Source organism: Microtus pennsylvanicus, chromosome 7 (assembly GCF_037038515.1).
Source record: "Microtus pennsylvanicus isolate mMicPen1 chromosome 7, mMicPen1.hap1, whole genome shotgun sequence".
NCBI lineage: Eukaryota > Metazoa > Chordata > Mammalia > Rodentia > Cricetidae > Microtus > Microtus pennsylvanicus.
This window is the reverse complement of record NC_134585.1, coordinates 43,356,173-43,461,647: the sequence shown is the minus strand read 5'-3', so window position 1 is coordinate 43,461,647 and position 105,475 is coordinate 43,356,173. Positions and strand designations below refer to the sequence as shown.

Here is a 105,475-nt window from a genome sequence, read left to right as displayed (position 1 = left end):
TTAAACACCCTAGCTCTAATCCAGTGTGTCTGCTGTCCTCGTGAGAAGAGGTTCCTGTGTAGACAGAGCTGGGAAGAATGCCACATGGCTACAGGCAGATATTAGCGTCACACATCTGTTAAGTGCGCCTGACACCTTGCTGGAGGCAAGCCAAGGAAGGACACCCGTTCTGCATTATAGGGAGAAAGTCCTTGCTGCTGACTTGATTTGGGACGTGCTCTCTATAACTGAGAGACGGTATGTTTCTGTAGTTTTAAGTTACCCAGTGTATGAGACTTTGTCGTGGTAGCCCTGAGAAACGATCCTCTTCTCCAGGTTGTGGCGATTGATACTTACCCTTGCTTGTTAGAGGTTGTCCACTCGGGCATGCTACTTAGGGTGGGGTATAAATAGGCATTGCTCCTTTAAGCCAAAGCCCCTGTTCCCCCTTGTTCCTTTTGGAGGTGGCCCAGCCTATTCCTCATCCAAGGACTGACTCACAGCAGGTATTTACTTCTCTTGAGGAGTTCTGTGGATATAAAAAGATCCCATAGCCTTCCAGCAGAGTACTGGCCTCTTCTTCCTGGGTCAAGTGGAGAGACAGACATGCTATTCCTTCCTGCTGAAGCCACAGTTGTAAAACTTTAAGACAATCCTGAAGCCATTTTGACAATTCTGAATCCTCTCAGCCTCTGTGCCATAGTGCTTCCCCTCCTCCCCTGGGAACCAAGGACCTAACAGCTACACTCGTACATACTCAGTTCCTGAACAATTACCCATATACGTATACTTTGGTTCGGTCCCCTGGCAAACGGGGTCAAAATGACCTCTTACCTCATCTGATCTGGCAACAGATCTCCAGTCAATTATTGGTAATAACCCTTTCAAATAAGCCAATCAGAATAGTCAAAGAACAACCCCCCCCCCCTTGCTTCTGTGGCCCCTTTAAAAGTAGACTGTAGGGACTGGAGAGATGGCTCAGAGGTTAAGAGCACTGCCTGCTCTTCCAAAGGTCCTGAGTTTAATTCCCAGCAACCACATGGTGGCTCACAACCATCTGTAATGGGGTCTGGTGCCCTCTTCTGGCCTGCAGACATATACACAGACAGAATATTGTATAAATAATAAATATTTTAAAAAAAAGTAGACTGTTCCAGCTATTCGAGGTCCCTCGGCTTCCCAAATGCTGGGGGACCCTGTCATGACAGAATTAATAAAATCCTCATGCTTTTGCATCGGCTGTGGTGTATGAGGTGGTCTCTGGGGGGGACTTCTCCTCGGTGTTTGGACGCTAGAGTCCAACACAGTAATCAAAGGAACCCAATGGTATTGATTCACTCCCCTCCCCACTTAATAAATCGAAGCATGATTAATAAAAAGTCAGGGTCAGAAACTGAAGATCTGAGTAGCAAAACAGCCAGCCACTGGCTCTTACCTCAACCTCAGATGGAAACGGCGGCCCTGTCTCTAGGAATCTTAGAATGAGACTGTGTGTTTAGAACTGTTTCTTCCTGTTTTACAGTCTTCTCTAGGTCTGGGATTAAAGGCATGCACCACTGTGATTTAAAGCATGCACTGACTGGTTTCTATGGCAACTGGGATTAAAAGTGTTTGTCATTATGGCTACTGATATTAAAGTTGTGTGTTGTCATAACCTGATCTATAAGGCTGACCAGTGGGTCTGTTTTACTCTCAGATCTTCAGTTAGTCTTTATTTATTAAGATACAGTTGAAATACCACTACAATAAGTTATTCTATTATGTTTTCATATAGGTGTACCCTAAACTGTGCTTCCTAGAATAGCTGCAGTCACAGTAAATTTTCACAATGTGAGCTGCAGAGAGTCCACAGGGCATGAAGTACAGGAAAGTATGGTCTCCTCGCCATCCCTGATGCCCAGGCCAGCATGCTGACATCAGCATCCAACTCAGACCAAGTTAAATAGATGGCAGAGAAATGGGGAGGTGTTAAAGGTAACGCATACATTGTCCTGGGACAAACAGTCTTTCCTAGACTTGCTGGTACCAAGCAGTCCCTCTCAGGAAGGTTGTGTGTGATAGAAACTTGAGTTATAGTCATGACAGTCGAGGCTCCACGAGAATCCCTGTCTCAAAACCAAGCCAACCAACCAACCAAGCAAACAAACCCATGGAGTCATCTGAAAGTCATATGCTAAAAGTTTGAAAACAGTGAAAGATTTTTCTAAGGAATAAAGCTGGCCCAGAACCTCATTTCCACCTGCCCAAAGGACACTAGCTGGACATACACAGTTGCATGGTGCAAAGAGACCTAAACTTCCTTCCAGTGAAAAAGATGACAAAAATTTGGGTGTATTTCTTTTTTTCTTCCTTTTTATTTATTTATTTTTATTTATTTATTTTTTGAGACAGGGTTTCTCTGTTTTCCTGGCTGTCCTGGGACTCACTTGTAGACCAGTCTGGCTTTGAAGTCACAGAGATCTTCCTGCCTCCACCTCCTGAGTGCTGGGTTGAGAGTCTTTCTCAAACTTCATGAAATTCCTCACTGTGGTCTTAGGCACAATACTCTTCCACTTGAGATGGCTCAAAACTGGAAGACAGTGAGGACATTTAGGAAGTGTGCTGGCACATTTAATAATGTTTTCTAGTATCGTATACTAATCGTACATAACAGGTTTCATTATGATGCTTTCACGATGTAGTTATATGATATCCACCCCTCCTGACCCCTTTCTGCTTTTGTGTCCATGTGTGTGTGTGTGTGTGTGTATAGTATGTATGTATGTATGTGTGATCTAATCTGTTGAGCTTAGCTTGTTTGTACAAATAAAGCTTGCCTGAAGACCAGAGGGTGGAGCTAGCCACTAGCTAACATAGAGGTCTAGAGGTCTATACAGACAGGAAGTGATATGGCTGGGTGAAGAGAGGAAGTAATAAGGCAAGAGGAGACAGAAACTCTCTCTCCCCTTGGTCTGAAAGTTGACTAGGTAAGGTAGCTGTGGTTTGGCTCCTTCATTTCTCTGATCTCTCAGCAATTTCCCCCACATTTGACTCTGGGCTTTTATTATTAAGACCTTTTAGACCTTGTGCTACAATCTAATGAGTTTCATTAGGATTTTTATTAACAGAAGCATGAACACCTTCCCAGTGGTTATATCACAGAAGGAACTATCAACCACTGACTGTGTATTAATACTCAGGGCAGGGCCCTGTGAGTCTCTTCCCCCTAAATCAGCTTTTTAAAATTAAATGTTAATTAATTTACTACTCTTGTGTATGTATTTATGTGTGCACATGCTACTACATGTCTTTGGAGATCAGAGTTGGTTCTCTTCTTTCACCATGAGGGTCCTGGGGATTGAACTCATGATGTCAGGCTTGGCTGCAGGTGCCTTTACCTGCTAAACAGTCTCACTGGCCCCAGTTTGCTTCCTCATAAAATAATACATTTCCACGATGAAATATATTACTTTGTGTGCTAACCTAAAAAACGAATAAATAAAATACAACATAAAATATAATTCCTCCATGATAACAATCACCTCTTTTCACCTTTTGCCCCAGATATCCTGCCCAGCCAGGAACTCATCTCTAGACATTGTGTTAATTCTGTATCAAAACATAGAGAAAAAGTATAAAAACATGAATGAACCAAAATTAACAACTTGATGAATACCTGTATCTCTTTTGCTTGGGTAAGTAAATGGAGGGGGCCATATTATACTATCTTTTCTATTCTGTGTATTTTTTAATTTCCATAGTAAAAGCTTAATTAACAACACAAAGATGATATTTAGGAACTTGCTTAATGCCAAGTGGTAATGACTCGATTGACATAATTACCATAATCTACACATTCACAAGCACCTTAATGTCACAGTGCATCTATTAGGTGAATGGGCAGGAACTCTGGTCTGCCGGATGCTACGCGGTTAGAGGAGGCAAGGAAGTTTGATGAAAGAGCCTAGGTTGCGATTTGAGCCTTGAACTGGTTCTCAGCATGCCTGAACATTTTCCTTCACACATTTTGAAGGGAGAGTGGAAGAAGCCTTGGCTCTTGATTACTGAAACAGTCAATTCATTTCGCACGTCAGCATATCTCCTGGGGCCTGTCCCTGGCATGGCTTCCTCAGCTCTGCAGTGGGGACAAGTGGAGTGGTGTGGGAGGCCTGACAGGAAACATAGCAGCTCTTTGAGCCACGTGACATCCTCTCAGGCACCTGAGCCTTGCCAGAACATCGGAGAAGTCCAATCTATCTTCTCTGTAACTATTTTAGCCCTCTACATTTTTGTTATTTTAAATTTTGGAAAATATCTAAACATGGGAAAGAGTTCAGAATCGTTTTCCTTTGTTCTGTTACTTTGGCACTTAATGTACTTACAGATCAGTTCCTATTTCTGGTAATTTTTTTCATATTTCTCAGTAAAAAATAAGACAGGAATAATTTGGGGTATTCTAAGTAAACTAGTTCTCAAAGGTAAGTTCAGAGACAGAAAGTGGCTCAGCAGTTAAGAGTACTTGCTGTTTTTCCAGAGTTGGTGTTCCCAGCACCCCAACTTACCCAGCTCACAACTGTCTGTGTAGTAGATGTCTTAGTAGATCATCTGATGCCCTCTTTTGCCTCCCTAAGGACTAGGTACAAGTACGGACTATATACATACCTATGGCAAACACTCATATACATAAAATAATCTTTAAGTAAGTGGACGCAGCTTCAGATAGTGTAAAATTCTTGGCTCACTGAAAGAAAACGTCGGTAAATGTTTTGTGACAACTTAGGTACTCAGAGCAATGTAGAGTGCAGGTAGTCTCAGGCATACCAACATGTCACCTCCCTTTCCGCTGAAGAGCTTTTGCCTTCCCTCATACAGGACATTAGCCTGACCTGGCCCAGTCTTATCTTCTTCAGATATCTCATGTATCTATTTATTTGTTGGTTTATTTGATACAGAGCCCTATGATGTCATCCAACTCAGAGGCTCAAGAAATCCCGTGCCCTCCATCTCCCAAGCAGCTGGGACTGCAGGTGCATAGCTTGTGATTGGAGTGACCGTTAGTCACTTGCCACTTGTGACTGTAGGGAGACGTTGCTCTTTTGTCTTCTTAGAAGACCCCAAGGCTGATGGGATGGTTTCGTAGATAATGACATTGCACGTAAGCCAGACGACCTGATTGGAGGAAGGAGAGAAGCTAGCCCTGAAGGTTGTCCTCTGGCCTCCACACACATCTCACGGTATGCATGCTTTTCTAAGCCCCTTTCCAAGAAATAAAGTAATAAAAATTCTAGAAAAGACTCTGAATCTTTTCATATTTTTGAAACACATCTGTTGGACAAAAACAATTTCATTAGTAAATTTGCAAGAAGAATTAAGACAACACATATGTAGGGCAATTTAAAAATTTTAAATTACCAATCATTCTAAATCAAAGTAAGGAGCAATATACATACCGCCAAAACATTCTTTGAGTGATGGGATTATTTGGTATTACTGGCAGGTCCAAAGAATCAGCTCTAAGATACCAAGCTCAGGTCAGATTATCGGGAGATGAAGGAAGTTCAGCCCAGTAGACTCATCACTGTGTACAAAACCACAATGTCAAGCAAATAGGCATTAGCTCATTGGCATGGGAGGCTAAGGGAAGGGATCCATGCTAAAGCAATAGGTAGTAGGACTCCATTCATTTAAAAACAAGATGGCATGAGTCTGTCTATATTTCAGAGGATATTTTGAACACACACATAACAACACACACACACACACACACTCAGATTACAAGGAAAATGCGGTGGGTGCTGGATAGAACACAAACACTTAAAGCTAAACCAGACATTTATCTAGAGACTTGAGGTCAAGGCACCAGTGACAGCAACCTGAATTCTCTATTAGTTTTCATTGTTGCATAAGAAATTAGTAGCATGGAGTAATAGAAATTATTAGTTCCATTTTCCTTGAGTCAGGAGACAAGATACTAGTCAACTGAGCTGCTTCTCCTGGCCTCACCAGGCTGAAAACTAAGTGTTGGATGGGCCGTGACCCCATCTGAGGCTTGAAGGCCTTCATAACTTTATACAGGGTCACAGAGATGACAGGGATGGAAACATATCTCCAACCTGCCGCCTGCAGCATCCCGAGATCTTCTTGTCATCTTTTATTGGCCTGGACTCGGGTGAAGCCAGATTACAAAACCAACCAGTAATGAAGGAGCGTTGGAGTTTATTAAAAAGCACCAGGCTTGAAAGAAAGACAGGCATGGGTGTGGGTTTCTCAGAGAACAGTCACAATTATGGTTGCCTGTTACTGAGGTTTTGCTGGCTTCTGAAGTTACAACTTGAAGGGGTTTGAAGGTGCCCGAATAAGATCACAGGAGGTTCCTATGCACTGGATAGAACAGCAGCCCCTAGGACGCAGGAGATGCAGAGAAGTTAAGATGCTTTTGCTGTAAGCAGTCTTGTTTGAGAGATTCCCAGAAAATATCTGTGAAAGAGAAAAGGTCATAATGGGGAGGGACAGAAAGACAGGAGCCTGCATGGAAACATGGGAGGGAGAGCATTGGAGGAAAAGCCCAATGACTCCCACCTGACCTGCTGCGGGAGCCAGGAATTCAAGGCACCATTGATTAAGCCAGTGTTACCCCATGGAGACGTACGGTCAAGGATAGTAGGGAAACTGCGCCCTCTTAGGGCCCAAATGGTGTACAACCTTGAGTTTCTAGTATCCCCTCTTCCTCATAGATCCACCTCGCAATGTCTTTCCAGACAAGGATTCTTCAACTTTCTTGTTGTTGGTTTGTTTGTGTTTTGAGATCTGGCCTCACTGACAGACTTGGAACTGACTCTGTAGACCAGGCTGGCCTCGAACTCAGAGAGCAACCTGCGTCTGTGTCTCCCAAGTACAGGATTCTTTAACTTTTAAGTTTGCTAAAGCATGCACTCTGTAAAGCCATGCAAAAGGGGAGAGATTTCTCAGAAACCTGTGGTTGACTTTTCATGCCATTCTTGTCTTGCACTTGGAAAATTCCACTCCTACTTACAAAATTAGCGTTCGAGCTTTTCCTTTCTGCCACGGCCATGCCATCCAGACTGAGAAAGACCCGGAACCTCCGGGGCCACGTGAGCCACGGCCATGGCCGCATTGGTAAACACCGCAAGCATCCAGGAGGACGTGGGAATGCTGGAGGCATGCATCATCACAGGATTAACTTCGACAAATATCATCCAGGTTACTTCGGGAAAGTTGGGATGAGGCATTACCACTTAAAGAACCAAAGCTTCTGCCCGACTGTCAACCTGGATAAACTGTGGCCGCTGGTCAGTGAGCAGACCCGGGTTAACGCTGCCAAGAACAAGGCTGGAGTTGTGTGGCCGCTGGTCAGTGAGCAGACCCGGGTTAACGCTGCCAAGAACAAGGCTGGAGTTGTGTGGCCGCTGGTCAGTGAGCAGACCCGGGTTAACGCTGCCAAGAACAAGGCTGGAGTTGTGTGGCCGCTGGTCAGTGAGCAGACCCGGGTTAACGCTGCCAAGAACAAGGCTGGAGTTGTGTGGCCGCTGGTCAGTGAGCAGACCCGGGTTAACGCTGCCAAGAACAAGGCTGGAGTTGTGGGGCCGCTGGTCAGTGAGCAGACCCGGGTTAACGCTGCCAAGAACAAGGCTGGAGTTGTGGGGCCGCTGGTCAGTGAGCAGACCCGGGTTAACGCTGCCAAGAACAAGGCTGGAGTTGTGTGGCCGCTGGTCAGTGAGCAGACCCGGGTTAACGCTGCCAAGAACAAGGCTTGAGTTGTGTGGCCGCTGGTCAGTGAGCAGACCCGGGTTAACGCTGCCAAGAACAAGGCTGGAGTTGTGTGGCCGCTGGTCAGTGAGCAGACCCGGGTTAACGCTGCCAAGAACAAGGCTGGAGTTGTGGGGCCGCTGGTCAGTGAGCAGATCCGGGTTAATGCTGCCAAGAACAAGACAGGAGTTGCTTCCATCATGGATGTCGTGCGATCGGGCTACTACAAAGTTGTGGGGAAGGGAAAGCTCCCTAAGCAGCCTGTCATTGTGAAAGCCAAATTTTTCAGCAGAAGAGCTGAAGAGAAGATTAAGGGTGTTGGAGGTGCCTGTGTTCTGGTGGCTTGAAGCCACTCAGGGAGGCCAATTAAATGCTAACATTTCCCCCCCCCAAAAAAATATCATTTGATGCTAATAAATTGCTAGTAAGTGCTATTACAAAGTTTTCTCTCCCTGTAACTAATAATTTAAAATTTTCTTTAGGTGTAGAATTGTATAGTCGATTATGTAGTTGTAGTATTGTGTGCAGGCACATGTGTGCTATGACATGTGCAGAGGTCGGAGGACAACTTTGCAGAGTCAGCTCTCTCTCTACTATTACATAGATTCTGAGATTAGAACTCCAGACATCAGATTTACACGGCAAGTGCTTTACTCCCTAAGCCGTCTCATCAGCCCCAAACCATTCTTTTCATACAATGAACATTTGCTTTTTTATTTAATTTTTAAATTCTTTTTTATTGAGCTATATATTTTTTTTTGCTCCTCTCCCTTCTTCTCCCCTCTTCTACCCTCCCTTATGGTTCCCATGCTCCCAATGTACTCAGGAGATCTTGCTTTTTTCTACTTCCCATGTAGATTAGATCCATGTATATCTCTCTTAGGATCTTCATCGTTGTCTAGGTTCTCTGGAATTGTGAATTGTAGGCTGATTTTCTTTGCTTTATGTCTAAGAGCCACTTATGAGTGAGTACATATGATATTTGTCTTTCTGGGTCTGGGTCCCCTTACTCAATATGATATTTTCTAGATCCATTCATTTGCCTGCAAATTTCAAGATGCCATTTTTTTTCACTATGTAATTACTCCATTATGTAAATGTACCACATTTTCCTTCTTCATTCTTCAGCTGAGGGGCATTTAGGTTGTTTCCAAGTTCTGGCTATGATAAACAATGCTGCTATGAACATAGTTGAGCACATGTCCTTGTGGTACGATTGAGCATCCTTTGGGTATATACCCAATAGTGGTATTGCTGGGACTTGAGGAAGGTTGTTTCCTAATTTTCTGAGAATTTGCCACACTGACACCCAAAGGAATTGTACCAGCTTGCATTCCCACCAGCAATGCAGAAGTGTTCTCTTTACCCCACATCCTCTCCAGCATAAGTTGTCATCAGTGTTTTTGATCTTGGCTATTCTTACAGGTGTAAGATGGAATCTCAGAGTTGTTTTGATTTGCATTTCTCTGATGACTAAGGATGTTGAACATTTCCTTAAGTGTCTTTCAGCCATTTTAAATTCCTCTGTTGAGAGTTCTCTGTTTAAGTTTACACCCATTTTTTAAATCAGATTATTTGTTCTTTTGATGACCAATTTTTTGAGCTCTTTGTATATTTTGGAGATCAGACCTCTGTCTGATGTGGGGTTGGTGAAGATCTTTTCCCATTCTGTCATTTTGTCTTGTTGACCATGTACTTTGCTTCTCAGTTTCAGGAGGTCCTATTTATTAATTGTTTCTCTCAGTGTCTGTGCTACTGGGGTTATATTTAGGAAGTGATCTCCTGTGCCAATGTGTTCAAGTGAACTTCCCACTTTCTCTTCTATGAGGTTCAGTGTGGCTGACTTTATGTTGAGGTCTTTGATTCATTTGAACTTGAGTTTTGTGCACGGCAATAGATACGGATTTATTTTCATTCTTCTACATGTTGATATCCAGTTATGCCAGAACCATTTGTTGAATATGCTTTCTTTTTTTCCATTTTATATTTTTAGCTTCTTCGTCAAAAATCAGGTGTTCGTAGGCATGTGGATTGTCATCTGGGTCTTTGATTCAGTTCTATTGGTCCTCCTGTCTGTTTTTATGCCAATACCCCGCTGTTTTCAATACTGTAGTTTTGTAGTAGAGTTTGAAGTCAGAGATTGTGATGCCTCCAGAAGTTCCTTTATTGTACAGGATTGTTCTTTCCTTTCCCCATGGGGTCCAGGGTATTGAACTAAGGTCATTAGACTTGGCAGCAAGTGCCTTTTCCAGCTGAGCCATTTCACTGGCCTGAAATATGTTATTATTAGCAAGGGTTTATTATCTTAAGATTTTGTTTACCATATGCATATCTATAGATGTGTGTGTGTGTGTGTGTGTGTGTGTGTGTGTGTGAACTCATTACACAGACAAGGCCAGCTTCAAACTCCCAGAGGCCCACCTCCCTCTGTCTCCCAAATCCTAGGATAAAAGGAAAAAAACTTACTTACTTATACTTGCTTTGGAAGTGTCTAAACTCTTTTCTTGTTCACATATTGTGACAAATAGTATGGAGCAACATAATTTTGATTTTTATGGTCTTTTGCTAACAATTCAAAATAATTTTACATATTTTTCAGAAGGTTAATTTAGTAAATTTAGGAGGTTGACTAAATTACAGAATATTTTCAAAATATTTTTACTTAGCAGAAACTACAATAAAGAGAACAAATATTGTTGGTTGCTCACAACCACTTGTAACTCCAATTCCTGGGGATCTGACACCTATTCTGATCTCCAAGAGCACTGCATGCACTTGGCGCACAAACAAGAGCAGACAACTGTATGCACATAAAATAAAAATATCTTTTTTTAAAAAAAACTAATGTTAACTTATAGATGACAACTGATGAAAAACAAATACAGCTTAACTAGCATATGAATTAGTCGCTTGACCTAGTTTAAAGTGTTTAGCCACTGGCTGGAGAGTTGGCTCAGCAGTTAAGAGCACTTGTTGATCTTGCAGAGGACCAGGGTTCAATTCTCAGGCCCTACCTGGCAGCTCACAAGCATCTGTAACTCCAGTTTCAGGGAATCCAATATCCTGACCTCCTCAAGCACCAAGCATGCATATGGTGCACCTATATACATCATACACGCAGCCAAAGCACTCATACACATCATCACATTTGTCCTCTCCGATGGTTTCCGCATATTCCTGTCATCGCGCACTTAGAACTCACATCACTCAGTGGTTAGCCCTCTGCATGCTACTGTCTGTCGGCTCTGCAAACCCGTTCTTCTGGAGCAACTCACACAGCCAGGAGGGCTGAAGGCCCAAACTCTGCAACAGAGGACACTCAGCAGAAGATGCTTCTGGCGAGCCTGGAGGATCTGACGCAGCTCTAACCACGGGGCTGCTATCGAAGTCAACTGAGTAGACTCTTCCATCCCCTGCTTTTCTACACCCTAATTTTATATCTCACTGACTAATACGCATTTCATTCCACCCACCCATATTATCACTATTGTTAACTAATGAGTCTTCAACGTATTCACATAAAAGTTATTTTAATTCAAATATTTCAAAGTTTGCTTTTCTTAATCATTCCCACAGGAAGCCCGGTGATTTGGAAAAACACATCCATAGTTAAGAATAGTGAACACAAGAAACGACATGTGTCACGATCTACAGAAAATGACATGCATGCTGAAATTGCCCTCAGACATCTACGAGGATGCTTCTGGAAGAAATCATCTCTTCTTGCTGTTTTTTTGTTCAAGTTTTTGTTTTCCCTCTTTAAGGCTTTTAAAGAAACCGCTGCCCAGGCTGTTTTCACACTCAGTCTTAGGGCTGGCAAGATGGCCTAGTGGCTAACAGCACTTGCTGCCAACCAAGCTTGATGACCCAAGAGCAATCCCAGGAATCTACATAGTGGAGAGAGGACCTGTTCCTGTACTAATTCCTCATAATCTCTTTCGCACGCACGGGCACACACATGAGCACACACTAACACACCCCTCCCTGTGGTTGTTTCTCTCGGGAATCCTGAGGCATAGTGTTGTGTGACATTTTGTTTGTTTCTGACAAATAAAGCTTGTCTGGAGATGAGAGGGTGGAGCTAGTCACTAGTTAACCACGCACCACCTTCAATCCCCAAATCTGGGAGAAAGAAGTGGAAAGATCAGGAGTTCAAGGTCACCCTGGGCTCTGTGAGATTGAATCAGTCTAAAGAAGAAACTGGCGGGGCGGTGGAGGCCACACATTTAATCCCAGCACTAGGACACAGAGAGAGCAGTAGAAGGCAGGAGGAGGCAGGAGCTCATGGCATTCAGTCCAAGGATTCGTAGAGGCGGGATCGCCCTTTTGGTCTGAGGTAGAGGTAAGACCTAGGGGCTGGCTGTTCTGCTTCTCTTATCCATCAGCTTCCACCTTGATATCTGACTCCTGCTTTTTATTATTAAGCCCAATTAGAATTCACACTACACACATGAATTCATTAATTTAATCTACCCAACTGTCCTGTCAGCCACTATTATCCCCAGTTTACACAAAGGGCTACAGAGTACAGGGACATTTAATCACAGATTCAGGGTGATAGTGACATCAAGAAGTGGGGCCAGAACTGAGTTTAAGTCATTCGGCTCCAAATTAAATATTCTGTATGATCACTATGGCCTTCATTGTTATTTCTTAACCCTCATTTTAAAAGTCACTATCGGGCCAGTGAGGTGGCTTACTGGGTCAAAGGCCTACTGCACAAGCTTGACCACCTGACTTCTTGATTCCTGGAACCTAGCTGGAGGGAGAAAATTCACTCCGCACATCTTCTCTCATACACTCTCTCTCTTACACACACACACACACACACACACACACACACACACACACTCACACACACACACTCACACACACGCATGCAAAATCTTTTATTTTTTTTTAAATATTTATTTATTATGTATACAATATTCTGTCTGTGTGCATGCATGCCAGAAGGGGCACCAGACCTCTTTACAGATGGTTGTGAGCCACCATGTGGTTGCTGGGAATTGAACTCAGGACCTTTGGAAGAGCAGGCAATTCTCTTAACCACTGAGCCATCTCTCCAGCCCTGCAAAATCTTTTAAAGCTACTATTCTAGTGTACTAAGTTTGTTTCTGTTGCTTTAATAAAACACTGGCTACAAGCAACTCAGAGAGGAAAGAATTTGTTTCATCTTACCGTTTAGAGTCCATCATGAAGGGAAAGCAGGATCAGTACATCAGGAACTGAGCAGAGGAGAGCAGTTAAGTGGCTCGTCCTCCCTGGCTGGTTCAACTTGATTTTTCCTACAGTCCAGGCCCACCTGCCCAGTGGTAGCACTTCCCACAGTAACTGGGCCCACCCACGTCAGTCATTAATGAAGAAAATGCTCTACAGACTTTGCCCACAGGGCCAGTGTGATAGAAACATTTTCTCAACTGAGGCTCCTGCTTCCAAAATGACTCTGGTTTATGTAAAGTTGACGAAAACTGACACGCATACCGAGTCATAGCAACAGCCATGTAAAGGTTAGTTTCTTGGGGTGGGGAGATGGCTTTGTGGTTAAGACAGGGTACCACTTTGCAGAGGAACTGAGTTTGGTTCCCAGTATCCAGGTCAGCAGGCTCACAACAGCCCGTGACTACAGCTCCAGACAACCTGACACCCTCTTCCGGCTTCTATGGCAACTGCATTCGTGCACACATACACAGACATACAGGTATAAATACAGAGGTTTAGAGCACCTTGCTGCTCTTGCAGAGGACCTGGGTTCAGTTTCCAGAGCACACATGAGAGCTCACAACAACCCATAACTCCAGTTCAGGGGGTCTGGTGCCCTCTTCTGGCCTTCATGAGCACCAAGCACAAAGTTACATGCAGGAAAAACACTCACATGTATAAAATAATCAATCTAAAGAAAATCTTTTAAAACTATTTATTTCCATGTGCATTTTATAAGCAGCTGATTTAATCGCTAACGATCAAGGCAAAGGCGTGCAGCTCTCATGGCACTCCCACCCCGACAGACTTCAGCTGACGTGTGAAGGAAAAGGGTCTCCACCTTCCTAATCTACAGCAGTGTTTGTTCCGAAAGGCCGTCAGTCTTTTACAACACAGGACGAAAATGACATGACTTCAGCGATAGTTCAAAGGAAAACAATGTGAAGTCATCAGAAAAAGGTTCTGCAGTTCATGAATGTGCCACTTAAAAGTCGATACAGCGTCCTTTCCGTTCCCAGTCTCCATATCGCGTAGGCTCTGGGCCCCTGGGTCCACCTTTTTCTTTGGTGACTGGATTCACATCATCTGGAAACTCTAAGGAGACATGAACAAGGCGGTCAGCCTTGGAAGATGGAAGAAAACAATGTGGTCAGCTTTGCGGACAGGGCTGCACAAGCTGGTTGGGAGTGCCTGGCTTATCCAGTCTTTAAAAGAGTCATATACATGGTTCTTCCTCTTCTACCTCCGGAACCTGAGATAGACATTTTTCATATCCACTAATACTAATGACTTCCAATTCTTGGAACACGTTCAGGTCTAGAAATTACAAGAATATAGTTTCAAATGTGGTGCTGGACCCAACAGGAGGGAAGCAGTGAGGCCAGGGTGTTTCTTCACTGAACTTGGAAGGCTTAGAAACAAGTTCAATGTCTCCATTTTCTTTCCGGTATGACATGCGTGGTGTGTGCCTATCGGAGGTGGTGGTCATACTTACCTCACAGCACTGACTGAACAAGGTGATGTATGTAAAGCGTCTAGCACAGAGACGGGTATGTATAGGTGACCAGTTTTACTTGTGAGCGCTACTGCTCCTTAACAGAGGCTTTGGCTTCAGCAGATGGGTTGTACGAGCGTTAAGTGAAATCATCGACTTAATACTGTGTGTTCATGGGTTGAGAACAGTGCTTAGTAACAGAATGCGTGCTTTAGCACGAGTCAAGTTCAGTCTCCAGTAACAAACATATGCACACGCACGTGCGTGCACGCGCACACACACACACACACACACAAATGTGCTACATTTTCCTGATAGGAGTCCTCGCTGTGAGTCAAGCCAAATTCTGACGATTTTAATTTTTAATTAATTGGTCAATTTGATGTTAGGTATCACTAATACTGCCGGGTTGGTGTTAAATGCTGAGAGTCAGATGATCCTTCTGTTATAACCTGATACTGGGCTTTCAATTCTCAGCATTCTATACACCTTAACTCACTCAGTCCACATAATAACTCTATGAGTCAGGAAACAACACTGCCCCTATGTTACAGGTGTACAGAGTTGTTGAGTGTCACACAGCGGGAGAACAGCTGGATGGAGCCTGAACTGAAACCCACAGGCTGCTCTCCTTGTGTAGAGAGAGAACAGATGAAGAACCAGCTGTCAGAAAGAACCTCCTATCTTGAATGGTGTATTTTTGGAAAACTCAAAAGATCATTATCCCAAATTCTGCAGCCCCTCTGCAGACTAACCAAAGAAGGTACAGAATTCACCTTGAAACTTTCCAAATATTTCTTCAATCTTTATCTTTTCTGTATTTGTGCCTAACTCTCCCCTATCCTGGTCATCATTCTGTTTTCTGGGGAAATTCTGGGCTACCCCCCAAGCCTATAATAGAAGCTCCTCTGCTCCCCATTCCTGGGATTCTCTGGGTGTGATCGCAGGGAATGCTAAGACAAAACACTCAGACTGTGTGGCTTATGCACTAAAAGTCTCAGTGGGGTGGAGGAGCTTGGCTGGGTTGGAGTGAGGCCCTCTTCCTGAGCTACAGACTACTTTTCTCTCTGAACTGTCATTTGGAAAAGAAGGAGGCAGTGAGGGTTCCAGTTTCTCTCTCATAAGGGTACGAGTCCCACCATGAGGTCCTCACCCATATGATCCCAACCTAATTATCTCCAAATACCCTCACATTTGGGATCAGGGCTTGGACAGTACTAGCAAAAAAGAATATGCTGAGCTTGTTTGAATGGTGTGATTGTAGTCCCAGCCTTTCAGGAACTGAAGGCAGGAGAAATATTTGAGTCCAGCAGTTCCGGGTTAGTCTAGAACACAAGACCCTTACTACATACACACACACACACACAGTGAGACCCTTAACACATACACACATGCATGCACATACATGCACATGAATACACTATATGCACATGTATGTGCATATTCATACACACAATGGTATGCACACATTGAGATGCCCCTTCTCACTGCTGATCACATCAATGAATATCAGATTATAGCGTCATCTCCCACCACCCCGTCCTCCATCGTATCGACATCCACACCAAGGACCATCACACACGGAGACAAAAAAAGTCCCTAAACCTCCTTATAAGGAGGCTCATCTCACTTGGACTCTCACTGGACTTCCTTGTCCCCTGAATGCTTCTTCTGTTCTCACTCTTGAGCTCTCTCCTCTTTGACTACAACCTCCTGTTTTCCCTTCTCTCCTCTGAACTTCCTGACTTTTGTGTTTGTTACACCCTGGAAGTTCCCTGACTCCTCCTCCTCCTCCTATCAGCCCTGCCTTACACACTCAGTGGCTCACTCTTGGCACTCCCGTGGTCTGCTGTGCCATCTGTGTTCTGCCTCTTACATTTCCAGCCGCACCGTGCATGGGTGCTAAAGCATCTTCCTAAAACAGATCTCTTCCACAGTAGACAGAGCAAAGGATGCCAGCCTACAGAGTCTGCCATTTACATAAAACCCTATAAAAAGCAAAACTACAGGGATTGAGAATGAATCAATGGTTGTAGGAAGAGGTGGGGATGGAGTTGATTTAAAAATAAGCAAAAGATAACTCTGTAAGGAATAAGAACTTACACTTAATGTTGTTTACATGACTGCAAACATTTATGAAAACTCACAGATATGTATCTTTAAATCACACTTTAATAGAGCTGGCCAGACAATCTCCAGCCAAATATATTTTGAAAAATTTAACCATACGTGATGGCACACGCCTTTTACCCCAGCTCTTGGGAGGCAGAGTAAGGAGTGACTTGTAGGCCAGCCTGGTCTACAAAGGGAATTTCAGGCCACCTAGCTAGGGCTGCAGAGTGAGATCTCTTCCCCAAAAATAAAACAAAAATTAAACCAAGACAAATAAACAAACACTTCGCGACAATATCTTTCCTTATTCCCTTCCTGAAATAGGACCTCATGTTGCCCAGGTTGCCTGCCTTCAACTTATTACCCTCCTTCCGTCCAACTCCCTAGTGCTGGGATTACTGGCACGCACTACCATGTCAGATTTACGGGTTTAGCATGAGGCCAGGGTTCCACGCCTGCTAAGCTGGCATTCTTCCAATGAGTTATCCACTTTCCCTCACTGACCACTCCCATATTTAAAACTTGTTTTAATGACATTGATTGCTGGTGTGCATGTGTGTTGTGTATGAGCTTGGATTGTGAGCATTGAGGGAGAGGTTATTCAGGAACCGGTCTTCTTCTACAGCAGAGTTCGGGACTGAACTCTAACTGGTAAGGTTTGGAAGCCATGCTGAAGCCCAGATGCCAGCATTTCACTTTTAGCATTTTCGCTTCCAGAACTGTACTGCAAGCCAAAACGAACCTCTTTCCTGATTGGGATTTGCCCATATTCCTGTAAGTAGCCTCACGTGACAGTTAATCTCAGCTGTCATGTGGGCAAGGAAGTGACCTAGGAGACCTATCTGGGTGATTCTATGAGGGAGTTTCCAGATCTACGGAGAGATCCACCCTGAACGTTCACCCCATACCATGCCTGAGATCCTGAAAACCAGAAAGCGAGCCGGGCACCGGCATTTGCCTCTGCCACCTGCCAACAGACACAATGTGGCTGTCATCTTACGTTCCTGTCACCATGCCTGCCTGTCATGATAGGGCTGCACCCCTCTCAAGCCGTGAGCCACCACAGGCCATCCTCTCCTTTAGCGGCTTCTGTCAGGGACTGTATCAGTGCAATAAGAAAAAGCAACCCATACATCCCTTTCCTCTGCTCCTGCCGGGAATCCCAATAAGCTCGCTGACTCACTGATTTGACAGAACTGTTCCTTTGGCCTACAGGTGCCCTATCTGGGATGAATTGACCTTTTAAATGTCTCCCCATGAAAAGTCACCCAACACAATCAAAATAAGAACCCCAGAATTTGGTTCCTGGCGTTAATGCAGGAGACTCCCAGATGTTCTAACTCCAACTCCAGGGAATGCAGTAGTTCTGACTACATGCACAGACCCACACACAAAGAGACATACACATACAGATATGCATAATTAAAGTCATACAATTAGAGAAGGAAGAAAAACAATGATAAATTATGTTTAGTCTATTACACTCTGAAAGACAGGAAAAGTATTGGCTCAGGAGCCCAAGACCAAATTCTCAACACAAAGGAGATTTATTTGCCCCAGAGGGACAAAGGCCAGGGAATAAGAGACAAAGACAGGAGATAGAGGACCAAGGAAAGGGCAAAGGGAACCAGGGAAAGAGGACAGGGGTATCTGTCCTGGAGGGATAAAGGTCTGCCTCTGGACAGAGAGGAGACAGACATGACACATAGGAAATTAGTCGTTTATAAAGGCACAAGGAAAACCCCGCGTTAGGATGAGATGTGCAATTTTAACTGGCATGTTAATTAGGTGAGTCAAAGGGGTTTTGATCGCTGGAGTTCATCCTTTGATACCTGGATCCTGGTAGTCAGCCTCAGGAGGAGGAAGTGGCCAAATGAGTGAATGTGGCCCTTGGGGGTTTGCTTCAGGAAGGTAATCCAATGGTTTTTAGCAAGATGGAGAGAACGGGGGAGAAGGGGAAGGCCTGCCAGAGCCGCACGTTGGGATGGGCTAGTGTCCCTTCAGATGACAGGGAACAATGAAGGAAGGTTATTAGAGCTAAGAGAATGAGCGATGTCTTCTCTCCAGTATGGAGTCCTGTGTTCTGTCGTTTTCTAAGCCTGGCATCTTCACTGTACCTTGATGCCTCGGCTTTATCTGTACATCAGTGATGAGCTACGGCAGTGGATTTTCTTAGCAGCAGAACGTTATCAACAAATGCAGGTTTGTTATTTGGATCACAGAAGATACTAACTTATATGTTTTACCTTTTGAATAATGAAAGTTTAGTAAAAACAAATCAATAAGATAAAACAATCAAACACCCCCCCCCAAAATAACTAAAAAAGTACTAAAACTTAGAAACCCTTTCTTTGAGACCATCTGTGTTGCTCAGGCTAGCCTCACATTCCTGATTCTCTGGTGTCAGTTTACAGAGTGCTGGTATTCCAGACACGTGCCAAGATTTCTAGCTTTACACCTTTTTGGTGAGGGTTGCACATGTGTGTATACTCATGTGTATGCTTGTATGTGTGGCCTTGTGTGGGTGCATCCGTGCACTTTTGTGTGGTGTGCATCCATGTACCTCTGTGTGTGTGCATGCAGAGGTCAGACACTGACTTCAGGTGTCTCTCCTGATTGCTCTCCACCTTATATACTGAAGTAAGGTCTCTCATTTGAGCCCAGAGACTGTCAATTCAGATAGTCTAGGGAGCTGACTCGCCCCAGGGACTCCTTGTGTCTTCTCGGTGCTGGAAATACACTGGGCTGCTATGGCTGTCAGCCCACGAGTGCTGGAATCTAAGCTCTGGCTGACCCTCAGGCATGTCCGGCAAGTACTTATGCACTTGGCGTCTCACCAACCTGAAACCTTTCAAGAAGTAAGCACCACACCCACAGACCGTCCAGACGGGATTTTAACTCACTGACATAGCCTTTAGAAGTGCTAACAGCAAGCGAGAGCACATCTCAGTTCTTGCACTCATGTTCTAGGAGCTAGCATTTCTCTGCTGTGCTAAGCACAGACAGAGGTGACTCCACTCACTCTTCAGCGGCTCCCTCTCCAGGTGCGAGTCCTCCGGAGCATCGAAACGACCCACTGGCAACTTTGACTTCTTAAGAGGCTGCTTCACAGGTTCAGGTTTTCCCTCTTGAGAACTCACTGTCCTCAAAGAGTGACTCAGAAGGGAGGATCCTAACGGAGGAAAAAAATATTTTACTTTAAAAAAACCCTAATTTTGCCTACTTGTTTTTTTTGACCATTTATCATAGTTCAAAAAGGACAAATGGCATACAGTAAAAATTCTTTCCTCCACACCTCAGTTCTACACAGCTATTTCCCTTCGATAGAGACAGATAACCAGTGTTCCAAGCTCGAAAGAGCTAGAAAGTAAGGAGACGGGGAAGTGTACGGAATAGCTTAGTAACCTCGGACTCATCTGGTTTGGGATATGCACAAATATGCACACTGTCTTCTAATAGTGCACTTGGCAGCCTAATTTCCTTACCGTACATAGTATGCACACACACTTCTCTCCAAGAGACGCACCTAGCAACATAAGCCCCGCCCCCAGCACCAGGATGCTTGCACATCCCTCTCTGAAGCAAGTAAGGTAAACTGAGCCCTAAAGGTGATTTTTCTTTTTTAAAAAGGAAAATCTTCTATTTACCATCTTATGTCTATTTTGGCAAATGTATGATTGAAGCCAGAAGCATAATAAGGAACATATACAGAAAATGATTATACTGCCTAGTATATTAATCAAAATGAGAACAACCCCAGCTCCTTAGTAACCACCCTGTCTTCCCTGTACACCCACTAACGAGGCCCTAGCCGGGCCTTCTTCATTGTGACCCGTGGCTCTCTTGCAGTAGAAGAATTCAAAGTTTCATTTGCGACTTTGCAATCTGTGGCTTTAATTTCAATTCCTTGGATATGGAAGCAGTTGGCTTGTCCCAACCCTGACAGGAGAATCAATTAACAGCATCCTTCCTTTAGGAGTTTACCATGCTGGGGCATGGGAAACACTCCAGAGGGTGGAGTACCCTATGCTAGTGTTTCTGGTATTGTCCAAGCAGCTGTAAGAATAGACAGTGTATCGTACACAAGTAAAAGATACCAGCTCACATTTCTGTACGGAGTGATCTCGAAGTAAGAGTAGTTGAAAAAAAAACAATGGATACAAAATGCATCTAAACATTTTAATGGGAAAATGGGTTCATTAATGTTCCCTTTGCTTTATACTTTACATACGTACATGTCATGTGTATATATATATAATTTCTGGTATCAAACATGACATAATTATTCTAAAACAGTGGAATGCTGGATAAAACTAAAGAATTAAAGTTACCACCTAAGGGTTTGGAGCTAGCCTTTCATTATCTATAATAGTCATTGTATAGATCAAGATTTATTTTTTTTATTTTTTTTTAGGATTTATTTATTTCTAAGTTGGTTTTTTTTTTTTTTTTTTTTTTGATTTTTCGAGACAGGGTTTCTCCGTAGCTTTTGGTTCCTGTCCTGGAACTAGCTTTAGATCAAGATTTTAACAACCAACAGGTATTAAGAATTTGAAGGGAAAAACTGGAAAGTTTATTTATAAAAAAAAATTGGCTACTTGTTAAGACAGCAGTGATTCTGTCTTCAGTTTCCGTAATTTCTCAGCGAAGTCATCAATTAAACTAACATTCTGCATCTTCGGCATGCTAATTGAGGAAAATACTGAGAAATAATGCAACAGTTTTGAAGACGTTAGTTTCTACAGAAAGCATGCAAGTATCTTTTCTAACAGGTCTTGGATTCGTGTGCTTTTCGTTACGTGTACTCATCTATCTGACTAGTTTGCGGTACGTTTGGACCAGGCAGACCTTGAACTCAGGGATACTCCTGCCTCTGCGTTCTTAATGCTGGACTAAAGGTATGCACCACCTGCCCGGTACAAATTATTCTTGATGTAAGCAAACAATAAATTAATGACACTCATCCCCGAAGTGACCTTCTTTTCCATACTATCCCAGCTGCATCCCAGTGCAAGGCGCTCCTCGCAACCCACCCGCAAAGCCTGGGTCCCTCCGCTAAGCACACCGGAAAGGCTCGACCCAGGAGGTCACAAGGCATCGCGGCCGGGTCTCCGCGCCGGCGCATTTGCATGTCAGAAACCGGCTTCCCCCGAGAGTCCCCGAGTCTCGGGACCCCGGGGGGATCGCCTTACTTGTTCTCCAGACGGAGGCCACCAGAGACCCCATAAGGCCTGTCGAGACCATACCGCCTTCTCCCGCAGCGCCTGCGCACTCACAGCCACCGCGGAGCTCCACAGGGGACCCGCGCGGTCTGCGCAGGCGTCAGCGACAGCAGAATTGGGCGGAGCTTCGCTTTGTCCGTCCGACTGACCCGGTTCAGGCCTCCCAGTACTGCCTCTAGTAATTCTGCATAGCCACGCCCCCAACCTCTGTCGGACTCTGTCCCTGGCAATCGCTCTTAGCCATTCCAAAGGACACAAAAGACAAACCGAAAGCCTGCACGGAAGTTACAGGTTCTAGAGTTCACACCACCCTAGTGTGTAGTGTGCTTGCCTATCTAGAGGAGGAAGTTCAAAGCACAACAAGGAGCCGGAAACATGAATCAACTTAATCTGATTACGTATTTTAGACATGCATTAATAACATATATATCTATAGACTGACTAGATACGAATAATTTTTAAGTTTCATCACATACCACATAGGTGTGCCAAAGTATTGCTCCATAAATCTGTAGTTAAAATACATAAAGATTTAATTATAGTGAACCTTCCCATATTTTAAAAACAAAATTTTAGTAAGTTCGGCATATTCAGTCATGTGATTATTGAGATGGTGCCGTGTTAGAGATCTTTTAAAAAATATTTTAAAATCTTGAGGGGCTGGAGAGACGGCTTCTGTTTCAGAGGACCTGCATGTAGTCCCAGCATCTACATGGCAACTCACAGGTTTGTAACTCCAGTTCCAGAGTGTCTGACAGCCTCTTCTGGACTTTGTTGACAGTAGGCATGCACACGACATACATACATACATACACGCCAGCAAAACACTCATTAAAAAAAACCTTAAAATTTTTCATGTAAAAACCTATATAAATGACAAATAGTGAAAAGTCCCCCCCCCCATTACTAGAAAACAAAACAAATCCATAGCTATTTGGATGAATTACTTCACGAAATCCCTGTCTTGGAGTCAAAAGAGTTGACCATCAAGAAGACCCGCGATAGCAACTTTTCTTACCACAGCTGCTTGCTCTGTGGCTCCACTAATACACCCACAAAGGTATTAAGAACAAAGGCGTATGTGTACATTTAACTGTCTTTCCCCTCCCAGGACTAATTGGCTAGCACCACTACTTAGCAATTCCAATGACTGACTTGACCTGTACTAGAGTATTAAGCAGTCCAAAAGATTTAGGGAATCAATCCAACTATCATGAAGAAGGTAGCAATTTGCTTTTAAATAATTATGTTTGGACTGTTTTCCCTGAATTGTTTCCTTTCATACATATCACTTCATTTGTGAAAGCTTTGTATGGAACACTTTAAACAGTGTCCCATACAAAATTGCTTATCAAAAGAACTTCCTACCTGTGAATGTAAATGCAATATCTGAAGGATCCACCAATCCTATCAAGTATTCTATCTTCCAGACTTTGGTCTTGTAGGTTTGGTTTTGGAGCCAGGTGATGAAATACTTTGGTATGCTGTCCCTAAAAGATATCATGTACAGCTAACAGTCTTGAGTTCACTTGTGTTGACCGGAGTCCAGAGAGTAGAAGAGGGAGACCCCATTTATGTCTGTATGCTGCCTATGTTTGGCTTCCCACTTGAGAAGACATTCTACCACAAACTGTCACTGCCTATTATTTCCCAGTGTACCAGTGTTGCGGAGTGTTGTCCACCAAGAGAGCAGGTGATTACTTCAAGCATGAGAGTTACTCTACACAGCTGGGGCTGTTAGCTTTCCCTGGTTAGACTACCCCAAGATCCTATCCACTCTCCCCCATGCCTCTTCCAGAAGCCTGTAATTCTGCCCCAGTTACACAAGGTCTTGGAAAATGGTAAGAGAATACAAACATAGAATGAGAACTAGACAGAAGTACATTAATGTAGTTATGGGAACATTGTCATCTATGCTGGTGTGGGGCTTTTCGGGTATGTGGCTGTTTGGGGGTTACCCATGCTCCTGGTTCACCAGTCTTGACAGTGTTCTTGCCATCTTCCTTGATAAGAAACTATTAAAAATACAAATTCTGGTCAGGCATCACACACATCAATGAGAGACCAAAGGAATGATGTCCCTACTACTAGGGATGATCATCACCTTCTGATCCTGCTCTAGCTTCTAAAGGCTGAGATCAAACTGACACGTGCCACCACGCCCATGTCAGGCAAGCACACTACCCACTGAGCCACACCCCCAGTACCCTACTCACTTTTCCTATTCAGACTAGAACCTAAGGACAACCTAGTTGTCCTGGGACAAGGTAGCCCCAAGACTTAGGAAACTGATTCTGGCTCTCCCTGAGAGCAGTTGGCAAGGCTCATTGGCATGGTCACATTTACAAGGGAAAGATCAAAATTTGGGTTTTAGCCTGGTCATGGCGGTGCACGCCTTTAATCCCAGCACTTGGGAGCCTGATGCAGGTGGATCTCTATGAGTTTGAGGTCAGCCGGGTCACAAAGTGAGTTCTTGAACAGTTAGAATGTTACACAGAGAAACCCTGCCTCAAAACCTACCCCGCCCGCACCACCAAAATAAAATTGTGTTTTGTGCTCAATCAGTATCATTCTGTCTTTTCTCAGAGATGAGGTTTAAATAACTGTTTTAAATCAAAGAATTTGTCCAAGGTACTCCAGCTAGAGAGACGTCAGTTTACGCTAGGGCTCTGGACCAAGTTATGTTTTGAAACTTAAACATCTTCACTGGACCACACTACTCAGGAAGTCCCTATAAGTCTTCACGAAGCTAAAGTGATACTTTGCAATAAAAGCAGGATTGTTAGAATTGCCCTTTCCTATTTTGAAAACTCAGAGGGTCAGGTACATCTGCTGTCCTTCATGACCCTAGCATTGGCACAAAACCTGGCTGTGGTCACCTGGTACTCCCACCAGACTGAATCTAGAGGGTGGAGTTGAAAGCCAGTCCTAACACACACCCCCCTCCGGGCAGCAAGTATACACATCTTCCTTCACTCTTCTCAGGGTCAGAGTTCAGATGGGAGTGTGGATCTCACTTCCCTTTGGCTTGTCATCCAATCCTGTTCTCTAGTCTTTTCTTAAATTCTTCGAGGCACCTGCTACTCTTTCAATAAATTCTTTTATTCTGTGTTAAGTTACTCATAACCATTCACTGTTTGCAACCAAGAACTATACTGGTACACACTGATTCATTCTGCGAGTCAACTGTGCCATGTCAGATAATCATGGTCCCGCTCTTTCGGAATGTCACCTTATGGAGGTAAATGATACATAATGATTTTCCTGATAAATCAGAAATTAAACATTAGATTTTAAATCACCGAAATAATTATATAGTTTTGAAATGACCAAAATCCAGTGAACTACGATCCTGAGAGTAAGTTTCCTTTAAATATGATTAATATGATTATGAATGAGGCCTTTGTCAAGGCAGAAGGTATTTAAACTTAAGAAGATCCATATTTCGAACTGAAAACCAACCTATACAAACATGAAAAATATATAGCGAAAATATGTGGCTGATAACGGATATATTTATATTTCCAGTTATAATAACTTTGGTATATTTAATGCTTAGTTCAACTCATAAAAACTTGAATAACTTTTAAAAAGTAAATAGTTATCAAATATGATCAATGAAATTCTTTTCAGTACTTGATGAATATGAAAGACTAGTATATCTACTTACGAATGAAAGCATAGGCAGCCACTTATCACTTAATGGTGAGGACACATTCTAAGAAGGTATCAGGGTGCTGCACAATATCAGGGCATGCTATGTAAACTGAGATGGTATTAGCCTATGACACATGGAGGATGGATGGATATGCCACAGTATAACTCATCCACTGTTCACAGAGTATTACACAGGCCACTGCTGCATCTCCAAGGATTCCAAGAGTAAGAAAAACATCACAAATGTTACTGCTACTCCCCCAGAAAGGCATTTTCTCATTTATTAACATCAGAGGCAATTAACACACTAAAAATAAACATGCACCAATTATACATTATACAGACTTAACAAAAACCATTGCCCACTACAAGTGGTGAATGTAAACAGACCTTCCATCCACCTGTAGCACATTATTATTTTCACAAATAAAACAGGAGGGGGTAGTGAATTGAATGCTGTTCAGCACCGTTTGTAAAGTCAAAAGACTCAACATCTCCATATATCAAAAACATCTGCATCGGTATCACCAAACAAGTAAAGTTAATCATCTCTCAATTTTAACTCTATTTACATGACTCTTAGCTCGATAAATTTTAATAGTATTTAAAAATTATCTAAATTCATAAAAGTATTTCATAAATTTCAACATTTAATTATTACATAGAAGGAACTCTATGAAAAGGATTAAAGAACTGCTGTGAGAAATTCAAGCAACATTACTAAATTTAATAAAATTCCAACCAAATCAAGGCAGAGGGCATTCAGAAATCTTTATAAGCTCCTAATGAACAAGAAAAGTCCAGGAATAAAAGTCAGTATGAGAAATAATGTTGAAATGACCAGTAAAAATAGGTTTTAATAAGCATGACACGTTTAATAGCAACAATAATGACTTTATAGAAAACCTTTAAAACATTGGCATGTATGAACCACCTGGTTTGAGGAAATGTAAAGATAGTATTTTAGGATTAAAGAGGTTGATTTCAAAAATACATTTTAGCAGCCATTTTATTTCCAGTTAAAACAGAATGAAGTGTTAAAAGTAAAATTTATTGTCCACTAAAAGCCCCAAATTAGAAAATTTAAAATCCTATACTATCCTAACAGCCTTTAACGTGATGTAGTCTGAATAACGATTGTGGAAGCCAATAATAAATGATCAGACATACATATGGGCTCAAAGTTTCACTGAAATACTTAGGTAGCAAAACATATGAAAAATAGAAAAGTAAAAAGATAAAATTAAAAAAATATTGCACAGCCACATTACCTAGAAAGTAAAGTTGATGTTTAAAAGGCTCTACACATGGATGATATAAATTATCTTCCATATAAAAAGGTATAAATATGTCTTAGAACTTAACATCTACACACTATAATACATTATTTAAATTGTTGCTGAATGAGGTAATTGGTAAGTCTCTAATGATGCTTCTGTCCTACTGGAAATATTTGAGGGCAGCAACCAGGAAAAACTTCTCTAAAAATATTTCCGAATCGAGGACAGCTATGTGTGCAGCTCTCCCGATGAGCGAATCAGCCGTGTTGGGCAAGGCATTAATGACATTGTATCGAACCAAATTACAGCCTTTGCTTTGCAGAACTGGGCGAAGTAAGTTGTGGATCATTTCTGAATAGATTTGTCCTATAAAGTAGACAAAAAGGAAAATTATTTGCATATCTGAAAGTCAGTCAACTTCCCTCTAATTTATAAAATTTATATTATTTTCACATAAAGCAGAAAAGTATCATTTTCTTTTCTTCAGCTATTATTTTGAGATTATTTTATAGAAAATATTAGTAATCATAATACCTTACCTGGCCAGTTCAAATTTATTATATACTATATTTGTCCATTTTTAACTCAGAACAATGCATATATATATAAAGCAGTTTTCTTTAACTTTAGTCACTAATAATTTGCTAAGCAAAGAAAATAAGCTGATGACAAAATATTTTGATATGGTAAAATAAAATACTTTATGCTGTAGCAAGTACTTTAAAGATAATTGTATGGCAGATAACATTTCTACAATATTTTGACAAAGAACAGCAACTTCCTCTTGTCAGAACAATCTGAGTTGGATTGAAGAGTGCGCTTTTGTGGTCTAAGTGGTTAGCTAGCGTTTTTAAAGCTCTACAGCATACTTTTAAGTTTAAAGTGAGTCCTCCATTTTTCCTGCTCTCTATCTTATATTTTAATGTGAAGAAAGCATGGTGTTTTCTTTTTGAACCTGGCTTATTTCATTTAACATGGTGATCGCAGATTTATCCATTTCACACGGATGCCATTCATTTTTATAGCTGAATATGCGCCACATTTTCTTAATCTGGTTTTCAGAAAGGGAACTATGAGAGGTGAGAGGAGGTCAGACGGGAAGGGGAGAGAATGAGAATAACGGAATATGTGCTTCATAGAAAGAGAAGAGGGGAGGAAGGGGACCAGAAAGAGGGGGAGAGGGAGGGTGGGAGAGGGCATATGGGGCATAGATAAGAAATAAAGGTACAAAAATGTCAAAATGAAACCCACTTCTTCGTATGCAAAACAGACAAAACCCCAAATCAGCTTTAATTCAAAGCTGGACTCCTATCCTCCCTTCCTTCTTTAGTTAATTCTTAGAATGGATTTAGCAGGTCATGTTAAGTAAAAAAGACAAAGACGAGATATATCATGTTTGTACATATGCAAGTATACAAACTAGTATAAGGTACAAAATATTGCTCATAATGCTTCTATACTCCTTATAAGTAGCTAAAGTTCTCAGGAAAGCAGGCAATTTAAGCACAGTAGATTTCATGTTTCAGACATAGGATGTAGTACTGAGGAATGACAGGAAGGAAACAGTATATAGAAGAATAAAGCAAAGAAGCAGGCATTTAAAAGAGGACTAATAACACATAAGTTAACCAAAGAAAAAGCACAAAGCAAAGAAACTACAATCAAATCTTTTCATAACCTTCCTTCCTCTTAGGTTTTACTGGGAGTCAAACTGGTTTTCTGAGTCCCTGCTGGTTTTCAAAGTATGTTTAAAAAGGAAGACTTTTAGCATAGAATTTCATGGTTAAAAGACTTTTATTTCATTTTGGCTATCCATCTGAATAGCTTTTGTAGTTTTCCCTTATGTAGGCTCAACTTATTCTGATGGCACAGTAAGGTGACAGGGAGTACCATGCTAGGCTCTGCTAATACACATGCAAATTAAAAGCCCCTACCTTAAGGAGCTGGTGTGCAACAAGAAAAGGCTCAAGTGTCTAAAAAGGAGCTAAGACAATGCTGGGAGGTAGAAGATCCGATGCTTACTTTAAGCCTGTATTTGTCAACAGTGACTTTGCATAAACCATGAAGTATCTTTGAGCTTTAGTAACTAAACGAGCAAACATGACTGAGGTTGCCTAGCAGCTTCAACTACCTTTGATGCCACAAGCAGCAAAGGAATCAAGAGCACTCAGTGGTATTGTACAGGGGCATCCTTGCTGCCATCTTCACCTAAGTGGTGACAGAAAAACATTAAGCAAAAGCACTACCACAACAAATCAAGCACAACAACGGAGGGGGATCCAAAGTTCACATGACTTTCTAGACAGCAGAATGCAAAAACTTTAATTACACAAAAGACAGCAGAAGAGGAAAATATGCAAAACACGGGAGAAGACCAGCCTTAGATAAGAGGAGGGAAAGAAAGGGAAAGACATGACTTGGTGATAAATTTTGGGAAAACTTCACTCACACACACACACTCATTACCTGACTGCTTGTCTTTTAAAGCTGTTTTACACATTTCAATGCGGGCAGAATGGTAAGGAACATAGCGATCCTGTAGTGATCCTACCAGCACAACGTTCTTGAAATAATGAAGCCCTAAAGGTAGAAAATAAAGAATTAGAATACAAAACTTAACCAGATGTAAATTTACTAGTATCGTAATAAATAACCTTTATGACCTTTAAAATACATCATGATTCCATCCTTCAGATTTCCAGTGCTCTCAGAAAAGTCACTTCAGTGTATGCAACTGCTATGTTGAAGGAGAACCAATGCTCGTCTGCACTTAATGGCAGCACAACGACTCTGGCATGGTGCCATGGGGAGACTGAGAATCTAAAGTCTATGATGGCCTTGCCTTCCCCTTCCAGAAGGCAATATTTATGGATAATCTGAAGAAACAAAGTCATATTCTTCCATAAAAAACCCAGACCACTCTATTTAAAATCATTTAAACATTTTTCTTAAGTTTTTCCTTTTAACATCTGTCCATCACCACTCATATAGTCTGCTTATTTGACTTGGGGAAGAGAACACATGCTTTGATATTCTCTCTCTCTCTCTCTCTCTCTCTCTCTCTCTCTCTCTCTCCCCCCCCCCCACTATCTCCCTCCCTTCCTCCCTTTTTTTCTTTTGATTTTTTTGAGACAGGGTTTCTCTCTGTAGCCTTGGCTGTCCTTGAATTCAAAGAGATCTCTCTGCCTCTGCCTCCCAAGTGCTAGGATTAAAGATGTGAGCCACTACTGCCAGCTGCTTTGATCTTCTTAGTGACAATAATCATGGATACTGTGATCCAGTCACAATTTGTCACCCTCCCACACACTTTTTTCTTTATAAAGAAGGCAAGTTCAGGTTAAGTCCATGGGTTACTTTTGTGATTGAACTCAAAAAGTATTTAACTTCTTAACATCATCATATTCAACTTGCTATTTGGCTTATTAATAAATAAAAATTTATGTGATTATCAAATAAAATGATGGTAATATATCACAACTTGAGTATGCAGACATGGTGTTTTGTTCTATATTATTTCACAGTAAAATTTTGGTATTTTATGCTGAGTCAGAGTCTTAGGATAAGCTAATTGTGATGATGACTGTTGACTAAATGCAAGATTTTGGAGACATCTCTTTTTCTCTTGAAACTCAAGGACCATGACTCTGAAAAGGTTAGACCTATATAAAGACCAGCAACACTCATTATAGATAATCGTGTTTACAAAAGTAAGGCCATTCTTCCCCTTTCCTTATGAAATGTTATCACATGTTTTGAGTGACAGGTTAAAAAAACAGAATACTCAAGCTGTAATGTAAACAACCAACTATCTATAAGGGAATTAATCAACTGCACACATACATACACATATATTTCATAAAAACGTTGAAAAAAAGAATTGCCTTCTTCATTGCCATATTTGATGAATTAAATTTGTTCTGCTTTTGGCATCATCAGATAGGAAAATACCCCGCTGCCCAGGTCTGCAGACCAACTATGGTCACTCCCTGGATAACGTCTCCGTAAGTGGACGGGCATGCAGAGGGTGATGAACACTCACGTCCAGATCTCAGCCTTTTCTATGAAGAATTTGCTCTTTTCCCACTTAAAAAAAAGGGGGGGGGGGCACAGAGGCGGAGCGCCGGCGGCCAGACGCACAGAGGCGGAGCGCCGGCGGCCAGACGCACAGAGGCGGAGCGCCGGCGGCCAGACGCACAGAGGCGGAGCGCCGGCGGCCAGACGCACAGAGGCGGAGCGCCGGCGGCCAGACGCGGCGGAGCGACACTGCATTCAGGACGAGGCTTTGGGAGACCAGCGCGGCAGCAGACGCAAGCAGCAGAGTCAGGCGGGCAATAAGGAGAACAGATCGCCCTACTACAATCAAATCAAAGAGGTAGGCCTTTGTTTGGCCAGGTCACTGGCAAACGGGGAGCCTGGTCCTGTCCGGAAGACCCTTCAGAGGGGTGAGAGGGTTCTTGGCCTGCGGCAGAAACCAGGAAACAGAGCGAGGGCATTTTGTAAGCGGAGCCCTGGGCCAGCAGGGAAACCTGATCCGGTTTTTAAAAGACCTATTAGATAGGATTAATAGGAGGAGATGGGCAGACGCCAAGGCAAGAACTCACCCAATAATCTGAAAAACAACATGAAAACACCAGAACCCAAGGATCTTACAACAGAGGTATTTGAACAATCTAACACAGAAGAAGTGGAAAAAATTGACTTTATGAACGCAATAGAGTCCCTTAAACAACATGTAAAAAATGCCCTTATAGAAATGGATGAGAAGTATAACAAAAAGTTTGAAGAAATGAGTAAATATGTACATGATACCCTGGGAAACCAAGATAAAACGATCAAACAGGTAATGGAAACAGTTCAAGAATTGAAAACTGAAATGAAGGCAAGGAAGAAAATACAAACTGAGGACCAGCCGGATATGGAAAATCTAGGTCAACGAGCAGAGTCTACAGAAACAAGCATAATCAATAGAATACAAGAGATAGAAGAAAGAATCTCAGATGCTGAAGACACCATAGAGAAAATAAACGAACAGATCAAAGAAAACAGCAAAACCAACAAATTCTCAACACAAAACATTCAGGAAATATGGGACACAATAAAAAAACCAAACTTAAGAATAATAGGTATAGATGAAGGAGAAGAGTCACAGCTCAAAGGCCCAGAAAATATATTCAACAAAACTATGGAAGAAAACTTTCCCAACTTAAAGAAAGATATTCACTTAAATATTCAAGAAGCATACAGAACACCAAACAGACTGGATCAAAGAAAAACATCTCCTCGCCATATAATAATCAAAACACAAAATATACAGGTTAAAGAAAGAATATTAAGAGCTGCAAAGGAAAAAGGGCAAGTAACTTATAAAGGTAAACCGATCAGAATTACACCTGACTTCTCTATGGAAACTATGAAAGCCAGAAGGTCCTGGATAGATGTTCTGCAGAAGCTAAGAGACCATGGATGCAAGCCCAGACTACTATACCCAGCCAAGCTTTCGTTCACTATAAATGGAGAAATCAAGACATTCCAGGATAAGAATAAATTTAAACAATACGTAGCCACAAATCCAGCCCTACAGAAAGTAATAGAAGGAAAATCACAACCCAAGGAATCCAACACTGCCAACACTGCCTACAATAACCCGGGCATCTAGTGACCCTTCACCAGCACATCTCAATGAAGGGAGACACACAATCTCTACAACCAAAAGCAATAAGAATAACCGGAGTAAGCAACCACTGGTCATTAATATCACTTAATATTAATGGGCTCAATTCACCTATAAAAAGGCACAGGCTAAAAGATTGGATACGAAAACAGGATCCAACATTCTGCTGTTTGCAAGAAACACATCTCAACCACAAAGACAGGCACCTACTCAGAATAAAGGGTTGGGAAAAGGTGTTTCAAGCAAATGGTCCTAAGAAAAAAGCAGGTGTGGCCATATTAATTTCTAACAAAACTGACTTCAAACTAAAATCAATCAGAAGAGACCGAGATGGTCACTTTATACTCATAACAGGAACAATTTGTCAGGATGAAGTCTCAATTCTGAATATCTACGCCCCCAATATAAAAGCACCCACTTATGTAAAAGAAATATTACTAGAACTCAAAGCAGACATCAAACCACACACACTAGTAGTAGGAGACTTCAACACACCTCTCTCTACAAGGGACAGATCAATCAGACAGAAACCTAATAGAGAATTAAGAGAATTATTGGAGGTAATGAAGCAAATGGACTTAACAGACATCTATAGAACATTCCACCCAAATAGGAAAGAATATACCTTCTTCTCTGCAGCTCATGGAACCTTCTCAAAAATTGACCACATACTTGGAAACAAAGGAAACCTCCACAGATACAAAAAAATATCAGTGTCCACCTGTGTCCTATCTGATCACCATGGATTAAAGTTAGAAGGCAACAACAATGCTACCCACAGAAAGCCGACAAACTCATGGAAACTGAACTGTCAACTACTGAACCACACCTGGGTCAAGGAAGAAATTAAGAAAGAAATTAAAGTCTTCCTTGAATTTAATGAAAATAAAGAGACAACATACTCAAACCTATGGGACACAATGAAAGCAGTGCTAAGAGGAAAGTTCATAGCACTAAGTGCCCACTTAAAGAAAACGGAAAATGCATACATTGGGGACTTAACAACACACCTGAAAGCTCTAGAAAAAAAAGAAGCAGACGCGCCCAGGAGAAGTAGAAGATTGGAAATAATAAAACTGAGGGCCGAAATCAACAAAATAGAAACACAGAAAACAGTCCAAAGAATCAATGAAACAAAAAGCTGGTTCTTGGAGAAAGTCAACAAGATCGACAAACCCCTATCCAAACTAATTAAACGACAGAGAGAGAACACACAAATAAATAAGATCAGAAATGAAAAGGGGGACATAACCACAGACACAGAGGAAATTCAGAGAATCATTAGATCTTACTACAAAAGCCTGTATAACACAAAACTGGAAAATATAAAAGAAATGGACACTTTTTTAGATAAATACCATATACCAAAGTTAAACCAGGACCAGGTGAACAATCTAAACAGACCTGTTAGTCGCGAAGAATTAGAAGAGGTTATCAAAAACCTCCCTACCAAAAAAAGCCCAGGACCAGATGGTTTCAATGCGGAATTCTACCAGAACTTCCAAGAAGAGTTAATACCTATACTCCTTAATGTATTCCACAATATAGAAACAGAAGGGTCATTACCAAACTCCTTCTATGAAGCTACAGTTACTTTGATACCAAAACCACACAAAGACTCAACCAGGAAGGAGAATTACAGGCCAATCTCACTCATGAACATCGACGCAAAAATCCTCAACAAAATACTGGCAAACCGAATCCAAGAACACATTAGAAAAATTATCCATTATGATCAAGTAGGCTTCATCCCAGAGATGCAGGGCTGGTTCAACATACGAAAATCTATCAATGTAATCCATCATATAAATAAACTGAAAGAAAAAAATCATATGATCATTTCATTAGATGCTGAAAAAGCATTCGACAAAGTTCAACACCCCTTCATGATAAAGGTCTTGGAGAGAATAGGGATACAAGGATCCTACCTAAATATAATAAAAGCTATTTACAGCAAGCCAACAGCTAACATTAAATTGAACGGAGAAAAACTCAAAGCCATCCCACTAAAATCAGGAACACGACAAGGATGTCCACTCTCTCCATACCTCTTCAATATAGTGCTTGAAGTTCTAGCAATAGCAATAAGACAACATAAGGAGATCAAGGGGATTTGTATTGGAAAGGAAGAAGTTAAGCTTTCATTATTTGCAGATGATATGATAGTATACATAAGTGACCCCAAAAATTCTACCAAAGAACTCCTACAGCTGATAAACACCTTTAGTAATGTGTCAGGATACAAGATCAACTCCAAAAAATCAGTTGCCTTCCTTTACACTAAGGATAAGGAAACAGAGAGGGAAATCAGAGAAGCATCACCTTTCACGATAGCCACAAATAGCATAAAATATCTAGGGGTAACCCTGACCAAGGAAGTGAAAGATCTATTCGACAAGAATATAAGTCTTTGAAGAAAGAAATTGAAGAGGACACCAGAAAATGGAAGGACCTCCCTTGCTCTTGGATTGGGAGGATCAACATAGTAAAAATGGCAATTCTACCAAAAGCAATCTATAGATTCAATGCAATCCCCATCAAAATCCCATCAAAATTCTTCACAGATCTGGAGAAGACAATAATCAACTTTATATGGAGGAACAAAAAACCCAGGATAGCCAGAACAATCTTATACAATAAAGGATTGTCTGGAGGCATTACCATCCCTGACTTCAAACTCTATTATAGAGCTACAGTATTGAAAACAGCATGGTATTGGCATAAAAACAGAGAAGTCGACCAATGGAATCGAATAGAAGACCCTGACTTTAACCCACAAACCTATGAGCACCTGATTTTCGATAAAGGAGCTAAAAGTATACAATGGAAAAAAGACAGCATTTTCAACAAATTGTGCTGGCAAAACTGGATGTCAATCTGTAAAAGAATGAAAATAGATCCATATCTATCACCATGCACAAAACTCAAGTCCAAATGGATTAAAGACCTCAATATCAGTCCGAACACACTGAACCTGATAGAAGAGGAAGTGGGAAGTACTCTACAACACATGGGCACAGGAGACCACTTCCTGTGTATAACCCCAGCAGCACAGACACTAAGGGCATCATTGAATAAATGGGACCTCCTGAGGCTGAGAAGCTTCTGTAAAGCAAAGGACACTGTCACTAAGACAAAAAGGCAACCCACTTACTGGGAGAAGATTTTCACCAACCCCGCAACTGACAAAGGTCTGATCTCCAAAATATATAAAGAAATCAAGAAACTAGACCGTAAAAGGCTAATCAATCCAATTATAAAATGGGGTACTGAGTTGAACAGAGAATTCTCAACAGAAGAACTTCAAATGGCCAAAAGACACTTAAGGTCATGCTCAACTTCCCTAGCGATCAGGGAAATGCAAATCAAGACAACTTTAAGATACCATCTTACACCTGTCAGAATGGCTAAAATAAAAAACACCAATGATAGCCTTTGCTGGAGAGGTTGTGGAGAAAGGGGGACACTCACCCATTGCTGGTGGGAATGCAAACTTGTGCAACCACTCTGGAAAGCAGTGTTTCGGTTTCTCAGGAAATTCGGAATCAACCTACCCCTGGATCCAGCAATACCACTCTTGGGAATATACCCAAGAGAGGCCCTATCATACAACAAAAGTATATGCTCAACTATGTTCATGGCAGCATTGTTTGTAATAGCCAGAACCTGGAAACAACCTAGATGCCCTTCAACGGAAGAATGGATGAAGAAAGTATGGAATATATACATATTAGAGTATTACTCAGCAGTAAAAAACAAGGACTTCTTGAATTTTGCATACAAATGGATGGAAATAGAAAACACTATCCTGAGTGAGGTAAGCCAGACCCAAAAAGAGGAACATGGGATGTACTCACTCATATTTGGTTTCTAGCCATAACTAAAGGACATTGGGCTTATAATGCATGTTCCTAGAGAAGCTAAGTAAGAAGGTGAACCCAAAGACAAACACATAGGCATCCTCATAAATATGAACCTTCATCAGGCGATGAAAGGAGACAGAGACAGAGGAGCACGGGACAGAAATCTCAAGGTCCAAATCAGGAGCAGAAGGAGACGGAGCGCGAGCAAGGAACTCAGGACCGCGAGGGGTGCACCCACACACTGAGACAATGGGGATGTTCTATCGGGAACTCACCAAGGCCAGCTGGACTGGGTCTGAAAAAGCATGGGATAAATCCGGACTGGCTGAATATAGAGGACAATGAGGAATACTGAGAACTCAAGAACAATCGCAGAGGGTTTTTGATCCTACTGCACGTACTGGCTTTGGGGGAGCCTAGGCAGTTTGGATGCTCACCTTAGGAGACCTGGATAGAGGTGGGCAGTCCTTGGGCTTCCCACAGGTCAGGGAACCCTGATTGCTCTTCGAGCAGATTAGGGAGGGTGACTTGATCGGGGGAGGGGGAGGGAAATGGGAGGCGGTTGCGGGGAGGAGGCAGAAATCCTTAATAAATAAAAAAAAAAAAAAAAAAAAGCAAAAAAAAAAAAAAAGGGGGGGGGGTTTATTTGTATTTGCTGTGTGTAACTATTTCACCACATGCATATATGCTATAACACATCCATGCCTGGCTCCCCCAGGGGTCAGAAGAGAGTATCAGATTCCTTGGAGCCAGAGTTACAAATGTTTGTGAGCTGCCATGCTGGTGCTGGGAACTGAACAAGTACCCTTAACCAGAGAGGCACCTCTCTCTCCAGTCCTAGCATGTTCATTTCCTACTCTGTAAGGGCAAGAAATTTCATCAGTTTTAGATTTTTTGCTTTTATTTTTTATTGTTTATTTTCTGAGATAAGGTTTCGCTATATAGCCCTGGCTGTCCTAGAACTACCTCTGTAGACTAGGCTGGCCTTGAACTCACAGAGATCCACCTGTTTCCTGCTTCTGTCTCTGAAGTGTTGGGATTAAAAGCATGTGCCATCACTGTCCGGCTCAGTTTTAGATCTGAATACTATGGACAACTCTAGGGCATAAGTTTCTGGAGATTCCAGTACAACATAAAATTTTTCTTATCAAAATTAAGTTAGATTTGATTCTGACAATAAAAAATGGCTTCGCAAATTGGTTTGGGGGGGGGAGGCACATTTTTCATAAATTGAATGAGTGCTAGACCTGTAACTCCAACAGACTAAGTGGAGACATATTTTTATTAATACATAGATAAGGTAACATATAGAAAACATAACATACATCTAGAAAAAAATTAGGTATTAGTCTACAACTATACAGGGGCATATTGACTTCAAATTCTTTTTAAAAAAGAGGTAAACAAAAATATGAAAATTATATCTTAAATTTATCAGCCATGTGTACACGCAGTTCTAGAGACCATACATTCTGAATATAAAATAACATTACTGAAAAGTTACCCCAAGCTACAAAGACACTGTCATGTACCGTCAGAACAATTCACTTTGACAACTTATCTAAAAGCTTTTTCACAAAGGGCTACAAACAGTGTATACGTATGAGGATGTTTTACGTTGTAATCCACAGGGAAACAATTCTTGGAGCTGTGCATTACATAGCTCTGGCAGGCTCAGTCAACAATGTTCATTTCTGTACTGTGCCTCAATGGCTATTATATTATGAAGGGAAAGAAGAAGTCAAAGTATCTTTATCTGCAGATGATACTATTTCTATTTTTAAAAAAGCCTCTAAAAACACCATCAGAAAACTTCTACAGGTGACAAACACTTTCAGCAAAGTTTCAGAGTATAAAATTAGCACACACATACACAAATCAGTAGCTTTCCAATATACAAATGACAGACTGATAAAGAAATTGGGGAAACAGTAACTTCCACAATAGCATAAAAAATAAATTCTTGGGATTACTAACTAAACAAAACTAAGAATTTTATAATAAAAACTTAAGACACTGAAGAAGAATCTGAGGAAAACACCAGAAGAAGGAATATCTCCCATGTTCATGGATCAAAAGGATTAACATAGTAAAGATGGCCAGCCATCCTACCTAAAGCAATCTACAGATCCAATGCAATCCCCATTGAAGTTCCAACACAATTCTTTAGAGGAATTGAGAAGAAAATTTTCAACTTCATACAAAAATACAAAACCAGGATAGCTAAAACAATTCTAAAAATAATAAAAGAATTGTTAGAGGTACAAAATCGCTGATTTTAAGTTATGCTACAGAGCTATAGTAGTAACAACAACAATAAAAATAAACATAGGATTAGCATAGAAAGACACACTGATCAATGGAATTGAACTGAAGACCTAGACAGAAGTTCACACACCTATGGAACCTTGATTTGTGAGAAAGTAGCCAGAAATACACAGTGGAGAGGCCAGTATCTTTCTCAAACGGTGCGGGCCAAACTGGATGGCTGTATCTAGAAGAATGCAAATAGATCCCTATTTAACACCCTGCACAAAACTCAACTCTGAAAGGACCTCAGCATGAGAGCAGATATCCTGTATCTAACAGAAACTGGAGAATAGGCTTGAAGTCATTGGCACCAGGAGAGGACATTTTGAACAGAACACTGATAGCACAGGCACTAAGACCAACAATTGATAATTGGAAATCATGAAACTGAAAAGCTGCTATATGGCAAAGAACACCATCATTTGGACAAAGCAAAAGACTATGGAAGAGGAAAAGATTTTCACTAATACATGTCTGTAGAGGGCTATTATCTAAAATGTATAAAGAACTAAAAAACAAACATCAAGAAGAAAAGTAACCCAATTAAAAATGGGGTCCAGAACTAAATATAGAGTTCTCAAAAGATGAACACAAATGCTGAGAAATGTTCAACATCCTTAGTCATCAGAGAAATGCAAGTCAAAACTACTTTTGAGATTTCATCTTTCCCCAGTTAGAACGGCCACAATCAATAAAACAAATGTCAGCACATGTTTGTGGGGATGTGGGGAAAGCAGGGGATGCATTCATTGCTGGTGAGAGTGCAAACTTATACAGCCACTGTGGAAATCAGTGCAGCAGTTCCTCAGGAAGCTGGGAATAGAGCTACATCAAGATCTAGCTATAGTACTCCTGAGTATATATCCAAAGGATACTTCACTCTGCTACAGAGACATTTGCTTAAACATGTTCACTGATACTCTATTTATAACAGTCAGAAAATTTTAAACAGTCTAGATGTCCATCAACTGATGAATGGATAAATAATATAAGGTGGTACATTTACATGTTGGGAGTATTATTTAGTTCTTAAGAAAAATAAGCAGGTAAATGGATGGAGCTATTAAAAAAATTGAGTGAAGTAACCCAGTCCCCCAAAGACAAATATTGTATGTTTTTTTTCTTATATGTGAATGTTTGCTTTTAAGCTTTCAATGTATGCTGTAATCCATATAAACACAGAGGTCAGGTACTTAGTAAAGAGGATCTTCCAAAAAAGTAGAATATACTGTCGTAGAGAGACAAAGTAAAAACTAGAATGGAAGATTAAACAGGAAGGGGGGTGGAAGAGAAGGGCAAAGAATGGAATACTGGGAGGAATAATGCACACTAAAAGACCATTAAATAACCACCTGGAAACCTACTACTGTAGAAGCTTTGCAAACTATACACACATACAAAAGGGATCCTAATAAAGTCACCAAACAATACTCCACTAGGTATCTTTTTCTACCAAGTAAAACCTCCAGTGCCAGGAAGAGGTTAAATACTGTTGGGTCACTGACCAAGGAGACCCATGGAACCCCTACACATCACAGACTATTGCCAAGGGTATCGGATGAGCTCCATAACCTGATAGTAACGCCTACTGCTGACGGCAACACTTACATATGTCATCAGACACAGAGAGGTTGAGCTGGTGCCTACCTAGAGCCTTTACTTCCACTGACTAGTGTTCATGGTACTAGAAAATACTCTGCACACAGCCAGAGAGAACGGTGATTATCAATATCTCCTGGTAAGAAATTAAAAACTAATCTAATAGCTTAGCATTAGATTCTGCTATTTCTTTCCCAAATTATAGCTGAATGATATATTTTCATCACCAGAAAGACCTGATAATCTGCTAGCTTATAAGCCTGACTTCTAAACTGTTGCTAAATACTTACCTGCTTTATTACTAAGCTTATATAAAAATGTTTGGCGAGGGTCTGAATGATCTCGGCATGTCAGTTGTAAAAGAGAGCCTGATTTCTTCCATTTCTGCATAAACCAGAGACCTAGAAAGTTGAATATGATATGTGAAAATATAAAAGAGAGTAATATATGCTAAAGTTATTAATGCTCATATCTACTCATTTAAAGACATCACATCATACATTAACATTTTGTTGGCTAATAAAAACTTATTTGCGAAGTACTTCTACTCTCTGATATTTACAAGCACTTCTAAGCATATTTGCAAGTACACATTAACCACAGCTTAATGGTGGCTCATTCTGCTAGTAACAAAATACAGAATAATATACAAAGAACAAACTTGGGGACATTATATCATTTGATAAGGAAGCAAAGGGAGGAAAGCCTCAACCACAGCAGATCGAATGCCTATGAACTGAGTTTTTAGTCTATCGGTAGTTACAGTGAAGGTATGGTAGGCTGTGATGGACTATAGCCTGGAACTATGAGCCAATTACACCCTCCTTCCTTAAGCTGCTTCTGTCAGGGTATCTGATTGCAGCAATAGGAAACGGGACTAAGACAGATCCAAAAAAGCAGGCATACTCAGCAATGGAGGTCTGCATGCAGCTTGTACATAGGGAGGTGGACAGTGGCAAGACAGGAGTATCAATGCAAGCATACTTGGGGTTCTGACTGCAATCCAAAGATCGGGAATGGGAAAGAGGTGAAGTTACGCTTTTAAAATTTTATTTATTTATTTAGTTAGTTAGTTTTTTTTTTTTTTTGAGACAGGGTTTCTCTGTGGTTTTGGTTCCTGTCCTGGAACTAGCTCTTGTAGACCAGGCTGGTCTTGAACTCACAGAGATCCGCCTGCCTCTGCCTCCCAAGTGCTGGGATTAAAGGCGTGTGCCACCACCGCCCGGCAATTTTATGAGTATGAACGCTTGCCTGCATGTAGTCATGTGCACCATATGCAGGCCTGGTGGAGTCTCGGGACCTGGGTGAGAAACCACGTGGTGCTGAGAACCAACCCCGGGTCCTCGGCAAGAGCCAAGAGTGCCCTTAACTTGCTGAGCCATTTCTCCAGTCCCCAAGTTAAGCTTGAATTAGAACTCAGAAAAATGGCCAGGCTAGCACACAGGGAAGAGCTGTGAGAAAACATTGAAATTTTTTTATTAACTTATTTAATATACACAACAAAGTAGACTAAGTTTATCTTCCATTTTATGAGACTTCAAGTGTGGGAAAATTGGCTCTAAAAATAAACAGCAAAAAATTCTAAAACTATATTTAAAATATCTGCCCATGTCACATTTTTTTTAAATAGAGAACAAAAAGCTTTTTACCTGTATTAACAAGAGCACTGCTGTTGTATAGTGTGCCAAGGTGAGGCCCAGAAAGAGAGAGAAAAGTATGAAGTTTGCTGAGGTAATATTTAAACCTTGGCCTTGTAAGTACTGAACGGATTATTAAGTTGCCCAATGAATGTCCAATAAAGCTGTAAGAAAGAAACAGAAACAATAATTTTTCTCAATTTGTTTTAAAAGAGAGAAACAAACCAGTAACAACAACAACAACAAAACCCAGAAGAAACCTTCCAAACCTGATACACCAGAGATTATTTTGAAATACTAAGAATTTGGAATGTTCTGTAAAGACAGGGAGATTGCTAGGTGTTTGCCAGCTAACCAGCCAGTCTGGTCTACTTGGTGATGACAAGAGAGCCCTGCAGACAGTGCCTGAGGACTGATACTTGCACCTGTCCTCTGGTTTCCTTGTGTGTGAATACACATGCATGTGCATCTGCATGTACATATACACCCCCAAAACACTTAATAAAAATTAATTTTAAAATGCTAACTAACATGTGTTATTTATATGTATCTGTGGGTTGAAATGTATGTGGCAGTCCAAAAAACACACACACACACATCGTATCATCAGCAAATCAAGGTAACTAGCATTTGCATCTCTTCAAATATTTCAGTCTGTTGGAAACTTGTGACTCTTGTAGCTACTGTATATGATTATATGATACTGGACTATTTAAGAAAGGCACAGATATAGTATCTGCTACCATAATCTATTTTCTGTTTATAAAGCTTATTCAGAACACTTTCTATAATAAGACAATACAATCTGTCCTTAGTGGTGAATGCATGTATACATGCTTGTATGCATGTACATACAAGTACATATATATGTGTGCATACATATATAAAGACCAGAGACTGGCATCAACTATCTTCTTTAATTTTTCTCTACTTTATTTCTTGAGACAGGATCTCTCAGTGAACCCAGAACTCACAAACTGGCTAGGCCAACTGACAAGCAAGTTTCAGAGTTTACTTACTTGTCTCTGGTTCCCCAGTACCAGACTGACAGAAGTGCAACACCACACCTGGCTTTTACCTGGTGTTGGGAATTTCAATTTAGAACCTCATTCTTGCATAGCAAGCACTTTACCTTGAGCCAATCTGCCTGGCTCTAATATATTCCCCCTTCCCTTCCTTTAGTGTTATAGTTCCCCATATTTTATTAAAATAAATTATTTTGTGAGGATATATATGTATGCGTGTGTGCCCTGGTGTCCATGTGGATGTCAGTTCTCTCTTGGAACCATTGGGTCCTACAGCTTGAATACATGCTGCCCTACTTGGTTGCAGGCACTGCTACCAGCTGAGTCGTCTCTCCAGCCCGTTCCTATACTTCAGATTAGGTGAACAGTACTACAGACTGTTCAGTTCTGTAAGTCACAGAAGTAGAACAGACTGTGTAATAACATGTTACCTTATTTTTGAGACTGTTAAACTATATATCTGAATATACTGTATGATCTCATCCAAAAGGCGATCAGTCATGCAGTCAAAATCAGCAAAAGTATCATTCTAAATAAAAGGAAAACATATTATATATTAAAACGTGTACCAAAACATGAAAAACAGAATATAATCATATTATATTTTATTTAGGTGTCATCAATATAGTTAAATTCATTTTTAGGGAAGTTAGTGACTGTAGCATTCATTATATTAAAAAGAGCAGAGTTTCTAGGGAAAGGCACCTCAGTATCCTGTAACAGAACTTGCTTCATTTAGTTATGCCTTAGGCTAGCAGTATTAAATTGTTAAAGTAGGGCCTCTAAGGATAGCTTACTTAATAAAATTTTTGTATAGAAATGTGAACTCTGAATGTTTTATACACAAAAGAGAATTCGTAAGTCAAAGGTATATCATTTGTACGTCCTCAACATATAAGTTGGTAGCAAACTTCACAAAAGTCAGAAAAGTATTTTCAAGACTACAGGCATTTTACAGCAAGCAAAATGTAGGAACTGGCACAAGAATATTTGCTGCCACTAAAAATACTGCCTATTTACCTGGTTTCTCTCAGACATAAGAAAATCAACTCTTCCCCCAGGCAGTCCAAGTTCAATGTATGTTTTTACTAGTCGGAGATCGGCACTGTTTCCTAGAAGATGAAAAATGATGTTTAAAGGATGAGGTAAGTAAAAGACGCCATGCACATTATCATGCATTTTTACAGTTTCTGGAAACAGGAAGTTCATGTCTTAATCCACTTGCCGATAAACAATATATTGTGTAAAAGAGTTCCCAGCCAATGTCTCTTCAAGTTTATTGAAGTTTATTTTATTTATCAAGTTTAGTTCTTAAGATGTTTTGGTTCATTTATCTACCTAAGAGCACACCACTTTAGGGACTAAGAGGATACAGCATCTGTAAATGACTGACCTACTCTTTGCCATTGCCCTAGCTGACCATGGAACAAATCTTGATGTAGTTTAGATTTAGTCTGTTGAATTTTCTCTGGTGGCTAGGATAATTTAACAATTGTTAGCTAAAAATACATTGTAAACATATTTTTAAGTCAGATATAAAACAACAAATAGGTATAAAATATAGAACATCTTTAAAAAACTAGTGGATTGTTCTGATTTCTTTGGTTTATCAGCAATATAGACATACTATTATCAAATGTTCAATTTTATTTTACTCTTTTAATATTTATCATTTAGATATTTCCTAATTAAAATATTGTACCTTTTTATTCCAAACTTTAAGGTTAATACCTCTTACTTTCATTATTAAGTATAAGTTTTATATGGCTTAAAAATATAATCGATTAATCATTTATGGGTTACAGAGTAGTTCTACTTAATAACTCATAATCATTGGTGCATACTCATTCACTAGAAATGGCTATTGCATCTCATCAATTACTCTTACTAATTTACTTATGTAGTACATTTTAAAGAAATTTCTTTATATTTATTTTTGTATTCTGGAAATTTAAATTTTGTTATAAAATTCCATATATTGATGCTGCTAGCTAGAGTTTTATTTATTATGTTTAGGGGAGCGTTGGTATATTGTTGTCACCAGATTTAGTACCACAGTTGAGGTAACCAAAGAATGGGCTGCATTCCATCTCTTTCCTATTGTTCTGAACCAACTGATGTGATGCACAGACAATCCGTATTTGAAGAAAATCTTCCAGGAGTTCAACTGTGAAGAAGGCTTCTTTAGGAGATAATCTTTCCCATCTCAGTATTTGAGGATAGGGTGAAAAAGTTGGTATTGAATGTATTTTATTTCTTGAAAGGTCTTTTAAAAAAAGATCTTTGTTTAATATTTTTATATCTCATAAAATAATTTGTTGTACAATTACAGTAATATACTGTGGGACAATGGTTTTACCCTGTAAAGATTTGTTTCTTGTATTTATTTAATAAAATGCTGATTGGCCAGTAGCCAGGCAGGAAGTATAGGTGGGGCAATGAGAAGAGGAGAATTCTGGGACAAGGAAAGGTCCCTCTGCAGTCATCACCCAGATGCAGAGGTCGCAAGATGTGACTGCCTTGCAGAAAAAGGTACCAAGCCACGTGGCTAACACAGACAAGAATTATGAGCTAATATAAGTTATAAGAGTTAATAAGACATCTGAGCTAATAGGCCTGATTGTTTGTAATTAATGTAGACCTCTGTATGATTCTTTGGGACTTAATGGCTGCCGGATCGGGCAGGACAGAAACCTCTGTAATGCTGATCTAGAAACTGTTGGCTTTTTCTAACAGCTTATCAACCAAAAAGACAAAGCTCCTAAGTAGCCATGGCAGCTGTCACTGTCACAAAACTACAGAATGAAGTTAGTGAGGTCTTAGATTAGTAAGGGTAACAATTTTTTTTTCAGTCTGAAAGGTTAAGAAGCTAAAAAGAGGATAGAAAAACTATTAAAGGGACAGTGCTGAGGGTGTAGTTGATAAAATCATCCAAAATACAGAAAAATTAAAACATTTACATGAGTGTCAGATTCATGGCAAATTTACTTAAAACCAACAACAAAAAGAAAATCTAATATTACATTTAGTAAAGTTAAGCATATTTTTGTTTCATAATGTAATATACATTAATCTTAGCAACTCACCATTTTTCAAGTTCAAAAGGTTACAGGTAATTAAATGTCCTATTAGGAAAAGTTATTGAGTTGCCATGGGGTGCATCAATGGCTGACACGTACCATCTAAACCATGGACACAGACTATGAGATGCACACCGTCCTCAGAACCATCCTCTTCTTCCACACTAAAGTAAGGCGCTGAGGGTGCCAGCAGAGGAACGTCACTATACATGAACCCAGGCAGCTTAAGTTGCTTCAATTCTTCTTTTGCCTGAAGGAAGCTGAAGTGAAATATTACAGAAAATATTCACTACTAAAGATCAATCACTCCGTTTTAAGAAACACAAGAGAACATAGTGAATTTAGATAAGTGCAGAAAAAGTAAGTTCAGCAATATTTGTAATAATTATGAAACCACATGGGGTCATCTAAATGACTTTATCAAAGGGCAACATTTTGCTACTCTTAATACATATTCTAATTAGAAAAAATGAACACTTTAAGCCTGAAGTCACTTTAAAATAGTCTGATAACCTTGGACTGGCTATGAAAATGTCAGAAGTGGTTTACGCTTTATGTATAACTTAATACTGCATGCACAGAATAGCTAAAAGAAGTCCTGGAAAATGGCAATCTGCTATTTATCATGTAATCACATTTTCTCTTCTTTGCTCTCTTACAATTTAAAAGAAGCCATTCTGGAAAGCACAACAGTGAGTATGGTACTCAAGCAAGGTGGATTACTTCCTAAAAATACCAGTAAGGAGCAGCACCAAGAGAGGCACAAGGCTGTAACGGGCAGCATACAGTATCTGGCATGATAACAAACTGAGCTTGAAGACTAAACATCAGCACTGCTATCTAGCGTGACCCCATCTGGCTGAGAAAGTGGAAATGAAGGCGATGATGAAGAGTAGTCTCTGTAGTACACACTGGGCGAAGACACATAGACTTTGCTTTCTCGTGCCCCGGAAAAAAGGAGAAGAACCCAAAAGGTGGCAGCAACTTTAGTTTGTTCTCGAGACAGGGTCTTAAGACCCTGTTACCACATTCTAGCTTTAAGTTTTATAGATCTCAAGTTTCTACACGAACCAGAGTGATCTGTGAATTTTAAAAATCTACTGTACACAATGTTCCGACTTCTCAACTCACAGATCATGATTTGGTCTAGGCTGAAGTAGATTTTAGGAGCCAGTGCAGACAGATCAATCTGCTACTGGAAACTACTGACTTACGCAAGGCAACTAGGATTGGGTATGTTTAAGAATTTCTGCAAATGTGTCATTCATTTACTCAATATTACCCTATTTCTCACATGTACTCATAAAGCCCAGCTCTTTCCTGAGGTTATAGGGAGAAATGATGCACTAACAAATACAGGGTTTTAACCTTAGTGATGATGCACTTCTGACAGAAAGCTGCTCAAAATGTCTAACCACACAACAGGCGATACGGAAGTAGTCTGCCCATACTGTACCCATTTCATCATCTTAACAATTAATAAAAAGGAGCATGTTTTGTCAGAGGGAACAAAAAGATTCCATCTTTTGGCACTATATCTGGTGTTCTAGATACACACTTAGCACACAATATTTTCATTACTTACGCATGTATTTGAGGTTTTGGTGAATTTTCATACCAGGAAGATGAAGAAGTGAAGTTGCAAGAAATGCTGCTTGGCTGCTTTGTAATGGCATCAAATTTACTTCTAGGAGGATATTTACGACCACAAGGAGACTCTCGTGGAGCAGATGGGAAAGACAAACAACCAGAAGTACAGACAGCAGGAACAGGTACAGCAGCCCTCAGATAGTCACTGCTCACTCTCTCGCATTGTGTGTGTCTCTCTTCTCGTCGCACATCTCCACTTGCATAGTGAGCACTTACTGTTCCGTCTGCAGCTGAGAAATCTGCTTCTTCATGGTACCCATTTTGAATCATTTGTTGATCCTGCTCCTCTTCCTCCTCTTCTTCTTTGCCTTGTTCCTGCTGAAGATCACTAATTCCTTTTTCACAGGTTTCCTTCTGAGAGCTAACTGAGCTGTGGTAGCTAACAGCACACGTGTCAGAAATATCAGGATTGCTCTGAGATCCAAAATAATTTTCCACAAGCCCTTGTTTTACCACATCAGTACTACTGGAAATAGAATCATCTGGACTCAGATGAGGGTCATTTTCAATAACAGGGGTTTCTGAGTGTATTTGCTTGTGATTTAACGGCTCACTATGTTTTTTTCCCACAGTCCTATCTTCACTAAGCTCCGCGTTAGTAGAAACGGAACCTGAAACAACACAAGGAGTACCTAAGCAAATCAGCTTTGAGCTTAGTGTTGTTGCTGTTTCTGCAGAGTTATTAGATGTATCATGGCTTGGGGAGCCTTTAAGCACAGTATCCAAATTAGGTTTGGAGTCACAACTACTTTTCACATCACTGGCAGTATCTTCACCTGAGAAAACAAGTTCTAAAGGGTCTTTACTACTTGGATTTAAGGAATGCACTGCTAAAGTTTCACTGTCCAAATGCTCTGAAAATACAACACATTGCTGCTGCAAAAGAATACTTGACTTTTTAGAATCATCGCACTTTGACAGATCCATTGTTTCTAGATTTAAAACTGTTTTACTATCACTTAGATGACACTCAGGCACAGCAGATTTCTTAGAGTTATCATCAGGTGACAATTCATCATCAGAAGGTAGGGAGTTGATGGATGTCAAAGATGACTGTATTTCACTTACAGCACTTGTGCTCTCAGTGCAGTGACTTCCTAGTGAAAGTTTTACATTGTGATCAGGCTTCATCAAAAGCTGAGGAAATAATCTTTCATTATTATAAGGACCTGGCCCTTGGAGAGTTTCAAAGGGTATTTCTGGATTTGGATGTGTTGCAAAAGAACTTGGTTCACTTTCCACACCTGAGTCTGAAAATCTAGAGGAAGCATATGTGGCATTAGTGTCTGGTAACTTAATTGTGTCACCACTTACTACAACATGATATTCTTTTGTAGAAGGAGCAGGTAGATGACTTCTCAATTTGGTTAATGATTCTTCAGTAGAGTGAGACTTTGTTTCCTGTAAAGCATCCTTTCCAAGGGTTATTTCTATAGACTTGGATTTACCATTAGATTCTGAGGACTCACAATTGTGTAGTAAATTATCCACAAATAGTTCATCTTCTCGAAGCTCTGCCCAAGCTCCTATTTTAACACTTATTTTCTCTCCACTGAAAGGCTCTTTACTGCTGGGCTTGACTTCAAGTGTTCTAACTCCTGAAGATGGAGTTGTTCGATAGTCATGGCAATCACCTGATGAACTTCTAAATGCCAGATTGTGCTCCACATGTGAGATATCACTATCGTCTTGGGAGATACCAAGATTACCTGAAATGGACAAATTTGCACAAAGATTTAGGCTGCCAGAGTTCAGAAGATCGAACTGGTCTGGTTGCATACTTTCAGTATCTGGAGACTTGTGTTCAGTTCTGTCTGTATTAGCTGGCAAAGTGCTAGCTTCCTTTTGACTTGTCTGTCTGATGTAGGTATTTGGGTCAAAATTATATCCACATATTGTGGGATCCAGACCTTCTTCCTGACTATGTGAAGGATTGCCTTCAAAGCATTTAGTGAGATCACTTGATGTTGTATTTTTCAAACATTTGTAGCTTACTAAAACAACAGAATCTTTAGAGTTCTGTTTTATTAACTTTTTTGTGTTTTCTGGTTTCATTGTTTTCATGAGCTTAGTGACCTTAACCTTGGGTTTATTTGCTTCTTCATTCTTTCCTTTTAGAGATTTTGTTAGCTGCTTTTCACCTTTTGCATAGCAAATACTGGAGGCAACAGCAGGTCTGACCTTCAACTCTGGGCTAGAAAGTCCTGCTACAGAGCTCTCTTCAGTCTCATGTTTATCCATTCTACTGGCCTCTGTTATCTGAAGACTCTGAATTCCCATCCAGGGCGCATCTAAGTCTTTCATCCAAAGAAAAAGAGATTCCAGTTTACAACAAGGGTGAGAGTTCAAGGGATCAAGACTACTTTTTCTAACTACAACTTTCTAATTTCCTCAAAAGTAAATGAAACTAGAGGGGGAAATGATTCAATATTAGGGAATGGTTTTATGTATATCTGGAAGAATATGCTGAAATTGACATACATAGCTTATGTATTTTAGTTAGATTATACTTACCTTCAATAACTGAATCTAAATACCTATCTTCAAAGATTATAGGTAATGAATTGAGATCTCCATCTAATTCACTACATTCAATAGGTAGGGGTGGAAGAGAACTGCAGAAGGAAGTATTTTTGATAGCGGTGCACATCTGTAGATGACTCTGAGCACTGAAAAATATTCTTAAGTCAGATTGTAGTGAAAAAATAATTACACCCACCTCCACTTTAAAATCTACCCTGTTCTCTTCCCCCACCAGTCTTAACCCCTTTCCTCAAGATACGGTGTCCTTGGGAAAAGTTTCTTGGTCAGAGATTAAAAACTGGCAAAATGAAAATTATGCTTTACTAATAATAAATTATTGTCATAAAATTACAGTTTGCTGACAAGCTAATTCCTATTCTATTGTATTAACGTAGTATCAAAAGTTCAATGCTAATTACTTACTAATTACTTAATGAGAACACAGGGGAAAAGTGTGTTTCATAAGGCTGCTTTACCAATACATATTGATAAATACATTGAACATCTATTTAAAACAAGATACACAAAGCCTAACATAAAATGGTGATCAGGAAGATTTTCTAGGGCTTGGACACAAGGCTCGGTGGTTAAGAGCATTTAATGCTCTGGTAAAAGGCCCTCTTTGATTCCCAGCACCCACATGGGGGCTTGCAACCATGTAACTGTAACTTATGTACTACAGTTCCAGGAGATCTGACTCCTTTCTCTGATCTACAATATGACCAGGCCTACACATGGTGAGCATACATACATTCAGATAAAACATTCAGACACATACACACACACAAAAAAAAAATCCAAAAATTTCCTAATAAAAATTTCAAAAGAATCAAAATAGAGTAGTTAACTGCATTTACTTATCACTATCACCCAGTGTGAACAGCTAACACCTGCCTCGTTTTTACACTTCAACTCTACCTCTTATGCCCATAGTTATTGTTTATAAGTGTTTTAGAAGGTAAAATATGTATGAACTGAAATATATATCCTATATAATTTGACAAAGAAATATACAACAGAGTAAATATTTCCATCTATTCACATTTTTTCCCTAATTTCCCAGCCCTATCAACCCCAGGAGAACCACTATTTGGACTTTCTTCACCCAAGGTTTGCTTCTTAAAAATTTCGTATATAAAAACTGATACAGCATTCACTTCTTTGTGTCTGTTTTATTTTCCTCAGGGAAATGACTTCAAGCAACCCTTTAAAGTCTGAAAACAAGACCTAACCACATTCAGTAGGAATGATGGAAGGCAAACAAAGTTTCAGAGGTTTTGTTTTGTTTTTAAGAGTTGCTCTGGAACTTGTTCTGTAGACCAGGCAGAGATCCATCTGCCTCTGGCTCTTGGGTGTTAAGATTAAAGGTGTGTGCCACTACTGCCCAGCTATTTGGACATTTGAACTGTGTATCATTTATGTGACGGAAGGCAGTGCCAATTACACGATATGCAAACGATGACTGTGAGCTATTCTGACCTGAGGCAGCAAGGACGGAAGACGATGGCATGTGAAGAGCTACACAGTGCTATCAAAGGGGACACAGTGCAAGTCCATTATACCTTTCTTCAACAGAAAGGGACTTTCAAAAAAAATTCCTAAATTAGACCTTTTCTTCTGCCTTAAATACTATGAAGTTTGTCATTAATAAGACATCTCATGTAAAAGAAAAAACAATTATCTGCATTTTGGATTTGTGCTACTTACTGAAGTTCTTGGTATGCAATGGCAGCTTCTCTTGGATGTTCAAAACAAAAGAATGCCTCCGAAAATCTGCGAACCTAAATAATTTCAAAAAGAAACATTGATAACAAGGTATGTTCCGCTAGTCAGTTTGGTATAGACTAGCAAGCAGGGATGCTGATTCCACTAGGCATTCAAAAACCATTCCAATGAGAATTACGCTTCTTTCCTTCCATGTTCCTAAATCATTATTATTTCTATATGGTATGGAAGAAAGAAAAAACAGAACTGAGAAACTTAGACTTACATTCTGATCTCATTTTTCCTCCTTAAGGTAGGGATAGTACTTGTACCACTTGCTTTGTCTACAGCATCCAGAATAGTGCCCAACACATGGGAAATGATGGAGGGAAATCCCGGGTGGCTAACTTCATCACATTATTTGTCAGGCATTTAAGTATATGACCATGAACTGAGTGATGTATTAGCATTGTGACTTTGGGCATTTGACTCTGAGTTTCAGGTGATGCACTTTCAAATTGCACTCAATACTTGTGCAATGGCATTGTGAAGAACATAGCACACAAGCAACAGTAGCTTCTAGTATGGATAGATATAAACACACGCTTTTGTAACTGCTGTTCTAATGGTCACTGCATTCTGCCTTAGAAGAACTATACACAAGTCATACCCCTTCCTAGGAACTGTTTTATTTTCCTTTTTAAGACAGGCTCTCACTGTTTATCTCTAGTTGGCCTGGAACTTGCTATGTATACCAAGCTTGCTATGTATACCTTTAACTCACCAAGATTCACCTGCCTCTGCCTCCCAAGTGCTAGGATTAAAGGTATGCACTATGATGCCAGAGGAGGTATGTTTTGAAGATACCCTCTAATATATTTTGGCATGCAATAGAAGAATGTACTTGAAAAATATATATTGAATTTGCTGACTATTTTGCCAATATTTTTAATCATGAAAAGAAAGGTTTTGTTAGATAATGGAACACCATTAAGCCAAATAAGAGAGGGAAAAGATCTTATTTGGGTACACAGAGGGAAGAGAAATATGTTACATGTTCAAATCATATTATGTTGAGAGAGTGTGTGTGTGTGTACACTTATTTGTTCCATAGCACATGTGAGGAAGTCAGAGAACCATGTTGTGGTGTCTAATACAGACATGGAGAGAGACAGTGGGGAGGTCCTGCTGAGAAGGGTGTGCTGCGGTCTTTACTTTCAAATGTGCTCTAATCACCTATTTACCTCATGTTTCTCTCAGCACTAAAGGAAGGATGAAGGAAAATATCTGCCTGTTTGTCTAGAGTTTGTTTTCCCTGGTGACTATAAAGGATTAGCATGTATTTTATTATACTGAGTACACAAAGAAAGAGGTTTTATTATAACATTTCCATACTGTATTTTCACAATATCCAGCCTTTTCCTTCCCCTCTCTTCCTTCTTTGCCTGCTCCTCAGAAGACTCCTCTTTCACCTCTTGCAATCTTCCTTCTCTTTAGCTCCCACTGGATTTCCAGAGTCGGCGAGTGGCTCCCCTTCTCTCCTTCACCGTCCTGATTCCTATAGTAAGTAGTATTTCTTGCTAGTATCTTACTTAGGAGGCTCTGTGCTAAGGCCCTGATTTAAATCTTAAAAGGGCTATGGAGAAGGTATCTTCATTTAGCAGTGAGGAGGCTATGGGAAGGGGAACCAAGGAGACACAGGCAGTAAGTGACAAACCCATTTCAAGTACAGATTTGGGAAACTAAATCTTACACTCTAGTTCTTATCTTTTTGTCTTTCTACATCTGCAATTAGATTCTGCAATTAGAAATCTTTCCATGCCTCTATGTACTCATATGAGGTTCCTTTTTTCATTTTCTTACAATTACACACTGGGATGCTATGCCATGAATGAGTCTATTCACTGTACTGTGTCATCATAACTAATGTATGACTGCCACCTGATGGCAACACATAATATTAAAATTTGTTAGGTTTCCAAATTTAACTTTAGGGGATACAAGAAATATATATTACTACTTTGTTACAGTTGCTTACAAAGGTGAGTTTGTAAAAGTTCATAATATACTCTAATTTAAAATTCATTTACTTGGCACTATCACAACTATTGAAATTTTAGCAAATAGAAAAAAGATGAACTTTCAATGGCTATATAATATTAATGCTTTAAAGAGGTAAATATTCTTTCCTGGGCTTACTTGAATATGTGGTTCAAACTGCTAAGGGAATTTGTTCTAGTATTTTTATATGTGTTCATGTACAGCAGAGTCTGATGCTGAGCACAGGCTTTCTATCTGATAGATTATGGTTATTTTACCCTGAAAAATGTAGCACTTTACAAATGTTTATTTGAAAATATATTCTTTGCTCTTTGTGTTACAGGAGGATACAATAAAGCTTTATTACACAAAAACTGATTCACATTTAATATCATATACAATTCTAGCTCATTTCTTGATATGATATGCATCTCTTCTAAAAAGCAAGTTAACAAAGAGAAAAACTTTTTCGGACATGTGACAGACATTTTATTTTATTCTCTTACTTTATTAAGGTTTAGTAAGCCCTCCTGTTCTTCCTGGTACTTGGAACTGAACTCTCACACATCCATGTGAGGCCCCGCTACATCCCTCACTCACCATTTTTATAGTTCTCTGGAGGTGTATGAGTTATGGCATCACACATTTCAAGTACAATTTCATGAATTCTGACATGAAAGCATCACCATGCTAACGACATAAACACACCCATCAAAAAGAACATGAAGATTTGCAGAGACAATTGCACATAAGAGCTGGCTTGCTTTGTTTATAATTTGGAGTCAGGGTGTTACTCTGTAGCCTTGGTACTCACTACGTGGTTCACTTTGATGGCAAACTCACAGCCAGCCTGACTCTGTCATCCCAGTGCTGGGATTATAAGCATAAACTATCAGGCCCAGCTATAACTACTTGATATAAAAAACCTACTGCAGGCATGGTGACACATGCCGTTAATCCCACTCGAAAGGCAGAGGCAGGCAGATTTCTTTGAGTTTCAGGACAGAGAGAGTTACAAAGTAAGACACTATCACAAAAAACAAAAGAAAAAAGAAAAGTACACCATAAAAAACATAAAAAAGAAATAAAAATACAACTTGGGACCTTTCAATATAAAATCTAATATTCTAAGAATTTTAGTAGAATAGGATGCCCACATATTCAGGTTGAGTATATTATCTAAACTTTGCAATAATGAACTATTAGAAAAGAAAGTTCTCAAAAGAAATATATGCAATCAATAAACACTTGAAACAAGTGTTCAACACCCTTAGTCACTAGAATGAAAATGTCAACTGCTTTTGTATTTCATCACATTCCAGTCGGAATGGCTATATAAACAATGCCAACAGATGCACTGACCTATGTAGGAGGCACCCAAGACCTCACAGAAGTCCTAATTTCCCAAGGGCACTGAGTAAAAGGCAGTTTAGCAGTATGAGCGCACAACGAAAAGTGGTTATATTTCTACTAAAATTCATCCCTGTTCAAAATCTTGGTGGTAAAAAATGTTAATGAAAATTGTCTGAAAGATACAGATTGCATTTATTGAGCTATTCATTTTAAATTACTATACAAAGCTAAAGAAAATCATTAGTAAGGTGGATACTGTAATTACGCTATTTTATCCACTGCAAAATCTCATATTAGGCCTTTTAGAGAAGCAACTAATCTTTATTAAAGGATTTCTAAGGAAGAACCCTAAAAAATTAGTTTTCAATATGATAACACTACTTATTGAAATATAATAATAATAAAACAGAAAACACATCAAAGACAGAAGTAAAAACATGAAAAAATAGTCCATTAAAAATGCTAATAAAATGAAAGACTTTCTTTAAGACCATTCCCTAAAAAGGTAAGGGCATAAAAATATTAGTAATAAATGGTGGAAAACACTACGGATCTGTCAGATATTTTTAAAAAATGAAGTATTCTGTTATGTGATAATAATAAAATTAAAAGTGCAGGCAAAATAGAAAAACTCCTTAGAAAACTGTCATCTATCAAACTGTTGAAAAAAGAAATGATTTACAACATCCCTACTTACAGTGTGCCATGTTACTCTACTTACTAGGAAGGATAGAGCAAACTGAGGGCACTCTATGTAACCACTGGACAAAGAGACGTGAGATTATTAGATGAAATTAAAGGGCCATTAAAAGAGAATGCGATGTGTGAATCTAGGTCTGATCCTGCAAATGTGGACTGGGGCGGGGTTGCCAAATAGCACATAACAACTGGTAAAATTTAAATACGGGCCACATTGTGCTTTGACTGTAGCTCATGTGTTTGAACACATGGTCACCAGACAGCTGACACTGTTGGAAGGTTATGGACCTTTTAGGATGTGAAGTCTTGCTGGAGGAACTATGTCACTCAGGGCAAGTCTTGAAGGTTTACAGTCTGACCCCACTCTCTCAGCTTTCAGACGGCTGATGCCACATGACTGACAGGCCGCACGTTCCCAACGCCATGCTTTCCAAGCCACGCAGGCTGTGGCCTCTCTGGAACCTTAAGACAAAGTAAACCCCTTCTTTCTTTTGTGGCCTCTATCAGGGTATCTGATCACACCAACAAAAGATTTAATTAAGATAGGCCAGATACTACACATCATTATTATATCAGTATAACAATTTCTAAGGTTGACTACTATAATGGATAAGTGTTCCTGATCTTGAAAAATGCATACTGAAGTATTAGGGATAAATGGTCCTCTTCAGAGAAATTGTTCTTGGTTTGCAATAGTTACAAACTCAGGAAGAATCTAGATGTCTATCAACAAAACAAATTGTGTATATACTCAAATGGTACATAACACATGAGAAAATCAACAATTGGCAGATACTTAAAAAAGTAGCATATAAGAGGACACACACAGTACATGATCTAACTTTCACAGAATTCGGTAACTAGTACATGCTATATGATGAAATAGTTTAACTTTCTGTATAAGGGCCACTGTAGGTCTATATTCAACCTGCAAAATTCCTAATATATATTCTGATGAGAGAGGTTAAAGAAATGAAAAACCAAAACAAAGATAAAAGAAGGAGAGACTATCAGAGATGCCTATTTGGTTAATTATTTCTAATTCCTGCTTTTGGGTTCTAGGCACTATCTCCTATCATATATATTCATATTTTATTCACCTTCAGGTAGTTTTCTATTAGCAGAGTTGGCACTGAGATGTAATGTTTGCTGAACTGTCTTACTTTATTATCAGCTTTAGAATCAAACAACATAAGGATGTCTCTCTTCTACACTTATCTACATTATTAAGTAAGAATATTTTTACTTGTAAGAAATTCCTAAAGATATATAATATTCAATAAAAGGGCATTTCTTTAACTTACCCTCAAGGTATGGTGTTCCTGTGCTAATAGCACTCTTAATTCTTCATGCAGTGTTATGACCTCCAGAAACTGTCCCCATAAAGCCATGAGAAGTGAGCAAAGTTGTGCAAGGTTCATGTTGATCAGTTCTGCCAGTTCATCAGGGTTTTCTACTTTCTAGAAAAACAAGGACAACAGCTTTACTGCTCCCTGATGCCAGCATCAGACCTCTTGACAGCACTACTAAGAACATCAGCATGAAGGCCAGTGTGAACATGTGCGCTGAGGGAGAGACACCAGCTGAATAAAGCTTTTATATTTAACTGATGGGTACGGAGGCAATTTCAGCAAGCTAGCTAGGATATCATACACATAAAGTAAAACAATAGAATCTTAAAGAGAAAACTAAAAATGTCCGCCATGGAAATGGAGGCTGGTGAGCTGGAACAGATCGGGAGAGGAAGAGGTCCACCAGCAGCTAACTCTGACATGAATCACAAACAATGCACACTGGGCCATAAAATCAAGACTCATCGTCTGGACTCAGCAAAAGAGTGTTAACTCTACTGACGGGAAAAGAGAAAGCTGTGACAACACAATTAAAACCTCACATGTCGATTTACAAAGAAGTGGATTTATTTATTTATTTAAATTTATTTATTTATTAAGGATTTCTGCCTCCTCCCCGCCACCGCCTCCCATTTCCCTCCCCCTCCCCCGATCAAGTCACCCTCCCTCACCTCCATCTGCCTTTACCACCCCACCCCACCACCATCTCTCAGCATCAGGCATTAACAAGACATGTTGCCAACCCTCCTTTTAAATCCACTTCTTTGACCTGTGGGAAGCCCAAGGACCGTAAAGGCAGATGGAGGTTTTCTTTAGTAAAAGGATCATGACACCTTTCATATGGAAGAAAAATATAATAAGAACAGATATATGAATAAAAGTCAGCCAAAAGAAAGAAATGGGAATAAAGAGATTTAAGTACTAAAAGACCAAAACCAAACCAAACCAAAAAACCAACCAAACAAACAAACAAACAAACAAACAAAAACCAAATCAAAAATAATCTCCCCCCTTTAGTTTCTGAAAGACTAGATTTTGTTCATATTGACTGCACATTCTTATAATTATTTTTAAATGGATATGGCCCTTTGGGTAACTATTTATAAAATAGTTATATTTTATTTATTTATATTTATAAAAACTATATATAAACTCCTTATTTATTTTATATCAACTAGCGTTTTGCCTACATGTATATGTGTTCAGGGCCCATGGAGGTCAGAAGAGGCTGTTGGATCAATGTAAACTGCCATGAATGGTGCTGGGAACGGAACTTCCACGGCTCTGGAAAGGCAGCTAAAGTTATTAACTGTCCAGCCATCTCTCCAAATCTATGTTGGTGACTTTGTTTCTTTTTCTCTTTCTTTTCTCTCTCTCTCTCTCTCTCTCTCTCTCTCTCTCTCTCTCTCTCTCTCTCTCTTTGAGTCAGGTATATTTGTAGCTTTGGAGCCTGTCTTGGAACTAGCTCTTGTAGACCAGGCTGGTGTTGAACTCACAGAGATCCGCCTGCCTCGCCTCCTGAGTGCTGGGATTAAAGGTGTGTGTCACCACCATCTATCTTATACTGGTGACTTTTAAAGAAAATGGTCATTTGAATTATAAAGAAAGCCTGTGACAGCATAGAAAATTGCATCTTTGCATATCCTGCATACTTACAATTATTAAAGAGACCCTTCACAAAAAGAATCTAGTTTTCATTGAAACATAGAGAAATACACTTCAAACCAAATGTGTACTTCCATTTGATTCATGCCTCTGATTTCTCTCATTAACACAGCTGGTGAACAGTGAATATACAGTGAGCTTAAAATAATCAAGACAGTTTCCTGATCAAAAAAGAAAAATGTATCCAATTTAACTGTAAGAATGAACAAGAAAAGTGGCTTAAAACACAAGCTGACCTGCTGTAGTAAGAGTATCATTTTAAAGGACTGCTATGCAGGAGAGCCAGCAAGAGTACAGAAATGAAGGGCAACAAGTATGATGATACTTGTAGAAGACTGGCACAAGGAAGCCTCTGCATACTAACCAAAAACGTTAACAGATGAAAAAGTATTGTCACAAAACTATACAAGTGTTTTAAAAACCTGTCCAGAAACTCATTAAATAAAAATCACAGAAGAAAGTGTATTTGCAGCTAATTGTTCTTTACATGCAAAACAATAAATTTTTCAAAGGATATGTTAGCTTTATATTGAGGTTAGATGCCTTTGCCCATCTAATCTGTGGTTCTACCATGATTGCCCAATTTGCCTTTGCAGTTTTAAAAAAAAAATAAGCAATTGAATTTTCTTGGACAAAATATTTAGAATAGAAAATAGAATTAAGATAGTAAAAATGACAATCTTACCAAAAGCAATCTATAGATTCAACACAATGCCCATCAAAATCCCAGCAAAATGCTTCAAAGACCTCGAAAGAATGGTATTCAACTTCATATGGAAAAGCAAAAAACCCAGGATAGCCAAAACAATTCTGTACAGTAAAAGAACTTCTGGAGGCATCACAATCCCTGACTTCAAATTCTACTACAGAGCTACAGTACTGAATATTACCTGGCATTGGCATAAGAACAGACAGGAGGACCAATGGAACTGAATAGAAGACCCGGATATCAACCCACACACCTATAAACACTTGATTTTTGATAAAGAAGCAAAAAAAATCAAATGGAAAAAAGAAAGCATATTTAACAAGTGGTGCTGGAATAACTGGGTATCAACATGTAGAAGAATAAAAATAGATCCATATCTATCACCATGCACAAAACTCAAATCTAAATGGATCAAAGACCTCAACATAAAGCCAGACACACTGAACCTTATAGAAGAGAAAGTGGGAAGTTCACTTGAACGCATTGGCACAGGGAACCACTTCCTCAATATAACCCCAGCAGCACAGACACTGAGAGAAACAATTAATAAATGGGAACTCCTGAAACTGAAAAGCTTCTGTAAAGCAAAGGACACAGTCAACAAGACAAAATGACAGCCTACAGAATGGGAAAAGATCTTCACTAACTCCTCATCAGACAGAAGTCTGGGATCTCCAAAATATACAAAGAACTCAAAAAATTGGTCATCAAAAGAAAAAATAATCCAATAAAAAAATGGAGTACAGACCTAAACAGAGAACTCTCAACAGAGGAATCCAAAGTGGCTGAAAGACACTTAAGGAAATGTTCAACATCCTTAGTCATCAGAGAAATGCAAATCAAAACAACTCTGAGATTCCATCTTACACCTGTAAGAATGGCCAAGATCAAAAACACTGATGACAACTTATGCTGGAGAGGTTGTGGGAAAAAGGCTGAGAATGCAAATGGTACAGCCCCTTTGGATGTCAGTGTGGCGATTTCTCAGAAAATTAGGAAACAACCTTCCTCAAGACCCAGTAATACCACTTTTGGATATATATCCAATGAATACTCAATCGTGCCACAAGGGCATGTGTTCAACTATGTTCATAGCAGCTTTGTTTGTCATAGCCAGAACCTGGAAACAACTTAAATGCCCCTTGACAAAAGAATGGACAAGGAAAATGTGGGTACATTTACACAATGGCGTAGTACACAGCAGAAAAAAATAATGACAGCTTGAATTTTGCAGGAAAATGGATGGAGCTAGAAAACATTATTTTGAGTGAGGTAACCCAGACACAGGAAAGACAATTATCACATGTACTCATTCATTGGCGGCTTTTAAACATAAAGCAAAGAAAACCAGTCTACAAACCACAATCCCAGAGAACCTAGACAACAATGAGGACACTAAGAGAGACCGATCTAATCTACATGGGAAGTAGAAAAAGACAAGATCTCCTGAGTAATTTGGGAGCATGGGGACCTTAGGGGGAGGGCTGAAGTGGGGAGGCGAGAGGCAGGGAGGGGAACAGAGAAAAATGTAGAGCTCAATAAATATCAATAAAAAAGAGAAGAAAGTCAATGAAGTTCAGATTTATCTATCAAAAAAAAAGAAAATAGAAATCACTCAAATAATGAGAATTAAAAAAAAATTCACGTACCTTAACTTCTTCACACAGTTCAGTAAGACGAGCTTCTACATCCATTTCCTCTGAAAGGGGTAAAAACTAATTAGAGGGAAGATTTCAGTGTTAGATCTGAAACTACCTTTAATATTACATGAAGGACAAAATCTTTTGCAATAAAAAAAGTTAATCCCTGATTTAACAAGATATTATGTATTGTTAAAAGTCATTTTTTGTTAAATAATTCTGATTTACTTAGGTATGCTCTAGCATCTAGTAAGAAATTTATAATTAAAATGGTAAGATCAACAGAAAAACACTAAAACAAATAACATAAAGATTAATTATTTTTAAAGGAAGAGGATTACATCAAGGTCTCAAATATAAATTTTAAACTAGGAAAATGAGTATAACTAAAATGAGCTCATTAAAAAAGTCATTCTCACACAAATGCAAGGATGCATCCTATGACTGACATGTTGCAACTGATTTCATAAAATAATTCACTGTCAGAAACATCAGTATCTTCTAATGTTAAGTTAAAATAAAAACCCGACAGCAAATGCTGCATAAATTCCATATACTAATTCTAATTTCACATTGTTCATCATCTTTTCCTACGATGTAAGAAAATCATTAAAATTGGATTTAGGTTATACATTCCATTTCAGAAAATAAACTTTAAAATTCTGATACATTTTTCTAAGGTTTGTATCTAAGAGTCCAAATGCCTATTGCAGCTAGTGAGCTACTTCATGAAAACATTCTTTGTGTGTAAGACAAAGGTCAGAGCTGGATGTTTTCCTGATTTGCCTGCCACATTATTCTGTGAGACAGATTCTCCCACTGAACCAGAACTCACTGTTTTAGCTAGTCTGGCTAGCCAGCAAACCCCAGAAATTCTTCAGTCTCTGCACACCACTGCTGGGGCTGCAGGTACAAGCAGCTGCACCTGGATTTGACTTCAGTGCTGGGGATCCTAACTCAGGTCCTCACGCTTGTGCAACAGACACTTACACACTGGCTGATAGCCTCAGCCAAAAAATCTTAAAGAAGCAGTAAAAGCTAAATTTAACTGCTGGACTAATGGATAATGATTTCAAACCACTTACAGATTTTTGTCTCACTTTACAAATAATAATTTTTCTTTTCAAAGAATACATTATGATATAACAATTAATAGAAATATAAAAGTAATCCCACCATTTTATCAAATTATCTTGAGGACATTTGTTCCACCTATTGTTCAAGATTACAATCTAGAATATATCCTTCTATGATATATATATATATATATGAGTTTTCAACAGTATAATTCTACTTTACGTTTTCTGATATTTGCATCATTTTCTCAGCACTTTTCTGGGGAAATCTACTTGCTAGATTAAGCACTTTCAATAAATGCTAATTGTCATTCTTTTATGGAGGTACCCCCAAAATTTTCCCTATTCTAGTCTTTGTCAAAATATTGGGTTTTTTTTTTTAGTGTTTTGCTGAGAGAAATAATGCAATAAACTTACTTGTAGTATATGTCTCTTTAAGAACATTATTTTTGAAAGCAGTAATCAGAGCTTAGGTTACAAGGTGAAGAGGTATTCTCAGGTAAGAGTTATGTTATTTACAACTAACTTTTGCAGATTTTATGGTTTTGTTGTTGTTGTGTTGAGACAGGGTTTCTCTGTTTAGCTCTAGCAGTCCTGGAACCTGCTTTGTAGATCATGCTAGCCTCAAACTCAGAGATCTGCCTGCTTCCCTCTGCCTCCTCAGTGCTGGGCGGCATATGCCACGACCATACAGCTTATGTTTTAGTTTTAAACCAAGCCTTTTCTCTAACAAATCAAAATCTACTCCCCTTTTAAGACAAGTATTAATTATATTAAGCAACATTCTATGAATGCAGAATGTTTACAAGCTAAGCAGACAGCTGGCAGTATACTAAAACTAGAAGCAGATTTTAATCACTGTAATGAAGGCTAAAGTATGCCACAAACGGTCACAATTTCATGCTATGAGTTTTTTTTTTATTTTACAATCACTTCATATGAGAATGAAACACTACGCATAACATTTCAACCTTAATTTTTTCTAGTGATAAATGAATTTTAAGAATAGTTTTAGTAAAAATTAAGCAGCTCAAATCTTTCTCAGCCAGTATTCATCTGAAATACTATGAAATATTAACTTCTTTGTTTCAGTTTGTTCGTTCATCTAACAACTGAGAACACAATTTTATTTCATTTGAAAATTTCAACAGCTATCCACAATCTTAAAAAAGTAACCATTATTCAAGGCCAAGTAAAAACTTCCAGAAAGTTAGCAAACTAGTTACTACTGCTATGCAAGTACAAAAGTCTAAAATATAATATGGAGGCTGGTTGTGGGGGCTCACGCCTTTAATCCCAGCACTTGGGAAGTAGAGGAAGTCAGATCTCTGTGATTCGACCAAAAACTGTATATAAATAACATGAAAGTGTGCAAAGTCAGATAAATGGACCTCTTCATTTAATATAAGTAACATTTAGATAATAGATATTTAGTATTATTTTTAAAAGTCTAGAATGATGAAAACATATGCAAATTAACTAAAACCATGAAACCAATCTGGGGTGTCCCTCTTCTTTATCCTTCCAAAGCATAAAACCAGCTTCAGCTTTTTAAGCACATTTCATTAAGGACTAGGCCTATCCAAAGTTGAAATTACTTAAAGAACACTAATAGTAATTATTGTTCAATCAGCAATTTTGCTAACATAGATGGTTTTTAAAAAGTGGTCATTATAAAAACTAGAATATGTGAAAGATCAGAGAGATCTTCACACTATCATTTTTACTTCTAAATAAAAACTTCAGCATTACAAATCAATTAAATTAACCCAATTTATATGCAAACCAAACTGATTATGTATATGAACTCTTAAATAAAAATGCTGGGAATATACTACATTGTTTACAAAGTTTAATTAACCTATTTGTAAACATACCTACATGCGTGTCGTTCTGGGCTCTTGGCTGTGCTCTTCTGAGGAGGCGCTCATAGAGGACCTGCATGCTGGCCTTGGCTAGTTATAAGGGTTGCACACAGCACTAGTTACTACACTCCTTTTACAACAAAACTTATTTGAATTTTCCAACTTGTTAATAAGTGTTGATAGGGCAATTGGTTAATTAGCTTATTAGAATTACAAATGATGTACATTCAAGTATAAATTATTTTTAGTATTTGAATTATGCTGCTCAATATTTCTTATTCCATTATTATTTTGATGTTTTAGTTTCATAAGTTGAGAATTTTAGTGTTGGCAAGAGTCTCAGAGACCAGCTAGCTCAGTTTCCCACTTTCCAAAGTGCAGGTGTAAGGCTCAGACTCCAGAACTGACTCTTGTTTTCTGAGCTTCCTTACAGTGGAGCTCTTTGAATCCAACCAGTGGATAATGATATGTCCTCAAAACACAATGTACATCATTTATCTAGGAAAAAAGAAGAGGGCAAAAGAGCAGAAAGGAACTCAAAGTATTATTTTAAAAGAGGGAAGAGTTTAGTTTTTTCATAGCATAGTGCTTAAGAATTTTAACATTATGCTTATTTGAAACGTTAGGAAATACTAAATGATAGAAAAATACATATTCTCTAATCAAGAGCTACTTCATGTTCCCTTATTAAAACTAGTGAGGTCTAATAAGTAGTAAATTATATAACGTGGAAATATAAAAGTGTCCACAATTCAATTTTACTACAACAAAAATATTGTTGATAATCTCAGAATGTGAAACATTTTAAACAATAGTATTTTTAGATATTCCTCTACAATAAAAAGAAAACATACATAGTAAGGTTTAAGGACACATAGTATTACTAATAAATATTTATTGAAGATGAGTCCAGATTTTAAAAAAGTCCCTAGGAAACTATCATAAGCTGCTCTGATGGGCTATACTTTTTAAGTAACACAATTAAAAAAAATACAGTGCTATTTTACCAATTCATTCATTCAATAAATATATTCTCAGTAAGTATTTATAGTATACTAATAATTTTTCTTTCTTTTTTAAAATTTTCAAGACAGCGCTTCTCTGAGAAGTCCTGGCTATGCTGGAATTTGCTCTGCTGACCAGGCTGGCCTCAAACTCATAGAAATTCACCTGCCTCTGCCTTCCAAGTGCTGGGATTAAGGATGTGCACCACCATAGCTCAGCAATATACTAATAATCTTATTCTCTAAGTTTTTTTATTTCTAAATTTGAAGTGTGGGCTTACTTTAGAATTTTGTTTTCTAATATTTTAAAGTAAGTAATTGGGAATAATGTTCATACTCATTTAATAACTAACTCCTAAATTTAAATAAGGGCTTTTATTAAATGTGCAATTTTATAAACTATACCTATAAGTCCAAAGTTATACAACATAAGAAATTTGAGAATATTATAACATAATGAATTATTAAGCTGAAGTTAATAAAAATAGTGCTAGCACTGTCTAATCTATTTGACAAGAAAAATGTTTTCGTTTCGTTACGTCAGACATTTTGCCAACAAACATGATTCCTGGTTTTTGAGAAATACTTTTTCTTCCCTTAAAATGTGACTCGTGTATTTTCTCCTGTGAAGACTATATGTTAAATCTACGTGAACACTGTATACTGTCAAACATCCTCACACTGATCCTTTAAGGGCCCAGGCCATCTAGCAAAACCAAAAGATGCTGAGCATTGCTGTGTGAATTTCTCCTGTCCACCCTAGCAACAAGTTGGTTTGTTATCACTGTTGCTGGGAGGAGAGGGAGAGAATAGGCGTCAGGGGGGTTATTTACGATGGAGTTCTGTCCTTTCATCTGTACCTAACACTGTGCCTGGCACAGCAGCTATGTTGAAGTCCAATGACATTACCATTGCTAGTGCAACTGTACACCTCTGGCTTTCGAGAGATCTTACCCTTAGTTTCTGACTTGTCATACACAACACTTATGTCCTTCCATCTCCTTACCTGGAGAATCAACATGGTGGGTGCTGGGAAGTGAACCTGGATTCTTAGGAGGAAAAGCCAGTGCTCTTAATCACTGAGCTGTCTCTCCAGCACACCTTGCAATGTTTTATAACCTCAAACACACAACTTAAGAAAAAAAACAAAATTTGTCACCTAGTCTCAAATCCAAAACTATTTAAGATAATAGTTATCATTTTAGAGAATGTATTGGTATTGTTAAATACTTAAACCCTTGAGGTACAAAGGATTATAACAGGAATAGTGGCTAAATAAAATTTTAAAAATTCCTAACTTATTGAAATAATGATAAAAACATCTCACTCTGCCAAGATAATTAAATGAGATTTTTTATAAGCTAATATTTGAAAACTGAGATTTATAAGTTGACCATGAAGCCAGGCAGTGCTGGAGCACACCTTTAATTCCAGCATTTGGGAGGCAGAGGCAGGGGATCTCTGTGGACTCATGGTCAGCCTGGTCTACAGAGTGAGTTCTGGACAACCAGGGCTACACAGAGAAGCCCTGGCTTGAAAAACTAATAAACAAGTGATAAATACCGCCCATGAAACTTCTGAGAAAAACTGAAGCTTGATTTAAGTAGTTTTAAAATGTTAAAATACTCAACAATGTTGTTTCTTAGAAAGAGAGCCCTGGAATAACTTAAAGCCTCATGGACATGCACAAAAACAGTCTAAGCGCTGTACCTGCTTAGGCTCTTGAAGTGTGGATTGCACTTGCCTTCCCAAGACTCTGCTTTCTAGCATACTCTTAAATTAAACTTTAAGAGAAACAGAATACTGACATGACAAATTATTTTAAAAATCTACTTTAAGATTCACTTCAATCTTAGCACAAAAAAGTCATTTCTCCACATTCTAAAAAAGTGTTCAACTTCACAAAGTGATTATCAAGGGTAGAAAAGATAGACTTGAGAGAGAAAAGTGAAGCACACAGGTCAGGAAAGCTGTGCAAAGCTGCTCCCTAGCGAGAGTAGTGGAGAGAGTGACTAGGAGAGGTCTGGCCACTTTTAACATACCCAGTTCTAGTTTCTGACAAGAGGGAATCTCTTCTGTTACCGTAATGAAGTAGCTGTGCAATCCCTTGAAGGCTAGCAGCAAAGTGGCACAAAGTGTATAATGAAAGTGATAGGCATGATGTAGGAAGGGTTCTGCAATGAGGAAGCTACAACCCTGGAAAGAACACATTTGGAAGACAAAATGTTAGTAAACAAAAATCTAATGTATTACACTTGATACCCTGAAAAAAATTCAACCAACCAACCCATTGCCAGGTAGTTATTCTAAAACATGTAAGAAATTCATCAGTATTTTGATGCTCATCTAAGTGATTTAAATATAAAGCGTAACCATAGCAATTTCAGTCATGGATTTGTATAACACACTGATGAAACTGTGACTTTTTGTTATGATGAGGTTCCTATGACAACTGTTTTGGAGACAATGCTTTCACAGTCATTACATGTATCTCTTCTTTCCTAAGAATGGCCATGATCATGCTACTCGGAGCCTACTCTCAAGTCTGCAATTCTTCTTAAAAGGCTTCTTTGGATATTCCTAGCAGTTTTGCTAAAGGAACAATGGATGACAATAACAGGTTTACAACAGTCGGTCACTGTCAATGGCTGTCAAATATCTCTTCACTAAACCTGGTAACATTTTAAAATAAGAGGCTGATGTTCAAAACACATAATTAAACTAACCAATTAGTTCTGATTCTACTTATCTTTAAGTTATTGAACTCAAATAATTCATCAAAGAAACTACATTCACTTACAGATAAAATACTAAAAAACATTTCTTTTAAAATAGGGGGAAAATAAAATATGAAACAGGTTATACACATATTCAATGCTTACATCTGGCGACAACTGTTTTGTGTAGTTAACACCAAAGACTACACTTTCCAGAGTAGGAATCGCTGAGTCTTTGTTTTGTACTGGTGCATTTCTATTCAACCAAGTCGTCTTCACAGGGCGAGGAAAGCTGGAGGAACAGGAGACATGCTATTACTGTCTGAACAATTATTTTCATGTAGGATATTCACAGAAGAAAAATTGCAAAAATGAAAAGGGTTTCTGCAGCATTCTAAGTTCTATAGTATTCTTAAATTATCCTTTAATAATTAAAATCTATAAAAAAGTACAATGAATATTAAGGACTCTTAAGGCTAGATACTTGAGGTTATTTCTCTCTCTTTTTGAGAAACTAGGAACTGAAGCAAGGACCTTACAAATGCCATGCAAGTGTTTAGTACTCCAGGCCCCACCAAATTCTGAGGGCAATTCTATAACTCACCTTCTTAGTTGATAAATCAGATTATGTGTACGTTATTTGTCACACACACACACGCACGCACACCCGCACGCACACACACATGCACTCACTGCTTAAGTGTCACCCATAACAGCTGTTACAATAAGATTTGTGTTAGAAATTGTAGCCAGTTCAGAAATCAAATCTATAGGGGTATTTTTAGATTTGAGAGTTCTACCTACTGCCTACATCACTAAAAATTTTTATTTAATGAACTACAGAGCATGATTATATGATGAAACATAGTTTTTTTCTCCCCATGGAAGTAGTTAGAAAAAAATATTACTCAATAAATGTGTTACCTAAAATAATACATATTATCTGAAGACTTATTTTCATTTTTTAGATTATGTGGAGCAGGTATGTACACATGAATGCAGCTACTCCCATAGGTGACAGATTCCCCCTGGAGCTGGAGTTACAGGTTATATGACAGTTAATAAGTAGAAATAGAGGATCTAGGAAAGAGATAAAGAACACTAAAAATACATTCACATTCTCTTACATGGAACAAGTTAACAGTACAGCACACCACAAACTAAAATAAATTAAAAATTAACCCAGGTAGAGACTAAGCAAGGTTGCATGGTTATTTCTGTATTGTATTCTCTTACTTTGTCAATTAACTAAATTATAAAAATCACTCCATTTATTCCATACTTATGTAATAATGTTATTGATACTAATGGCCCCATGCTCTTGAAAATGTACCAATAGTTATATACTTAATATTCTTTATCACTTCAGTTTGTTATTTGTTGGAGCATATTTTCAATAGATTTACCTTATTAGTGGCTGGTGTAGTGCAACCAAAGATGCATGTACTGTAACGGACACAACGGAGAGGTGGAAATAATCAAACATGACATTCACATGATGATGCAGTCCTCTAGAGAGGCTATAGTGCAGCTTCAACGTTCGACTACTTATTAGTTGTAAGGCGTTCAGATCATCTGCCCTACAAAAAAAGCAGTACATTTTCAAGGAATTAGGGAGTATTTAGGAAAGGCTAATATTTTATAAATCATGTAAACCTTTTTTTAAAGGCTTAATTATTTCAGTTTACAATGAGAGTGATTTACAAGCACCAGACTGATGAGGCGACCATATAAAAACAGCCAGATTCTACTCACAGCTTTCTAACGGTGCATGACCGGGCTATGTTCTCACTAACATATCTATAAAAACAAGTTCTTTTTGATAGCTCAATAATTAATATCCATCTTAAATTTTACTTCAGGGAGAATTCTATTTCTTACAAGGTCAAATCTTACTATAATAAATCCCCCAAAGTATGTCAAATTATTTTTACTGCATGAAATTTCAAGTGTTGCTTAGAGAACCTGAACATTTATTAAATGCATAGTGAGATCTGGTCTCATAAACAAACCACTTTCTAGTCAGTAAAAGCACTTTTATTATAGTCTGTCACATTTACACACACACACAAAAAAAACACTGAAAAAAAGTCATAAAAATTATATTCAGATCACCATTTAAAATCCATGTATAGCATATAACTACCTATAGCTACTGAATTACCTACTAACTTCAGCTTCTTCTACTCAAGGAATTTTTATGACTTGGTTTTAAAAAGTACAAAAAAAAACAGTAGTAACTATATAAAAGTATTATCATGCCATGATAATAAAGAGGACATTCAGACTTTTGACTGCTGTATATTATATAGTCAAGAAGTATTTGTTAGACTTGCTTAAAATGAAGGAAAAGCTCTCAGAAATATCATCCTCGTTTTAAATGAATGTATGATTGTATGTCTAGGTATGTAGAGAAGTTCAGGGTAACTGGTATCTCAGGAACTCTGAGGTTTAAAATTGAGGAATTAGAAGCACTCATCACGAGTGTCACCAGTCTTGACCATTTTGAGTATCAATGCAGACCCACCCAGAGAAGCTACAACTAATGCCAAGAAAAATTCATCCAAGACCAATAGAAAAGAAGTCAGTTAAGTGCCTATTACTATAGCAACTGTATTTTTAGAATCTACGGAAGAAATTCATAGTTTTTCTTCTTGTTTGATTTCACTATCTGGTGTACAGGCATGAAAGTGTGGTCCCAACCTTCTCAATAGACTTTATCAGAACAAATACAACCACTTTAAAAGAGGCAAGAATGGAGAAAAGATTCCAAAAATGAAAATGGTATCAAATAAAGCCACAAGTATCTAAAGATGTTTAGTTCTCTGAACAGCCAGCCTACTTACGAATAATCTCCATCTGTAAAATGTAGATCCAAGGATAACAGAAAATTTATTTCTTCAAGGGTTTCTTCAATCTAAAGAGAAATTTATAAGATGCCTAATATTTATAAATGTTACAAATATGGATTGAAGTCTTACAGTAGGTAGAAATGAAGAGATATTTACCTTTCTTTCATCCAACAACATTTTAACTTTGAAGATCATGACATCATTTAAAACAACTTCTTCATTTTTATATAGGATCTGAAATGTTTTACTGCAAACCATAGCATCATGAACTGAAGCTGGAAAGGCTAACGTCATACCTAAAACAGATGAGATATACAACTGAGAGGTAAAAGACAAACAGTCCAAGTAATTAAATACCACGTTAAAGTACTATAATTTGCTTTCACTCCATTGTCATTACCCACTTTATACAGAAGTGTTAAAACATTTCTGAAAACTTAAGTAATTTCTGATAAAAAAGAAAACTGAGTAAAAAGTACACCATAATCATTATGAAATTCCTGTATAGACTTTTTGACTTTTCTCTACTTGAAAGGCAAGTGAGGAAATTGTAGTTTACTGATCACTGTTAAAAACAGAAAGGGGGCAACTTAGATTTCCACAGCTGACGTAAAAAGAAACAAGGCTGGCTTTTTGTCTTTGTCACTGGGGCAGAAGCCTCCAAATCTCTGCAATCTCAGATTTCTTTGCTAAGGTGACCCAGGATGGGGTTGCCACACAAAGATGAAGACAAACATGGGGTTAGAGAACCAGCTTTTGGTCACATGAAGTAAGGTTACTATCTAGGCAGGGAAAAGAACCGGAGATTTGAAGTTATGTTGGGGGATAATTCAATCAATTCTGTATACCTAATAACACATCAATAAAAACTGTTGATATAGAACTTCGGGTGTGCTTCCCTGACTTGTAATACTGCAAATTCTTATCTACACAGGTTGGGCATGTGAGTGGTGGTAATGTATCTTGATTTTATGGAAAGAAAACAATGAAGGCTTACATATAGAACTTTATATATTCAGTCCTACATATTTATCAAAAAATTTAAAGTTATTTATTGATTGATTTGCTTATTTACTTAGCATGTCTGTATGTTTACCCTTCTGTGTGTGCACGTGCCACGGTGTATGTGTAGCTATCAGAGGACAACTTAAGGGAAATGTTTCTCTCTTCCCATGATGTGGGGCCCAGGGATTAAACAAGTTACTAAATTTGATAGTAAGATCCTTTAACCACTGAGTCATCTTGCTGGCATACATTTCTTCTTTTGACTGGCTATGACAGGACACTTTTGTTAGAATAATAAAGCTATACTAAAAATGTACTTTCTTGAATGAAGTGGATTCTTCTAGTGAATTATCAAAATTAGCAAACAGTTGAACTCAGTTGGTTAGAAGTAAATGCTGCTGGCCATTCAACTTATGACTGGTATCCGAAGTAGAGCTGTCTTCTTAACCCACGAAACCCCGTTTACTTCCAGAAATATTAATACATGAGAGAAACAGTGTAGAGTCCAGATGACTCACAAAAGATTTCCATATGGGCAATGTGATAGCGAGAGAGTCAGCGGCAGCTTAGCACTCTACTTTGGTCAAAGGAGGGTGGGGACATTCTGAAATGACTTGTTGGCATAGTCTTTAGCAAGGTGAGAGGGACTGAGATGTTCACATTAGGAGAATACCTTGACATAAAGGGAAACCCAGCAGGACAAAGAATGCATTCAGGGACAAGAAGGCAGAGTAACAGTTTGGGACATGTGAAGGGGTGACCACAAGAGAAAATAAGCAATGGATTACTGGAACAAGATTCCTGCAAGAGAACTTATATGCACACCCTGACAAGTTCCTCACATTCATAGGTTGACAAAAGCAGTAATACTACATAAGAAATGAACACAGATGGCAAGATGGCTCAATGGGTCAAAGCTCTTGCCACTCAAGTCTGACAACTTGAGTTCCATCCTTGGAACCCAAGGTGGAAGGAGAGAATCAACTCCTGCAAGTTGTCCCTCTGGCCACCACACATGGGCTGTAGCATGTGAGTAACTGCATGTGCACAAACACTTGCAAATAAAATACTTTGTAAAGTGGGTTTTAAACTGTATTTATAATTTTCTGTAAGTTTGAGATATTTCAGAATATACATTTAAAGAAAAACAACAGCTCAAAATTCCATTCTGAATGTTTTAGAGAAGAACCGAGACGGAGAAGAAATTTTCAATACAATCTAGATTCTATGCAAAGCCCCCAGATAATTCTGATTTTCCAGTGGGCTACTTCCTCTCCTATATGTTCCTCTGTACATGTGTATTTGTTGTGAATGTGTGTCGGGAGAAGGATTGGGAGTGTGTATGGATGCTAAAGCTTGCTCTTAGGTGTCTTTCTCCCTCACTTCACACCTTAGTTTTTGGAGACAAGGTCTCTTACTGAACTTAGGGCTCACAAATTCAGTTACACTGGCTTGCCAGCGAGCTCCAGGAATTCTCTGGTCTTTCTCCCTTGTGCTAGGATTACAGGCTGCCATGCCCACCCTTATATATGAATGCTGGAATCCAAATGTTAGCTTTAATGCTCTCATGGTATGTACTTTACAAACTGAACCATCTCTCCAGCCGCTTCCTACACTTTGCACCATGACTGGGGCGTCCTTCTTCCTTACTGATGCTGTCAGGTACTGTCTTCCGTTAAAAACACCTTGTCATTAGACACTGTACGTCAGTGACCACCCCACTCACTCCTGTGTCACCAAGAACTTAATTTCTTAAAGATTTTGCTTCTTAATTCAGAATTACTCCCTCCAAAACTACCTTATATATTATTCCTCATGAATAGTCAGACAGGTAAACCCTGCACCCCCAACTTTCTAGGTGCTTTTCCTCTTTGTGTGTTCCTGCCCACAGCCTTCCTTAGCTCCTCTTTCCTATGGTCATTTCCTAGAATTTTACATTACTTTTGACTGCAATTCTTCTGCAATATAGGTCTGAATCAACTTCCTGCTATAACTACACCTAGCTTCCCAGCGTACTTCCTCAGATAACAAGGTCTAACGACCCTTCGGGACATCTGAGTTATTCTATGACTCGTAGGCTTCTTCTGGTCTCAGCAATTACCTCCAAATGCCCACGTTCCTTCTTATCACATTTTAAATTGTTTCATCACTATCACAGCCTGTTACACACACACACCCTGTTAAGAGAATCCAGGAATGGTAACATGTGCCAAGAAACCCAGGGACTCTCAAAGCTGAAGAAAAAGGACTGACAATTCCAGTGTAGCTTGGTAACTGAGATTGTCTCAAACCACAAAACCAACCAACCATCAAACATCTTATTTTAATACATACACATACATACATACATATGAATAATGTGTATGTGTGGCTATATTATTCTTGCTTTAATATACTGGTTTGAATATCTCAATTTTGTTAAATCCAGCTCTTTGCTTAATCCATACTTATACCCACAAGCCATATATGCCTGGGGAACAGTACACAACTATTTGGACTTGCTATGCTTTATATTCATGACCACTTATCTCAAGTCATGTTGACTTCTGAACCTGCTTGTTGCTCACATTTCTAGGTGACTACCTCACAGTTTATTTTTTCTCCCAGCTCTAGCCTTTAGCTTCTAATAATTTCAGTTCTTATTTCATGATATAATAACAGCAATAATAATAACCTATCAGAGAATTTCTATATGCTCTACTACCATATCTACCTGCAGATGATCCTAGACAAATTTACTATTTCTCTACTTCCTTTTTTAGCAAACAGCTCAAGTTCTTGGCATTTAGTATATTTATTTAATTCATATCCTCCCCTTATTTTCTATTCAGTCTATTTTGTTATAGCCAAAATTTTAGATGGCCCACTGATTTTTACATCCTGGTGTCCATATCCTTGTATAAATTCTTCCTACAAAGTTACCAGGATTAATGTTTGTGAATACAGCAAAAGTAATGGTATAATTTGTGTAAAGCAAAAGTAATGGACTTCAATTCATGAGAGTCTGAACGAGAGGCATGGAGCTAACTCCTGATACAAAGAAACTGTGAGAATGGGGTGTTTAAAACTAAGCTGGGTGGTAAATTTTTACACAGCAAAAATTTAATTCACATTCTAGCTAGTCTCTGACCCATGCAACTGTGCATCAAGACTAATGAATTTTGCACTATTAAATTCAATGAAAAAATTCTCAAATCCCACTTACTTGTCAGCATCTGTCATAGTAACAATTTGTTTCAGTTTTGAACATTTTTAATTTGCCTTTCTGGAAAACACACTCTTGTGTTCTCCTGAGAAATTATTTCACTCTTAAGGTGGCTAACTAGCTAATCTGCTATAGTTTTACAGATTTTAGAAGACACAAGTGAAAAGATTTTATAATTCCCCACACAGACAGTAGCTGTAAATCACTTATCTTACTTTCTCAAGTTCCATGGAAGTGATGGGGAGACTAGCCAAATGAATATCACACATGCCATAAGTTTTTGGTTGCTTCAATCTTTATCAGCAGATATATGTAAATCTGTCTAACCTCTGCATCAGCAGGAGACATTCTCATCAGACTAGACAGTAAAAAAGTTTATTCCATGCTTCAAACTAAGACTTAATAGCCTCCAAAGTTGCCAATGAGTGTTTGTTTAAGTCTGTAATAGGTCTTCTAACTATTTCTGCTCACAAGATGGACAGAAACACAAGGAAGTACACAAAAAAGAATTTTTAACAATGCAGAAGGTCATATATTAAGATTCTTCACAATTCTTGACATTAGAACTCTGACTAAACCAAGAAGCTAGATCTCCAGGAAATTGGGAAGCCAGCGCATGGGCAAAGTGCTTGCTATGCCAGCATGAGGACTTGATTTGGATTCCCTACCATGCACATAAAATACAGGCATGGTGGTATTCACCTATAAGACAGCTCTGGGGGACAGGGATAGGACAAGACCCAGACGTTGCTGGTTAGTGAGCTTCTGGTTCAATGAGAGATGATACTTCAAATGGTAGGGGAGAGAATGAGGAAGACCCAATGTCAATCCTTCTCCCACAGCAAGCACATAATAGCAACACATACTATCAGGAATTCCTTAGCAATCTAAGATGAATCTCAAAAGGGGGATGTCCCAAGTTCTTACCCTATTTGATTACTCTATTCCCCTTCCTTCATCCAGCCATGATTAGAGAACTGAGACCTAGCAGGAATCTTTTAAGCACGTGAGCTAGAAATCAAACATTCTATTTGCATTGTTCTTAGATAAAAATGGGAAATACCAACCGTTTCCCAGTAGAGAGAACATCAGTTAAAGCTTTTCATAACTATCTTTTACTAGGTCTCAAAGCTCCTCACAATGTGGGGTGGAAAGACATTTATCGCAAATGCAGAGTTGCTATATATTTTTTTTCTAAAAATTGGTTTTAAGTTAGCATTTTAATCCTGTACACTTGTGGGTATGGTGTCGTAGCATGTAACTAGTATTCAGTGGTAAAATCAAGGTAGTCAGCTTTAGTGGCCAGCACTCTACTCTCATGTTATTCTTTTTACACTATGACATATGCAAAAGGGCTTAGAAACGGGTCAAAGCATGTATATACTCAATGTATTGTTCTGAATCAGAAACAGCTTTTCAACATGGTAAATGCAAAGTCCTCCATGAGGTTAAGAATCACACAGTCCTTTAGTTTTGGATCTTAATATATCTTAAACATAATAAAGATTTCATGAGTATATTTGAATAAATTACCATCTAACTTGTTAATTTAGTGACCTATTTTCTTGCTAAAGTGACTATGGTGATCTTGCCTCCAGGAAATCTCAGAATGAGACTGACTGAGAGCTGTCTCCTCCCATCTTATATTCTTCTCTAGTGTTGGGATTAAGAGCATGTACCACTACACTCCTGGTTTCTAGTGTGGCTACTGGGATTAAAGGTGTGTGTTACTACTGCCTGGCCTGTGGCTGGCCATTGTGACTGTTGTACTTCTCAAATTTTCAGGCAAGCTTTATTTACTAAGATGCAAGTCAAATGCCACTATACACAATAATAGAATTCATTAAATTTAATACAAACTAGCATGTTAATATCTACAGTATGATAAAAAGATAACTAACAATTCTAATTTTCAGTAAATTTCTCTAAATATCAAAAGGATTGCATTGTCTTCAGCATAACTTGAGTCTTGGTATATTATTTTTATAATGCTCTGAAAACTACAATATCAGGTTTACATGGCAATTCTTTACAATTTTTTACTAATCATTTCACTACCTAACATCATGGAATAAAAACACATAACACACTGAGTATTTCTTATCCAGAATGCTTGGAATTCAAAGTGCTTAAGGTTTTTAACTCTTTCAGGTTGTAGAAAATATTTGGATATAAATAACGTGCTAGGAATGAGACTCAAGTCTAAAGGCAAAAAATTCATAAGTAGTTTATATGTGAAGGATGGAGATAATTTAATATAGCATTTTTAGTGTATCTCTATAGCTGGGTATGGTGATATATAGTTAAAATACCAGTATTTGAGAAGCTGAGTCACTAGAATGCAAAATTCAAAAGCATATTGTAAAATTCCATTATATACAATAGCCCAGGAATTGTAAATCAAGTATGTATGTACTTTCATTGTGTATCCTTTTAAACCACAACTTACAAACTTACACAACTAATACCACACATATCTATGTTTATCTTCATAAACATTTTCTTATGTGTTCATTTGTAAGAAACCAAATTAAGCTTGTTTTACTAATTTATTAAGAGGGAAATCAGAACAATCCTATCTGGTAATTCATGCTAACAGATGAAAAAAAGTAAAAGTATTTACAAAATACTATCATTGACTAATATGTTACTTCAATTTATTATTTTTAAATTTGAAATATTTTTTACTTACCTGTTGCATGTAACAAGCTGGCTTCTACTCTGTGGGGAATTCTCAGTGGGATTTTCATTGATGCACGAATTTGGTAAAAACTAAAATCAAAATAAGAATATCATTTTAAAACAAATGTTCCTATCTCTACAGTTTGCATGTATTAAAAAAAATGGTCCAAATCTACCAGTTTCTACAGTTCAACAAGTTTCTCTATAACATTTTGCTATTTAATTACAAAATATTAGCATAGATTAAAACCAAGAGAAACTTAGCATATATAAAGATGAACAATAACCAAATCGAAGACCCAGATATCAATCCACACACCTACGAACACCTGATTTTCGACAAAAAAATATAAAATCGAAAAGAGAAAGCATATTCAACAAATGATGCTGGCACAACTTGATATTAACATGTAGAAGAATAAAAATATATCCATACCTATCATCATGCACAAAACTCAAGTCCAAATGGATCAAAGACCTCAACATAAAGCCAGACACACTGAACCTCAAAGAAGAGAAAGTGGGAAGTACACTTGAACTCATTTGGCAGAGGAGATCACTTCCTAAATATAACCCCCGTAGCACAGACACTGAGAGTAACAATTAATAAATGGGACCTCCTGAAATTGAAAAGCTTCTGTAAAGCAAAGGACACGTCAACAAGACAAAATGACAGCCTACAGAATGGGAAAAGATCTTCACCAACCCCACATCAGACAGAGGGCTGATCTCCAAAATAAACAAAGAACTCAAGAAATTGGTCATCAAAAGAACAAATAATCCAATAATAATAATAATAATAATAATAATAATAATTGGAGTACAGACCTAAATAGAGAACTATCAACAGAAGAATCTAAAATGGCTGAACATACATAAGGAAATGCTCAACATACTTAGCCAACAGAGAAATGCAAATCAAAACAACTCTGAGATTCCATCTTACACCTGTAAGAATGGCCAAGATCAAAAACACTGTTGACAACTTATGCTGGAGAGGATGTGGGGTAAAGGGAACACTCCTCCATTGCTGGTGGGAGTGCAAACTGGTATAGGGCCTTTGGATATAAGTATGGGGATTTCTCAGAGAATTAGGAAGCAACCTTCCTCAAGTCCCAGCAATACTACTTTTGGGTATATATATACCAAAGGATGCTCAATTGTACCAAAAGGACATGTGCTCAACTATGTTCATAGCAGCATTGTTTGTCATAGTCAGAACCTGAAAACAACATAAATGCCACTCTACCGAAGAATGGACAAGGAAAATGTGGTACATTTACACAATGGAGTAGTACACAGCAGAAAAAATGACATCTTGAAATTTGCAGGCAAATGGACGGATCTAGAAAACATCATATTGAGTAAGGTAACCCAGACCCAGAACGTCAAATATCATATGTACTCACTCATAAGTGGCTTTTAGACATAAAGCAAAGTAAAACCAGCCTACAATACACAATCCTAGAGAACCTAGACAACAAAGAGGACCCTAACAGAGACATATATGGCTCTAAACTACATGGGACATAGAAAAAGACAAGATCTCCTGAGGAAATTGGGAGCATGGGGACCATGAGAGAGGGTAGAAGGGGAGAGGAAAGGAAGTGAAGGGAGTGGAGAAAAATATATAGTTCTGTTGTAGGACACTTTTCCCGGCCTCCCAGACTCCTGAAATAATCATATAGAAACTGTATTAATTAAATCACCGCTTTATCTTCTTATTGGCTAGCTCTTACATCTTAATTTAACCCATTTCTATTAATCTGTGCATTGCCACATGGCTTGGCAAGGTGGGCAAGGTTCCAGCCAGCATCTGTCTCTGGTGGAGCTATATGACTTTTCCTGACTCTGCCTTTTTTTCTCCCAGCATTCAGTTCAGTTTTCTCTGTCTAGCTCTACTCTTACCCTATCACAGGTCAAGGCAGATTCTTTATTCATTAACCAATAAAGGCAACACATATTCAGGACTTCCCACACCATCTCTCCTTTTCTGTCTAAATAAAAAGGAAGGTTTTAACTTTAACATAGTAAAATTACATATACCAAAACAGGTATCATGCAAGAATTACAGTTACAACATTTATATCTACTTTATCTTTTATCATAACTAAGGAAAACTATATCTATTCTTCAACTCCATCAAAGACTCCAGAAGGATATAATAATACCTAAGTTAACAAGAAGTACATTGCAATATTATTGTGTTTTCTTTGAATTTTTGACTGTGAAGGAGCTAAGTACAGAGAGACATTTCATTGTACGGGCTGCTTAGCTAAGCCAGAAAATATATTTTAAAGGTATCTTGATTTCAGAATTTGGCTCTAAGAATATGTTACTTTGGAAAGAGGTTCTTCTTTTGTTTCCACAGAGGATCAGAATTTGAGCAATCCTTCCAGATTAATGTGGTCTGACGAACCAAGACCACCTGAAAGATCTCTGTGAAAGCCCCCCCAAAATACTTCATTCATCGAAAAGCAGGAAGCAGTTTGGAGAGACCTACACCCAAATTCTGTAAGTGATTGTTTATAAATGTTTGTTACATTTAAAAGGGGATAAGCTATAGGGATTTGCATTGGTATGGATCTTGGTTTATTGATCCAAATTTAAGGTTAATTTTTTATACTGTGTATATGTATTTCTGCTCTTGATTAGGGTATTGTGTTTGTTCAGTTTATTTAAATATATAATGTATAATTAAGAAATATAGGTTAATAGATAGTTATCTATAATAATCAAACTTGTAGTTATGTTAGTTAGGTTTTCTAGATGTGCAGATGTATTTTAGATGGATAGGTATTCTTCAGATCTTTCAAAAACTACAGAATATGGCATTTAAAATGTTTTAAGAAATTGGCACTTTTCATGACAATGAGACACATCTACTTCAAGAGGAAGATAGGCATTGAACAGGCTCCTTATGGCGTTGTTTAGCCATTTGGGTAAGAAAATGCTCTTGCCTGAACTGCTTGATGCTATGCTGTATGAACTGGACATGCAGGACCTACAGAGAAAGGAGTGCTGAACTTGCCTAAAGGTGAGACGATCCTTCTGGATTTCTGCTTCATGAAAGAGTCTGCAAGACATTCTGCAGGACACAGAAGAAACATAGGCAGAACTGTCTTTCCTGCTTCATGGAAAAGTCTGCTGGATAATATCTATGGGCCTGTAAGCTGAAGATGGATGCTCCAACAATACAGAAGAACTTTGGGTGACTGTCCAGGCAGCAAGATATCTCTGTGAATTCTAGAGTTTTGGAAGTTGTTTACAATGTACTTCCTGTTTACTTAGGTAATATTATATCCTTCTGGAGTCTTTAATAGAGTTGAAGAAGAGATAGTTATAGTTTTCCTTAGTTATGATAAAAGATAAAGTAGATATAAATGTTGTAACTGTAATTCTTGCTTGATACCTGTTTTGTTATATATAATTTTACTGTGTTAAAGTTAAAACCTTCCTTTTTATTTAGACAGAAAAGGGGAGATGATGTGGGAAGTCCTCCTGAATATGTGTTGCTTTTATTGGTTAATGAATAAAGAATCTGTTTTGGCCAGTGGCTTAGCAGAAATAGAACTAGGTAGGAAAACTAAACTGAATCATGGGGAAAAAAAGGTGGAGTCAGAAAGCTGCCATAGAACCACCAGAGCAGAATGACGCAAGCTGCCAACCAGAACCTTGCCAGGAGGCCAAGAGACTCATGTAAAATATAAAATAGAAATGGATTAATTTAAGAGATAAGAGTGAGCTAGAAATATGCATAAGCTATTGGCCAAACAGAGTTGCAAATAATATAGTTTCTGAGGGATTATTTCAGGGCTGAGGAGCCAGGAACAAACAAGAGGGCTCCTACAACATAGCTCAACAAAAACAATAAGAAAAAAAATAGAAAATAAGGATGAACAGCAGAAACAGAAGCAAATATATACATGGTAGCTTCTACTTTATAGCAGTGAATGTGACAGTAACCTACAGGGATAGAAATGCACCTAAGATCATAAAACTGGGGTGACAAGAGGGCCAGCAGCTAAAGGAACTTGCTCCTACTCCTGATCTGATTGATGACTTAAGTTCAATGCTTACAACCTTCATGGCAAAAGAGAACTGACTTCCAAAGGCTGTCTTCTGACTTTCACATGCTAGTAAGTGTGCACTTGTACATGTGTACACACACACAAAATAACAAATGTAAAAAAAAAACAAAGAAAATGTTCTTAATTGTGGCTTTGAGAAAGACATTAGATTCATTTTAAATAGATTTTCAAAATGGTCTTGACACACATCTGAAATTCTAGTATGCAAGAATCAGGAAGCTGGGGCAGAAAGATTATAACTTTGAAGCCAGCCTTCACTTTGAAAGGCCTTTTTCTCAGAAAAACAACAACAAAACTCCTCTTATTATAAACTAGAAGGTGCAATGCATACTACTGGGGGAGAAAAGAAATTACTAGTGTGACCAGCTTGAGCCCTTTAAGTTATAATGATGATGACTTGCACAAGATCAGCTAACTGGAATCCCAGCATAAACGGGGAGGCACACATGAAGTCCTACCTACAGCTAAACAGTTATTGGTAACTAATGCTTGTTGGGAGAGGGAGAATATCCATTTTCACTGGGATGAAACCTGATAGGTTGTTTGTTTTCTAATGAAACAGAAGCAAACTTCAAATCACACAGCTAAGTTTTCTAGGAGCTTTTCAACCTTCCATGTGAAGAATATGGTTAAATATTAAGTGAAATATTGCAATTTTTAAACATAAGTATGTAATACAAAAGCTTATTAAGACTAAACAAACACTAGGCGGTATTTCATTTTAAACTTCTGAAGCAGTACTATTTATTAAGGGTTCAACTATAATCCTATATTTAACAATTTACACAAAGGTAGGCATTTAATATATGTTAGCTGGGAAAAAACTCATAAAGTCTAAATAAAATTCATAATTATTTATCACAGAATCACAAATATCAAAAGGAACAAGATTGGTAAGGCTATGGAACAAAAGGAACCTCTCTGTAAATGATTGGTGGGCATACAAATTATCACAGCCATCAAGGAGAACAATACAGTAGTTACCCAAAAAAGCTACAAATAGTATGATCATATGATCAGCAATTGAAATTCCTATGTGCACTCACATACTGTAGCATTACTCACAACAATTAAGTAGGCAAGCTGTTTACCCACGGACAATACAAGAAAATGGAGTGCACACCATAAAATGAGCTCTTAAAGGAAACTGTCATTTGCAGTAACACGAATGAATCTGAAAGGCAGTTTGCTTTGTTAAATAATCAAGGCACAACAACTTCTACGTCAACTTAGTTATCTGTGAAATCTCAAAAAGCTGAACCTGTGAAAGAGGCATGTAGGATGCTAGTAGAAGACAGAGGTAGGAAGGGTGAGTGGTGGGGTGGAGGCCTGGAGGGTGGAGTGTGTTGATAAAAGGATACAACATTTCTGTTACAAAGGAAAATTAAGTCTCTGTGAGATTGTACAGTATGGTGACCACATTCAATAATACTGTATTGCATACTTCAAAATTTCAAAAGAACTTTAACTATTTTTACCACATACTAAAAGATAAGCAGGTGAGGCAATAGCCAACCTCACTAACTTAAATAGCTTCAAAATTTTCTATATCAAAACATAACATTATATCCTATAATAAACCATGACTATATATTTTTTCTAAATATGAAAACGTCCCAGTTAGAATACATTAGGGAAAACCTATTGGATAGTTCTAAAGGATAGGACACTGCCTAAACATTCTGCATCAAAGACCAATGAGCGCAAGGGTTCAGTAATACACATCTCCTTAAGGCCATGCACCCTGTTGTGACTACTCTTCCCTGTTCTTAGGAAAAGCAACTATGGATGCAGTGAACCAACAGATAGGACTGGATCTGGCCCATGCCTAGTTTTCCACCCTGTTTAGTATTCCCATAATTAGCACTATCACACACTGTCATAGTATTTTGCCTAGTATTATATAAAATGTTAGCTTAATTAGCAAATAAGGATATCACTTTGTTTCATACTTAGATTTTTTGGTAATAACTATCACCAGTAAAGCAGAGATTAATGTGAGAGAAAAAACACCAGAAAAAGAAAGAAAAGAAAATACTGTTAGAAAAGCCAATTCCAACTGTATCCTATGATCAGTGGTTCAGAACACAGTGATTAGATACTATAAAAGAGAAAAATGAGACAATATCATTAAACATGCTAAGAATTCTATGAGTTCATTCTGCCATTAAATAAAAACTATAACTGAAAGAGACTAAGGCACAAAACTCTGAATATAACTAAATAAGAGAAACAAAACCTTATGCCTTTTCTATACAGGCTGCACTTCAGAGTAACCAAAAAGTTAAGGAAGCAATGTTTCTCTTTTTAGAATCCCAGGTAATAATGACAAAAGAAGTAAGAATTAGAATACACTGTTTGGAAATGCCTAGTAAAATAATCACCCTGGGCAAAGACCTTCAAAGGACACTATCTATTAGGTTATAGAAAACTTTGTAAGAGGGGCTGGAGAGGTGGCTCAGAGGTTAAGAGCACTGACTGCTCTTCCAGAGGTCCTGAGTTCAGTTCCCAGCAACCACATGGTGGCTCACAACCATCTGTAATGAGTTCTGGTGCCTCTTCTGGCATGCGGGCATACATGGAGGCTGAACACTGTGTACATAATAAATAAATCTTAAAAAAAAAAAGAAAACTTTGTAAGAGTAGGCCAGGCTGATAGCACTGGAACGAATCTTGTTACAAAAAGAAGCAGCCAGACACTGTAATGTTCTGTAATGTATCCAAAAAGGGCACAGCACCACTTGAGCATTATAGCCTTTAAAAAAAAAATCTAAGAGAAAATCAAATGCATCATGTGAATGTAAATTTTAATAGAATAAGAATGCATTTCTATGATACATTTCTTTTGGAACTAAACTTAACTGTATGAGGCCAAAAGTGTTTAAAACAAGGTAGTAGTAGGTGGTAATGATGGCTCAGTGGGTGCAGGCTGCTTGCTACCAAGTCTGGTGGTTTGAGATTGGTATCTGGAAAAGAAAGAACTGACTCCTTCAGGCTGTCCTCTGATCTCCACACATGTACTGTGCCACATGAGTGCCCACAGGCAGGCAGATAGACACACACACACACACACACACACACACACACACACATTAAAATTTTTAATTTCATTTATTCATCTGTTTGTATGTATGCATACAGAAATGTACATGCTACAGTGTGCCTCTGGTAAATTCTGTTAAAAGGTCTCTCTGAATGGTTTCTTTCTCTCTTTGGATCCTTGCCTACTCCATGACAAGATGTAGGATGAAAATCTAAAAGAAAGCTGTGTCTGCCAAGCTGAGGTCATTCTGCATCAGCTAGTACTCCCTCAACCTGTCAGCTGACTGGATCAATCAGTGAACCCAGCAAAGATTAGCCAAGCCAAACCAGCTTAGCAAAACTATTGGGCCACAGCTTTAGGAGTAGAAACACATGTTTGATGCAATGCTACTGTAAGTTCTGTGCTTGTTATTAGCTGTTTATAGCTGCAGTACCACAGTAATAAATAAAAAATATAGAAACCAATAACTAGGATTGTTACATAATGAAAATTTAAAGTACAATGACTTCATAGACAATCTAAATTATAAGAGGCAGAACAATAAAGAAGAAACTACAGAAGATGAGAAAATGGTAACTTATAGTGTAAATTATAAAATATGTTATCTATAATAACTTAAAATGAAATGCCTTCAGAAACTTTTGGACAACAGCTGCTACTAGCTGAGCCCTGTAGGACGGAACAGGAGAGGAAAGGCTGAAGAAAGAATCAGTCACGCTACATCAGGCTTTCAGAACTACAGAGGGATGAGGACTTGGGTGTGGGGAAATAAAAGTCTTTGCTTCTGGTCTCCTAAAATAAGATGAATCAAAGATTATATCAAGAATGTTGAGCCGGGCGGTGGTGGCACACGCCTTTAATCCCAGCACTCGGGAGGCAGAGGCAGGAGGATCTCTGGGAGTTCGAGGCCAGCCTGGTCTACAAGAGCTAGTTCTAGGACAGGCACCAAAGCTATAGAGAAACCCTGTCTCGAAAAACCAAAAAAAAAAAAAAAAAAAAAGAATGTTGATAAATATTTTTCTTCAAAATTAACCAAAAGGATTAAGGTAGGCTGTAAAAAGGCATCCTTTGACAAAATGCTTTTTAGGAAGTTTATAGGCATGAGCTCACAGAACTCTGATCCCCAAGTGGTTTTTGAAACATGTTTCAAAAACAATTACAGGTATGGACTTTTAAAGTATGGACTAGTCAGCCCATGGCCATAGCAGGCATACAGAATGCCCATAAAATACGAGTCCAAAAGGCTAGCAGCTAAATTCTGTAACTTTCTAAACCAACAGACTGCAATGGAAGAAACAATATGCAAATTCAAGGGGCTTATAACTTCTGTATAAATATATTTTTTGACTTCTGCTGTGAGAACTAAATCAGGCTAACCTACTGATGAATGAGAACAGAGTGGGGCAGAGAAAAGCATAGCAGGTTATTTTCATCTTTTTAATAAGATGCTAAAAACAAGCTAAATCCTCTCAAAAACAAACTCTTTAAAGCTAGGACATCTCTTCCTGTACGTATGTAGTTATTGATCACCTGCGACCATGAGAACCACCTAGCCCAAGACGTGGGCTAAATTCTACAGAAAGATATTTAGTCATGAACCACTTCTCACTACTCCCCTACCCTGCTCCACCCCTCCCTTTTCCCTTGCCCAAGTTGTCATTAGGAAGCAGGTTGAACTTAGCAAGCAGGCTGAGCTTGAAGCACATCTCCAAAGAAAAGATACAAAAGACTTCCTGCCCTCCATCTGCCAAAAGAAAGGACATAAGGACGAAGAACTCTATGTCCCTGAAAAAGTGGAGATCTTAAGCCTACATTCCGTAAAACCTAAGAGCTTCTCAAAAAAATGAGGGACCTTTAAGAACATTTAACCACTGTCCCCTAGGGCCTCAATAAAAAATGGACTCCTAACAGAGAATGAAGGAAACAGAAATCTGCAGCCCAGTGGCCTTCTCCTTAGGAAAAGGATCTGTTAGTCAAATTGTCTTACAATTGATCTACATATCTTCTGAACTCTGTCTCATGTCTTTCTATAAATTGTTAGACTGACATAGGAATAGTGGAATTAGTTTTTTGTCTCTCTTCTCTTCTTGTTTGGCTAGACTAGAAATAGATCCAGTTACTTTTACCAGGTTTTGCTACCCTGTTTCTTCTGGAATATGGGGAACTGAGTCAGCAGGCTGTGGACGTGAGCACTGGAGAGCACAGCATGCTGTACAGCCTTCAGAGTTACAGCTGAGAGCAACTGCAGATGCCTCGCTGTGCTAATCCCTTTTTGTCTTTGAAAAGTGTTTCCCGTGCCTGAAACATTCATATAATTCAGGCCAGCCTAACACTAATTTTTCTTTGTGCCCTTTCCCAAGTGCTAGAACTTATACACATGAACCACCATAGATAGTACACTGCAACCATAAATTTTGCTATGTGTGGTGGTTTGAATGAGGATGGCCTCCATAGGTCTGTATGCTTGAAATCTTAGTCCCCAGTTGGTGGAACTGTTTAGAAAGGGTTAGATGAGGGCTTGGTGGAAGAAGTATATATCACTGGAGAGGGCTTTGAGGTTTCAAAAGACTGGGCCCAATTCCCAGAATGTGTATTCTCACTCTCTTTGCTGCCAACCTGAGGATCAAGATATTAAATGCTCAGCTGTTTCTGCTGCCATGCCTCTATTCCTTCACCACAGACTCTAATTCTATGAAACTATAAGACCCATATTAAATGGTTTCTTTTATAAGTAGCCTTAGCAATGGTGTCTTATCACAGCAGTAGAAAAAATAACTAAGATGCCACATTAACAAAGTACTCATAGCAGTAGTAATAATAATTCTATTCTCATTTGGAAATGACTCACCCTAAGTCCACAATATTAACTCATCTCCAGATACTACAGCTTTGCCTTTCCTTAGGACCTTCTCTCTAGAACTCTAGAAAACAACCACTTTCCTACATAGCCTTAAAGAAAGGACATATTTCTTGGTGGTACATACCCAGCACTTGGAAGACGTAGGAACAAGAATTGTCATGAGTTTAAGGCAGCCAGTGCTATGTACCAAGGCATAATAATAATAATGTTCATATTTCCAAGCCTTAGCTTAAGTTGCTTTCCTATTAAAAGAATCTTTCACTTTATCCTTTGCCTATTTAAGTCTTACCTGAATTTTAGTCCTATCTCTCTGAGGTAAGACAGACAGATGAAAAAGGGGACACAAAGGGAGGAAGAAGTCCCTAACCTTATGCTCTAGCTTGCTGCTGAAAAGTTAAGAAACTTCAGTATAAAGCCAAAATTGTCTACAGATAATGACTGTTTTTCTAAAGACTGTTCAAACAAGGATCTGCTAAACACAAATGGGCTGGAGACATGGTTCAGTGGTTAAGAGTGGATAGTACTCTTGCAGAGGACCCAAGTTCAGTTCCCAGCTCTCCTGTCAGGTGACCCACAACCAACTGTATCTTGAGCTCCAGGGGATCTGATGCCCTCTTCTGGCCTCTGTAGGCCATGAATATGCATACACACACATAGAGGATTATTTAGGCTTAGGGTCTTTGTAACCTTGACGTTCACTATACTAGTACTTCTTTCTCGCTATTAAACGTATACAATGCACCTCAGAAACCACCTTAAATTTTCATTTACGATAATTATGAAATTTAATTACGAAAATTAAGATAACAAAAAGTAAACCAGCTCATATAGTCTTCTTTAATTTTTAACTTAAATTTTAAGATGTGCTTAATTTTTAAAACTTATTGACAATTACACACTTTATACATACTACGGAGATAGAGAATCATATAGACAAGATCGTACTGGCACTGAAATGAGACTTTTCTTGAGAAGCTCATATCTATGTTTTGGGTATGAACTGTGATTTTCCTAAACAATTCTCATTCTTTGTTCCTCTTAAATGCTGACTCTTGAGAGCACATTATCTTTTATCTTGGTAAGCTAACAGCTTTATCCTGGCTCACTGTGAAGTACTTTTCCTTAGAGCATCAAAGATATGGCTTTCTCTGAATGGAGATCGCTAAGTGGGGAAGAAACGCCTCAGGCTACACAACAGTGTTGGGCTGTGTTTTCCTATTGCTGCTAATATCATTGTAATGACTTTACTAATAGACAAATCCAGAAAAATGTCCTGCTTGATTTCTACACTTTCTTATACCTTCCAAAGCTTCATTATGCATGCTTTGCATATCTGTTTAGCTGTTTCTTTGTAAATAAACTTTCCTCCATATATGCTTTTAAACAGTAAAAATGAGACAGGACATTTTCATTAAAGCACCCCCTCAATGATCAATATAAATTCACAAATACATATTGAATACATTCAGCATTATCACTAAATCCATGAGCATAATCCCCAAATATCTACTTAAATGAAATTACTTAAAGACTATAATAACCCGAATACAGCTCATTTTTAAAATATATACTTATATAAAAATCTGTAATTAAATTCTTACTATAAAATGCATACCCTCTTTGGAATAAATCCACATTGTAGAACTTGTTTAGCTCCACGGAGAATTCTACCATTGCTTGAACTTCAGTCATGTTTAATTTATACCCAGAGGACAAATCTGGCAACAGCACCTTAGTGAAAAGGGGGAGGGGTCATGAGAAGCACAACAGAAATGCCAATTTATAAGCCTAACTAAGCTTAATCCAACTAAATAGTACCAGAGTCCAAAGACTGCCAAAGAGCAGTACTATTTTTACCACTTAAGACTGGTTGATTATGAAGCTTTTCCAACATCTGTTTCCCTGATGACATCCATATAATAATCTATGATAGGATTTTTTTGTTAAGAAAATATTGATTAAAGAGCAAAGTAATTTTTAATTTAAAAAAGAAATTTCCCCTTCATTATAAAAGCCTAAAAGCATTCATTTTTACATAAGTTAAAACAAAAGGTACACATGCGAGTGAAAATGAAAACATTCACATAGCCACTGAGATACATACTCAAGAGTGCATTACTACGACTTTTATAAAACTGGTGTCAGCGGCATGCATATTTTCTGCTCATTTCACATGATTTTCTGATAAACATTTAAGCCAATAAGTGCATAAGTAGCATTACTTTAATGTGACTATGATACCGTGAGCGTGTCACAGTCTAAACAGCCATCTCGTGCTGGTGGTGCTCCAGCGGCTTCCATCTTAGCTATCAGAAAATGACAGACACCCTTACCAAGAGCACAGGCCTTCAAAAGCAATTTAGAGAAAAGAAGTGCTGGGAGACAACTCTCCACTGATTCCTGGTGAGAGCACCTGGTCCCAGCAGAGACACTGCAGTCTTTCCTCCAGGTTCTCTATCCTGGGACATTTGCCTACAGTTCTGAACATCAGAGACTGGGTCTCACTTTAGAAAACAGCCGATGTGAGACTATTCTACACAGTAAAGTCTTCCAAAGCAGAAAACAGGTAGGCCCACTGTCCACTATCAGCGTTTCCAGACCATCTAGCTCAGGGTTCCTATTCTATAATTTATTCCTGTGTAGCTGTCACCTGGCACACTAGCTCGAACACTCTGACTACAAACCATTTTTCTCTGACTGGTGAGTCTAGTGTCTTCTCTCAACCTTTTGGCACCATGGCAAGCAACTCTTTAGCACGCAAGCATAGTAAAATCTCCAACTTTCACAGCTCTTGAAAACATACTTCCTTAAAATTCTGCAAATATTCTAACTTATAATGAATTACAAACAAAAGAAATACCATATGCTTACCTCTGCTGATCAAATCTTCACTTTACATTATTAAATAACCAATCTTGTATTTCCAGTTACTGATTCTTGTTAAAAATACATTGTTCCCCCTAGGAGGAAGAAGCAATAAGATCTCAAATAAAATTAGAGATACAAAATCTATTTTAAAAATACTTATATATCTTTATGTATTACTTAACATTCACAATTTACATACAGGACCTACACCCTCCTCAAGGCTTGGGAATACATTTTAACTTCAGCACTATTATGTGTTTCTATTAAGGATTCACATATATAGACTGCACAGTGAAATATGGAGTACTTTCTTAGTTCAGTGGTTCAGAAACACTTCTCAATAATACCTAAAACACTGAAAGCTTATCAATAATTTTTAAGATGTAGAATTTCTCATTTATAATAATAAAGTAGTGATTTTTGAAATTTCATGCATATGCATGCATGTATTTCATACTGACACATATGCATAAAACATAGTATCTAAAATAATGACAAAAGGTTGTTTGACTACGCTGTAGTTTTCCTTACATTTCAAATATTTAGATGAAAAAGTCTGCCTTTAACATAATTGTATTCCAAAAACATTAAAATGATCATGTTCATTCTTCACTGTTTCTTTTGTCATGAGGGTGTAGAATGTGCCAAGTACCAAGGCTGCTACTTTAGTAATCTCATCAACAATAATAAAGATTAATATCGATCAAATCAATGTATCTTTAGATAAGAGGCTCCCCATTTCACAGAAATAAGTATAGGTCAGTTCTGGATCCCGATGGGCTCAGTAATCACAAGGAAAGGTGTAAGCACATACAGTATAGTAGAAAGGTAACGATAAGGTTTTGAGATTTCAGGCCTGAGATGTTGCCTCCCTCAGATTTTCATCGGCTTTAAGGTACACAGCATCCATCTCACATAAACCAGTAGTAGCCCATTACATGGGCAAGAGATAAGCTTAGATCTCTTGTAAGTTCCTTTCATTTTGGGATCTCTGCTACAATAATTGGGCTTTTCTTATATACAGAATTTAATATGAGAAGTAGGGTACAGCAATAATAGAACCCTAAAATATATTAATCAATTACCAGAGGTAGGGTACAGTTGCAACAAAATCCTAAGGTACCTGGTTTTAGCTCAGTAATTACAGGCAACAAGGAAACATACTACTAAAATTCTGATAAGCTCCCTTACATATAGCAAAAACAACTTGCAAAAATATCTACAATGACCTCTAAGACCAGGTGTCCAGAGCCCCAGAAAAGTAGCTGAACCACACTGGTTGTGTGTGGGTGGTTCTTTGCTGTTTACTTTGGCTGATTTGTGAGTCAAGATGGAAGGAAATAAAGGGGCAGAAACTGGGGCCTTGCAGCCAAATAGTCCAATATCCTAAAACAGGATGACTACCTTTCTCAAAGGAATTCTAAAAATTGTTGATATAAAAAGTTAAGATTGGGTGAAAGGTGTTGCCGACAAGTGCCTGTTATTACTAATAGTTTAAAGACAATGGCCACTAAAATGAGAGACAAAGATGAAGATAAAGATAAAAACAAGGCTATTAAAATGAAGTAGGTATATAGAGAGAAAGGGCAAGCATATGAACCACATCCAAAAAGAAGTTTAGTGAGTTGCTATCACAGAAAATAGAAGAGGAAAATATTATGAAAGTCCTTTTATGGTCCTTCTGTCTTTGTGTTGCTTTCACTCATTAATATAGAAACTGCACTGGGCCCATTGATAGGGCAGAACTTAGGCAGGTGGGGAAAACTAAATGGCATTCTGGGAGAAAGGAGGCAGAGTCAGAGAGAGACACCGTGGATCCACCAGAGACAGACGCTGGAAATTTTACCTGGTAAGCCACTGCCACATGGCAATACACAGATTAATAGAAATGGTTTACATTAAGATGTAAGAATTAGTCAATAAGAAACTAGAGCTAATGGGCCAAGCAGTGTTTTAATTAATACAGTTTCTGTGTGGTTATTTTGGGGCTAAGCTAGCCAGGTAGCTGGGACAAACAAGTGGGCCCTCTCCTTGCAACACTTTAATTTTTTTACAGAACAGTATTTGTCAAAGAAATAACGTACAAAAGCCTGTGACTAGGTATAGAATTTGCAATAGCAAAAAGCTATGAAAGGAAGGCTATGAAAACAGCGTGAGCTTTAATGTAGCTGTATGAAGGTTAACACAAGGAAGAATCCAGACAGCAGCAATCAGAGGCCTCCTAATGCAGTGAACACAGGTGTTCTTCCACTGCAGGACAGAGTATCTTCATCATTCCAGTCCAGCATTGCTCTCAACTACAAAGTCTTTCCTACTGTTTGTTTTCCCAAATGGGAGACTTTTCACTATTCTGTTTCTGATTTTATCATAAAATATTGGCACATGTAGGAGGGATGGGGTGGGGCAGCCTGGTGTTTTATTTCTAGGTAACCGGACTTGCAGATCTCTCAGTGACCTAGGATTAATGTAACACACAGAGGGTTCATTTAGTTCTTTAGTTTTGTTTTGATTTAGGAAGGGATGTCATGTGTTTCCGACAGGTTACACAAGGAACATCTGATGGCTAGAGTAGCAGACTGGTGCACTGCGTGCCACTTCTTTCCTCTTTTCCAAGCCAAATGGTTAGCCAGTCCGAGACTGAGAACAATCTCTTTTGATGCCAAATTATTCTGCCCATGGAATGTGGCCAACCTGACCCTACTCATGGAATATAAACTGAAGTGACGCATGTCACATCTGCCTTACTTGTTTAAAAGAAAAATCTTCGCTCTGAATCTCACTTTCTTCATTGTGTCTAGGATGGAATACATTTTTGATCACACAGATTAGGACTAGCAAAGAAGGAAAAGACTACGGACTCCAGTGTCTGAGCTGCTCAGACCGCTCAGTTTTACAGTCTTGAGTCCTCTGACAGTGAATGCACGTCTCCATACCTGGTCTATGCAGTTCTTTCCTAACTTCTCTGACCTCAACTCCTAGCAGGCTGCCCTCTCCAGCCATATGCAACTCCTTTCTATTCCTTAAGCATGCTAGATGGCCCCAAAGTTTTTGCATCCACTTTTCTCTGGAGCTCTTGTCCCTCCAGGTATGTACATAAGTCACTCCTTTACCTTCTCTGGGGCTAGACTCAAAAACCAGCTTCTCAATTAGGCCTGCCCTGGCCACATCATCCTGCCGCACCCTATTGGTTTCCTAAGCTCTTATGTCTCTTTAAAATATTAAAGACTTTACTATAGTAAGTTTTTTCATTGGCCATCTGCTCGCAAACTAACAGAGACTTATTATTAATTATGAAAGTTTGGCATTTAGCTTAGACTTGTTCCACTAGCTCTTATAACTCAACCTACTGATACTGATCATTGTTTTTACTTCATAGTTTTTTTTTTAATCTTTCATTCTGTATGTCCAATTCTCTCCGTGTCTCGCTGGAGTCTCTCTGGAGTAATTGGCACACCTAGATTTCTCCTCCTTTTCCTCTCTCCCTGGAAATCCCGCCTATCTCTCCTGCCTAGCTATTGGCCATTCAGCTCTTTATTAAACTAATCACAACAATAAATCTTCACACAGTTTACAAATAACCTACAACACTTTGCCTACTATCTTTTAAAATCAGGGTATCGCTACATAGCCCATGCTGGTCCTGAATTTCCAATCTGTCTACTTCTTCTAAATAACTTAATTGTAAGTAAATGGTACCAAATCCAGTCTTATTACTCTTATATCTAAAATATAAACTTCTATAAAAATGGGAAATTCTGGTTACTGTTTATTGAGCCATATCCATGGCCAGACACATGGAAGGTTCTCAAATTTAATTTAGAAATATTTAAGATACTATTATTAAAGATTCCATGAACAGAAATGATCATTTTTCTCCTATCTAAAATAAACCAGTTTGGAGAAAGGACTTAAGATACGGATACATTGAAAACAGGCACCGATAAAGAAGCGCCTTTATTGGTGTATATTCCCTCTCCTCCAGTCCCTATATCCTGCTGTGCTCTTTGTTATGTTGCTGCTATCGCCTTCCCTTACATCCTTCCCTTTTTACTAAGCAACTTTAAAAAGAAACATAAATGTACAAATATGCAGATGAGGCTTATAAATCACTGTGACTGTCACTGTTACCCTCTAAAACACAGGTGGTTATATTTTAATGAATTGCGAAGAGAAATAAAATTTAAAAAAAAAGGTAAAGGGATAACAGGAAAAAGAAAAATTTAGGGCTCTCAGGGTCATTAAACATGTCTGTGATTCTCTTGTCACAAACTAGTCTTTTTTCACCTATGAAACGCTAAGCAAATGCTGCGTGACTCCTTCAGTTCTTACTGGCTCTCTGCAAGAGGAACCAAACATGTTCTGTGATCCTCAGTTTATGCTTGGTGGCAATTATTGGTGATATAAAATTTTCAAGAGGAAGTAGGAAGCCGTTTTTTTCCCCTCAAGGTAAAAATCTTACTTTTAAAAGTTGTCAACTTTTGATGAGGGAGGGGGACTTGATCAGAGGAGGGGGAGGGAAATGGGAGGCGGTGGCGGGGAGGAGGCAGAAATCTTTAATAAATAAATTAATTAAAAAAATAAATAAATAAAACTTAAAAAAAAGTTGTCAAGTTTAAAAATTTAAAAATAAGGACAAAAACTGTACACTACAAGCCAAATTCAGAAAGTGCAAATTCATTCTATGGATCAACAAATCGATCTCTAATTTATACAGATCTTTATGACACTCACAAAAAAAGGTCATGGTCTGTCCTGTCTCAAGAACTAAAGCAAGTGCTAGAAAAGCCTTCTTTCTTTTGCTACAGTTATGCTTAGGGCATTCTCCAATGCAAGGACCTTTCTGCAGCCTCCACAAGCCATGAGAATCACAGCCTCTTGAACAGTGCAGGGCTGGCTCAGAGCCCATCAATTTAACCCTGGCCTCTGAAGCTATTAAAATCAGCTGACTTATTTGAGACTAAATGGTTTACTCTTCTAGCCGTGGCAAAACAGAAAGCAGAACTCAATAATCTGGAGGCCAATCAAACGATCTGTTCTGCATAATTTCCTAAGTCACCAACAGATAATTCAGTTGAGCAAGCCACAAACCCTAATCCAGACAAGGAGATGACTCTAGTACTCAGTGAGAAATTTATGTCAAAAAGCCCTTATGGAGAAAAGAAAGGATTTTGCCACTCCTGCCTAGTAAATCTGATAAACAGGGAGAAAAAAAATTACCTTGTAATACCTCAGGAAAAGTTAGTTCAAGAAAAAAAAAATTCAGTGATAATCTGAAAGTCATTTTTGTTCTTTCTAAAACGCTCTGTCCAAAATGGAGAACACAACAAAGGGGTGTCTAGTATGACCGAAGAACCGATTTCTTAATTTAATTTTAATCTAACGTGAAGCCACGTTAGATTTCCCTGATGTGGTGGTTTGAATACAAATAATCCCCATGGACTCATATTTGAATGCTTGACCTATAGAGAGTGTCACTATTAGAGGTGTGGCCTTGTTGGAGGAGGTATGTATTGTGGGGGCAGACTTTGAGGTCTCACATGCTCAAGCTACACCCAGTGTGGGTCACAGTTCACTTCCTGTTGCCTTCAGATTAAGATGTAGAACTCTCAGCTCCTTCTTCAGCCCCATGTCTACCTGCTTGCTGCCATGCTTTTCACTACGATGATAATGGACTAAACCTCTGAAACTGTAAGTCAGCCCCAATTACATATTTTCCTTTATAATACTTGCCATAGTCATGGTCTCTCTTCACAGCAATAGAAACCTGAAGTAAGATACCTACTAAACCTAGCTTTATTGTGCTGGTACTACTTTGAGCATTATATGTAGCGAATTAAAAATATTAGGGCCAGACATGACATTACACACTTTTAATCCTAACACTCAGGAGGCAAAGGCAAGAGATCTCTGTCAGTTTGGGGCCAGTCTGGTGTGCATGGCTAGTTCCAGGCCAGTCAGGTTATTCAGTGAGTGCTATCTCTAAAAACAAAACAGAAAAGGTGGGGTAGATTAAAATACGCTGATATATATAATGAATTTTGAAGATTTAGTACAAAAATCATGTTTCCTTTTTTATATTGACATGTATCTTAGTTAAGGGTTTGCAAGATTGGGAGGAAAAGATTTATCTGGTTTTGGTTTACACCTCCACATTACTGTTCATCATGGAAAGAAACTAGGACAGAAACTCAGACAGGGAAGTCCTGGAACTGGATGCAGACCCATGGAGGGTGCTGCTTACGAGCTTGCTCAGCCTGCTTTCTATAGAGCCCTGGACTACCAGCCCAGGGAGAGCCCCTGTAGGCCCTTCCCTATCAATCACTAATTAAGAAATATCCTAGAGCCAGATCTTATAGAGGCATTTTCTCAGTTGAGGTTGCACCTTTCAGGTAACTCTAGCTTGTATCAAGTTGACATAGGACTATCCTCCACAACATGTCTTTCAAAAATATTTAAAAACCTTTTATGTGTATGTATGGGTACTTGTGCATGGGTGCCCTCAGGGGCCAGATTCCCTAGTGGCTATGAGTTGCCTGACATGGGTCCTGGCAACCAAACTCGAGTCCTGTGCAAGAGTAGCAAGTATTGTTAACCACCAAGCCATGTCTTCAGAACTTCATTTACTGATGACATATCTCAAGGTAGTATTTTAGATATAATATCCTTCAGTTGGTAGCTGAAGAATATTGTATTTTTAGATATAATATTCTGTATACACTATCTGAAGGATAGTGTATCTAAAATGCATATTTTATATACAATATATAATATATAAATGCATATATATGTATTTTAGATACACTATCCTTCAGATACTTCAGAAACTGACATATCTCAAGGCAGTATTTTAGATAGAATACCCAAAATTATTTGCACCTGTTTCCCCATTTTTCAGCATTTTTATGCATTTAACATGCAGGGGCACACAATGTCAGCATGCATGAGGAAGTCAAAAGTACATCTTGCAGGAATAGATTCTTTCCTTCTACTGTGTGGGGTCCATATCATCAGACTGGGAACAAGTACCTTGATCTACTGAGACAGTTCACCAGCCCCTCAAAACTAATTTCATCAGTGTTTAAAATGTGTGGTCACTAGAAAATTGTAAATCTCATGCACTCACAACCTTCTACTGTAAACCAGTCTATTCATACTAAGCTGTCTTGTTAACTGGCTAATGTGCATACACTAATTGCCCCAGAAGTAGTTCTAAATGCATAGTACTGCCATGCGCAGCTTAAGAGCTACCAAGATACCAACTTCCCATCAGGGCAGATGAGACAGCTATTAGTACCAAATAACTGCCAAGGGATACTTTAAGAAACTGCAAGAAATGCTCCTACATCACCCACACTAATCCTAAAACACTTCCTCAACTTAGAAGTCATTAGTGTTTTACAACACTATGGATGGGGAAGCACCTGAAATTGAGAGGCAAAGCTCAGAAGTTCCTTAAGATGGACTGGACACCACAGAAATTAATTGCTCTCACAGAAATCAAGAAGCAGCCTTAACTCTTCAGCTATGGGATCACAGACACCTGTGGGATATTCTGTTTACTAAGGCAGATGGAAAAGGAGCTGAACAAATTAGAAATGCCATACTTGTCAGTCCAAGGAATATAAGGGCCACCCTTCCAGCAATGGTGGAGGCAACAGCTAGTTTCTGAATTCTGCCTGTAATTTAGGGTCTATAAGATAAATGGAATCAGAACCTGTAATAATGATAGCCCAAACAATACCCAAATGATACCAACTACAGAAAAAAAAAATGTTCCCTGAAAGGCTCCTTGTTAGCATTTAATATATCATTTTCTCATAAGACATGAAATACTTTTTCCTTTAGTACTGTGAACAAGTTTATTTTTTCCAGATAAATACTATCTAACATAGTTTAGCTTGCACTTAAGGAGCCATACAGCTCACATTATGACAGACATGGAAACTGATTTCAAATGAAGGAACAGCAGATTCCCTCACAACAGGAAGACTATCTAAGATGCAAAGTTAATTTAAGTATGCTAATTAGAAATGACAGAGAAATGTTCTAATGAGGTTAAAATGGGGTTACCTCAATGCATCTAATAGCAATGAATATAAAGTCCATGTCAGTTTCCTTGGGTTTCTCTAAAGAAATAATTAGGAGGCCTTAAATAGAAGGAACCTATAAGTCTTGAGAAAGCTGTTTTCTTGTGAGTAACATAAAGTTCTTCTAACAATACTGATTGTAGCCCACAACTAGCAGGAAGCTGGGCCTCCCGATGAAAGGAATGCTTAGCTTTCCTGAGTTTCAGTCTAAATTTAGAACTCTAAATTTACATAGCTACTTTGAGTTAATCTTGACCAAGTCATAAACCACAGCATATATACTGAAAACAATCAGCTGATGACATCTGGATTTGCAGTTTTTGAATCAAGTCTGCTATCGTCTGTAAATTCTGGTCCTGTGATTAAGTGTTCTTGACTGGCTGATTCTGAAAATCTGAGCAAATCTTATTCTTAGGTTTATATTCTTTTCTGGTTGACTGAGGCCATGACACCCTATCCATCTTTGCAAGCTTCTTGCAGAAGCTTACCACGCTCAGTACTGGATCATACCCTGCCCTATATGGCCCAGCCAACCTGGCATGCAGCACCCTCTAAAGATCACTACCACTCAGATAACTTGTAACCTTTTGTTTAACTCAGAATCACTTGTACATGTACATATACTCAACAGTAAAGCCAGCCACTCATTTAAAAGGGTGACTTGCTGCAAAACTGAACTCATGAGTGTTGTTACAGTAAAAAGGACACATTAAGTAAGGAAAATCATATATCTAGACATTTTGGATGGCATTCCTCACTTATCAAAAGTGAACTCTGAACTTAGCATTTTACCAGCCATTTGCACACTGCGTGAATACAGAAAATTTAAAACTACAGAACTAGATTCTCTTCTTTGGGGAGGGGAGAGGACAGACCTTCCAGAGGAAAGGAAAGAGTAGCTTGACAGACATGTTTCTGAACAGCTTTATTCTCCACTGATGATATCAAATATAGACCAAACAGCAAAGTAAAATAAAAGCAAATACAGGCGCTTACAACTTGACACAGCAACTCCTGCACTGGCAGCTTTAATTATGCTACTTGATTTATTTCTCCTAGAAGTCTAGAAATTAAGGTTCAGAATGTTTGCTTCAAAGTCACATAGAAAAGAAACTATTTCAAAGTCACTTAGAAAGGAAATAACGAAAAAAGACAAAGAATTAAAACGTGTTCAACCCACTGCCTATATTTGTACTTACAATACTCTAAAGTCCATACTAGCGCTGCTGTAAAAATAATGATCATGAAGCCATAAATGAATGTGTCCACTAGAGGAAAAATTAGAACACAACACTAATGGGAAAAAATTACCTTACTGAATTAACTATATTCAGTTTTCCATGCAATCAACAGTATTTCCAATGAAATTCTAAAGTTCTCACACCCACAGCCACACAAACTAAAGTATACTTTAAAGAGATCATCTATTCTCATTTCTTTAAAGTTTTTCTCTAAACAGCTGACTACTAGAAAGGAAATGCATTATTACCAATATTAGAACTGACATTAATTAGGAACTCTTTAAGATAAACAACAAAAAGAACACTATGTCAACGGCATAAAAAGGGCAGCAAATTTTAAGAAGGACAATAGGAAGCATTAGTTATTCTGAGAGTTTGTCTAGGTTTCCTTCTGTAACGAAACGGGTGAACAAAGAACTTTTCCTGTGGCAATGGACAAACCCTACCTCCTTATTATTTAGACAAGAGGAATATTCAATTTATTAAAAGCAGTTCATATAAACTTTTAAAGGATGCATTAGTGTAAACACAATTCTCCCAGCACCACAGACTAAAATGCCTTTGAATAAGCCACGCTATTATAAACCTTTAAGACTTCAGACGAGTCAACAAAACAAAAGCCTAGTGAAGCACCATGATCATGTGATGTCTAGTTCAAGGGTATGTTCAACAGTGCTTGAAATATTTCTTTGGTTACTTCAAGAGAAAACAAGACTCAGTAAAAAGAATCAAACCTTTCTAAAAAAATATTGTAGGAAACAAAGTTTTCTTGACATCCTACGCTTCCTCGGAGTTGTTAATTCTACTAGCAACTTTAATACCAGACCTGAATTCCAATTCAGATTTAAATCTGTTTCCTCAAATGGAAAAATTGTATAATCTCTAGCTGGAAAATTAATGTTTAAAAGATAATATACACAAAGCACTAAACATGGTACTTGGTGCATGATGATCAATAAAAGCTGATCTTGTGACTTTTATCATAATTTTTAAATAATTCTATTCAGGGAAATATCTATTCAAAATAATACAGATCAAGTAGAACTAGTTATAATTATATTTTTCAAGTGTATCACTTGAAAATATCTTCATTTATAGGACCGGGGACTTTAAATGGAGAATGATTAGCTCCAACTAAAATTCAATGAATCTATTTGCAAAGGCTGGGAGAAAAGTCCACTAAAGATTTCAATTAGATTCTCAATTTACTGATTTCACTCCTAACATTTCCCTGGCTCACCTATATGAGGACTATTTCAAAACTCCTCTACAAGCATTACATTACTATGTGGTGGGAAAGTCGTTATGAATTTTACATAAAGGAGCTGGAGAAAACCCGCATTCTAGCCTTGTTTACCTGAATAGGGGACTACTTTTAAGTCTTAAAACCAAGTAAGGATAGAGCAGTCTGAAAATCTGGAGCTCTCAATTGCAAAAGACAGAAGTGATGGTTGGTACAGGCTTCCATGGAAGTGACAGCTGGGGGTACACAGGCTTCCGAGGTCCCACACAGAGATGATAATCCCTGATGGTGTTACTTAACGCCCGAGGGGGGAGCAGCATTTCCAAGTCTAACTTACTGGCAACTTGAACACCATGTGACAGTCACCACTGTTCTAAAAACAATTATGAATGCTGCACTTACATTCTATGGGGCAACCTCAAGGGATTCAATAAAGGAATACCAATTCTAGGTCAGACTAAATTAATTGTAGCTAAATGCAGCAACAGAAATGTTCTAGATGCCTACTGAGAACCCACTACGTTTGGTCAGACCCAGATTTCTATACTCACAAGATACTTTAGAAATAATTTCTGTATTACGACTGGTCTAACAAAACTCCTTAAAAGGAAATATACACTATAATTTTCTCAGAATGGTTTCTTGGTTGAGAGATAATTCACAAAGTTGGCTTCATAATAACAAGAACTATGTAAAAAGTATTCTAAGTAGGAGATATCCTTTAATAGCACAGTATACCTGGCACCTTTATGTATCTATAAAAGAGACCAATTTTTATGTTTAGCATATATAACTTGATAACTAAACATGTAGGTACATGTTAAAAACTTCCAATCTTTAAAATATGCAACCACTGTGGCGGTGCCTCGCTAAATTCCTGAAAACATGCGTGCTTATGGCATGTGCATGCTACTTTTCTGAAAGCCTCTGGATCCAGTAAGAATGCTCTTGGTATCACAACTCTGCAGCTAGTTCCTATTCATTCCTCAGCCTTCTTCCTGACACTCAGGACAAGCTAACCCCACGCATTTTAAATATCCATGCTTTATCTCCACTCGCTCTCTGAAATAAACACATGCATGGATCACACAGTTCTCTAAGTAGTGTTTTCCTCAATATCTCAATTCAAAGCAAAGGAAATCCTTGCCTTTTATATCTCCTAAACAATCTCTAGCAACCCAGAAGTCTCCAGGGACTATAGTTTACAGAAACTGAAGTGAACATAAAAGACAATAGCAAAAAACTAGAGAGTTACTAAAGATAGAATTCTTGTAGTTCCTTTGAGTACCAACTCCTGGCAAATAAAGCATTTATCTGCTTTATATACTGAGTGGTCCAATGTCTGCTCATTGTGTCTGAACATTAACTAATCTAAGCCGGTCCATAGTTCACTAGTATTCTACTAGATATTACACAGAAATCTGAAAAAAAAATTAAACTGTTTAGCTTGATCTTCAGAGATCTAAGTAGTCAACTTAATTGTTACTAATAGAAAATTAAACAAACATAAATGGCATATTTACACAGAAATTTCTATTTGTGGTGGCCCCAAGCATGTTTAAATGACGAGGGCTGACTACAGATAGATTACTGGGTTGCCAGCAGTATTACTGCACTCTACAGGTGGAGACATTGAGGTTAGAAGCTAAGTGGTTTCTACAAACTACTACTGAGTTATACTATGGGTTCAAATCGCTTGACATTTAGTCCTGTGCCAGCTGTATCACAGAAACCCCTTATTTAATTGCAAAGAAAATAAAAACAGTTCACTACAATAAGAATGTGCAGATGGTGACTTTCTAATGGATAATTCCCTACAGATAAAAAGATCTGCTTTTCGAGGAAAACAAGCTTCTTTGAGAAACAGCAATGATTTTATTTGCATTGGAAAAGCATTTAAAATGTTAAATGTAGGACGAATTCGTCATCATACAAGCGGAATGCTAGCTTTTCTAAGAGAAATGTGGTTTAACAACACCAGATCCTTCTGCTTTCTATGAGTAAGCCACCTTGAACAAGGAGCAAAACTATTTTTTTTTGCCTTGGTATTTCCCTTCTTAAAATAGAAATAGAAAATTTTAATTCCTACCTGGCATAGGTAGCATAAGAAAGAATTTATTGTCTGTGGGCTGCTTTGAGATTCCAGATTGAAATACATAATCCGGTTGGTCTTCAACCCTAGAATAAAGGCAAACTTTACTGAAAATAATTGCCTCGGCAGATGCCTCCAGAATACAACACTACACCACTATCAACAGAAACAGAAGTTTTACTTTAATTAGATCTGGCTCGAAATGAAGAGAAGAAAGACTCCCATTTTTTTTTTATTAAATTCTTTTGCCCAATTCAAAAGATTAATATTTCTATTCTCCTTTGTTCCTCCTCAGTGAGCAGTTACCCTATTCCTGTTAGCAGAGACCGCAGACATTTATTAAAGAGAACAGACTCAAAATGATGCGACCAGGCGTGATAGTGAGTGAAAACACCAAGTCAATAAATTTGATATAGTAAGTTTTGGTTAAATTTCATTTCAGATTTGTTCCTGGACAACTAGAGTTACTGGAGCATTAACCTTTGCCAAATCTTAACTCTTTATAAATGGCCAGAGTGTTTCTCATAAAATAAACTGGTATACGTTTCTTAAAGATTCAATAACATGTACTGCCATTCTTCAGACGATATTTTCAGGAGGAGAAAGATGAAATCGACTTCTCAGGAAGTAGCACTAGGGATACCGAGCGTATCTCCAGATTAGGTCGAAAGCAGAAGAGGCAAGGGCGTGTTACAACTCTTTAGGGATGTAATAAAAAGTAAAACAAATGGACTGAATAAAAAGGCTCCATCCATACAAACAAGAAAAAGTTTTATGATGAGAAACCAAAAACCACCCAAGACGAGAGAATAGAAATCGGTTCAGCACGGAGGTTTTGGGGGCCACTGGCCAGAAAGCAATGAAGCAGGGTAGCCAAAGAGGTAAGAGAGTGAGGGCCTCTGAAGGCAAGGTGGAACACAGAGAGAACACTAGCGCACAACAACAAAACAAGCAAAAAGCCCCCCCCCCCAACCCCACCCTCCCACAAGCTAATAACTAATGAAAGAGCCAGGATGAAGTACCAAAGAAGGAAAACAGTGTCAACACTCAGAAGAGGTATCGACTGGGGATGCACAGTCCAGGGGAGCAAATCGCGCAAAGCAGGACTGACAACAAGGGACCACCGGGGCCAAAGGGCACGCAGGGGCGGGGGAAAGCGGACGAGGGTCGCAGGGCCAGGCGGATAAGACGGAGCGGGACGAGGGCGGGCTGGACAGCGGACGCGAGGTGCGGGAAGGGCCGGCTGGGAGCACCAGGCTGCGTGCCGCGCCCCTCGCGTCCCCGCCGACCTTCAGCGGGCCCAGGACCGGGCTCCGACCGCCGGCCACCGCCGGCTGAGGCCAGGACAGCGGAGTCGGACCAGACGACGAGGCCGCTTCCTGTCTGGCCCCGGGGCAGAGGGACCCGAACCGGGTCGCGGGGTCGAAGTCGCGCGGGGCAGTGCGGGGCTCACCTCTCAAGCCGCGCGGCCTCGGCTGGCGCCTGTGCGGTGGAGGAGTTCTGCGTCCGGCTGGAAGGCGTCCTTCCCCAGGTCAGCACCATCCCGCCCGGGGCCCACTCACATCGCCATCGCAGCCACCGCAACCACCGCAAGCCTGGAAGTCGGTTCGTCACGGGCGCTCGGCTCCCGGCCCAGCGCCGCCGGCGAGCATGCGCAGTCACCTCGGTCCCGAGGGAGCGCGGCCAGCGAACGATACCTGCGTTCAACAGGTCCCGGACCGCGACCCCGCCCCTAGCGCTCTCCCCTCCCCCTCGCGCTACGTCCCGCCCTCTCAGGAGCGAGGCCACGCCCCCTTTGGGCTCCACGTCCCGCCCCTTTGGAGCCGCAGCCGCTGTGGCCGCGCCGGCGCCAACCGAGATTTTCAAGATTTGGTCTCCTTTCCCGGCTCGCGCTCCCGAGTTCCCGCGAGAACGGGAGGCTTGCGTCAATAAAAAGCGCGAGCCCGGTTGAAGTGGGAATTTGAGGGATAGTGTGGAGAGCTGGTCAAGACTTAGAGGAGCCCGAAGAGGCCAGAAAGATCAATTTAAGACTGTAGAGATTGCTCTTGGAGTCATCCCTTCTTCTCTTCTTGCAGCCCAGGCTGAGCCGGCCCCTGCGCCTCTGTTAGGGCAATAGCAAGGAAGCTGCTGAGGGTCCGTGCTGCCCCTTCGGGGCTCCTATATGGTTGTGGCGATGCGGGGATGCTGATCCATTAGCTTCTTGATTGATGGCATCTAAATAGAAGCTTTCAGATCTTAAACTCCATTAACAGAAGCTCATGTGAAATAGTCCCTCATTGATTAACCTCATCCTTCCTTTCCCACTGTCCCAGCAGAACACTGTATAGCACG

The 105,475-nt window shown here is 38.8% G+C and overlaps 2 protein-coding genes across 11 annotated transcripts; both read right to left on the bottom strand.

Moving 5' to 3' along the window:
• Window positions 1-13,626: 13,626 nt before the first annotated feature.
• Sdhaf4 (succinate dehydrogenase complex assembly factor 4) lies at window positions 13,627-21,852 on the bottom strand. The gene is made up of 3 exons (XM_075980575.1): window positions 21,727-21,852; window positions 19,557-19,706; window positions 13,627-14,022 (listed from the first exon to the last, which is right to left on the bottom strand). The coding sequence occupies exons 1-3, from the start codon at window positions 21,776-21,778 to the stop codon at window positions 13,913-13,915; spliced, it is 312 nt and encodes a 103-aa protein (XP_075836690.1). The 5' UTR covers window positions 21,779-21,852; the 3' UTR covers window positions 13,627-13,912.
• Window positions 21,853-25,659: 3,807 nt separating this feature from the next.
• On the bottom strand, window positions 25,660-104,888 carry Fam135a (family with sequence similarity 135 member A). Of its 10 annotated transcripts, none has more exons than XM_075980567.1 (23): window positions 104,598-104,888; window positions 103,142-103,230; window positions 90,485-90,573; window positions 89,229-89,344; window positions 77,630-77,709; window positions 70,884-71,023; window positions 70,722-70,792; window positions 69,282-69,455; window positions 68,041-68,167; window positions 67,201-67,354; window positions 64,167-64,244; window positions 61,223-61,272; window positions 57,152-57,307; window positions 51,759-51,832; window positions 50,043-50,197; window positions 47,464-49,237; window positions 45,978-46,138; window positions 43,819-43,910; window positions 43,230-43,327; window positions 41,786-41,937; window positions 40,427-40,537; window positions 29,160-29,273; window positions 25,660-27,059 (listed from the first exon to the last, which is right to left on the bottom strand). In XM_075980567.1, the coding sequence occupies exons 4-23, from the start codon at window positions 89,303-89,305 to the stop codon at window positions 26,854-26,856; spliced, it is 4,044 nt and encodes a 1,347-aa protein (XP_075836682.1). In that variant the 5' UTR covers window positions 89,306-89,344; window positions 90,485-90,573; window positions 103,142-103,230; window positions 104,598-104,888; the 3' UTR covers window positions 25,660-26,853. The 10 variants fall into 10 exon arrangements, with proteins under 10 accessions (XP_075836682.1, XP_075836679.1, XP_075836681.1 ...); XM_075980564.1 differs by having other exon boundaries at window positions 47,464-49,825; window positions 104,598-104,881; XM_075980566.1 differs by lacking the exon at window positions 64,167-64,244 and having other exon boundaries at window positions 47,464-49,825; window positions 104,598-104,881.
• Window positions 104,889-105,475: the final 587 nt, after the last annotated feature.

Bases quoted from the DNA above. Each gene is read 5' to 3' on its own strand.
- Fam135a (XM_075980564.1), bottom strand. From the start codon at position 89,305: ATGACTGAAGTTCAAGCAATGGTAGAATTCTCCGTGGAGCTAAACAAG. The intron at 71,024-77,629 runs GTAAGTAAAAAA...CATCTGTTTTAG, and splicing joins CAGCTTGTTACATGCAACAG to GTATGACGTTAGCCTTTCCA. The intron at 41,938-43,229 runs GTAACATGTTAT...TCTTTCTTACAG, and splicing joins TTAACAGTCTCAAAAATAAG to CTTTATTGGACATTCATTGG.
- Sdhaf4 (XM_075980575.1), bottom strand. From the start codon at position 21,778: ATGGTCTCGACAGGCCTTATGGGGTCTCTGGTGGCCTCCGTCTGGAGA. The intron at 19,707-21,726 runs GTAAGGCGATCC...TTCCTCCGTTAG, and splicing joins GGCCTCCGTCTGGAGAACAA to GATCCTCCCTTCTGAGTCAC. The intron at 14,023-19,556 runs GTGAGTGGAGTC...ATGTCTCCTTAG, and splicing joins GGAGAGGGAGCCGCTGAAGA to AGTTTCCAGATGATGTGAAT.